Source organism: Crinia signifera, chromosome 2, assembly GCF_055691185.1.
Source record: "Crinia signifera chromosome 2, ASM5569118v1, whole genome shotgun sequence".
Lineage (NCBI taxonomy): Eukaryota > Metazoa > Chordata > Amphibia > Anura > Myobatrachidae > Crinia > Crinia signifera.
This window is the reverse complement of record NC_139218.1, coordinates 187,538,592-187,682,770: the sequence shown is the minus strand read 5'-3', so window position 1 is coordinate 187,682,770 and position 144,179 is coordinate 187,538,592. Positions and strand designations below refer to the sequence as shown.

General features: G+C 43.6%; 1 protein-coding gene across 2 annotated transcripts; it reads right to left on the bottom strand.

The window, feature by feature from the left end:
• Positions 1-38,621: 38,621 nt before the first annotated feature.
• On the bottom strand, positions 38,622-125,542 carry LOC146060314 (forkhead box protein O6-like). 2 transcript variants are annotated; one of them, XM_083173373.1, is made up of 3 exons: positions 125,473-125,542; positions 122,265-124,104; positions 38,622-42,330 (listed from the first exon to the last, which is right to left on the bottom strand). In XM_083173373.1, exons 2-3 carry the CDS (start codon positions 122,574-122,576, stop codon positions 40,957-40,959), a joined length of 1,686 nt encoding a protein of 561 aa, XP_083029499.1. In that variant the 5' UTR covers positions 122,577-124,104; positions 125,473-125,542; the 3' UTR covers positions 38,622-40,956. The 2 variants fall into 2 exon arrangements, with proteins under 2 accessions (XP_083029499.1, XP_083029498.1); XM_083173372.1 differs by lacking the exon at positions 125,473-125,542 and having other exon boundaries at positions 122,265-125,461.
• Between the last annotated feature and the right edge of the window lie 18,637 nt (positions 125,543-144,179).

Sequence of the window (144,179 nt, the reverse complement as noted above, 5' to 3'; positions counted from 1 at the left end):
CTTATGTATTATCTGGGCTCCCATGTTAAATGCACCCCATTTTTTCATACCCCTACTATCCAACTACGTATGGAGTTGATCTTATATAGTGTGGCGAGCGTAGCGAGCCACCGTGCCCGAAGCGTGGCGAGCGGACGCGGTCTCATAAGAAAAATGGGAGAACAGATATTACATAAGTACCTAGTGCAGGTCTTAGGCTGTGGGGGGATGGAGGTTAGGGTGAGGTGTATGTGTGTGTGTGTGTGTGAGAAATACTAGTTCTAATTATTGCATAAAGAGAATGAACTTTTACAATACAATCACTGTACAACATTGGTAATAGGGGAGTCAAAGTGAGAGCAAAACTGAAGTTTTGGAGTAATCAGAGAGATTAACAATAATAGGAGAATGTGGAGAAGTAGCACAACATCTGTTTCCTGCTTTGTGATGTTACGCGTAGTCCCCTGCCCACAGCATCCAAGTATTGGAAGGATCTTATATCATGGGGAGACCTGTCATAATGAATGTGGTGGTTTGGATTAGTTGGAAATAGACATACTTACGGCTTGATGTGCATATAATTCATTTGTTTTCAAGTGCACACTGCATGGTATTATTGAGCTAGAAAGTGAGGGGCTGGTTCTGGAGAGGAAATAGAATTGTGATCACATTTAAAAGGAAGTATGTCTATTAAAACTATATATGTCTAGTTTTAAATAATAAACATACTTTAAGGCAAGGGCATACCTTCCAACTGTCCTGATTTTTGAGGGACTGTCCCATTTTTTTTGGTTGGCTCCTCATCCCACCCCTGGGGCCGGCTGTGTGGGGGCGCTGGGAGTCCCCCTTGCTACCCACTGCTCTGCTACAGTAGGGAACAGATGCTGTGTGCATATAGTGTCTATGCACTGCAGAAAGGAGATGTGGGTATGGCCTGCAGCTCTCACAGTGCTCACAGTGCTGGCCGTGCCCCAACAGCGGCACAAATGGAGGATGTGGCCTTGTGAGAGCACTACGGCCATAGGCCATAACTCCTGACCAGAGACCACGTCCAATAATTTCAAAGTTAAGGTAAGTATAAACTACGTTAACCTTGTTTCCCCCAACACTAACCGTCCCTCTCTGCAGCCTAACCATAACTCGCTGCACTTAACCCTCCTTGCTACTGCCTAACCCAAACCCCCACAACGGTAGGGGGTTGCAGGAGATGGCTGTAGCAACATAAAGTGATCACATAACTGGGGTATTTTTCATGAAAAATACTCCAATAATGCTGCAGAGACCCATCTAGCAAATGCTTTCCCTGCTTGCAATAAATGATACATTTATGCAATGTAGTCAATTATCGCATTGCGAAACTGGCGGATTTTATCACATCACATCCTCATGCGCCTAAATGGGTTAATCCTTTATAGGCAAGGGAGAGTGTATTTAAGTGTCTTCTCTGTTTACTCCTGCATTTGCTGGTGGTCCTCATGCTGGGAACTATTTCACCATCCACCATCCAGGCAATGATGTGCTTAGTACACATAAAGCCTGACCAATTTATAAAAATACTGGTTCCTAATTGCAAAGTAGCATTTTGGTACTGTAGTATATAGGACCTTATTCTGGTCCATTCGCTCCCCTGCACATTCGTACAGGGGAGCGTTGTTTTGTGACTGCACATAAACTTTTATGCACATGTGCAGCCGCTTGGTGAGAGCGGGCATGACGAATTGCTTATTCGCCAGCCCGTTCACACCTAGCAGTGTGGGCATGGGAATGCGGGGCACAGTGTGGGTGGGGGGCACCCAGCGTTTCATGGACGTCCCCATGAAGATGCTGGGCATTCCCATGAAAATTAGGTGTTGATGCCGGGGGGGGGGGGGGGGGGGGGGAGGCAGCTGACATCTGCAGATGTCACCTGCCCTCTACCCTCTTCCCATACAGGGAGCCCACAGATCTAAGACACCATAGCGGTGTCTTAGATCTGTGAGCGCTTGTAAAATCATCCGATGGACCATCAAATGATTTGTCCCTGCATGCAAGGTGAATGGATGCTAAACATCCATTCACATACGTGCAGGGATATTTGGTGTGCGTGTGGGGGCTGCCAGTCGTGCGGCCGGCTGGCGGCATTTAAATGAAACCCAAAGCTGCAAATCTTACAGCTTTGCATGTCAACTAGAATAAGGTCTATAGTGCATATTGTAACACCACCTAATTATTTTAAAACTGTATATATATATATATATATATATATATATATATATATATATATATATATATATATATATATAGGCAAAAGCACACCCACTGACTGGATGTAATTATCTGATTAAACATTGGATGGACTGTTAGACCAAATTCATGGTGTACATAATTCAATGCCCAAGCTACAAAATATACACATGCTGATGGAGGCTATAGGGATGCACGGTTCCTCCATCAAAAAGGCCTTGCTTAATATTGACGGCAACACACCCCCGGTAGCGAGGCATTTCATCAGACATAGAAACCAATTAAACTTAGTACTGAGGCTTGTCCTCCAACCCCTGCCACATGCCTGCCTGCTTACATCCTGCCATCAAGCCACCTCCCACTCACTTGCACTTCAAATAATCTGTCTGTCTCCCCATCCTACTAGATTGCAAGCTCTTCAGAGCAGGGCCCTCTTCCCTCCTGTTGTCAAAGCCCTCTTCTCTTCACATTTCACTCACAGCTCTCCCATACTCAAACACTCAGCGTCCGCATACTCATCTCCATCTTTGGCCGCCAGCCTCTAGTAGTATGTTGATCAAGTCCTCACTAATTACATTTAAGCTGTAATGTGTATGGAATTGTGGCATTCATTTTACCTGTACTCTATTTTGTTATTCATTTACTGTAATGTTAAGTTTGTCTCCATGTGCTGTTATTTTGTACGGCTCTGCAAAACACTTGTGGTGCCTTATAAATAAAATTATAATAATAATAAAAGGAGATTAGGTTCATGCCTCTTGACTATGGCCCTTATTCGCAGTACAAATTTGTTCTTAAACTGCAAAATCATGTGCATTGCAGGTGGGGCAGATGTAACATGTATACAGAAAGTTAGCTTTGTTTGAGCTATTTTGTTTCTGTGTAGGGTAAATACTGGCTGCATTATTTTAACACTGCAATTTAGATTTCAGTTCCAACACACCCCACCCGTGTAAATCTCTCTGCACATGTTACATCTGCCCCACCTGCAGTGCACGTGGTTTTGCCCATTTTGAGAACAAATTAGACATGATTATAAAAAAAATAAAAAATATAAAACATTGTCAAAAATAAATACATTTTTTGACAATGTTATATATATATTTTTTTATAATCATGTCTTTAATTATTGTATATGCTAGTTTGGCTAAATCATCTTATTTATGTCAATTGTGAATTTATGCTCCACCACAAGCTCATGATGAGTGAAAACACACCTGGACTGACTAATTAGGTCTTCAAATCTGACCTGCCTGATTGGATAACATGTCCGATAAATATGGGAGACCCTTTGCATACAAACCATTTCCTTCTGAAGAAACCACCACAGTTTACAGCGGAGAATCCCGTCAAGGTTACATTGGGGCTTAGACCACCTTGTTCAAACTTCTGCCCGGATTGATTGCCACCCTATAGTGACGGCCACCTTTCCTCTGCTATAGACGCACATCGCCATAGAGGCCCCCACCTTCTTACCTTGGAAGCCACGCACGGAGAACCTATAACTCCATCAAAGGTTAGTGCGGCTCACTCCCTGCTGAATCAACACCGGCGTCTAGCTAGCTGCAGCTGACCGCCGTGCGGGTAGTAGTTAGAGCCGCACTGGAAAACACATTGCCGTGGCAACGCATTTGTTTAACGAGTGAGGGAGTGACTTCTGGCGCACGGAAACCTTACGTGTGTCCCACCACCTGCTGGCAATACTTTGGTTCTGGGGGACTGACATCATGTCCAGGAGGCCGGGCCACGTGTGGCGGCGGATGGTGACGGCATGAATGCAGCATGGTGGGAATCACTCCAGACACTGTACAGGTGATATTTCCAATCTAAACTGGTATATGTATAGAAACATAGAATTTGACAGCAGATTTGAACCATTAGGCCAATCTAGTCTGCACCTTTTATGTATCACTTATGGTTCTTTCATTAAGGTAATGCCCTTGAATACTAGAGGCTGTAATAACTTTGGATGTTAACATTCTCTGTTGCTCTCACTCATAAACACATATGAACAATTAGCTTGTTGTCTCATTGACTCTCCTCTATTAATGAGAGACTCCGCAAGATGTAGAATATCACCGGTATCATCGTTAACTGCTCTGCAAAATTTACAGCAGTCTGGTCTGCTTGGTTCAAACATCACAGGCCGCTCTCTGACTCATCGTTTGCTTGTAACCCGCCTTCGCATTGGCCTCTGCAGATGGGGTGAAGACATAAACCAAATCTTCCCTTCACACAATTAATTCCACCCACCTACTGTATCTACAGGAAAGATATTGTTCCCATATTCTCTCTGCTATTGCTATCTACTGCTCCCTTATGAATATGTTTATAGGTACTCTGACATAATAGTTCTTGAATGTAAGTGATATGGAGAATGATAATGTCATTGTGCTTTTCTGAGACATCCCACCCCCTCACCTTTTCTCTCTCTGTCTCATCCAATCTCAATTTTTTTTCATACTTACCAAATCTCTATAAAAAGGTTGATGTTGAGAACTACGCAGAGCTAGATGGTTGGGTTTTTAGTTCATTCACTATATTCTTTACAGCACTTATGATGATCCTGTACAAACCTCTGATCAATAGTCTTTCATCAGTTGATGTATGTGATCACTATTAAGTTGGTTAATCAACAACCAAGGGTTGATAGTGGTTCTCCTGTAGCTCACAAATTATATTCCCTGGTAACAAATTAATATTACTCTTCTAATACATGATTCTTTTTAGAAATGTCAATGTGGCAAACCATGTGTGACTTGAAGCATTAAGCCTTTGCTTTAATTTGGATGTACATTTTTGTCAGTGTGTACCTCAATATCAGCTCATCACAGATTGTAAAGGGGATAACAGCTTTCTTATGATACTTAAAATACTTATTCTCTGTTCATTGCTAGAATTCTGGGTGTAAGTCTTCTGCTCCTGTAGTACACTGGGCACAGCTCACCTTAAAGTATGGCTACTTTTACTCTTTCATCGAGGCACCAACATACAACAAATGGATTTTTTTCTATATACTCCAATACTAGGGGCCAGGCCCACTAAGCTTCAAAAAGTGATTACATGGAGAGTGATAATAAACCAGCCATTCGTCTCCTAATTGTTATTATCCAAACTCAGTATGTAACATGGCAGTTAGAAGCTGATTGACTGGTAGTTTATCACTCTCCACTTTTTGAAACTTAGTATCAATCTGACCATTGATAGTTTTCCAATGCCTAGAATTAGATAGACTTCTGTATATTTAGAAGTCCATCTACTGTAATTCCAAAGTGCTCATTCACTCCTTCTTTGGGTGGAATACCCCTTGGGGATAGGTGGCACAGGGTAAGACTCCAACTTTATCAGTCTGAGGCATCTGGTCAACTTTGGAAGGTTTTGTAAAAAACAAAATCACAATGTGGCCCACAGACTTCCTACAAAATAGCAACAAATTCAGTCAGAAATACACTAGTTGATTCTGCACCTTGAATGGTCCCAACAAGCCTCTGGGATTTTCTGCAGTACCTTAAAGATAAAATGTCATACTCCGGAGTCTTAAAACCACTTTCTTACCTCTGCAGCATCTGTCCGCACTGAACATTGCTTGTGTCTGCTCAGCACTCTTAGGGCCTTATTCTGGTCGATGCGTTAATTTCCGAATTCTTTTGGTTGGCGTTTTTTTAGCCGTCTGCGCATGCGTGGGCAACGCTATGCGCATGTGCCACGCACGGTCTCCATACTCGTTCTCACTAATACCATACAGAAATGTGCACCGCATTCACTCGTGAAATATGGGCGTCATTCGGAACTACACAGGGGCGTAGTTTCAAAGTGGGCTAAACTGGGTGTAAACATGGGCGTACACGAGGGAGTGCACTAATTCTGGTAGGCGTGCATTCGGACAGAACACCGACTGCAAACGAACCAACAGCCAGGAAATATGCGGTCTGCATAAGCAAGTTTCACTTTGCGGACACCACTTGGTCATGCGCTAGGCATTCGGATCGCCCAATTAGTACGGCCGCACCTGAACCACAGTCAGCTGAACACAATACAATCCACTCCTCTACTCATTACTCATTAATTACACTCTTTTCATTGCTTCAATTGGAGCCATTGCAGCCTAAATGGACCATTACTAAACACACAAATATATGCTGAAAGCACGGCTGTGTGAAGGGTAATGTAAAGATGTAGATAGAGTGTTGGTGTGTATGTGTGTGTTTGCATTTAAAGAATAATTTATGATACAAGCATACATAACACATGGGCGTAAAGGGGCAAGACCGAATGTTTGGAACTTTTCATGATGTAAGGGTTAATCTAAAGTGGTAGTAATGTGTTTAGTGATCAATTCGAAAAATAATAGATGACCATTAAAAATAATCCCTTTTTAATGAGGTAGCCTAATTGCATAAGTGTGTCATGTGTGTGATGTATGAGTTCCGATGATAGTAGTATGTTTTGCGGAAATACACCGCATCGGTGTGTACGGGCAGGTTCCCGTCCGTTCTGATGCTGTAAGACCGTGCAGACGCTGTAAGACCGTGCAGAACATGTGTGTGTGTCCACCGTACACGCAAGGTTTGGATGTCGTCCGTAAACACGCCCTCTTCTTAAAGAGTGAGTCCATCGGAATGCGGAGGACCGGTGGGCGTTTCTTCGTACGATGTCCGCACAGCGTGGCGTGCGGTCCGCTCCGAAAGAATTTGGAAATTTACGCACCAACCAGAATAACCTCCTTAGTCTCCACAGCACTCTGCTCTCAGTGTGCGTACGCAGCGTCTTAGTACTGAGGCTGCTTCCAAAGTTTCCCTCCAAAACCCCAGTATGGATATAGCTATATCACCTAACTCTCCTTCACCACTCAGAGCACTGTTTCCTGACCAGCATCCGATTACTAAACTTTGAGCCCTACAAGTTCTACTTACTGACTGGCTCTTATTGCCAGTACAACGTTGCTCCAACTGAAATTACAGCTCTGTGTTGCGCTCGCCGGTACTGTGTTTATGCAAGTCTCCAATTGCTAGTTAAGAGATTTGTTTCTAATCACCTGCTGGTTCCATTCCTGACAATTCCAGTGTGCACACTTGCCAATTACAATTCCATCACTTGTCTGTTCCCTTCTGGTCACCCGCTGATTCCAATCTGGACATCACCTGTTTCCAGTCCAGTCATCATTTGGTCGTAGTCCAGTTATCATCTGAATCAGTAACCTGATTCTAATCCAGTTCATCATCAGATTAAGCCTCCGAGATTCATCCATGCCTCCGCAGTTCCTGCTCCAGTGTCACGCGCCTGCCTCAACCAATCCAACCGTCAGGAATTACATAAAGGCACCATTAAATATGAGAGCATAAGAAATTGACCAATTGCAATCTTGACTGGATCTCTTTCATTTTCCTTTGTGCTGAAAGCCACAGTGATGTTATGGTCATCAGGCTATATGACCTATTTTACAACGTGAATAGGACTGTTCTCCATTTTCCAATCTTGTAAAAAATAAAACAAAAAAAACTTTTTTTTCTACTGAATGATTCTCTCTGGGAGATCATGGCCATGGAAATACTCCTTTTACTCATGGATCTTATAAGAAGGTTAAATACTCAGAAACATTGTAGCAACCCTCTCTATGGGAGATCCTTGTTTGCCTCCTTAGTGGCTTCTTCCTGTCTTGACACCAATCCTAAATTTGATTGGATAGGCTGAAGGGTCAAACCCATCTTTAACAGTTCTTTTATTTTGAATTAGTCAACTTGCTAATGTAGGATGCCACTTTTAAGCCTGCAATCAATAAGGATCATTTAATGAAAGTCCTGTAAACCATTTAATCAAGCATGTGCTACCTAATCAACAAACACAGTGCTGAGGGCAATTTTCAGGGAATCCAGGAGAGTCTCCCTTTAATTTAAGAGTCTTTTGGGCATCAGCATGTATGGGTTGATCTTCGAATTACAGTAGTTAAGACTTTAAAGTACTATTTTACTGTTAGTGTTTTGACAATGTACATTTATTACTTATTTATTGTTTATTAACATTTACTTATATGACACCAACATACGTAACATATACTGTAGGTATATTCTCTATGTACACAAAACCAAAAAGTGGACACTGATGCGCTGTCTCTAATAGTGACGTCTATTCCTCTTTCGTCAGATGGATGTCCCTCCACAGGTAAGTACCCATATGAAAAAGAAATAAAGAAGAAAAGTCAAATAAACACTTCCACTTTGGTACTCTTTAAGAATTATGATTTCCCTTTCAACTGACCTGTATCACAGGCCCTATGTGCATATAAAGGTATCTTTCAGGTCATCATATACTCCGGTTCCCATGAAATATAAGCTCACCTTTAATTGGTGCCCTGTTTTCACTGAGAGGTTTCTTTTTTTTCAGATTTACACAGACCATCAGTAAGGCTTTGTCACACAGAAAGATTTATTCCAAAAATAATCACAGCACATCAAAAATGTTCTTTAGCAAAAAACATTCAATAAAAAGAAAAGAGGGGGTGGTCCCCAGACATCACTATATCCACAATGCCTCCGCTCACCCGGGTTACTTAGGGAAGATGGTTGTCCCAAGATGGAAAAGGAGCTTGTAGGGAAAGTGATGCCGGGTAGTCCTCCTCAACACCAATGCGTTTCGGACCCCAATTGGCCCTTTTTCAAGGTGTAGAATGGAGAGGGTCAGCACTCATATTTATACCCCCAGTGTATTCTTAAGTATTGAAGTGCATCCAAAAAAACAGAACCGGATTTCTCCGGGTTACTTTCTAGAAACACAACCATAAATACACCATACAACATCAACATCCAAATCTAAATTAATAATACACTTGACAAATAAACCATTGGTTAATCAATACAAATCCAAACAAACAACAATTAAACTGCCGTAAATCGATCCCATATTTTGGTTCCAAGTTTTCCATATAATCAAAGTTAATGGCGCCAAAGATAGTCTCTGTCACTAGCCACTACAGACAGCGCATCAGTGTCCACTTTTTGGTTTTGTGTAGAAGTTGGTGAGGGGTTGGACTCCCTTGGTGTGACACAGTGCTGCAGTCTGTATTGGCGCAGCTATACCTTTACAAAAAAGTCTTATGCATATTCTCTATGTAAAAGGTTATGGAAACAGATTGGGATGGAAACAATGAGACGATGACACCTAGGTAGGGAGCTTGAGGGTAGGGTAGATTTTTTTTTTTAAATAAATGATAGAGACATAAGATAGATACAGCAGCAACCAGTGAAGGAACTTGTGGGTGGTGAGCCCAGCCCATTTGGGCCCCACTCCTCCAACCTTAACCCAAGTCCACAATATGCAACATGGTAGCGGGTGACAGGAAAAGGCAGGGGGGGGCACAGTGTATCAGGGAAATACACTGGATAACTGGAAGAGGGTGGTAAGGGCAGCAGTGGGCCAGTAAACCAATGATATTTCTGCCTCGGGTAACAACTACTGGCTGATGGAAATACTATTAATTCAGTTTTGGAAAGCTTGAGGTGGTGAAATGACATACAAGATGAAATGGTAGAAAGACATTCAGTAATGTGGTCCAACACAAACCATGTGAAATATGTGGAGGACAGGTACATTTTGATTATCATCCCCATACAGACAATACTGAAATTTAAAAGAAGCTTATATATTTGCCATGAGATGTGGTGTAGATTGAGAAAGCAGAGGATCTATTACTGAGCGTTGCTGTACTCCAACAGATAGAGGATTCAAAGTGAAGGTGGATCCAGGGATGAGAACACTTAAAGAGTGATTTCATGAGTAGGATGAGAGCCAGGATAGGACTTGTGCTATGGATAGGATAGGATAGGATAGGATATGTCCTATGTGCATTTCCAGTTAAACTCATAATTCTACAAAAGTAGGCACAGATTTTCTGGGGACAGTTCCAGAGAGGAAAACTTGAGGATGTACAAGGCCAACAAGTAGGCACATATGCACAGATAGAAGTGTTTTGCAGCTTTGCAGCTCTCCTTATTTCCACTTTCATAAATGTCCTTTACTGTGGAGTTAATTTATACTGAAAGCTAATGCTTAAATTTTTTAAGATACAATACTGTCACCGTAACTTAGTAACCAAGTAATGAAGAGACAGGAATGGTTAATATTAAGCCATGTAGTATGAAATATGCCTTTCTTTTATAAAGAGAAGTACAGAAGTAATTTATGAAGATGTTATGTGGAGCAATGTTTAGTGCATATAATCCTCCCTCTTTCTGTCATTAGTGTCTCACTCATATAAACCCTGATAACGCGTTGCCTCCATTCCTGGAGCATGAATCCATAGAACATATGGTCCTCTGTAGAAGATGTATCTTCGCTTTACCAGATGGCACTGTGTGATTAAATGGGAATCAGACCCTGCGAGCCGATCACAGATGGGGGCTAGTTTTGCTTAATTAATAAAACAAAGAGAAAAAAATGCTGAAAATCTGGGATCTGAAAGCACATTATGTCTGTCTTACACTGCATGTTGTGTGTAGGTATGTGGAAAATTAAAATAAGTGTGTCTAAAACATTATTATTAAATGTAATTGAACCATGACATTTAATTAGAAAAGCTTAATAAACTTGACTGTATTTTAAATTTTATTATAAGGAACTTTGTGATGTTGTCTCCGGCATAGTCACATCTTAAAATACTTATTTGGGCTGCAGTAGGAACAGTGGCCAGTATTACATTCTTATTATACTGTAGCCAGAACACAGCCATTTCACCTTCAGATTCCTCTTACTCTGCAACCACAAATTAAATAGTGTTATAAGCTCTGATGATAAAAGTCACACCAAAAAAACACAATTCAGGACAGTCACTATATAGTATATATAGGCAGGCAGTATCAGTGGTGAAGCATTAGCCCCCGCAGACTTCATGGTGGCTTGGGGAGGCGGCAACTGTGTTATGAAGATTCCATGCGGTCTGGCCATCTGCATGGAAAGCTGCTAAAAATGGCCCCTCAAAATGGCTGCAGCCTAGATGAGACAGATGCATTATTTGGAAGTCCCTGGATTCCATGAACTGCACTGCACAATATTTTAAATAGATGAAATAAATTATTGTATCTTATAAATGAAAATAATTTATAAATTATTTATAAACTATTTGACTTTGCCAATTAATATTGTCATATGGGGCCCATACATCCAGTGCCGGATTTGTGCCTAGGCCCGTGAGGCACGGGCCTCAGGGCGGCACCAATTAAGAGCGGCAGGCAGGCTGACATTCTGTTAAATAGAGGCATGGCAGAGCAGGTGGGTAGCGGCAGCGCCGCTTGTCAACCACCGCTGCCCACCCGCTCTGCCATGCACATTACATCACCGGTAACCTGCAGGGTCCAATGGTCCTCCTGCGCGTCCGGCATTTGGCTCAGGCTCACTGCCGCCTGCGCCCATTGGCTACCCTATACACGCAGCCTATTGGCTGCTGTGTAGCCAATGGGCGGGTACAGCAGATGAGCTGAGCGGCGCACAGTTCGCTGCGCTCAGTCAGTCAGTCACAGTGTGAGACTGTGAGAGAGACTGACTGAGACACCTCTAATAAAGATCCTCCAACTGCCGGACTCCCTCCCTCCGGGTCCGCCATACAGTGAGCAGTGCAGGCTGCTTAAAAAAAATAATAAGGTGGGCTACAGTTAAATTTGAGTGAATATATATATATATATATATATATATATATATATATATATATATATATATATATATAACATATATATACATAAACATATATACACACAAAAAAAAGCAATAATATGCTTTAAGAGTCATTTAATGAAAAATAAACTATAACTTTTAGAATTATTGATAAAATCTGGGAAATACTAGTTAGGACTTTTACCTTAATAATGATTACATTAAAATAGGGGGGGGGGGGCGGCCAAAAATGTTGTGCCTAGGGGCGGCCTGACCCCTAAATTCGCCCCTGCATACATCTGCCAGGTATCGGGCAAATCCCGGATCTGCTGACGTCCGGATTGGGGATGGAGGAAATTTAAAACAAGTTGGAAATCCTAAATTTGCTGATTCTGAACAAAAATGATGCTGATCTGTGAGTTGGGAATTTTCCATACAGTTTATTTAAATATATATATAAAATAAAAAGTCTTGTTACATTGCACTACATTTATTTACATTATAATTTATTTTAAACATATACACTGATTAGCAGATACAGTATACCAGGATTAGAACCTGTGACCTGTCTCACTGGAGGCAGATAACTTAGGCCCTTATTCTGATCTGTGCGGAAATTCCCGCATTCTTACGGAGCGGTCCGCACGCCACGGTGTTTTGCCGCATGCGGCCATCGTCCGTAGAAACGCCCACGTGTCCTCCGCATTCGGACGGACTCACTCTTTAAGAACAGGGCGTGTTTACGGACGACATACAAATCATGCGTGTGCGGGAGAAACACTCCGATTCGGCACGGTATTACAGAGTATTACAGAGTATGCTCGGGAATACCGCATCCGACCGGGAGCCAAGCGGTGCTACCGCACGTAAGCGGAGGATTTACGCCAAACAACCCACTATGAAGTATCTTCTGCAAGACATCACATGACCCACTTATTCAATTACCTATCCTCATAAAAAACTGCTTATTTGGAATTGGAATCAATTAGATTCCAATATATCCTTACAAGCATGCCTAACACATGCATTGCACACATTAACCCTTACAGCAATGTAAGTGCAATGCTTTGTATTACACCCTGTGTAAAAGATTATAAACAATCTACACATATACTATTTAAAGTGCAAATAAAACCAACAACTGTGAACTTGCATAAAGAATTTTATTAACGAGACAAATAACATAATGAAAAAAATATAAAATTAGAAATTAAAGAAGCAGGTCCTTCAGGTCCTGCAGGTCTGCTTGCGCCAGCCGCAGATGGTGCTCCAGTCGCCGGAGGGCCCCATGCACACCCTCATCTGCCGGTGTGGTGTCATCTGTGGGCATGTCAAAGGGGCAACAATTAGTCATGTTATTCTTGCATACATTTCACATACTGCGACAGAAATTGCACAAATGCTAGGTGACATGTGTGTGTATATATATATATATATATATATCTATGTAGAGCATGGGTCCTCAAACTGCGGCCCTCCAGATGTTGGGAAACTACAAATCCCAGCATGCCTTGCCACAGTTTTGCTATAAGGAAGTGTTAAAACTGTGGCAAGGCATGGCGGGATTTGTAGTTTCACAACATCTGGAGGGCCGCACTTTGAGGACCCATGATGTAGAGAGATAGAGACACACATAGATAAATAGATATGACACATATATACATACATGCTAAGTTATTTACTACATACTGTATTTTTTGGCCTATACACTTTACTCTGCAGAAGACATAACAGTCATATTGTTTCTTCTCAGTCACAACCCACCCATGACTAACCAATGACAAGCAGGTCATGGGCTCCGTCAATAAGAACTTGTCACAATCTGCTCAGTCTATAAGTTCAGTGATGGTTCGTGGCATGGGAGTTATGCAAATGTAAGGAATGCACAGTACACATCCTCAAAATCATAATTCTGTCTAAACCAACCTACAATTCTGTGACGGCCAAAAAAAAACCTGAAGTACAGGGGGTGTTTAGGTAGAGGAGGCTCCTGGGACACTGGCAACTTCTGACTCCATTCCAAGGTAGGCCGGGCCATACTCCATTTATAGCATACATCCTAGAGTTTATAAATAACATTCACCAACAATATAGATTCCACTATTTGATGGGTCATAATCCATGCTTGCAGCAGGTGAATTTAAGCCACAAATGATCCACTCATCCCTTTACTCCAGGATCCAGTTTAACTACAACGGTTATGTGGCAGTCAAAATGGACCTCCAACCCATCCCACAAACCTGTGTAATTCAGAGGTGTCCTGGATGAAAGGGATGCCTTGGACACCCCATCTAACCCGTACCTGTATCTGTAGCTACCCACTTTGGGGTCTATATGATTAGTATGGGCCCAAAATTTGTAATCACCAGTGCTAAAAAACAAATACCAGTACAACTACTTCATGAATTATGCATTATGTCAACATACCGATCTGCGCCGACTCCGGTGCCTGGCACGCCTCCTCCCCCTCTGAATTGGAGGTGTCCGGGGCAACTGTGGCCTCCTCAGCCCCCTCCTCCGCCATCTCCTCGGGCACAACATCCTCCTCCTGCAACTCCTCCTCCACCTCCTCCTCCAACTCCTCCTCCACCACCACCACCACCTCCTCCTCCTCCTCCTCCTCCTCCGCCACCAACACCTCCTCCTCCGCCACAAACTCCTCTTCCACCTCCTCACGCAACTCCTCCTCCTCCACCTCCTCCTCCACCATTTGCTCCTGGCCAACTTCCTCCTCCTCCACCCTTGCCGGCACGTCCTCCTCGGGGTGTTGGCCCTCGTCCTGGGCCAGGCCTGCCTCCGCCTCTTGACAGGCCTGTCGGGCTCGGGCTCGTGCTGTGTGGTAGAAAAAAACATCATGGTCAATGTTGGCTCATTGGGGCACATTTATTAATCCAAAACAAGACATACATGGAAGGGTGATAATGATGGCAAACGATGCAGGAAAGTAGCTCCTTACTGTTAATGGATTCCAAATAGTGACATTTAAATTAGTATGTGATTGGTAGTAATTTGTTCACACATTACAACCCAGGCATTTATCAATGTGTAACACATATTAGATCTGGCACATTGTATGCATCAGAATCCTCAATGCTATGCCATTACATATAAAAGCCACATGACTGCATGTTAACCAGGAAGAAGCACACATAACAGTCTATGGACTTTTAAACCCATGGACACCCACTTATCATGAGACACATTTTATTGTTTATATATGCTATGTTGTAAGTGCGAAATTTCATAGCTAAAATACTCACACTCAGCTATTTCGCCCCTGAGTTGGTGAAGCAGCTGGGGCTGGCGCCTGCGGAGGTCCGACCACCGCCTCTCCAGCTGCCCGAGGGACCTCCGCACCCGAGTGCGGGCGTAAATTCGGCGCCCTGCCGCAGCATAGGCCCTCCGCTTGTGCCTGTTTGTTATAAAGGGCCCTGCACGGCCCAGCCTTGTCTCCATGACGGAGACAAGAACTCGCAGCTCCTCATGCGTGAAGGGTTCTGCCCTTCGTGTCTCCGCCATGTTGACAATGGCATCTATCAACCAATCAGGTGGTGGCATTGGTTGATCACAGTTATTTGTGATAATAACTTTATTGTTCATTTTGACATTAACAGCGTCTCTGCGCCAACACAAATGGTGACAAATTCGCATGCCTTCAAAACCGTAGTGTTGATGTATGGCAATGAACAAATCTGATATATATAAAACACAGTGTGTATGCCCTTAGCAAATCCAATAAGGCCGCGCTCCGCCAAGCAACGCGTGCTATAGCTTAGCAACGCATAGCTGTAGTTAGCATTAATTACTCTATGCATCTATGTGTATGCGTACATTTATGTGTAAAAGACACATACACACACTTGCAGGTATCCTGAAACCAGCATTATCTGCCTGCCTGCCTGCCTGCCTGCCTGCCTGCATGCTCCTTGAAATGTTGAAACATGTGAATAAATTCCAACATCATATATAGATATATATCTATATATGCAAACAAATCATACATCAACACAGGAAATAATCCCCAACACATGATAGAATAAATCAATGTACTCACCAGTCATCAGGGATAGTATCAACTACAATAATGAAGATATAACAAACACATAAGATCCCTTGTCCAAGGTATAATAATTAGCACCTATATTGAACTTCCCCCCAAACTAAGCACATATGATAAATATCTCCTATTTCTTTGCCATTAGGAGGGCAGGCTGGCTAATTTTCGTGTTGTAACACTGACAACTAACACACTGTACTTATTTGAAGGGGTGATTTGTACATTAATTGGTGTGTTCTGTCAACTCAATAACATGTACCTGAAGTATCTTTGCGCCACAGAGTCCCGCAGCTGGTATCCCCTCCGGCATTCAGGGGCGCGGGATGGGCGCATGGGCGGATCTTGCGGCTCAGATGGTACCTCCCACTCATCAAAGGGTATCTCACGCCGCACAGCAATGTTGTGGAAAAATATACACAGGCCCACGATCCTCGACACCATTTCAGGCGCATATTGTAAGTCACCACCAGTGCGGTGGAGCACTCTAAATCGACCTTTTAAAAGCCCAATTGAGCGCTCCACCACTTGCCTGGTGGCAACATGCGCCCGATTGAATGCCTCCTGTGGGCCCGGTGCTGGGTAGCTGTACGGCGTAAGTAGCCAGGGCGTACATGGGTAACCGGAGTCACCCAGAACCCACGCATCACGGCCTTCCAGCTCTTGGAGTCTATGCCATATCCCGGTTTGTCGGATGACATGAGAGTCATGGGCACTTCCGGGAAACTTCGAGTTGAAGGCGAGAATCTCCATGGATGGGCCACATACCACCATCACGTTCAGTGAGTGGAACAATTTGCGGTTCCTATATATCTTCTCACTTCGAGATGGAGGCACAAATGGTACATGGGTGCCATCCACAGCCCCTATCACATTAGGGAAGCCAGCAATTTGATGGAAGGCCTGCTGGCTTCTGCGCAGGGTCTCGGTGGCAAATGTCATGGCCATGAAGTGCCCCTTGCGCCTGAACATGGCCGACGTCACACGCCTCAGGATTCGGCAGAAGGCCGGCTGAGATATTCCAGCAAGTACTGCCACTACTTGTTGGAATGATCCTGAGGCGCAGAAATGCAACACCGCCAGCAGCTGTGTGTGAGGCGGAATTGCTGTCGTGATCCCGTGTAGAGGTTCCAGATCGCTCTGAATTAAGGTGAGCAGATCCAGAATGACATGTGGCGGTAACCGGTACCTAGTAAGTACCTCATCATCGGGCATAGCAAACAGAGTCACCCGTGTGCGATAGATTCTAGCACGTCCTGGCCTCCTTGGCCGACGAGTGGGGAGAGCCGCAAGTGCCCTTAGCCTCCTCTCCATGTAGCGCATAATAGCTTCTGCAACCTATAAAGAAATGAACATAAATACTGATGCACCTATGCACATAATGGCCATATCCCACTACAAATAGATTTGTAGCCTTCAATACGTACAATAGATGGCCGCCCCATGAAATCCCGCAGATCCATTTGACTCTCTAATGATGACACAATAATATGAACTCAATACACACCGTCCAAAACACACAGATAAAGGTGTCAGCATTTTTTGCAGACATCATGTACTATGACACATTTCATCTATTGCTGGGACATGTTGTCCTGCAATAGATGAACCCACACAGGTTTAAGCCCTGTGAGTGAAATAGTGAACATGTGACATGTTGCAATAATAATACACCACTTTGCTGGCCCAACAATCTGTAGTCAGTGAGGCAATAGTGCATACATTCATACACTTACATTGTTAATGGATATCATATCTACAAGGAGCATGGAAGAGCTTACCTTAGACCCTGACAAGTCCAGATCTGAAGACAAATGATTCTAGCAGGAAGACATTATTTATAGGGCTCTCACATGTGTGGTCTATAACAGTAGAGATGAGTATTGCATGACTTGTGGCCTGGATTCTCTAAGGGAATGGGCTACTTTTAGCTTGCACTAAAACGCCACAATACCACAGTAGTCATGAATGAAATGTCATGTCATGCTAGCAAATAGCATGTGTATTGAGCAATAGTCACAGGTGTATCAGAAGATTCGATGCAATGTTAGCATTGGTGACCAGTATTTCATGTCGAACTTTCGCCAGGTTTTACACAATGGAATTTCCGCCACCGTATGCGGCGCGAAAAACCAGCGACGTACGCTCACGCACGGAACGCAGCTGCCGCTGATGTCCGCCAAACAGATTACACAAACAGTATATAAAGGTGTATTAGAAGGTGACAATGTTGTTGCTAACATGTCTGGAACCCAACCAGAGGTGGACCCAGTGCTGCAGCAACTATTTGACCAGATGGACTCCAGCACCACCATGTGCCACTGCACATGCGGACAGTGGGTAATGAGGAGGCTGCTGGCCCTTCTCCAGCAGGGGAACCTGCACCTGACCATTCTACAGCAGGGCAACCTACACCTGGCCCTTCTGCAGCAGGCCAACCTGCAGCGGCCTCATATCCACCATCAGCAGAATTGTTTGGAACACAACAGGGGACTTCACAAGGTAGTACCATGGCCAGCACTTCAAGTGCAGCGACTGGTGCCAGGGGGCGTGGCCAGGGACGTGGCAAGGGGCGAGCCAGTGCAACAGCGGAACCACCCAAAAAAAATAAGGCATATGAAGCACAGGAGCTGGCCATCCTGGTTCCCCGAGCACGTGATTGGATAGAGTGTCCATCCGAGAGGCTGACACACACACGCAGATGGAAGATTTGGGAACAGATAACGGCAGAGATTAATGAAGTAGCGCCACAAGTTCGTGAGACGGACCATGTGAAGAAGAGGCAAGTTGTTTTGTGATACATGTGGCCAGTAATAGCCAAGTAATGATTGAATTGATGCTTAGATGCATTTAGCAAATGGCCCGTGAGGTTGTTACAATACACATACATTATTGCCATGTAATTTCATTGTGAGTTAGAGTACGGTGATTGTGAATGTGTATTGTAACGGTTGATATCATAGTTGCATGTAAAATTATATATGGGACAATAATCACATGTTGTAATATGTAGCACAGAGCAATGGCTGCAACAGCTAACATTGGGAGTGACATGTATTAATATGTCAACTTACATTGCAGGTGGCAGGACTTCAAAACCAACCTGAAGAGGAAGCTGACCAAGCGGTGGGACCACAGCCAGACATCTGGGGCCGGCCCCATGCCATCAGGGCTAGAGCTCACCCCCCTGGAGGTGATGGCCGAGAGCTGCATATCAGTTGAGGAGATCCGGGGGGTGAGCACTATGGATAGCGAGGCCCCAGCTGAAGTGTTTGCGTCTTTTCTGGAAGGTAAATATTGGTCATGCCATAAACTTGTGCAAGTAATTATCGTAGAATGTCTCCTAATTGTGTTTATCTTTGCCCACAGACACCCCACCGCTTGGTGACGACTCTGTTCAGGAGGTGGAGGAGTCCGTGCCACCTGGCCCCAGAGGTAGGCCTGTGCAGCAGCAGGCATCGGGCCAAGCCGATTTGGCCGCCTTGGCCGAGGTGCTTGGGGACATCAACCAGCAGGGAGACTTGGCATCAGAACGGGTGCGTAGGACCGAGGAGATCCTGGCGAGCTTGGTCAGCACCCAGCAGTCCATGGCTGCGAGCATGCAGGCCATGGCTGCAAGTGCTCAGGTGCTGGCCGAGCAAGCCACCCGCCAAAATGATCTCCTCCTCCACCATAATGAGCTTATGGTGGAGCTGGTTACCAGCAACAGGGTCCTAATGGCATCCGTTTCTGGTGCATTACCAGCGGCAACACTCCCTGCTGGCAGGAGGGGTAGACCAGCCAACCCCTCCACATCATCTGCTCCACCTGCCCCAGCATCTGGCCGTCCCCGAAGAGCTGCTGCACAGGCCAAGGAGCCTACCAAGGCCAAACGTGGTCGGAAATGAACTTGTGGCTGCATTAATCTCTGCCGTTATGTGTTCCCAAATCTTCCATTGTGCTGTGTGTGTCAGCTTCTTGTGTCCAATCACGTGCTGAGGGGAACCAGCTGAGGCCTTGCTTCATATGTCCTTTGTGGTTCCCCTGTTGCCCTCTTTTGCCTGGCATTACTGTCAGCTGTACTTGAAGTGATGGCCATGGTACTATCTTGTGAAGTCCCCGGTTGTGTTCCAAATGATTCTGCTGATGGTGCATATGAGCCAGCTGCAGGTTGGCCTGCTGCAGAAGGGCCAGGTGTAGAATGGTCAGGTGCAGCTTGCCCTGCTGTAGAAGGGCCAGCAGCCTCCTCATTTCCCACTGGCTGCATGTGCAGTGGCACATAGGAGGTGCTGGAGTCCATCTGTGTGCAATTATATTTGTTTTGTATTATTATTTATTTTGCGGCATTCCTGCCATGTTGTTTATTGTTTGTATGTATTATTTTATGGTCATTGCATCACACTGCCATTGACTGTGACATGAATATAAATAAATGTGTTTACTTTACCCAAAATGTGTGGTTTCATGAGTACATGTCAAATACACATGTGTATTGCTAGTATTAATATTCTGTCATGTCCATTGTTAGCAGTTTGAAAGTGTCTGACAAGTACAGCATATGTGGGTGTTTAGTACGGGTTCCTTGAAGCAGCAATGGTTTCAATTAAAGCACTGACAAGCGTCCTATTAGTGAGTAATGAGTAAAGGAGTAGATTCTATTGGGTTCAGGTGTTAATGGTTGTAGTCATTAGGCGTACGTTCGCCAACCGCATGAACGAGTGGTGTCCGCAAAGCAATAGTACACTTGTGGACACCGCACATTTCTGCCCTTTTTTCATCGCGTGCATTCGTAGTGGTTTCCGAATGTACGCCCCCCAACATAAGTGTACTCCCCCGTGTCCGCCCATGTTTCCGCCCCGTTTTGCCCACTTTGAAACTACGCCCATGTGTCATTCCGCATGACGCCCATAATACGCCCCTATTTCCCGACTGATAGCGGTGAACAGTTTTGGACGGGATTTGGCCGAACTGGTACCGAGTCAAGGCGTGGCACATGCGCGTAGCGTTCTCCACGCATGCGCAGACGTCAGAAAGACGCGATCCGTAAGTACGCGGTAAAGTCCGCATCAATCAGAATAAGGGCCTTACTGATAAAGCTATTTGATCTTGCATGGTAAGTATGCAGATTTTGACTATGTATAATTGTTAGATCAGAACCATAACTATTAGGCAGAGCTATGTAGTGTAGTAATGTCTTATAGCTAGATTTCACATGCTTCCTATGCAAAGCAAATAGCTCAATCAGTAAAATTACAGGTTGTGACACCTGCAAAAATTATGATTGGAATAAAGAGTGTGACGTCTAAGGTCCTGCTAGGAGGGGGAGTCAGCCACAGAAGCGGTATTGCCATTGATGGCTTTTAATTAACTGATTCAAACCTGCAGGGGAGAAGAGGTGCCCCCTTGGGAGCAGGAGCCCGGCAACAAATGACTCCATTGCCTCCCAGAGTTACACCTCTGCTTATCACTGTATATAAAAGAATGATACCATATTTAAAACGTATCTCAATTTATCTTAATCTCCAAGGTGGTGGCACATTTAGCCCAACCACATCAAAACCAAGTCATAGCTGTTTTTAGAGCTGCATAGCTCACTGCATGAATAGCAGCATAATGGCAAACGTATTTGCTGCAGGGTTGCCTGTCATCATAAGGAACCATATTGTCAGTTAAACACTGACTGTATACCTACATAATGACATTCTGATCCACCACTCAAAAACAGGAGGAGTTTTAGCATACATTTGAAGTGTGTAGCCAATCTTTTAAATATCGTAGCAATGCAACATAGTTGTAAGTCAATATATTAGAGAAATTAATTTGACCATTTCATTCCATACCATTCCTAAAGCCCAAACTTCTCTCCCTAGGAGTTCCAGAATCTACCTGCTCCTGGATTGTGGACATCATGACGGCACAGAAACAGGTGGTGAAAGCCGGAGCCTTCACATCCGCCATTTGTATGATCAACACTGGTGCTCCCCAGGGATGTGTCCTTTACCCCTGCTCTTCTCCCTCTACACTAATGACTGCATCTCCAGTGACCAGTCAGTAAAAATCATAAAATTTGCTGATGACACCACCATCATCGGCCTAATCAAGGAGGCAGATGAGTCTGCATACAGATGGGAAGTGGACAGACTTTCACAGTGGTGCGGCAGAAACAACCTGGACCTAAATCCCATCAAAACAGTCGAGATGATAGTAGACTTCAGGAGAAAACCAAATGACAAGGTCCCACTGGTAATTTCCAACAGAGTGGTGTCATGGGTAGAGACCTTCAAATTCCTTGGGACAAAAATCTCTCGCAACCTCAGATGGGAGCCCAACATAACTTCCATTGTCAAAAAGGGCCCAACAGTGGCTGTTCTTCCTGAGGCAACTGAAAAAAAATCAACATTCCGCAAGAGCTGCTGCAACTCTTTTACACTGCTATCGTTGAGTCTGTTCTATGCTCCTCTGTTACAATCTGGTATGGAGGGGCCAATGAATCTGACAAAGGAAGCCTGCAAAGAGTGGTGAGGACAGCAGAGAAGATTATTGGGATGGACCTCCCCACTGTAAGGGAACAATACTTAAGTAGGGTCAAGAAGCCCACTGACAAAACCCAGTTGAGTCGGAGATATCAGAGAAAAAGGACTGTACTCTTGTATAATTGTGGATAGCAACTTTAAGTCGATATTTAAAAGGGTCATTAAACAGCATATTATGTAACTGTTTCTCTATTTTTTTCACAATAGGGACCATTTTATAAGCTATATTGTTTTTTAGTGTGCGGTCACCTTCTGATATATGCACACCTTGGGTGGTTGAACATATTTGTCCTTCAGCCTTGCACTTCAAAATGCATACCAAGGCATACATACAGTATATCAGACTGCAACCCCACACCCAAGAGAGGTTAATTGACAACTGTATTGCTTGATTATCAAGGGGCTGTAAAAAGAATAAACATTTGGCAGGGGGCCCATAGTTTTTATTGGTGACCCTGAATGTAAGGGGAATGCCAGACAGGAGAGACTGCAATAGGTAATGTAGGGGGTGATGACAGAATTAATATGTTTTTATTGTATTTTATGTAAGAAAAAGGGCATATTTTGTCAATAGTTTGGGAGGAAGTGACAGTGCCAAAAGAAAACTTGTAAGTAAATCAAAGAGTAAAATCAAGTCTGATACTAAGGCACTAGGCTTGGAAGTCTGAGGAAATTGTGATGTTATTGTAGGTATAAATGTGTATTGTCGCAGCGACAGCATAATTCCACATGAAGTGAATGTGGAATACCCAGCCCAGGTTTTAGAGCAGCAGCAGGACTAAGTAGATCCAGTCTGGGTTTTCTACGATGTATTGTGAATCACTGTCTGCTAATCAACAACACCTGTTATTTCCTGTTATATGTTTATCCAGAGAAGAGGGTCAGGGTTCCCAATGCCTTTTAGCGGCTGGTCAAAAGGCTGAGGAATGTGGCTATTACGCTAAGGTTTTCCGGAGTGTACCCGTATTGTGAAGCCTATCTGTTGCCTGCTGGAAAACCTACCATGCTGTAACTCAAAAATTGTTAAGCTGCTACCTTGTATGCTACCTGCTGCAAAAAAAGAACCAGACTTTATGTTAATCCACTGTATGTGATTCCTTCACATCTTGTCACATTTAGCACCCAAACAGGGACATAACAGCTTTACATTGCAAACCACAGGATCTCCGGTAAGACAGTTATGAACTGGCAACATTTTCTGGTTACACATTGTGCAGCTGGCTTGGGAGCCATCAAATGTTGTGATTGTGGTGTCCATTTTCTGCCCAGCCTTTTAAAACCTTCAAAAATGTTTGCCTGTTGTGGAAAAGCAGGGCAATCTGGAGTTGATAAAGGTTATGTAAGTGGCAGCCAATCTTTAAGGGTTACCGCATCATAAAAGATTGCTGTTTTGTGTTTAAGTGACCAGTGAAGCAGGCAGGTGTGAGCTGAGTCTGTTCCGTGAATTTGGCACTGTATATTAAGCCTCCTAAATTTGCCCTTAAAGAGGAAATGCTAGGTACTATGGAGCCATTAATGAAAATGTTGTCTGAACTGTCTGCGGGGCAACAAACATATTCAGATGATGCGTGAGGGGCAGCAGGCCCAGATTCAGTTGTTGTATGAGGGGCAGCAACACCTAGCTGCTAAACAAAAATCCCAGACATGGGAGCATCATGCTCAGATTCAGATGCTGCATGAGGTGCAGCGAGCTCAGGATAAAGGACAGCAGCTGCTGCATGAGGAGTTAAAGGAGATGAGAAAAGATGGGCAGAAGCGCAAGATGTTATAAAGCTCACCCCAGCTAACAATACTGAGGCATTTTGTTGCACATTAGAGTGCACTGCTATGCATCTTAAATGGCCTGCGGAGGAATGTCTGATGGGCTGGCACCCTGTTTGACAGGGGAGGTTCAGACAGCCTATGTCGATAAGACGCTGGCAAGGCAAACTCTTACCCTGGCCTTAAGAAGGCTATACTCAATAAGGATTCAGATGGCAAAACTAGCACGGCTGGCTAAAGCCTGGATGCAGCCGGATAAAAACTCTGCTTTGCAAAGTGTAGAGATAGTTGCACTGGACCAGGCTGTGCGGGTGTTAGACCACACAGTACAACAATGGGCCCTCCAGGCTGACCCCCAAACTTTTGAGGAATTGGCAGTGGTGATTGAGCACCTGACTCTTGAAATTGAATAAAGCCAGCCCAGAACCCAGATTCTAGGGAGAGTCAATGGATTGCAGAGTAGGGAAAGTAGCTTGGCCAATGGTCAGCATGGCTGCTGGAAACATATCCCAAACAGAGCACACCCTGTTCTGCGTAATGGTACAGCTGGAAGATTTGGGCCTTAGTTGACACTATATGAATTTACCATTGTCTTGGTTAACATGGTTCCTCCAGAGGTCCTGTCTCCTGTTAGGGTACTGTGTATACACAGTGATGTTGAGGAATGCCCACATTTGCACCTCCCCGTGATAATACAAGACCGGCCATTAAAGGTGGAAGCTTACCGACCCCTTACCCGCTGATCCTGAGCTGTGAATTTCCATTGCTGCAAGAGCTCGTTACTTGGCATGACCTTAGCAAAAGGTCAGCAGCTAATATCTCAGAGGAGCCAGAGACCAAAGAATACAAAAGCTTGGCATCCAGGAGAGCTACTGCAGTCACTGAGTCACCTGAGAAAGCAGACGCTGTGGCCCAGTGGAACCGTATTGGAGAGAAAGTATCATTGCAGGACTTTGGGCGAGACCAGCACACTGTTAGAAATCTGCTTCATGTACCATATTTAAAAAATAGGGTGTGGTATGTGACTCCGACAGTCAGGATCCCGACAGTCATTATCCCGACGTCGGGATCCCGACTGCCTGGAGTTAGACAGCGTGGCGAACGCAAAAAAGCCCCTTGCGGGCTCGCTGCGCTCGCCATGCTACGGGCACGGTGGTTCGCTACATGAGCCACCTATTCTATTCTCCCTCTATGGGGGTCGTGGACCCCCACGAGGGAAAATAGTGGGTGGCCATCGGGCACCCGGCTGTCGGTGCTTTGACAGTCGGGATCCCGACGTTGGGTAAATGACTGTCGGGATCCCGACTGTCGGGAACCCGTCCGGCACCCAAAAAATATATATATTTGCTATATTGTGTACATGGGTAAAGAGTAGACCAGTTGTTAGTTCCCTGAAAACTCCAGCAGTTGGTATTGGAATCACACACATCTGAGGTATTGTAAGGAATGGCCAGTGAGTCAGAAGACCGCACCCAGGTCAGATTTTAGGGCTCTCCTGGTACCCCTCCCTATCATATCTGTGCCTTTTGAGAGAATTGGTATGGATCTGATAGGGCCAGAAGAAAAATCTGCTCTGGGCCATTGATTTATACTGGTGGTAGTGGATAATGCCACCAGATACCCAGAGGTATAATAGGAAATTTGGCACTATTTCCAGAGAGTAAATAAACCTGTTTACCTGCCTGGGAATACCGGAGAAGGTCATAATGGACCAAGGTACCCCTTTTGTCTAAAATTATTAAAGACTTATACCGGTTGAATCAGACCCCAAGAGCAGCAAGACTGGGATTTACTACTACCTTATTTGATGTACGCAATTAGACAGGTACTCCAATCCTCTACAGGGTTTTGTCCCTTAGATCTACTTAGACAACCCAGGGGGATTTTGTAGCTGTTATAGGAAAGGTGGAACAACAACCATGTCATAAATCTAACATAATTCACTTTGTGTCCCAATTGTATGGCCACCTAAGGTAGATTGCACCACTCCTGAATGAACACATGGAAAGGGCTCAACAGCATCAAAAACATAGGTATGATTTAACTGCAGTCAACTGGTTCTTAAACCCAAGGGATAAGGTGCTTGTGCCCACTACTGAAAGCAAGATTTATGCTCAATTACGGGGCCCTTATGAGATCATAGAGGCAGTGGGACCGGTCAATTACACAAGGTTTGTCAGGAGGGTAAATGGAAAGAGGTAAAAATCTACCGTATAAATCTGTTTAAACCTTGTAATTAAAGTGCCAGTCAGTCCTCTTTGGTGGCAAAAATCTTTCCCAGAATGCCAAGTCACCCTTAATTGTAGTCAGAAACAGGAAGTGGTGAAGTTGGTGGCTCAGTTTCAAAATGTGTTTCTGCCATTTCGGGAAAGACACAGATCATCCACCATGATGCCACCTGGGATGGTAATTAAACAAAAGCCATATTGCATACCTGAGGCGAATCAGACAATGGTCTAGGAGATGCTACACCTAGGGGTCATAGAGGAATAAACCAGCAAGTAGAATAACCCCATTGTCTTAGTACCTAAGCCTTTGGGTGCTTTAAGATTTTGCAATGACGTTTGTGAGTTAAATCAAGTTTCTCATGACTGTTACCCTATGCCCTGGGTGGATAAGCTGGTGGAAAATATAGCAAGTAACCAGTACTGTATATTACCACTCTCGATTTAACAAAAGGGTATTGGCAGATTAATTTGACTGAAGCTGCTAAAGCAGAAAAAGCCTTCTCTACCCCAGAGGGCTTATTCCAGTATAAAGTGCTGCTATTTGGTTTACATGGTGCCCCAGCAACCTTCCAGAAAGATATGGAAAAGTTGCTGCGGCCCCACTGGAAATATTCAGCTCTATATTTAGGGGACATCATCTTTAGCTCTAACTGGAGTCATACCTACCAAAGGTAGAGGCCATGTTAAAGTCTCTATGGGCATACGAGTTTACTGCCATCCCTGAGAAATGTGCCGTTGGTATGGTATAAGAAAAGTATTTGGGAGTACATTGGAGGCAGAGGACAAATTAAACCTCAGCTTACTGTAGTAAGGTAGAAGCAGTCCTCACTTTATCTAAACCCAAATGTAAGTCACAACTTAGGACATTTATTGGTCAGGTGGGATATTAACGCAGGTTTATAAAGGATTCTTCCACTAGAGCAGCTCCACTAACTGAATGTCTTCTAAAAGTCCCCAGACAAGATGACATGGTCTAGACCAGTGGAAACTGCTTTGAGAAGAGAAGAGCTTTATGTACAGAGCCTATCTTGCAAGCTCCTGACTTTAAAAAAACAGTCTGTGTTGCAGACGGATGCCTCTGGGACAGGATTGGGGGCACTCCTTCCCAAGAAGTAGATGGGGAGGAGAAGCCTATCATCTACCTTAGCTGTAAATTACTGCCCAGAGAGCACAAGTACTCAGCTGTAAAGCAGGAGTACTTGGCAATAAAGTGGACAGTGGAGTTATTAAACATTGTTGGGACAAGATTTTTTTGTTAGTCACAGGCCATGCACCCTTCCAATGAATTCATACGAAGAAAGTGGTGAATGCTCATGTGACCCGTTGGTTTTTGGCCTTATAGCCATTTAAGTTTGCGGTACGGCATCTTCCAGGGTACCAGCACCTCAATGCGGATGCTCTTTCCATAATGTTTGTAGGTCCTCCAAGCAACTCTATGGTGAAGCCAGGTGAGGAGTAAGAAGGAAAGGTGAAAGGCTGTGCATCTGGGAAGATGACACAATTAAAGATGGGTAGGGAAAAGAGCTTGCTTGAAAATGTCTTAGTTTGACCAGGGTGGTTGAAGCTTAGGGGGGAAGAGTGTGGCAGGGACAGTAGAATTCCACATGAATTGATTGTGGATTATCCAGTCCAGAGTTTAGAGCAGCAGTAGCAGAACTAACTAGACCCAGTTCATTAAATCTATTGTGAATCACTGTCTGCTAATTAACAAAAACTGTTATTTCCTGATATATATTTGTCCAGAGCAGAGGGTCAGGGTTCCAATGCCTTTGAGTGGCTGGACAATAGGCTGGGGAATGTGGAGATTAAGCCTATGTGTTGCCTGCTGGAAAACCTGCCATAATGTTACTCAATAATTGCCAAGCTGTTACCTTGTATGCTGTCTACCTACTACAAATAAAGATCCAGACTTTATTTCTATCTAGTATATGTGATTTCTTGTCACAGTATCCTGCTAGGACCCTGCAAGATATCACTATTCCCTAGTGAAATGCATGATGTGGGTTTTTTTTTTTTGGGAGAGGACAGTCGAGTTACTGATTTAGAACAGTAAAGGTGTTCTTCCTTACTCCAGAGGTCATAAGTCATATCTAAATAACCACACATCTTCAGAGTTGTAAAGAAGATTTGAATAGAGGAGGTGATTGGAGAAAATTATAAACTTAATTTTGGATATGTTGAGTTTTATGTTTATGTAGTTCATATGTACTGTAAGAGGTCACTGGAGAAAAGGTGGATCTGGCTGGTGTTAGTTTAGAAGTAATACTAATGAATGTATAAGTGAACTAGTCCCACAAAAAGAAGAGGTATGAGGTAAGATTATAAGAGGGCAAAGAAGAGTCCTTACACCAAAAGATGATTATATAATGTGCAGATGATTATATAACGTAGTGACAAAAAATATTTTCATAATGAGGAAGTGAACCGAGAAAGGAATGTGTTATGAAAGCCAAAGGTGTGAAGCATAAGATGGTGATAAATGGAAAATATTGCACTGGCAGTGTCAGTAGTATGTTGTGGGTGGAACCCTAATTGTAGAGAGCTGAGATAGTGTTGAGAGGAAGTAAGAGTGTGTACACACGGTTCGATGTTCTGTGCGATCCGATGTACGATTCGATGTTTTGTCCGATTTTTACTTTTCCCTTTTTTTTTTTTTTTTTTTCCTCTACTCCTTAATGCTGTGTACACACTAGTACAATCTGCATAAGATCCAGATGCTATCACAATTTAGACTATCTGCATACAATTTACACTATCTGCATTCAATTTAGACTATATAGTGCAGATCTGCACTATATAGACAGGGCAGCCAAGACTTTCTGGTTAAGATATGGGAGCTCGCATCTTGAACGCATCTGGATCGCTTGGGATAAAACCCATACAATCTGCATGAGATCCAGATAAGATTTTGACTATATAGTCAAAATCTTATCTGGATCTTATGCAGATTGTATCAGTGTGTACACAGCATAAGATATGCTTAAGATTTTGACTTTTTACCATACAATTTGCTATGTATTTTCCTATTTGATTTACTATGCGATTTCCTATGTGCCTTAAGATTTGCTTAAGATTTTGACTAAGCGATTTTGACTTAACAACAGGATGACTGACAGGGCCCTGGAAATCGTATAGCACATCGCATCTTAAGCATATCGCAAGGCACATACGATGCATGCGATATGCTTGCGATTTGTGCTAGATAGAGTGTGCTGCCCACTCTATCTCCCCTCCGATCTCTCCTTAAACGGGAGCGCGCATCGGGCTAGGAAGCCCTTACAATGCATACAATCAGTATGCGATATGTATGCGATATGGCTTCCGATGTTGACGATATCGTCAACATCGGAAGCCATATCGAACCGTGTGTACACACTATGAGTGATATACTGCATCTAACTGCATGTGGAGTACTCAAGAGTCAAATAGGAGGAGAGAAGTAGGGTGGTAGTTGGAGAGGAAGTCAAAGATAGATTATTTAAGATTAGTACAATTAACATATGTTTAAAGGTGGAAACAAGTGTGCCAAGTGGCAGGTTAAGTTAGAGATAAGGATGCCATAGGGGAGGGAATATGCAATTTGGAAGGGAATAGGTTCAATGGGAACGGTTGAAGAATGAGATGTTGAAACTAGTGTAGAGGTTCCAGTGCAGATATGACTTGCAGAGGGCTGGAAAGTGAGGCATCAGGAGTTAGAACGCTGTTGTATATTGGTTTGTTAAGTGAAAGGGATGTGTTGAAAGTTTTTTACAGATCTGTTTGGTGTGCTATGGTTGAGGTTTGCATCATTTGAGACTATATGGAGGTTACTTTGTTGTAGAGGGGTTGCTTCCCTGTCGCCCAGCTCCCACTGCCACTTCCAGACATTGACTAAAAGGAATAGCAGCTAAATCCACTCTACATCATTGCTGTATTCAGATAATGCAATCTTGTCTGTGTCAGCTTGAGGGGCGATGTCAGCATAGCTATACAGAACACAGAGGTGCAGATCAGAGTTCAGTAACGCAAATATATAATCTAATAACAGAGTCTTCTTGTTTCGGGAAGAGTGGTACAGTTACAGTAGGTAGATGCAATAGAGTTAGCCTATGTGTACACAGAGCAGCACTGCTCTTGCAGTGATTTCTGAGGGAATAGACTTTACTGGCTTACACATACTGTATAACAAACACTTTTTAATGGATCTTGATTGCATTCAGGAGTAGAGGCATTCGACATCTTCCTTTGGTTCCTAGGAACATTTTGCAGATACTTGTTGCTAGCTTGAAAAAATGATCTAAACCACATGGGGCCATAATAACTCATCATTGGACTCCACATTATTAGACACTCCATGGGGGAAATTTACTAAGATGGGGATTCTAGTATAGATAGGATGTTGCTATGGCCAACCAATCCGAGATTGTCTATTATCCTCTAGAAGGTGCTAAATGAAAGTAGATTCTGATAGGATGCCCATAGCAACATCCCATGTGAAATATAACTCATTTTGCAGAAGAAGCTGTCATATGTTTATTGGATCCCTACTATTAATTTTGACTGCATTGCATAAATAACATACTGTAGTAATTTACACTGCTCAATAAAAATAAAGGGAACACTTACACAACACAATGTAAGTCCAAGTCAATCACACTTCTGTGAAATCAACCTGTCCACTTAGGAAACAACACTGATTACCAATCAATTTCACATGCTGCTGTGCAAATGGAATAGACAACAGGTGGAAATTATAGGCAATTAGCAAGACACCCCCCCCCCCCCCCCCCCAATAAAGGAGTTGTTCTGCAGGTGGTGACCACAGACCATTTCTCAGCTCCTATGCTTTCTGGCTGATGTTTTGGTCACTTTTGAAAGCTGGCAATGCTTTCACTCTAGTAGTAGCATGAGACGGAGTCTACAACCCACACAAGTGGCTCAGGTAGTGCAGCTCATCCAGAATGGCACATCAATGCGCGCTTTGGCAAGAATGTTTGCTGTGTCTGTCAGCGTAGTGTCCAGAGCGTGGAGGCGCAACCAGGAGACAGGCTAGTACATCAGGAGACATGGAGGAGGCTGTAGGAGGTCAACAACCCAGCAGCAGGACCGCTACCTTCACCTTTGTGCAAGGAGGAACAGGAGGAGCACTGCCAGAGCAAAATGACCTCCAGCAGGCCACAAATGTGGATGTGTCTACTCAAACGGTCAGAAACAGACCCCATGAGGGTGGTATGAGGGCCCGACATCCACAGTTGGGGGTTGTTCTTATAGCCCAACACCGTGCAGGACGTTTATCATTTGCCAGAGAACACCAAGATTGGCAAATTCGCCTTTGGCACCCTGTGCTCTTCACAGATGAAAGCGGGTTCACACTGAGTATGTGACAGACGTGACAGAGTCTGAAGATGTCAAGGAGAACGTTCTGCTGCCTGCAACATCCTCCAGCATTACCAGTTTGGCAGTGGATCAGTAATGGTGTGGGATGGCATTTCTTTGGAGGGCCGCACAGCCCTCCATGTGCTCGCCAGAGGCAGCCTGACTGTCATTAATTACCGAGATGAGATCCTCAGACCCCTTGTGAGACCATATGCTGGTGCAGTTGGCCCTGGGTTCCTCCTAATGCAAGACAATGCTAGACCTCATGTGGCTGGAGTGTGTCAGCAGTTCCTGCAAGACTAAGGCATTGATGCTATGGACTGGCCTGCCCGTTCCCCAGACCTGAATCCAATTGAGCACATCGGGGATATCATGTCTCGCTCCATTCACAAAACCACTTTGCACCACAGACTGTCCAGGAGTTGGTGGATGCTTTAGTCTGGGAGGAGATCCCTCAGGAGACCATCCGCCACCTCATCAGGAGCATGCCCAGGCATTGTAGGGAGGTCATACAGGCACATGGAGGCCACACACACTACTGAGTCTCATTTTGACATGTTTTAAGGACATTACATCAAAGTTAGTTCAGCCTGTAGTGTGTTTTTCCACTTTAATTTTGAGTGTGACTCCAAATCCAGACCTCCATGGGTTAATACATTTGATTTCCATTGATAATTTTTGTGTGATTTTGTTGTCAGCACAGTCAACTATGTAAAGAACAAAGTATTTAATACGAATATTTCATTCATCTGATCTAGGATGTGTTATGTTAGTGTTCCCTTTATTTTTTTGAGCAGTGTATTGTTTTCATCGTATTCATATACCCAGATGGGTACTTGTGTATTATCTGGGCGCCCGATATTCTTCATCGCACCTAAAAATCTCGTTGCATCGCATACAATCATATTGCATGCGATGCGATGCAACGCGATTTGATGCGATTTTTATATGTAAAGGCACCCAGATGCCTGTTTCATATGTGAAATTTTAATTGAGCGCAGCGTGCCCCGCGAGGGGACGCAAATTACATGTGAAGTAATACGCGTCCCCTCGCGGGGCTCGCCACGCTTCGGGCTCGGGGGTTCGCTGCGCTCTCCACACTATATAAAATCAACTCCAAGCCGACGTGGATAGTGGGGGTATGAAAAGGTCGGAGGACAATCTATAGGGATAATAGGAGGGATACATAAGGATAGGATTCCATAGCATGGCAGTCCCGCCAGATTACAGGACAGCGCTCACCACGCTTCGGGTTGGCATTGATAGTGGGGTGGCATTAACAATGGGGGGCATTTAGTCATCAGGGTGGGTATATAATTAAAAATGGCGTCTGGGGTGCCATTTCACATATTTTACAGGCACCTGGGAGCCTGTACATATAGAAATGGGGGGCATTTAGCTCAAATCGCGTTGCATCGCGTTGCATTGTATACCATACAATAGCATAAAATGCAACGTGATCTTGACTTCAAGGGAATCGCATGCTTTAGGTACTGGCATACAATTTCAACATCGGGTGCCCAGATAATACACAAGTACCCCCAGATGCACTACTAAAGTTATGTACACCATTGAAAGACTAGCCCTTAGGGATTACTATAGGAAAATGGTGAAAATACAGTTACAGTATTGAGTTACTTTAATGAAGAAGATAACTAAATGGTACTGGCACACTAATGTATTTGCTATACATTTCAGATAAAGTGAATGTGTGCAAGGAGTGATTCAGGTGGTGTCAAATTATAGGTAAAAATGGGAAGTATTACCTTAACTTTATATAGTATATAGGGATTATCCTGCCTGGATCCCTTGTGGGTTTCCTCAACCTGTTGTAGGCTTAGGTAGAAGTACCATCAAATAGTCCAGCAATGTCATTACCTGATGAGTTAGAAGCCTATTTAATACAGCTGAGCTTGAGCTACATATAGGCCCTTATTCTGGTTCAAAGGCAAATTCCTTGTTAAATGGACAAAACAATGTGCACTGCAGGTGGGGCAGATGTAACTTGTGCAGAGAGAATTAGATTTGGGTGGGGTTTTACTTCAAAGTGAGATCTGTATTGCAGTGTAGAAATAAAGCAGACAGTATTCTCCAAGCACAGAAACAAAATAACTCACCCAAATGTAAATCTATCAGCACATGTTACATCTGCCCCGACTGAAGTGCATATGGTTTTGTCCATTTGAGAAGGAATTTGGATTTGCAAGTGAACCAGAGTAATGGTTATAACCAAACTGGTTATATCGTTGCCCATCTTTAAAGTTTGTTTTTTGGCTTGAGAGAGTAAACTGAGACCTAAATTTATACAAGGAGCCAGGAGGCTAAATGGATAGTGGTGCCTCCCCAATGGTGGCTCCATATTTCCCAATCTTCACTTACTGGTTTGCATTCCTTGTGCACATTACTGTAATAATTACAGAAAATCCTATATTCTAAAGCAGCATAATGAGTAAAAAAATACTAGAAAGGTAATTTATGAACTGCAAAAGTGCAAAATCGCAGGACCAATGCTCTTTTGTTTGTGCAAGTGCACCTAACTTTATGATGAATGTGAATAGTTGAGTGAATCTAGGGCATTCCTTGTGGATTAGGTGCAAAAATGTACTATCTTTGTTCAGATGTGCTGAAACCATATCTCATTTTGCATTATGGGATTATTTTAATGAGACAGACATTTATGTGTACATTTACTGGGTCATTCTCATTCCCTTAAAACACAGGTTCTCAAACTCAATCCTGAAACAGTTCATGTTTTCCAGGTCACCGGTGGATTTCTAAAACATGACAGTTAATGATACACAGTGCACCTGCCAGGTGACCTGGAAAACATGGCCTGTGTGGAGTCCTGAGGACTGAGTTTGAGAACCACTGCCTTAACCCATAATTTCTCAAACTCGGTCTTCAAGACCCCAAACAGTTCATGTTTTCCAGTTTTCCTCACAGAATCACAAGTGAAATAATTACCTCCACCTTTGGATCTTTTAAGCATCCCTGATTACAGGATATTATGGCAAGCTTACTTATAGCTATGAGTGATGGTGTATATACATGTTTGGTAGAAAATCATATTCTGTGATTTTCAATAGTGCTATAAAAGTTAAGATTGATAAATATTTAACACAATTTATCAAAAAAGACATACAATATTTAAAACAATTTTAATCCTGAAAATATTCTGTACAGTCAGTATACACAGGTTTATGTTACATCTGAAGATTCACACACTACAACAACACACCCAAAAACATTACAATCGCTTTACACTGCAGTGAGGAGGACAAGGGGGGAACCACATGGGCAAAGTGAACCAATGTATAGTGATACTGAGCATCAGCACACTGCATGGTGAACTGATATCTGGATACTCATAACCATTATACAGAGCAGCAGTTGTTCATGAACAGAGTCTAGATATTCAGTATAATCATACAGGGAGGTGTGTCCATTTACAGAAGACATTTTTATAACTGTGAGATACTACATGGCATTTCCAGGTGCAATAAGGCACTTTCGGAGTTAGCCTTGTAGGTTCCTCCCTTCCCTTATAACCACAATCCTTAGAACCCACCCTCCACCAGTAAACTTCCACAGTGGAAGGCATTACAACATTTTACTTTTCAAACTTATGGCCTTCTTGCATTATTTTCCAGCCTACACCATGTCGAATGATACCACTCTACCATTATCACAATGGCAAGACCTCCATTATTATCACAGAGGCCATAAAAAAATTAACAGTCCATAAAAACTGAGATTAAAATGTTCTGAGTCCATAAAAAACACCAGGACACATAAAATAAAATAAAAAATATTCCTAATATATTTTCTCTATGTACACGGTTCTGTATATATTAAATTCTGTTCATGAAATTAAATAAAACAAATAAACATGTAAACAGCCACATTATGCCTGGAATCCATAAACCCCGGACCCTTACGGATTAGAATCACATTTGTGTAAAACCAGATGTACTGTAGGTAGTATAAAATAGTTGTCTTTCCAAGTGGAAGATATAGTAAACATTTGAGAGAGATAAAATAAAGAGCAACCAATCAGCTTCTGTCATTTCATAGATTGTGCTAAATGACTGACAGAAGCTGATTGGTTGTTTTGTGCAACATCTTCATTTCATCTTTCTCATAGGCTTACAGTACATCTCCATTTTAGACAAAACAGTTGAATATGCTTAAATTGTAATTTATTGTATTGTAGATGTAATTCTTTATTTCTGTTATTCTTTCCCATGGCAATAAAATAAATATTTTTCAAACAGGGAAAATGCCAATCAGAACACACATTAAGGATGGGGAGAAAAAGAGTCATGACAATCCAATCGCCAGACTATACACCTAAACAATATAAGAATGTGACAATAGTACATACCGTATATTGAGTCTGTAAAATTCCCCAAAAAAGAAAAATGCTAATAAGAGGACAAATCTATCACAAAATTAAATTGTCTTCTGTGCTTTATACCCCTTTCCCACTGCAGGCTTTACACGTGTAAATGCCGTTTTTTTAGCCTTTTTAAACGGCTAGAGCTGCAGTGGGAAAGCTCCAGGTTGCTTTACACGGGTAACAAATACCGGTTTTTGTTACCCGTGTAAAAAGCAGTGTTTTTACCGTGTTATAGCCGTTTTTTCGGCAGTGGGAAAGGGGTAGCCCTTTACCCGTTAAAAAAAAAACCGGCATGGGGTCCCCCCCCACTGCCGAAACCAGCACCAGGCTGAAGGAGCCGGGGCTGGTAATAAAAAATCAGGAAACCCGACAAATAGGGGTTCCCTGATTTTTTACAATTCTCCCCCCCCCCCCCTATCTTTACACTGCTTAAACGGGTTTTTAAACGGGTAAGTGTGAATGTGACAAAAACAGCTTTTAAACGGTAATTTACCGTTTAAAAGCTGCAGTGGGAAAGAGTCTTATGACTCTTACCCGTTTAAAGACCCGTTTAAAAAAAACGGGTCTTTACCCGTGTAGGCAGTGGGAAAGCAGCATGAGTCTGTTTATCGAAGCAAGTTGGCTGTTTTCAAAATAATATATTAGGGTTTTCTTATTAGCATCACATGAGCTGGATATAGCTTTCTAAAGGTGTTTTGTTTTGTCTTTTTGGTAGCTCTCGCCCTCCCTAACATTTTCCATAGATTCTATTTTATGACATTTTTGTAATTAACAGTAAACAGTGGTGGATCCAGAGATGAGGCTGCAGCACAGTCCAAAATTCAAATGGGGAGCCACACCTACTGCTAGTGAGTCAGTTTGGGATGGCAGTTGGTGGCAGTTGCTGTGCCTCCACTATTTGAATTTTGAACTGCTCTGCAGCCCGCTCTCTGGAGCCTCCCCTGAACATTTGTCTAGTGAGCAACATTTTAATATTTATATGACCTCTACATAAATGGTTAGACAGCACTGAAATACAAGTATGATACCAGAGTGTGATGCAGGCTTTGTAATGGGAGTTTTACAACAGCTGTATAGATTGTCGGTTAAATGGCAGGATCTACAGAACAATACTAGAACAAAATTACCATAAATGCAATTATAGGAATGTGCAACAATAAATATTTCACAATGTATTAGTTAGGGTAATTGGGGAATATGCATGCCCCTATCCTAGTTGGACAAGATGGTCTCTGATGCAATAAAATATAACCAGCCCTTTTTGTCAGCCCTCAATCTGTGTAAATTAATTATTTGCTTCTTCTAGGTCACATCCCATGCATGATATACTGATTCATTATTGAAGTGTCTTGCAGGATAGCTCTGTGAAATATGATTGATTTATTTATATATATATATATATATATATATATATATATATATATATATATATATATATATATATATATATATGTGTGTGTGTGTCATTTAATTGTAAATTATCTGCATGTTTGCACTGCTTAAATGACAGTCAATAAATGAAGTTAATAAATAAATACATTTTAAAAGGGGGCAGTATAGTGAGTTATTTTTAATTTGTTTTCATTTAGTTAAAAATGAAATGGACATCAAATCGAATTAGGTCAACATGCATTGGTTTGATCACTGAAGGCTTAGGATGACATGAAATTGTTTAACGTGGTTAAGTTCAATAGGGTTGGAAGGTTGACACAAGAATTATGTCGCCATTGGTCGACATTCATAGGTCGACATTCATAGGTCGACATTCAACAGGTCGATATGAGTTTTTCACAGTTTTTGTCCGAATGTCCACATAGTCAACATGGACACCATCAAGGTGTACCGCGTCCCTTCACATGGCTCGATGCTTCGGGCACTATTTTATTGTCCCACCATGCCGTAGTGGATGGTAGGAAATACCACCTGTCGGCACATGTTGGCTAAAAAAAATCATGGAAAACTCATTTCAACCTGACTGTCGACCTTCCGACCCTGTTGACCTAAGCTATGTCGACCTTCAGTAGCTGACAAAATCCATGTCAACATATACAGAGTTGACCTTAATCACTGTATACCGTAATAACCCCTTGAATGGTGGGTTTTGCTGGGGCAGGACAAACCTACCAGGGCAAGTTTGGCCTGCCCCAGCAAAACCCACCACAGATCACAGGAGGCCCCCCCCCCCTTCCCTCACTTCTGCTCCGGCGTTAGTACGCCGGAGCTTCCCTGCCACCTGTCAGTCATCACTGACAACACAGGCGGCAGGCTCGGGATGTTTTGCGGCACCTCAGGAGGACTTGGGCGCCTTGAACTCTCCCGAGTCGCCCCGAACATCCTCGAGCCTGCCGCCTACATCACTGCAGGAAACTGCATGGCGGCTGGGGAAGGGGGGTCAAGGGAGCTCCGGCGTACGATCCCTGGAGCAAAGGTAATGGGGGGGGGAGGGTTGGGGGGAGTGATGGGAGGGGGGGTGCACACCTGGACACCACTGGCGTGCACCTATTACACATTAGTGGTATGCCCGGAAACTTTCCGGACAGCCCGCTGCTGCAGCGCAGCTGAGCCCAAGGGGTTAATTAATTTGGCTGCATAACTAAATAGGTAAATGTAACAAGTTTATGTTCTCCGAAAGGGTAGTTTTAGCTATTGTAAAAAGTTGTTTTATGGAACCGAAGGTGCTTGGTTTGCCGTGTTCTGCTTCCAAATTAAGTCTACACATTACAGATACATTCACATATTCCCAGTACAGGAACAGAAGTGCCCGCAAGCGTTGATTTGCTCCTAATGGCTCGATTCCAGCAATATACAGTAGCCACTAGATAAATCGACAATTTGTTTTAAAGAGATAAAAAAGGTTGTTTTTGCATAAACACTAATTGCATCTTTAAATCTATCAGCTATATCACTGGAATTGCACCAGGACCAGAAAATCTGAGACTATTCCAATATATTTTGGCCAAAATATAGTGAATGTAACCACAAGATTCGTTCTCAACTCTACAACCATCAGGTAATGTGTCAGCCCCATACTGTTGAGACATCTCCTTGTGAGTTCATTTTGGTAGACTTTAGCAACGATTAAAAATAACACTCACAATCTGTTGATTTGGAGATTTGCAGGAAGCAACAGCTCAAAGATATACCCATTGAACTTGCTGTAGCTGTATTACAGAAAACAATATGTAGCTTTTAGTCCATTGAAATACCCTACAGTATACTGTCATTTCAAATGTGGGAGGTCCCTTTTAAACAATTTGTGCTCTGTGGAAGAACAAAGTGCATTTCAAGAAATTCCTTTCCCTTTTTGTACATATATAGAAATACAATGTTGCCAATAAATAGCAAAACATTTTAAACTAGCACTTTAGTGCCAATCAACTTTGCTAAGAAGTACAACTGGTTTCCTTTACCCTTTTTTGCCATTGAATAGAAAATTAACTATAAAAGATGTTGGGCAAGTGTGAATATATTAAAAGAGAAAAAAAGAAGACAAAACAATTATACTTTTTTTATAAAGGTACAAAAAAACAGAAATGTAATGGGACCCAAACCAACCAATCAACTAGCAACTCTGCTAAACGCTCATTTCTGATTGGTAACTATAGATAACCACACATATCTGTTCTTATTATTTGTTTGGCCACAGAGGTGCTTTGTGGAAAGTGATTCATAAGTCATACTTTAGTACTCTGACCAGCATTGAGAATAATAGTGATTACATTAAAAAAACTGAAAATATAATGTTTGAAAACTGGGGACCTATCACTGAAGTTGATTCATTTTTGTTTTAACGTATTTTAAGTACAAGTTGTTCATTGTTATTTTGAAAAAGAAACTTCATCTACCAGTCCGCAATGTAAGCTTTACAAATGTAGATGTAGTTTCCCAAATTAATCTATGTGACAAAAAGGGATGAGGAGGAACACTCTGTCAGAGAGTAGTGGATGGACCATCACAAGTGTTGTATGAAACAAGCAGTTAGAAATAAGAAATCTAATCGTCTAGTTCCTTCATTTTAGCCTGTCTTTAAACTAATGTACTGACAAATACAGCGGCCTCAGCTTTAAGTAAAAATGTGCTCAGACAAAGGTGCCTTTAATTCTAACCTCTAATTATTTTAGTGAATAGCTGTGTATCCATATGTTCAAGCACATCACACTGATGATGTTGGGAGTTCCGTTTTGTGAGACATATTCTCATGTTTAGAATTGTTGGAACAACATCAGACAGGAATGTAAGCACAATATCCTATGGAGTATGTAGTTTAGTGCACAAGATTGTTTACAAAAAGTTTGAAGGAATCCAGCAAATGTATGAATGCATCATGTAATAGAATTGTATACAAGTCAATAGTGTCAAAAACATTGTTGTCTAACTGGTGGTATAAATGAATCTAACCTCTGCTTTCTATTAGAAAATAAAGACGCCATAATGAACACTCAACATAGTATACAGTAACGGAGATTTTTCCATCATTTTACAACCCATTACTGAGAATCATTACAGTGGGAACTAACTTCTCATACACTTTTGTTTTTGTGGGAGATTGACTTTGAAATTTGTAATTAAAAGTGAATTGGGTTTAAACGTTCTAAGTATAATATGTAATATTTAAAGCATAAATGTACCTCATAGGAGACAATTATAACACCCTAACCTTTTACTGTACCATTTAATAGCAAAAAGGTTCACCCAAACCAATATTGTATATCAACCAAATGTATATTTATGTCAGATAAATGTCTGTCTGATTGCCGTGAAGGAAATGCCTCTAACCTAAAATTACAAACTGGCCTTAGTTACATTTTAACCTTGTACCCAGCTTTGATTTGCTGGCTGTGCTGTAGCAGCCATGCTGAAGCCTCCTTGCGGTGGCAGGGCAGAGTCAAAATTAAAGTCCATCTCATCACTGTCCATGAAGTCATTGAGAATAATGGATTCCACATCACATTCTAAAGTACCATTGAACATGTCTAAGTCTAGGTCCGTAGGAAATCTGTCTTGATTGTACATTTGAGGGTGATGATGATGATGGTGGTGGTGGTGATATGCCCCTTGATATGGCCCTTCAAGAAGGCTTCCATGTCCACCTTGACTACTGAAGTAAGAGTGATGTGGAACGGATGACAAACCACATGATTCAGAATTCCCCAGTCCACTTGCACTAACTAAGGCACTGTTGTTAACAGAGCAGTGGTGGTTGAGAGTGGATGGGTGGTACAAATTGTGGCTTTTTATTAGTGTTGCAGAGTAGGGCACCTGTCCTGATTCACACCTGTTAACCATGCTCATGTTTTGCCTGTGGCTACGCTGTGGCCCCAAAACAGTAGCTAAACCTGGATCACTTGGCATAATGCCTTCTTTATGTCCATAGGACATGGCAGTTAGGAGGTCCTGGAGTGAAGAATTTCTGTAGGTACTGCCTGGAGAGAAAGCAGCTTGTTTGTTCTCTTGGATTGTCTGCATTGGTAGCCGTCTCATCATCCCCATTGCTGGCTGACTGTAAATAGTGCCACAAAAAGCATTAGAGGTGTTGTTTACAGTTGGGCACTTGGAGGTGAATGAGAACCCAGGACTGCGTTGACGGAGGGTAGCAGCAGAGTTCACATTATAACCATCCTGCAGCTCATCTAACAAATGGTCTGAAAGCCCCTCACTCAAACCTATGTTACCACTCATTTCTGCAAGTCGTGGCATTTCAACTGAACAGCGGGCACTGGGAGACAGGGCGCTAGATGGGCTTGGGTACATGAGAGGTGAAGAGGGTGTCACTTCATCATCCTCCAGTTCATCTGGTTCATCATTTCCCAAGATGGGTGATAGTCTTCCATTCAAATTCCCTGCCACAGGGTTGGCTCTGTTGTGGAAATCAGCCCACACCTCAAAGTCATCACTGTTGTGTGAAGATGGACTTTCGGACCACTTTGCTTGTTGTGAAGAAGGACTGCCTTCTCCGATTGGCTCCGGTGCAGCGTGCACCTGCTGCTTCTTCTTTCCAGCTTTGCCCTTTATTCTTAGAAACTTTCCACTTGTGCTGTCCATAGATGCAGCTCTCCTTCTTGGTGTCTTTCCTGTCTTTCCACCCTCTGGATTTAACATCCACCAAGAACTCTTGCCTGTTCCCTCGTTCTGAACACGGATAAAGCGTGTATGTAAGGAAAGATTATGTCTGATGGAATTCTGAAAGTAAAAAGAAAAATGTTTTCAGATGTAATAGAAATCTACAAAATGAAACCATATAATTTATATCTCACTCAGCTTTAATAATGGATGTAAGGCCCTTAATTTAAGGCAAATTCACACATAACCATATGACAGTCAGAGCACCAAAACATTCCATGCAACTTCATAAGCAGATGACTCTTTGTCTGGTGAGGCATATCTGTCTTATTTCCAGTATGTCAGTAACATAGGGGTAGATGTATGAAGCAGTGATAAGGGAGGAGAAGTGATAAAGTGCCTGGTACTTTATCACCAGCCAATCACCTTCTAACTGTCCCCTTTTAAACAGGAGCTGATTGGCAGGTGATAAAGTACCAGGCACTTTATCACTTCTCCTCCCTTATCACTGCTTCATACATCTACCCCATTGGGCCAGATGCACTAAGCTTCAAAAGTGATAAAATGGAGAGTGATAAACAGTTAGCCAATCAGCTCCTACCTGCCATTTCACAGACTGTATTTGAAAAATGTCAGGCAGGAGCTGATTGGTTGGTTATTTATCACTCTCCATTTTGTCACTATTGAAGCTTAGTGCAACTGGCCCATAGTCTGTTTCTCAGGCTCCATGAAAGCGTATTCAGGTACATTTATAAAAACTAGTAAATAGTACTGGCACACAGATATGTCCAGTGTATGCGAACTGCTGTTGGGAGCGGTAAGGGCCAGATTAAGGACCTGAAGCTAAAAATGTTCACGGGCTAATGGCATATAGAACCCATACAATATATGCACCAGTGTTTCCCTACATATATGAAAAAGTAAAAACAAATAGCAAAAATATTTAAAAAGATGTGGCCAGCTGGTGATCATTATGCTGCCATGGTGATGGGCTAAATTCTATGTTGAGGCATGAAGCTGGAGCTCCATCCACCCCCATCTGGCCCTGGGGGTGGTGGGACAGATACTGTGGGTCTACAACAACTACTTATCAATATACCAAATATGTTACTGTCATTAAACTTACTGACACTTGTTGATACTGGTAAATTGGCTACATTATTTAGGCCGGTTTTCCATACGATTATTTTCTTTGGGGGGGGGGGGGCTAACCTGAAAAGTGTTAGCAGCTCCAACCACATCTGTGTTAGACATGAATACGGCATACTTAGAAAGTACAGGAGTGTTAAATACAATAGAATAGGAATACTTTAATGAAAGTAGGGCAGTACGGATGGTGTCATGGTTAGCATTGCTGCCTCACAGCAATGAGGTCATGGGTTTGATTCCCACCATGGCCCTAGTTGTGCGGAGTTTGTATATTCTCCCCGTACTTGCGTGGGTTTCCTCCGGGTACTCCGGTTTCCTCCCACAATCCAAAAATATACTGGTAGGCTAATTGGCTCCCAACAAATTAACCCTAGACTGTCTGTGTGTGCGTGTACATGTGGTAGGGAATATAGATTGTAAGCTCCACTGGGGCAGGGACTGATGTGAATGGTCAACTATTCTCTGTAAAGCGCTGCGGAATATGTGTGCACTATATAAGAAACTGTTAATAAATAAAGTATGAAATGCACATAATAAAATGGCTAGTATGTTTGTGATATTACATTGTAGATAAAATCTAATTGTTAAAATGCACACAATGCAACAGATACTCAGAAAAGAAAGTTGTCACAATATGTTTTATATATATATATATATATATATATATATATATATATATATATATATATATATATATATACAGTATATATACACACACATTTTAAAATCTAAAGTTATTCACAATATGCTTAAGTACTTATTCATCTTAAGTACTAATAGCTATGCAATTAGCCTAGTCAAAGCCAGTTTGACTTAAAATAAGGTTTCTGCATGAGAACTGATGGGGAGTACAAAGAAGAAAAGGAGGGCTTTACAGTAATTGCCAGTTAGGACGTAGAGTAGATCAATTCACATGAGGCTCCATTAGAGCTTCACGTTAGGACGTAGAGTAGATCAATTCACATGAGGCTCCATTAGAGCTTCACGTTCCATTGGATCTACCCCTCCCAAAAATAAAAATGAATGACAGGTGCTAGAATTGTAGGGTAAATGACATCAGAAGAGTTTAGTTAGCTAGCTGGACAGCTATAATATGAAAAATTGGGTACATACTGTACTACAGTCACACTGGCCAATGTCAGCGCGAGAAATAACATTCATAAACAATTCCAAAAATGTAATTAAGATCAAAGCAGAAGCTAGAATTACACACTGCAATCAGAATTAGCAGGACAAACAAATCAATAAGTTCCAGCATGTGTTGGAAATGTTCACAGAGGAAACACAGATTTCTAAGGTTAAATCCACTTTTATAAAATGCAGCACACATTTGTCACTTGGTGTAAATGCTGCCAAATGAATCAGTGACTTGGTGACATTTTTACTTTTGTTGTGATTTTGGGTAAAAAAAATACAGAGGGGGAAATTTACGAAGATGGGAGTTCTATTTCATCAAATACCAATCAAATACTATCTATTATTTACTAGAAGGTGCTAAATAAATAAGAAGTTGATTCTGATTGGTTGCCCATAGCAACATCCCATGTGAAATCGAACTCCCACCTTAGTAAATTTCCCCCAGTGTGCCAGATATATTAACCAATGATTAACACAGGTCATGATTCAAAGGTGGATGATAATCGCAAAGTTGCTACTTTCCTTCTACGCAGCAGCTGTGCATCATTATGCAAAAGCAGCAGGAGGCATCTAAAGTGAAATAGACGCCAGTGATGGATTCTATGATCTGCAACTCTGTGCTTCGATTCAGGGTCATTGTCTATTCGATTTTGCTTACAGAAGCAAAATCAAATCGAAATTGAATAGAACATGACCTGGATCGAAGCATGTTAACTTGCTTCGATGCAGATTCGATACGGATGCGTGGCCCCGGGATCGAAAGCAGAAATAGACTTGCCTGGCAAGTCTATTTCTGCTTCGATCTTCTAGATCGAAGATAGTTACATGCTGCTCTATGCAGCATCCCTCCTCCCGCGCGGCATCCTTGCGCTGTCCTCCTGCAGTACCCTCCCTACGGTTCGATAGCAGGCCCCGGCGGCCGGCGATATCGATTCGGTATCAACAGTCGCCACATTGAAGCATTACTCTGAATGGCCACCAGAACTTTGCTGCAAAGGCCAGCAAATCTGCATCAGTACCACCCTCAAATGATCACAGCCTGTCTTTTAGGCTGCGGCATCTAGAGCACCATTTCAGGTGATAAAGCACTATAGCTGGACATACACATTCACTATAAAATATAAAAGAAAAAAAACACGTATTTGCTTAAAAATCTAAATAGCGACCACCTCTGAATCAGCGCAAAAATACTGGCTGTAATAACAGGAGAGAGAACTGAAATGTCATGCGGTTTAACTTAAACTGCAAGTTATTTAAGGGTTTGAAATTGCCTGACATCTATTGTAATCTAAATTGTAATCCCCTAAACCACTGGATAAATAAATGCAGCCGTTTAGAGTACAGTATGGTGGGACAGCTGGCCTTTGTTTAATTTGCCACTACAGTGAATAATTTTTGTGACATTTAAGCTCATTAACATCAGAGGAATGTTGTACTTGTGTCTGCCGCATTCCTTCTACATTTGAAATGGTAACACCTGTGGCTGATGCTGTCTCCAAGTGCTGCCTCCTCCAAAGTGTGAACGGGACCTGGGTTGCTCAACTTGGGTTACTGGTTCACACTACACAGCACGGGTCGGAATGCCGGGTTGCTAGACCCGAGATATTTGAAAAGGCCCTTTCACCTCGCACAGAGACCCGTGTCAACCTTGCAACAACCCGGGATCGACTCCCAGCACTATAAATGTGTTAAACACACTGTAGTGTCTTCAGTTCATATTTGCTACAGTGTTCCTATGCTGATTATGTACTGTAGCTACGTGTGGGGGCCCATGGGTGACCGCCATAACTACCCTAATGTCAATACACCACGGTCCTTAACTGTATTCTGCAGGGTAAGCGAAGGTGCTGTATACTGTATGTATATTTGCTTGCATCTGACATGTGTTTGCTTGTTACTGGAAGTAAGTTGGGGGAGCAAAGTAAGTGATGGTTTAATGTAAATACAATAAGGGTATTTTCATATAATTCCCACAGATTCTAAGGGAAAAAATTGTGTGTCTGTGTGAACTGTGGCACCACTCAAAGCTGATGGGGCCACATCATCACTGCCTAGAGGAACCTGCATTTGACTCATAGAACGTCTCTAATGTCAGCCTGCAGATGTGTAGGAGAGCTGCCATGCCCATCCTAGGGTAGTGCATAGAATTAAGCTTGGGACCCTGTGGCAGCCTGGCACCCTCTTTGTGGGGGCCTAATGTCACTGAGGCAGAGATGTATATATTTTTGTTAGTAGCGGTGGGTGCCTGAGAGCGGTTGTAATGAAATGCTGGTAATAATAATGGTTGCCTGCACTATATAGTCACTTCTGGTTGGCTGATTGTGAATTCATGTCTGAACCTTATGCTTTATAGATGGTATGCACTCGTTAGGTTGACAGTGCCTAGGCCAGAGGTCGCCAAACCAGTCTTCGATATCTGCCAATGATCCACATTTTCCAAATCACCTAGCTGGTGCACAGCTGTAGGCATTACTAACTGTCACATTTTCAAACATACTGCATTTATTCCTACTATAAATACACTGGTTGCCTGAACTGTTGGTATAACCGGAGCACAGGTTTAGACCCCCTGGTCTAGGTCAACATTCAAAAGGCTGATTACTATTGGTCAACAGTCAAAAGGTTGACACATGAAAAAATGGTTGACACATGCATGAAAAAGGTTAACTTGAGTTTTTCATGATTTTTTTTTTAAACCGACTTGTTCATAAGGTACTTGTGTAGTTTCACGGTGCCAGCATGGCCGCGCGCTACTTCGGGGTTCTGCGCTCGCCAAACTTTCTAAAATAAATGAAATAAACTCCATGCCAACGTGGATAGTTCATACCCCCACTATCCACGTTGAAATGGAGAATATAATAGTGTGTCTGAAGCATGGATCCATATGGTGACCATATCAAGCTACTGTATGTCAACATAGACACCAAAAATGTGAAACCGTTTTTGGTGTCTATGTTGACATAGCTTGACATGGTCACCATATGGATCCATGCTTCAGACACACTATTATATTCTCCCTTCCATTTCAACCTTTTTTTATTGACCCTTTGCTTGTGTTGACCTTTTGACCATGTGGACCCAATGCATGTCAATCTTTTTCATGTGTCCTACTTTCGACTGTCAACCAATAGTGGTCGAGCATTTGACTTTCGACCTACGCACTGTAAACCTAATAATCCACACCCATGTAGATAATGCATGGGCTTCAGTTTGATTTCCAGACAGTCAAAATCCCGACGGTCAAAATCCTGACAACCATTGGCCGATGGTTAAAATACCAACGTGGTGAAAATCCTGACGTTGAAATGCCGACATTTAAAGTGCTGATACTGTCAAAATGCTAACATTTAAAATGTATACAGGTCAAAAAGTAGACATGTTGTTTTTAATTTGGGGAGTTTATTTAGACCTGGACACTGTATAAGTGTACCACATCCCCTTACATGGCTCGCTGAGTTCGCCATGCTTCGGGCACACTGTTATATCTTCCCTCTATGCCCACTTGGATTATAAAGTATGAACAAGCCGGTTTCAAAGCAAAAATCATGAAAAACATGTTTACTTTTTGACATGTTGACTTTTTGACCTGTCAAAATTTTAAATGTCTGCATTTTGACCGTGTTGGGATTTTGACCATTGGCCAATGGTTGTCGGGAGATTAACGTTGGGATTTTGACGTTTTCGTGATTTTGACTGTCGGGAAATTGACTGTATCCCAATGCATGTATTATTAGAACTTTGTGGGAGATTTTTTTTTTACTTTTATTGTTGTGACTTTCTCAATAAGGAATTGTAGAGGAAACAGAAATGAGTGTAATAAATGCCTCTAAACTGTTAGCATAATGAGTAAAGGTGTAAGATGGATCTGCATTCTTTCTAGCAATATACATACAGATATGTAAGTCATGTTCTTTCTAGCAATGTCTCAATATGACATACAGTATTTAAATACATATTTCTCCCATGCTCGTTTAATGTCTGCAATTATCACGTGTCATGCAGGGCCACACAATTCTGACCTGGTACCTATTATGGATGCTTCTTCTGTGCTCCCCAAGGAAGTATGTGCATCTTCAGCAAAAGCTAAGTACCCAGCCTTGAGGGGTGTGTGATGCCACTTGTGCTGTAATTTTTGGTATTCAAAATAACCCAAATGACAAATGCATAAAAATATACAGTATCAAACAGCCTCCAACATGAATGATTTCTTTCCCTCTACAGAAAATACTCTGCATCTGAGGTATGAATCTAGACAAAGCAAAAAAACCTATTTAACTAAATATGGGAAAACTTACTTACCTATGTCTTCCTTACTTCATTATGGCAATCAGCTTAATTACCTGGCTCATTCATCATGTCATTTAATAGTTACAGTTACAAATAATGGGCCTAATTTAGCTTGGATCACATATGATAAGTCGCTTGCAGAAGTAGCATATGCAATCCTTAAGTAATGCAAATGCAGGAAGAGGTGCATACCAACCCCTGCATTCCAAGGGTCAGATGTTCTAAGCTTAAAAAGTGATAAACCACCGGCCAATTAGCTCCTATCTGCCATGTAACAGGCTGTGTTTGAAAAATGACAGGTAGGAGCTGATTGGTTTGTGGCTTATCACTCTTTATCACTTTTCAGGACTTAGTACATCTCGCCCTAATTCCTTTGCCAAGAATAGTGTAGTCTCCCAGTTGGTGGGGAATTTAACCATATTGTGAACAAATAACTGCAGTAGAAGAGCAGCAGTGTTTGGATCACTTGACTGTTACTGTATTGACTTGAATATAAAATCCAGTGGTCAAAATAGACTGAGGAAAAACACTTAAACCATTTCTTAAGTGACGCTGCTTCAGATTTTTCTCACCATTTTTGCCAGTGAATGGATGGCCGCAGAGGCGTAGCGAGGGCAGAGCCGGTGGAGCACAAGCTCCAGGCGCCGTAGGATCACAGATAGCTGGAGCTGTGCACCGCCAGCCCCACACTCATGGCTCACCCGCTCCCCGTTGTGCCGTGTGCGGCTGTCCACCGCTATTTTTAATTCAAGACAAGTCTCCCGTGCTGGACCACGGCACTAGACAATAAGCGCTTGCAGTCCAGCAGCCAATCAGAAGCATTGGTTGCTGCTGAACTGCGAGCGCCTATTGGTTAGCGCCACGGTCCAGCGGGAGACTTGAATTGAATTAAAATAAAATAAATTAAAAATAGTGCACAGCACAACGGGGAGCGGGGGAGCCATCGGGGTGAGACAACTACTCCTACGTGCACTGTCCGCATAGGTGCTGCTCTCTACCTGGTCTGTCCCACAGGTGCTGCTGCTGAGGAAGCTCTCTCTCTCTGCCTGGTCTGTCCCACAGGTCACCTCACGTGTAGCTCCCTCCCCGACCTGTCAGGCAGCATTCATAGATATGTTGTCTCTGCTTACATGCAGAAATGCGACAAGCAGAAGTCAGACTACACTCTCCCAGTATGAGGGTGGGACTCTGCCATGTTGATATTTCATATTTATTAACACATTCTGTGGGGGGTACGAGGGGTTCAGTAGCCATCTCTACCGGGCACATCGGCAGTGGCGGGCTGGGCAGGGGAGGTTGTGTCTTTTATGTGCCGCACGCTGTCTTTGGCCTGAGAAATTATGCCGTCACAGCTTCACCTCCACGTTGTAAGTACCTTTTCGGGTTTGTGTTCCCAGTCATCTCTTTCCCGGTTTGGGGGGAAGGGGGCTAAAAAATACTCCACATTGTCCAGTAGTTTTCATTTTAAAGCATAAGGCATCACAATAAATAGTATAAGGCAGCACCTATAACTTCTATTTGTAGACAATGTAATGTAAAGGGTCCCATATGTGTATGGGGGAATGCGTTCAGCATCCCAACAGTGTAAATGGCATTACGGCATGTGGCTTTATGTGTAATGGGTATTACAAAGTTCACTAAAATGTGCAGTGGGCATTACGGTGTGGGGGATAATGTTAGGCCACACCCACTTTTTGCTGCGCAAGAGCCCTACTACAAATCAAGGGGAGGGGGGCATGAAACATGCCCCTGTTCCGGGCACCGTGGCACCTAGCTACAGCACTGGATGGCCGGCAGCCTAATAACAGCAAATCTAGTCTGAAGAGCTAGCAAGGCTTCATTCAGGGATGACCAGAAAGTGGGACAAAGTTATTTAAGAGTTATTGAGTTGTTGCCTTCCTTTTGTAGACAATTCCACTTACCGATTGTGCTGAAGATGTATAGTATAGTCTTTCAAGCTTAGAAAAAGTCTCAAATTCAGTACATGCTTTACTGCATCATTAATGACCAAATTTAAAGCATGAATACAACAATTAATATACTGACCATTTGGCGCCTTCTGTTTCATCATATGGTGGAGTCTTTACTCCACCGTATGCCTTAAAGTCATCAAAAGGTGGGTGTGTCTAACAATGCACAGGTGAAGCTGCTATGATAAGGCGCTCTGGGAGTGTTCTTCAGCATTCCAAATAGAAAATACTATAGAAGGTGGAAGAGAGTCCATTCACACATAAATTAGAACTAATTACTTCCCTGTACAGTCAAGCAGGATGTACAAATTCCAAGCCTGTTACAGTGCAGTCAGAAGGTCTCATTTAAAGAAACCTCAGCATCATGGTACCACCTGTATATGACAATATCTATGTTATTGGGGACCAAGAAATGGTAGATGCATCTTGAAAGCATAATGATGAGAATTACAAACTTATCCAGTACAAGACGCCAGAGTTTCCAGTATTTGAATAGTTGCTTATTGGCAAAGAGACCCACAGTGGCGACCTTTTCCCATGTGTGGTACACTTGCCAAGCTTCTGAATGTGCTGATTAATTCTTATGTCTCTCGGTGATGCATGATAGATTTTTCCAATCATTTATTTCTTTAGTCCAGGCTTGAGAATGTGATGTACTATATAGTAAACATGAGATCCAGTAGTATTTGTCAGCAATTGGACCGTATGGGGGAAATTTACTAAGGTGGGAGTTCTATTTCAGATGGGATGTTGCTATAGGCAACAAATCAGATACTATCTATTATCTTTTAGAAGGTGTTAAATAAATAAGAAGTGGATTCTGATTGACCATAGCAACATCCCATGTTAAATAGAACTCCCATCTAAGTAAATTTGCCCCTATGAGAGATATACTCTTTGCAAACTTAAGTCAGACTTAATGCTATACTCACTGTCAAGCAGAGCCGGAATATATTCCGATAGTTTGCTGATTTACCTCAGTTCGCCTGGCGCATTATATTCGGCCAGCTTGATACTCCGCCTATTCAGAATGTTTTCCTAGCGGAAGATCAAACAGACATTCCACCTGACAGCACCCTGCCTGCCGCCCGGCACTCTCACAGCAGTAGTAATCAGCGGGACCCCGGCTAGCAGTGAATATTAATGAACGGGTACCTGCTCTGGTGTTGCTGGGGATAGCGGCGCTGACAGCCGCATAAATAATGAGTGGGAACCCAGCCTGCAGCCAGCCAGCCCCCCACCCCCGCAGTGTGAGGCTTTCAGTGTGGCAGCCTGGAAGGGGGAGAGAGTGCACATTGGTGCTGAGCTGTGCCTCTTCTCCCCCTTGTGCACACAGCACAGTTGCATTAAACATTTTCTTTTACAAAAATGATATACACACACACACACGTATATATGTATGAATTAAAATAACATTTTAGTGTTTTGTACACTAGTCCCGACAGAAAAAAATGTCTAGTTCATATTGTCTACAACCTGACTTAAAACTGTCAATTCCAGTTTGACACTGAATAGACTAAATCAGATTAACATTATAGAATACAGACAATTAGAAAAAAAAAGTATAAATATATGACTTTAGACAGTCAAGGCAAACAAAAATAGTTGTTATATGCATTTTGAGGTGTGTGTGTAAAGGTCTTTGCTGAAACTATGGCCAGGGCCGAAACTAGGTGTTTCGGCGCCCGGGTCGGCAGTCATTTGGACGCCCCTCCCCCCCCCCCCTAAAAAAAAAATCACTGCCTTGGGGTCAGGCAGCGGGGGTCCGGGGACTGGAGAAGGTTAACTCCGGCTCCTAGCGGTGCCGGGCGGTGGGCGGGAGGCAGATTTTGAAAAGACTTGCCGGATGCTGATTGGCTGAATTCAGCCAATCAGCATCCGGCAAGTCTTTTCAAAATCATCAGCGCTTCCCGCCGCCAGGCAAATAGCGAGCGGCTGTGTATGTGAAAGCTGCCGCTACACCAGTCCCTGGACCCCCGCTGCCAACATACCTGTGTGTAGCGTCCAGGGGTCCAGGGACTGGTGTAGCGGCAGCCTTCACTCACTCCGTCTCCTAGCGCTATCTGCCTGGCGGCGGGAAGCACTGATGACTTTGAAAAGACTTGCCGGACGCTGATTGGCTGAATTCAGCCAAACAGCGTCCGGCAAGTCTTTTCAAAACCTGCCTCCCGCCCACCGTCCGGCAGCGCTAGGAGCCGGAGTTGACCCACCAGTCCCCGGGACCCCGCTAGGACCTGGCGTTAACCCACCAGTCCCCGGACCCCCGCTGCTCATCCCAGGGACCACGCTGCCGGGACACCAAACTAGCGCCCCCACCCTCCAGCGCCCGGTGCGCGTGACCCCCTAGCCCCCCCCCCTAGTTACGGCCCTGCTATGGCCATTGTTTTTCATCATCAATTTGTCCTTCAGTTGCTACTTTGGAACCTTCAAGTAGCTGTTCTCTAGTAGACTCATCTGTACCTCCCTCATTCTGCTCATTTAGATATTCTTCAGTCTCTTGTGAACAGTGGTGTAGCTAGGTGCCACATTGCGCGGAGCAAGGCAGTAGCGCACCCAGGGGGGGTTTCTGAGTACCCAGAAACCCCCCCAGGAGTCTAAGGGCCCTCATCTGAAAGCTGATGGTCCCCTCTTTCCATAGGTATAAGAATTGTAAAAATCGTCCATTGGGAACCGGAGATATCTGACTTCAAAGCAGTGGTCCCCATCCAAGCCTGTTAATTGTTATTCCAAGTCAGATATTTCAGGTTCTGTTTGACATAGAGTTTTTATGAGGGTATATTCCAAAAGCTGTGGCTCTCCCTCTTTGATGGACACTAGTAGCTTGTCTCTACTGTGCCCAGAACCAGAGATATCAGCCTTCCAGCAGCTGGTTACTGCTCCAGCTCCACACACCTGGTATGTAGTATTATATACTCGTGGGCAGATTGCTCTGCCTCCTGAACTCTGATCCCCTAGTTCCAATACCATTTGGTAGGAGGGATTCTCTAGTTTTTAATCCCATTAAAATCCAAGAAATCTATTTCTGGGAACTGGAGATATTTGCAGTCAAGCAAGCTGTCCTCCCACCAGAAAATTGTGAATAATAAGCCCACTCCAGTATACATACCTCCTCTGCGTATTAAACATCCTCTACCACCCTGGAAGTTATATATCAGGGCCCCTTCATTCAGCCCAATGCCCCTTTCTCCCACCCCATCTCCCACCATCTGTGCAGTAAAGGGGTAATTAGTGGAAATTACTGATCAAGGCCCATCATGCTGAGCGGTTGATATAATACCCCCTACCATCCGCGGGACATCAAAGCTTCCCCCACCCCTACCGCTGGAGGATCAGTAGGTGCCCCAATACATTGCTATGCCCAGGGGTCTACACTGCTGTTGACGCCCCTGTATGTATATGTATGTATGCATTTATGTATGTATGTATATATATATATATATATGTATATATTTATATATATAAATATATATATATATATATATTTTTTTTTTATTATTATTATTTATATACATTTGGTCTATCTATAATACTTTAACTGACCCGGCATATACTGGGTCACCTAAGTGTCATCTCCATGCTTTGCTCCGACCCTCTGGAAACCCCCTTCTGAAAATCCTGCATTTGCCACTGCAAGGGCATGTTATGTGCCCCCCGATAGGCGGGGCTCTTGCGCAGCAAAAAGGAGGTGCGGCCTAACATTATACCACACACTGTATGCCCATTGCACATTTTAGCAAACTTTGTAATACCCATTACACATTGAGCCACATGCCGTAATGCTAATTACACATAAGGTCACACATGATGCCCATTACATACTATATAACAAACCATAATGCCCATTACACATAAAGCCACATGCCGTAATGCCATTTACACATAAGGCCACACATGATGCCCATTACATACTATGAGGCAGATGTATTAAGCCTTAACAAGAGATAAATGAAAGGATGGCCAGATGCACTATGCTTCAAAAGTGATAAAATGGAGAGTGATAAACAGCCAGCCAATCAACTCCTGCCTGCCATGTCACAGACTGTAATTGAAAAATGTCAGGCAGGAGCTGATTGGCTGGCTGTTTATCACTCTCTATTTCACTTTTGAAGCTTAGTGCATTTGGTCCAAAGAGAGATAAACGTTCAGCCAATCACCTCCTTACTGACATTTTTCAAACACCGCCTGTAACATGGCAGTTAGCAGGTGATTGGCTGGACATTTATCTCTCTTTATCACCTTTGCATTTATCTCTTGTTCAGGCTTAATACATCTGCCCCTTTATAACAAACCATAATGCCCATTACATACTATATAACAAACCTTAATGCCCATTACACATCTGACACATAAGTGCCATTTACCTACATGCTCATTGCTAGGAACTTCATGCTCGATGCCAGGGGCTTCATGCTCATTGCCAGGGGGGACTGAAATAGCTTGTTGCCAAGGGGGACTAAAGTTGCTTGATGCCAAGGGGGACTAGAATTGCTCTTTGCCAAGGGGGACTAAATTTGCTTGTTGCCAAAGGGGACTAAATTTGCTTGTTGCCAAAGGGGACTAAATTTGCTTGTTGCCAAGGGGGTCTAAATTTCCTCATTGCCATGGGGGACTTAATTTGCTTATTGCAAAGGGGGATTTAATTTTCTCCTTGCCAAGGGGGACCCCCTCCTGCTCCCTGCTCTACCCAGCTGAGCTGCCCCTGTCCGCAGCTATTTTCAATTAAGTCTCCCGCTGGACCACTAGCCAATAGGCGCTTTCGGGCCAGCAGCCATCAATGCTGCTTTCTGATTGGCTGCTGGACCGCAAGCGCCTATTGGCTAGTGGTCCAGCGGGAGACTTAATAGCGGCGAACAGGGAGGCGGCTGAGCTCAGGCAGGCAGAGCAGGGAGCGGGTGGGGGAGGGAGCGGGCTGCACAGCTCCAGTGCCCTTTGATGTCTGCGCCCAGAGCTCTTGCTCCACCGGCTCCACCCTCCTTACGCCTCTGCTTGTGAACATACACCAACGTTCAAACTTCTTACAGATGGGTTACCAACAAAAGTACAATGCTTCAAAATATTTAGCAATTTTCCACTCATTGAAGCTTGCTTAGATTTCTCGAATCCCCTTCATGCTGCACCACTGATTTTTACTTTACCAGGCATTATAGACATTATCCAAGTTTTGGCATATTAAAATACTTAACTCAAATACAGTATAAATGTGCCCTGTTATTTGTAATGGGTGACATACACCCATGTGCCAGAAAGAGTAATGATGTACAAGTGTCCCATACTTGATCAAGAAGTGCCTCAGTGACTAATTCCTAGAAGACTAGTATGCTGTATTCACATCTAGACTTGATCAGCCAGGAGATGGTTCACTTTTAAAAGCACTTGTTTTTGAGTTGTAATGTTTCTGTATATAACTCTATAAATAGAAAGCTTCATTATAGCGAACAGTTTATCAGGAAGAGAATCAGGCCTAGATTATTGATTAATTTATATACTGTCAATTCTACAGGGGAAAATTACTAAGATGTGAATTCTACTTCACATGTGATGTTGCTATGGGCAGAAGATAGTAGACAGGATCTGATTGGTTGCCAATAGCAACATCGCATGTGAAGTAGAATGCACATCTTAGTAAATTCCCCCCTACAGGTTTGAGTAATTTATATCAGAGCTCTTTTGGTCACAGAAGTTTATAGTGAGTAAAATACGTATGTAACACGAGTCACGTGGCAAATTCAATTTTTATTGCCACCTGATCTAAAGTGATGGGAGATCAGTGGCGATAATCAGATGCTGCTGCTTATCACAATGATCACACCCATTAGTGTTGGTTTAAACCATGTAAAGTTGCTAAACCCGACTAAACTAACGTTTGCAACACAAAAGTCCTATTCGTGCCCAGGGGGTGTGAGCTGAAATGCTGGCCCCAGCAGCCGGTTGCGTCCGACAGGAGCAACAATAGCTCCATCGGTAAGCAGGAGAGACAGCTGCCAGTGCTAAAAATTGAATTCCCCCTTATGAGTGTAAAGTTGTTTCTACTTCTAAAGGCCCATACACACTTAACGATTTTCAGCTGAAAATCGCTCAAAACAGCCGTTTTGAGCGATTTTCGTCCGAAAATCGCCCAGTGTGTATGCCCCGGAGATTGCCGACTAGCGATGATGCGCGCTCCCGCATCATCGCTAGGAAAGTGGGTCATCTGCTGGTTTTACCAGCAGATGTGGCGATGATGGATGGTTTTCCATCCATCATCGCCGTGTGTGTACGCCTGCCGGGCTGAAAGATTAACCACTTTCAGCCCGGCGGACCGCCCCCCGCCCCCTCGCCTCCTCGCCTGTCATACTCACCCTGTGCTCCGTCTGGCTGGCCGGCTGGATGGATGCTGCTGCTGCAGAGCCCTGCTCCCCGGCCAGGCTAGCCCCGCCCCCAGCCTGGCTAAACACACGGAGCAGACAGCACTGCTCCGTGCTAACACCCTGCTGGCCACCAATGTTTATATTATTGTGCCCACTGCCACCAATGTGTTCATTAAATGCACCTATATAATATATATATATATATATATACATACACATATATATATTATATATATATATATATTATATAATATATATATACACATATATATATTATATATATATATATATTATAAATATATATATATATATATATATATATATATATATATATATATATATATATATATATATATATATATATATATATATATATATATATATATATATATATATATATATATATATGGATTCAGTATTGAATCCCGGCGGTCGGGATCCCGGCGTTCAGAATCCCGACCGCCGAAATCCCGACAAGGGGGGGACGTGGATCGCCCCCCCTTGCGGGCTCGCTGCGCTCGCCACGCAGCGGGCCCGGTGCCTCGCTACGCTCGGCACACTAAATTATTCTTCCTCCAGGGGTGTCGGGATTTCGGCGGTCGGGATTTCGGCCGTCGGGATTCTGAACGCCGGGATCTCGACCACCGGGATCTTAACTGCATCCCATATATATATATATATTATATATATATATATATATATATATATATATATATATAATATATTAAAATATATTTTATTTATATATATATATATATATATATATATTATATGATATATTATAATATATTGTTGGTGCATTTAAATACATTGGTGGGCAGCTGTGTGCGTCGCTATCTGCTGGGGACGGCCATGGATAGTGTAGGGCACGGGGTGCCCCAGGCGGGGAGGGAGGGCGCTTTGGCGCTTACCCACTCCACTGGGGGGGGGGGGGTTGCCGCGTTGTTTCACGGGGAAATTATGCGGCCACATCTCTCCGAGGGAGGGAAGGGGCTGGAGGGTGATGCGGTGATGGCCTCCAGGGGCACATGGGGGGGGGGGGGTCATTTAAATAAATATACATTTGTGGCAGTGGGCATATAAATATATAAACATTGGTGGGCAGTGTTGGCGGTAACGTATATATTGCTGGTCTGTGCCAGCAATGCATACATTAGTGCCAACACTGCCCACCAATGTTTATATATTTATATGCCCACTGCCACCGATATACTGTATATATATGGAACCCTTGGAAATCAAACCCAGCCCATTTATAATGAAAGATTTTCAGCAAAGTCTTTCGCCTCCTGAAAATCTCTCGCTCTTTGGGGAAAATAGCTCAGCGTGTACGCACTACTTTGGTGAAAGATATAGCTATCAAAGATTTTGGCAAAGTCTTTTGAAATGAAAATCTTCAAGTGTGTATGGGCCTTAAGCATTAAGACTACATACCCAATAATCAGATGGTCTGCTACACCAGAAGATAGTATTACTAACTGCATGATTAATCTGGAGGATCTAAAAAGGACTGATATGATTTCTACTGTATAGGCTTACCTATTATTTACATGCAAAAGGAAGACTGGATGAAAGAAAAATACATTAAAGGTCCCATTTACTGTTTGTTGAGGTGTAGACTCGATATACAGAAATTATTATAGATGCAAAGAGGTATTAAAATAAACATCCAGGGTCACACTTTCCAATAGGAGCCCATCCCAGCACTTTAGGGATACTTTATGCTATGGACCCACTGTGCATGTGTGGTCATTTGACAGCAGATATTACCTTCCCTAGTAACAGCCAGTGGGTGCGCAGGGTCCCCCTTCACATCTTTCAAAAAAATGGGAGGTGTGTTTATGGATTCATACTGAGTTGTCAAGAATACAACTTGCGCAGATGTATTTTTCTTAGTTTGCTTAGATGGCCAATGTGTACCTGCAATAGCAGTAGATAATACTAAAAATCCAGTATATGTCCAAACACTGTTGTTGTTATTAATAATATCATTTTTTTTCTGGAGCCCCTACTATTACCAATATTGTATCCTATCCCAAAGATGTTTAACATAAGCAAACCTGTCAACACGGTGAGGTCGTGTTCTGAAGGCTGGTTGTGCCGGATCATTGTACCAAGTTGTGTTTTGTTTTATTTGTAAGAATTTATCATAATAGATTTAATTTTTTGAAAGTAGAATAGAAAACTCAAAGAAATCAACTCTTAAAAGTTCTTAAGACTGAAGGGATCTCGACAGCAATGAATACAGTAACCATTAACCTCATGTAATTGAGCAAATTACCGGCTCTTAATTTTAGTGGGGTATTCAATGTCAGGGGAAATGCCTATTTCCGGCTTTTCTCGGCAGAACGAGCCCGACAGCTTGTGATGTCGGGCTCGTTCTGCGGAGAACCCCTGTTCAATGCTGTTGGGGAAGAGAGCATTGAATAGGGCCCCGCAGACATCTCCCCCGTCGGGAGGTGGCTGCGGCAGCACGACAAAGATTGAATACCCCCCATAGACTCAGGGATTTGCTCTCCAGTGTGAAGGGGGTCTGACAGCACGCAGCCAAATAACCCGGTGCTTCAAATGCTGGGTTATTGTCCGGTTATTCGGTTATTTGGTATTAGCCAACCAATAGACTATGTTTTGGCATGTAGGAGAAAACTAGAGTACCCACAGAAACCCACACATGCATGGGGAAAACATACAAAGCCACATGGTAGGGAACTCATGACCTTAGAACAGGTATTTTCAACCTGAGTCCTCAAGACACACAAACAGTCCAGGTTTTAGTGATATACACACTTCAGAATCAATGGTTACATCAAAAAAACTGAGGTTCTAATTAAGGCCCCTTTGCTCAGCCCTGGATATCACTGAAACTTGGACTGTAGTGTGCCTTGAGAACCTTGGTTGGGAATGCCTGTCTTGGAAGATATACCTCTATGCTTCTACAGCAGGCATCCAAACCTCGGTCCTCAAGACTCAGTAGCCATTCAGGTTTAAGTAATATCTATGATTGAGCACAGGTGATTTTAATTAGTACATTAGTTATTTTGATTTAACCATCTGTGCTGAAGCTTGGATATCCGTAAAGGTGCACACAGTACACATGGTGCGATTTGAGCTTCCGATTTTAACAATATAGTCAAAATTGGAAGAAAAATTAGCACAAATTGCTTGAGAGGCCAATGCGCACCCCTGTGGTATTGGAAACACAAGAAAAAATAGACTGTGCAGACATGCCAATTTTGATTATATTGTATACAGTCTGGTGTTCTAGTATAGTCAAAATCTCAAGTAAATAAAAAATCTTAAGTAAATATAGTCAAAATATATTTCTAAATAATTAACCATATTTTATGCCCAAATTTAAATACTGGAATTTAGCGGTATCAGCGTGAACAGCATTTCTCTTTAACAGTGCATCTATATTTTGACAGAGCAAATGATGTCAGACAGCCTGAAGCTTATCTCACTTGTGATTTGCTTATTGCAATTCTGAATATTTTTAATAGATGATCTGATGCCTTCCAAGAGTCTAAAGCAGGAGAAACCCTGGAAGATTTTGGCTAAACCTCTAGGAGATTTTGACTATCTAGTCACAATCTCCTGCCAAACTATCACTGTGAACACCCCTTTAGAGGGGAGGCCCAAAGGAAAAATGCAGGGATAGTACATACAGTAACAATGTGATTTGCTTAATTAGAGCCCATCCTGTCCAGAAGGAGGTGACCAACTCTACTAGGAGTTTGGAATTCAGATAACTGAAAGACATAAGGGGAAATTTAATTGAATGAGAGATTCAGAAAGTGAGAGATTTGGTAAGAAATCTCAATATTTTTTTTAAAGCGGCAATCATTTACACTGCAAAATCAAACTGGTTTTGCAGTGTCATTTAATGCCGCTTTAGAAAAACTGGAGAATTCTTACCAAATCTCTCACTTTCTGAATCTCTCATTCTATTAAATGTCCCCCATTGGCCACCACTGTTCTAAGTGAAGAAAGATGCAGTCTGTGAGACTGCTCTGGCTTCACTGTGACTGGCAGTGACTTCCTATTGGAAGTCCGACCTGCCAATCAGTCAAGGCAGTCTCATTGGGAGAGGCTCCCTCCCTCTGGGATGTCTCTCTATGCTCAGCTGTGAGGCAGCCCCAAAAATGGGTTCTGCGCATGCGAAGTACCGTGGACGATACTGCGCATGCATTGGACTCGGGACCCTGAATATGCCCCCGGGGGCTGCTGCAAAAGCAGCCCATAGAGGCTGGGGCCAGGGCATTCACAGTATGTAAGAAGCTACTGCGCATGAGCTGGCCCCATGCAGAGGACTGGAGGCTGGGACCGGGAATAAATTGCGGTGGCGGCAGCATCGGGGAGCACAGTAGTGGCAGTAGCGCATCGTGGCAGCCCCCTTCTCCGCAGACCTAAGAGCCGCTTCTGGTGGACATGGTCATAATGTCAACATTGACCATGTTGACATTCATCATGTAGATAGCGATGAAATGTCAACATGTTAGAATGTCAACATGTGGCAGCATCAGCATATTTGGGGTCCTAGTAATCATACTCCCAGGTCAGACTTTTGATCCTCTGAAATTTCAGTTAACATTTCTTCACTATTCCTAGTCCTAATTCCTAACCCTCACTCTAGTGCCTAACCCTAACTGTTGCCTCTTGCAGTTCCTGCCACATAACCTCCCCCTAGTGCCTAATCTTAACCTAACCCCACCAATTAACCCTAATGTTGACATTCTGACAATGTCAACATTTCACTAAACAATTTTATTACTAATTACCATCCCATAAAAATAACAAAACAGCACACCAGAAATGTTTGCTCTGGCGACTGTGTGCTGCCGAATGGAGCGCAAAACACTTGAGTTCCCCAATAGAGCATTTGCTAAAGAGACAACAGGAAAAATACATAGGGGTAAATTCAATGCCCTTACAGCAAGCTATGATGGCGAGCAGTGCCGATAGCTCACCATCATAGTTCACCATCAGTATTCAACTGCCCCATGTTCACTTGCCGTTTCCACCTCGCTGGTTTTTTAACAACGAGGTGGAAACTGCGAGTGCGGCCATCAAAACGGCGGGGCTTGCCAGAAAATGCAGCACGTTCCATTCATTTGAGGCAATCTTCGCCATTTAGGGGGTTTGACGGCAAGGAAGGCTTGTTTTCATGCTCCTCGCCAAGAACAAGCCATCTTTGCTACATAAACCATTAAATACCATTTAATACCACCCATAGGGTTATATACATTGACTTACAGTAGTAATAGTGTAGGAAGAAAGCACCAGTGTGATGTGTCTTGTTGTTCACATGATTATCACAGCATATACTTAGTATATATACCAATGTAAAGCACTAAAGGAACAAAAAAAAACATGCAACCCAATCTATGAAAGGTTCACATTTACAGTATGTCAGTGACTAAGAATATCTGAAATATTCATTTAGACTTACACCAGTTCCCAGCCATAATGTATATTTTGTGAATTTCACAGCACATATTCACAAGGCTGTAACTCTAATGCTACTCATAGACAAGGGCAATATACAGCAACACTATAGACTGGTATAATAAGCACAAAGAGGTGGCCTTGTGAGCAGGGAAAGTAAGCAGTATGTTCTGGTGAGTCATCCATACCCTTTTGCCTACATCTCAGTGGTTGTATTTTTGGAGGAAGTCACACAAAGACAAAACAGATGGTTGTGGATTCTGGAACTAATACAATGCAGTATGATGGCTAACAGGCTAAAACGGGTCCATAAGATGCAAACATTGTTTCTTAAAGATTTTCCAATGTGACATCAAAAACATCCCACAAAGTATCAGTGTATATCAGTATGAAGTGAAAAGTGTACTTATATGTTAGTTGGGCGAGGGGACGTGTAAAACTAACCAAATAGCTTAGTGGGCGCCCAACTAACATATAAGTACCGTGAAAAGTGTTCTATTGCCATATCTAGACATTTGTTCATTCTGTGTTCTTAGCCCTGCCTATCGTACGGGTCGCTCACACCGTCCGAATATGTTAAGATGCTGAGTGAATGGACCGCAATGCTTCATGCGAACACCTCCCCCATTCTCCAATGGTCACCGACCATCGAAAGATGGACCGAGCGGTCAGGCAGCACCGAGTGCTCCGGACCACTCAGACATTTTTTCCGTATAAAAGCAGGGATATGGGCAGGCAGCTGACATCCGGCTATGTCACATGTCCGCCCCCCACAAGTGCGTCGCGGCTGGATTACCATACGTAAACCCAGCATTTTCATGGGCACGCCCATGAAACGCAGGGCATACGCATATGGTAATGAGTCCAAACATCCCTTCACGCCCCTCTCCAGCCCCTGTTCGGATTGTTCCGATCGATCGTTTTCTGCACGGAACTCACGCCATGTTAGGACGTGCGAGGTGTTCGCACATGTGCAGAAACGGCTCTGAACATGCGCAAACACCAAACATCGGCCGTCCGACTCAATCAGAATGAGGGCCTATATCGTTTGTAGTCCATGTGGATGGTAAAGTTTGTAAAAGTTCAACAAAATTTAAAAAAATTGTGAAAAACTCATGACATCCTTTATGTTTAATTGTGTTGACCATTTGTAAACATCGACATATTGCATGTCGACCTTTTGTCTGTGATGAGCTTTTGGTGGCAACCTATTGACTGTCTACCTGAGCTCTGTAGACCTTTCAATCCCTTTCCCCATGACAGCATCCCTAGTGCCAGTACGCCAACCGGATCGCATTCTAAACTGTATTATTTATAATAGGAATTATTTTAGCATTTCTGAAGCCAGAGTTGTGATTTCCTCTTTGTTATCTTAGTATATAGAAAACAAATTTATTCTAAATGAATCTATGGCTATGGCAAGCTCAAGGTGAACATGCATAGACCCTTGCTAGCGAAGCCTGTGGATGCTGCTACCCTATTTATGAAAATTCTAGAAAACCAGACAAAGTGACACTCAAGACTATTCAGGAGTCTAGATTTAATTTGATTGCATGTGAAATAATTGCTATGTATGAGACGTAGCCTTGTATATTGATGATGAGCAGCCAACAGCTGATAATGAACATTTAATGGCGAGTATTTCTACACAGTGAAAATGAGAATTCGCTCTCTCTCTCTCTCTCTCTGGTACGCTGCCTCCTCCTCCCAGCTTCAGCATACTGTTGCGTGTTTGGTCTGTTTGGGTCACTGAATGTCACAGCCTCACCCCACGCTGTCTGTGCATGCACAGGCTGAGCACGCCATTTTCTGTGCCCAATATTTATAGCATGAGAGCAAGCAGGGGATGAGAGAGAAGCAAAGGGCAGAATGCAGGTAATCAGGTGAAAAGGTGATACAGGGTAAGAGATGGTATATAACAGAGTACACTAGATAAAAGTGTTAACCAAAATGGTGATGGGAAATAAAGACAGGAGTACAGTACAAGTATGCATATGTATAGTGAGAGTGTTACAATGTACTAAAATCATACATAGTCATTAAAAAAAAAAAAAAGATGCTGAAAGGTCTTTATAGATTTCCATGTATAAGGTATACCAGAACAACATCTTAATGGTACATTGAACCCTGGTATCTGATACAAAGGAATGTATTACCTTCCCATTCCGCTACAAACAGCTTAAGTCCCTTGTACATGCTTAGCGCCGTGTACTGAGATTACATCATATAAGAACTATTTCTTTTTATCATTATCTACTGTTTTCGCCATCAGAAATTGTTGATATCAGTAATAGGATTGAAGCCGGACTATTTCTTCTCAATAGGAGGAATAGTCCTTCTCTCCATGCTCCAGGGAAGCTTTGGCTGGCGGGGTCAGGACAGGTAAAGCTTTAGTAGATAGGGAGAAGGAAGGTAATAAACTGATTGCACTGCATTTTCACAACACATCATTGTGTCAGTCCCTCCATGCGTTTTCAAAGAAGTTAGATTGTTATTGCCAATACATGTGTCAATAACAGTTATACATATAAGATCTGAAGTACTACAGGTAATAATATACATCTCAGAAGTTTTCTTCCTGCTTTCCCTGTTTAGACACACGGTTGCATCAGATATCTTGTTAGTCTTGACCATCCTGCTGATCTTTAGCACCTAGACACTTTCCACAGACCAACCGCTGTGTGCGGAGCCTGGTGCTAATGGAATTACCAGGTTCAGTTACAGCTAAAGGTTGCATTAAACTGTGTACAGTACTGTATGTCATAAACATTGGGCACTTTTCACTTTTTAAACGACATGTATACCGATAATGGATATGATGCTCAAATTGATGTTGCTGAGCATCACTTAGGGATCTATTCCTTGTGCCTACTTTCATAGATGAAAGAAGAACCAGTTTATTTGTAGCCATTTAGAGTAGTAGTGCAAAACTGACCCGTATCGACGCATCCATGGAAAGAACTCTAGGGTCAAAAGTAAAACTTTAACCTGGATTTTTAAACAAGCAAAAGCGGTCAATCTTTGGTTGAAGGGAGAAAAAGGGATCGTAATATTCGCACGGGCCACCTGGTAGGTTTTATTTATTTTTCCTTACATTAGAGACATACCTCATTATCAGTGGTGGCTCTTACCTCTGTGGAGCAGGGGGTCTGCTGCAATTCCAGCCCCCTCTGCTGCCGCCGCTGCTGTGCCCCACCGTTGGTTCCCAGTTGGTCCCCTCTGCCAGTGCCTGCTGGTCCCCGCTGGCTGTCCTGACCCCCATCGCGGTTGCATGACCAGTGCAGGCGCAGTAGCTTCTTCAGTACTGCGCATGTGCTGGCCCCCAGCCTCTATGGGCTGCTTCGGCAGCGGTCCATAGAAGCATATTCATGGTCCCAGGTTCAGCTTATGTGCAGTATTCTCCTTAGTACTGTGCATGTGCAGAACCCATTTTTATGGGCTGCCGCCACAGCAGCCCATGGAGGCATCCCATAGGGAGGGAACACCCCCCAATGGGGCTGCCTTGGGTGACTGGAGGGTCGGACTTCCAATAAGAAGCCACTGCCAGTCACAGTGAAGCTAGTGCAGTCTCATAGACTGCATCTGGCTTCACACAGTGGTAGATTTTACCTGATGGGAGGGGCCAGCCCATAGATAAAAACCACCACTGCTCATTATAAAAGAGGGGACCGGGTCTCTGGGTGATCTGTCTGCAGAAACAGGGAAGGACGTATCAGGGTATGTGTATATATAGGCCTCTGCTGTAATCCTCACTGCTGGCTGCACCTGAGGTCCTAAAGGTAAGCAGCCTTTCTTCCTGCTGCCTTTGTATGCCCCACGGCTTTGCAAGCAGAAATGTGGCACGGGTAGCTGGTTCTCCGGCTTTAATGAGGTCCACGTGCGCTCGTCCTGCTGCAGCTGCACGGAGCTCCGGGCTCTGATGCCGGGACGCGGAGTCAGTGACTGGCCTCAGACTGGAGCCGCATATCACATGCATGAGTCCTGCAGCAAGGCTGAGCTGCAGGAGCTAAAAAGTAGCTGGGCAGGCTCTGGTTGAGCTTTCAGGTGGGGGGACAGAGACTGCACAGTGGTCTGGTAGCAGCATTGGTGGTAATGTAACATACTTATTAGACTAGCAGTGGGAAGGTGGAGGGGCAGAACTTTATGTACTTTTTAAACAAAAAATACAAAGCACAATTGTAAACATACTTGCCTACTTTTGAAAACTAGTTTCAGGGAGATTATAGTTGGTATTAGAATATTGCACAGTGCCCCATTGTGGGGGCGTATTATGCTCCTCCCAAAGGTCGTGTCTAGTTCCATATATGGAGAGATTGTGAAATGAGATTGCGAATGTGGCACCTAAAAGTGTGGGTGTGTACTGCTATATCTGAGGGTAATCTTTTTAAATGACTTATATCCAAATGTAGATGAGCCCCAAAGCAGTTACTAAGAGCTACTATACTTGCTAAAGTGCTGGGAAATGGTGCTGATGATTCAATGTAAATGTATCTGTCTCTCATTTCTTTTTTTCCCAAAAAAATGTATCAGGGTAATGCGGGCTAGGTGAAATGAGGGAGATTGCTAGACTAATGAGGGACATAGGGCCTTATTCGAGTTCACTCTTTCAGATAAAATCCTTCTTAGATGGACAAAACCATGTGCACTGCAGGTGGGGCAGATGTAACTTGTGCAGATCTAATTAGATTTGGGTTGGGTTTTACTTCAAAGTGAGATGTATATTGCAGTGTTAAAATAAAGCAGCCAGTATTTACCCTGCAAAGAATCACCAAAAAATCACCAAATCTATTTCTATCTGCACTTGTTACATCTGCCCCCCTGCAGTGCACATGGTTTTGTCCATCTAAGAAGGATTTTGTCAGAAAGAGTGAACTCGAATAAGGCCCATAGGGAGGAGATTGTTGCTATTTCAGGGAGTCTACTGCAGAATGCAGGAGGATAGGCGACTATGATTGTAAATGAACAGTTTGTCAGAAGTCTACAACTTAATCTTTAAAATGGTACCTCATTTATCAATTTTGGTTAAAGCATTTTGGGAGGGATATTTTTGATGGTAGAAACTGGGGCAGGCATGAACAGTAGCCACCACCAGGAATGCAGAGCCACACCGGCAGTGGCTGTGGTGGGGGATCTCCTGACATTGAGCAGGACCCCTGACAATTAGCAGGTACTGTGGGACGTTGGAAAGTTTTTTTTTACAGATGTGTGCAAATTGTGTAGTTATGCCACTGCCCAAAATAACCAATCAACTTCTACCTATAATATATCTAGTACAGTCTATAAAATGATAGATCAATAGCTAGATATATGGATAGATAGATGTTGATAGGTTGCTATGGGCAACTTTTTCAATTGTGCCCCTCTCTATTCCACAAGAAGGTTTGAAACGTCTTCTTCTTTATAAGAGAAACAGGGGGTCAGAACAAAAGTTCTGTGGCAGCGCTTAATTGGGACAATAAAAAAAAAAAATATTTTAAAAGATTGGATTATCTTTACAGATTTTTATTTTTATTAGTTGATGAACACACTGTATAGTGTTCTGATAAAATAAACAAGGAAATAACATGTACATACACAATATAAAATACAACATATATGATAAAACAATCTGCCTGCTGGATTATTTGTATATTAACTTTGGATAGAAAGATATTTATATAATCGAATGTCTGGTATAGTTACCACTCCTTGGCAATGTTCCCTCTAATTTTACGAAGGCTGTGTGCGGCAAAAGATTTTGGCTGTGCAACTTTGGAAGGAAATTTTTATTTTTGTGCGTCACTTATATATGACTGGAAAATGACGTTCAGCATTTGTGTTAACTTTACTTCAAAATTATATTAAACATTTAAACATTAAAAACACAGCAAACAATGTAGTTATTGGGTGAAACACACATTAATTGAGTCCACAACTGCAAAAAGGGACCACTGCTGCTTTGTGCGCTCTGTTATAATGTCTGTGCGCACGCCCGTTGAGTTGTGTGCGCGCGCACGCGCGCACAGCTTAGAGGGAACACTGCTCCTTGGATATTGGTATACGGCACTGAGCTCAGTTGTTGTCCTACCGTAGGTGAAATGGAGCATACAGTATCCAATGGATCGGGATAAATCTCCCAAATTCAGAGGAAGTGAAGGGGGTTTTTGTTGGTAGGGCCCCAATGGGCAATTGGAAGATGGTAGATGGAGCACTCAGCCGGTAGTGGTGGATCCTCTCTAGTATGTGGCCTGGAAAGGTGGGGAAAGTTCCGTGGCCACTGGAGGTGTTTCCAAACGATACTTGCCACTAGTAGATGTAGGCTGTGGAGTATGGTCCCGGTGGGAAAAAGGAGAGTGGTGCCTGATTGACCAATATGAGCCCTTCTGGGCTTGAGGGGTTGAATGCCTCCCAATTGCTGGGGGAGGGGGGAAGAGTCCTCACTGTGGGTTACCTTATCGGACAGTTGGATTGTAGTCCACGGTCCCTGGGGAGGAAATGTTCCTGTTGGTTCCAAATAAATTGCAAGGGTTTTGGGATGGGGTCCAGGGAGTGGGGCAGAGTCCAGCAAGGCAGAGTCCAAGGTGCTGGTGGGGTCACCAACGCGTTTCGCTGCTTCCCACAATTCAGCTTTGCGTTCCTTGACAACACCTACGGCAGGACAACAACTGAGCTCAGTGCCGTATACCAATATCCAAGGAGTGGTAACTACACCAGCCATTCGATTATATAAATATCTTTCTATCCAAAGTTAATATACAAATAATCCAGCAGGCAGATTGTTTTATCATATATGTTGTATTTTATATTGTGTATGTACATGTTATTTGCTTGTTTATTTTATCAGAACACTATACAGTGTGTTCATCAACTAATAAATATAATCTGTAAAGATCATCCAATCTTTTAAAATAATTTTTTTATATTGTCCCAATTAAGCGCTGCCACAGAACTTTTGTTCTGACCCCGTTTCTCTTGTTTCCATCGGGCTTAACTAACTCGTTAGTGCAGCTGCTCTTGCTCATTCCAGCGCCCCTTGGAGGACACTCCCACACAGTGTCCACCTATTCTTATCCCTGTCTTCTTCTTTATCCCTATTTCCTCCCTCCCTTTGTGACTCTCTACCTACTGTATATACAGTATACCGGCTTTGAAAGAAGACTCTTCTGGCTATGGGGGGAAGTTACGTGCGATGAAAAATCGGTAATAGTAAACGGGAGTTTATTGCCATTTTTCTCAATGTTTCACCAATATTTTTTTACAGGATATACAGATAGATCTCCCGTGAAAAAATAGTTTTTCGTGCAAATGGATGCAGGAACACTGAGGCAGATGAAGCAAATCCCTGATCATCCATGGCTCATGCTGGCTGATCAGGGCTAAGAGGATAGTTCCTGGCAAATCAATTAACCATGATCAATGACTGTGGGTAATTGGGTACTGCACTATAACTTCCTTGGTGTGTCTACATCCCTGAAAACTTATTTGTTTTGCACTTTGTTCTCCTGCTACTGAGATTTATTCCTGTCCGACGGTAGCTGTGCAGCAACAGATTACAAATATGAAAATGTTGTTTTGCAAAATAATACTAAAATATAGGAATCACAAGGACACCACAAAATCTACACATAAAGAAACAAATACTATGTAAGTGGGGAACAATACAGTGACAATAAAAATATTATTCTCCTGAGACTCCTTACCACCTGCTCTCATTAAAATCTATAGTGAACAAGCTCCCTCTCTTTTGATGCTCTTAGGAGCATGTACAGTACTTCAGCCATGACTGCCACTTGCGTAGGATGGTGTCTTCTGAGAACGTCACCTACACAGAAGTACATCTTGCCATTAATGAAATGCCAGTCATAAGAGAGCTTTACCTGACAGGAACAGCAATGACCACACAGGATCACTTGGCCCTATCAGGGTTTCTTCCATGAATGCAATAATCATAAGATAAGACACTTATCTTATGTTAATAATTACCCCAAAAGCTGAACACTTTCTAGTCGGTTATTCCTAAAGTGCTAAGATGCCCAAAATCCAGTACAATGTGTATGTGCAGGACCCATTGTTCATGGGTGCGAGCAGGTCCTGCAATGCCAGAAGCAGGTGGCAGCAAACTGTCACTGACTGACAGTCTGCTGCCATTTAATTAGGCCCCACTATCAGTACTAATTATACATCGATGTCCAGTAAATGTTGGCCCAACAGATCTTGTAGCACCCACAAATCATTATTGTTTAGGCTTTTACAGGGTAATACATAATATGCATTGACCATGGAGCCACTTGATGTCATTTCCACTTTTAAAGGATGAGGTCATTACTCTTGTGCATACTGTGTTTGTACAAAAGGGATGTATATTTATTTATGTATTATTTATTACCAGTTTCTTATATAGTGCACACATATTCCGTAGCGCTTGTATATGTATTTATGTATATATTGTACTTTAGAAAAACACCATATATTATATACTGCTGAAGTCTAAAGGTGCCCATACACAGTCCGATATGTGCTATGTGCATTTTGTACTAGATCGCATCACAGTTAGTTCAAATCACATGCTATACGCTACAACAGTGTCAGATTTGAACTACATGCAATGGCAATCTACTACAAAAAGTACTGCTCGTACATACTTTTTTGTCTTGCTATATGAACTATGTAGGAGTGCTCATTGCATCACAAGCCAAAAGAAATACAGTGCAATTTGAATTACAAGCAATGCGTTTTGAACTAAAAAGTTCAAAACGCATCCGAGAATTGCATTGTGTATGAGTACCTTAAAATGGTAACGGTATCCTAATAAGCACAAAACCAAAATAAATAACTATACAAATTCATATACGTCACACAATAAATGACAATAATTCCTATTAACACTTTTTTGCAAAATCTGAATGCCAAGACACAAAATTACCTGATTACGATATCCCAATATTAGACTACAGGAGCATTATTAATCTCTAGCAAAATAAAAGTGCTTCTTTTTTATGTACTACTGTACAGTATGCCCTGGTTGTGAATGCTATACCATGCCAGTATTGCCACCTGGTTAGAAAAGCCTGATGCAAAATGGGCCTTATTTAGATTTGTACAATATTGGGGCTGTGCAATACTGCCTAATAATATGCCATACCTCCCACCAGTCCCGATTCCAGCAGGAACGTACCGGTTTTCGTGAAGATGCGCGTATAGACTGTGCCCCCTTTCTGGAAAGCCATGCCCCCTAATTTTCGGCCGCGCCTGTGTCCCTCTTCAAAGACCTTTAAAGTTAGGAGGTATGATATGCTAATGCGGCATGAGGCATCTGGTATAAATTGGTGCCTCCTGCCTGCTTCCGTGAGCCACTGTTGTATCTCAACACAAAACCATCAGATCACACTGCGTGACTATCAGTCATCTTAGTAACTTTCAGCCAATGTCAGTAAATCTGCGCCGCCAAACATTCACTTCAGCGCTTGTAGAGAAGGGCAACAACACACCTCTGTTTTAAGGAATGGATCCAGTTGTCACCCCTTCCCTACCACGAAACGCCCTCAGGCTGTCAGTCAGGCTGCGGCTTTAGTGGAGACTGCGTGTGAAGACTCAGAACCTGTCCTGCACATGTACAGTATTCCTACCAACGGACTTGTGTACAAGTCTGTATCAGGGCCATTATTAGGTACTGTAAGTATGGATCTTTAGTGTGGTGCATTATTACAAGCATCTTGAATAATGAAGACAGGAAACCTGTATATTTTTTATATAGAAGATAGGTTTCCTGTCTTCATTATCACAAGATGTGCTGCCCACCTACCTGCTCTACATTGAAAGCCCAATAGGGCCCCTGATGCTTTTGCACTAGAATTGAGCTGTGGAGTGCCGGCCATACCTGGTATATATGAGCAGCACTCCCACTTCTTATAAGTCCTTGCTCCAGTGCCTTCCAAACAAGGATGTGAACCCCACCAGATACAGGTGTGTTGCAGCAGCACCCGAAGACTTGTACAAACGATATATATATATATATATATATATATATATATATATATATATACACAGTATATATAGTCCAGAACAGGTCATAGGCCATACCTGACTATATATATAAACGTGAAGTCGATGTAGACCCCTGGGGGTTAGATATATATATATAGATAGATAGATACAGTCTTCAAGCAGTTGTAAGTTTATAGCATAATGTATGTGGAGGACCTTAATCATGGCATCCTTCACCAACCACAGCAAGCACCAGACTGTGGTTGGAGAAGGAAGCCATGATTAAGGTCCTCCACAGGACCGAATCATTGGCTGCTTGTAAACATTACATTATGCAATAAACTTACAACTGCTTGAATACTGTATATGGCCGGCACAACACAACTCAATTCTAGTGATGGAGAAATCCTTCTTTTGGTACCAGTAGGAGCACCCCACAAGTTGTTTGGAATATTGCGAGTGCATTGGATACTCACTTTCTCTCTCTCTCTCTCTCTCTCTCTCTCTCTCTCTCTCTCTCTCTCTCTCTCTCTATTTATTGTGCAGACCAACTCTCCTTGTACTTGCAGATCTCATTTTAATGATTTTTTTTTTTTAACTGGCCTTTTAAAGTACTGTATCTGAAAATAAGCCAAATAGTATATATATAAATAGCACTTAAAACTCTTTCCACTGAAAGCCTCATGACCATGCAAATTCTCTTTTTAACCCTTTGAGTGCCAACGTTGCTGTGAGAGATGTGCAAAATACCCGCTAAATATGCCGGGGCCTTAGTTGTGGAATATGAATCACTTTAGTTATTGCCGGCAAATTATCCGAAGTCAATTAATGGAAGTTTAGTTAAATATTGCACCCCCAAAATATGGATAGTTTGCACCTCTCACAGCAACGTTGGCACTCAAAGGGTTAAACAGTGCATTAAAACACCACTCTATAGATAGATAGATAGATAGATAGATAGATAGATAGATAGATAGATAGATAGATAGATAAAGCCAAATGTGTGGTATATTATAATATCATGTACTGAAAGTCGACATTATGAAATGAAAAATATGTCACCATGTCTAATAAATCTGGGGACTTGAATATAATAGCATTGCTTTGAAAATGGGATGATTTTCATACACTGATTAGTCACAAAAAATACTGGATGGAAAATCAAAAATACACTCTGGTGTATGATTATGTAAAGTATCTGTCTACTCAATAATGAAAGATATTGTATTCCTTGGCACTGGCAGATCTATCAGCACAGGGTGTGGGCACTGCTTAAGGCACTCAGTCACACGACACTGGTAGCGTGGAGCATTTAACCATGTGCTAGAGGAGTAAAGGGACAGAAGCGGGAAGGGAGGGGGCTTCACAGTGCAGAGAGAGAGACAGAGACAGAGAGAGAAATGCATGACATACAGCATAGACAGATCCAGAGACCATTATGCAGGAATGAAGAAAACAGAAAGAGGGAAGAGAAACCAAGAAGCAGCTGTAGAACATGAGAATCAGGAAGATTTAAAAAAAATTAAAATAAGATGGGGAAAAATAGAGCTATTATAATTATACTAAGACAAGTAATAAATAGGAGCTTTGAAACGGAAATCGGTAATAAAGGAAATCGGGGTATATATAACGGTTTATAAAATTAAAACCAAAACGCTTTCCTAAGTTGTTTAGAAGTGAAAAGAAGAAACTCAGAAGGACATTTGAAGGATATGATATACAGTGCTTCATTTACAATATGTAATAAAGGATATGTTTTCCAGAGTCCATAAATCTTCTATTGTAATGTCAGGGAATCATCTCACTGTTCCTTTAAATGAAGTGGAAAGGCAGGGAATTCCCTCTAAGAGTGTGTGTGTGCATGGGAGGGGGAGCACACACGTCGCCGTGGTTACGGGAGCCCCAGACGGTTGCCATGACGGCCGGCGACAGGAGTGTTACCATGGAAACGTGACTGGGTGTTTGTGGGGACAGAGAGAAGTACTTTTGTGATATATACGGATTCTATGTATCACCCTATATTGCTCTTAAAATGGACACGGCATTTGTGATATATAAGTAACACTATTGAATTAAGTATATACTAATCATGCTAATTACCAAGTAATTAATAATTGAGTAGCATAGTAGTTTAGTGACTTTATCTAATTTAAAAACGTATTATTTCCGAGCAATTATAATATTTGTAGAATTTTAGTTTTTTTTAGGGGGGGGGGGGTCGACTTAGTCTGCGGTACTGCACATAACCCTTTCATTCTCCAAATAATATCTTCTTCCATATTAAACATATGTTTAGCTGTGGTTGTGCATTTTCAGAAAGCTAAATTCCCGTTAAAATATGTAACATAGTGAGCGATGTACTAATCCTCAGAGAATGATAACGTTGAGAGATAAAGCACCAACAATTCAGCCCCTAATTGGTTGTTATTGTATCTCTCACCCCTTTATCACTCTCTGAGGATTAGTACATCTGCCCCATATTAATGAATCATTCTATGTTCAAGGTTCTTCTAAACTAGGCACTCTGCAATTAAAATCTCGTCTATTTGTTTCCCAATTGTCACTTGATAAACAGTTATTTAACTACCTTGTCAAAACCATCTTGCTAAGCATGCAAAATGGCACCGTAAATACAAAAGTTGATAAGTGAATTAAAAAACGGACTTTTTCATATTTTTTACCCTGATCTGTCAATTTATACAATTGCTAGATTTCAGACTTAATAATAACATAAAGATTGTTGCTATAATATGGATTACTACTGTGCTTTTGCATATTCATGAGAGGAAGGCAATGTTATTTTGTTCAAGTAAAATATACTGAGTATAATTTACTATTACTAGGAAGACAATTGCAGTCTGTCTTCTTTTTTTGCTTTTACATGTCTTATTGATGTATCCCCATTGTTAACATTTTAAGTTAGCTTCATTTGACAGCATGTCAACAAATCACAGCCAGCATAGGTAAAGCTGTATGCTCAATGCTGAAGCAATTGAAGGCTGTACAGCCAATCAGCTAACAGGTTTCCATAGTAACAATATTCTCGGTTTTGCCAATCACCCATAACCCATATCAGGAAACAAAAAACCTTGAAATAACGTAAAAGAAGAACCATTTCATAATTAATTTGGCAGGAATACACATTAATGCCCTTAAGGGTGAAAAACAAAAAAAATTGAGTAAGCAAGTTCCCTCTGCTTCTCTGTAGTTTCTAGGCTGTTGAGTAAATGTGAAGTATGAGATTAGTTATACCCCTTTCACACCGCACTTTTAAAACGGTATATTGCCGTTTTTTTTCCATTTTAAAGCGGTTAAGGGTGCAGTGTGAAGGTGCCAGAGTTGATTTACCGGTTAAAGATAACCGGTATTTCAACACGGTTAAAAAGCAGAGTCCTACACGGTTCAAAGCCGTTTTTTGTGCTATGCAAATGTCACTGAAACGGTATTTAGAAAAAAACAACAGATTACAGACCTGTGGTAGGCTGTCGTCTGCATTCTGCCCTGGGAGGTGTAATCTATGAGTGCCTGTACCCAAAGCTATGTATTGCGGGTCTACAGATGTGGTTACGGATCAATAGTGTAAAATAACAGTGGTTTTATTCATATGAACAAGTGATAAAAAAGTGCTGTATCATACAATGAAAAGGAGTCAAAGCCTTTAAACCGGTGATGTTAAAGTGGAAGGGAGTTGTAGGGAGCTGGCGTCCCTACTCCCTACAGTGCACAGTACTCCCTGATACCTTAAGTACAGTCCAAAGTCTTAGCACTGGTCCCTCACCAAAATTTCTGTCCCTCGGTGCCTCTTCCTGGCTAATATGCCGGGTGCCGTGGAGTCAGTCAGCAGAGATTCGGCGAAGTTGCGATGCTTCGCTGATCTCCCAGAGGGGCGGGCGCCTGACTACTGGCCGGAGCTTCTAAACAGCCTCCGCTAGTTCCCGCCAGATGATGACGGCACCCGGAGCGTATTCGGTTGTGGAGCTCCGGTCTGTGTGCAGGTTTTTCAGTGGAAGACAGGGATATTAGCCAGGAAGCGGCACCGAGGGACGGAAATTTCGGCGAGGGACCAGCGCTAAGACTTTGGACTGTACTTCAGGTATCAGGGAGTACTGTGCACTGTAGGGAGTAGGGACGCCAGCTCCCTACAACTCCCTTCCACTTTAACATCACCGGTTTAAAGACTTTGACTCCTTTTCATTGTATGATACAGCGCTTTTTTATCACTTGTTCATATGAATAAAACCACTGTTATTTTACAATATTGATCCGTAACCACATCTGTAGACCCGCAATACATATTCTGCCTTGAAACGGGTTCACTGATGTGAATGGTATTTAAATGGTATTTAAAATGGTAATCTAGTGCAATGTCAAGGCTCAGACCCGTTTTAAATACCGTTTTAAAATACCATTTTTTTTAAACGTTTAGGCAGTGTGAAAGCGGTATAACTGTAACACTATTTCTGTTTTATGTTGAGCGCAAGACTACCAAGTCACACAACCGTTCTTCATCTGGTTGGGCAGTACCCAGCATCCCCCTGAATTGATATGATGCCCCAGCCTCTCTCTCATAGTTACCTACTCTCCTGCATTCTGCAGGAGACTCCCTGAAATAGCAGCAATCTCCCTCTCTCCCTCATTAGTCTAGCAATCTCCCTCATTTCACCTAGCCCACATTACACTGTTAGATTTTTTTGGGGAAAAAAGGAATGAGAGATAGATACATTTACATTGAATCATCAGCACCATTTCCCAGCACTTTACCAAGTATAGTAGCCCTTACTAACTGCTTTGTGGCTTATTTACATTTGTATATAAGTTATTTTGAAAGATTCCTCTCAGATGTAGCAGTGCACACCCACGCTTCTATGTGCCACGTTCACAATCTCTTTTCACAATCTCTCCATATATGGACTTAGAAACACCCTTTGGGTGGAGCATGACACACCCCCTCAAAGGGGCACTTTCCAAATATACTCCTACTAACTATAATCTCCCTGAAACTAGTTTCCAAAAGTAGGCATGTATGCTCTCTCTTCACTTTATGATTTCTGCAAATATTCATTCAGAGAGAGAGTCCACCAACTATTCTTCCCTAAGAACCACAGTAGAAGGGAGGATAGTCACCGAAAAGTTGGGACAACTGACAGACACAGTTATCCTGGTAATACAAAAGGCATACATCCCAACACTTGGTAGGTGGAACATTGTGCACTACACTTATTGCATGCACAACAAGAGTTATGACTGGGCACCACAACTCTGTAATGTACATGGAAAGGGGGTATTGCTGCACACTGCACATTCCTGTTGTGCATCATTTTCGGGGCATTGTCACGCATTACGTCCCCATCCTGGGGATATGCTCAGTATTTCCCAAGCTGTGGGACGCCCCCAGTCTCTGTCTACATTGTTTGGAGGCTGTCCATCTATACCCTGATGTATTTATAATAGGTGCAGATTCTGCACCCATATTTTTTCAATATTACCCTCCGAAGTCTTGTTTTGGCAGCAGCATTACTGAAGTTATCACCAGGAAAATGGCACGGCAACTATAATACTGGCATTTCACGCAAACACAGCAAGAAAATCACTGGTATAATGGCCCACCATTTTTCCAAAGACATGCACATGCACAGTAGTCTCTGGGACAGTGCTAGATCCCCTAGTGACAGGAAGGGGCACAGACAGAGTCTGCACACGGGCCTCCTCCCCTCTAGAAGCACCAATCTATGGACACTGTGCTTCTAAGAGCAGCAGAGGTGAGGAAGTTCTTCAGAACTTTCTACCTTGTAGGATATGGCAGCTCGAAGGTGGCACTACTTTGCTGCCCGCTGCACTTGATCCGAAAAGGGGGCATGGCTTCACAGAATGTCGCCACAGCGTTCCTAGTCGCATGGCAGCACAAACAGTCAAGACAGCATGGCGTATGGTGTTACTTGTTCAGTGCAATACCAATGATCATCCACCAGATGTCGCTTTTTCAAATCACTACTCCGCATGTGTCAAATGTCTAATGCAAAGCTTTAGCAAAAGAATCCGCATTACGCGTGCGTGAAGTGTCCATTGAAATGCACTATAGCACAAGAACTACTTTACTGTACAACATACTGTTCAGTATGTTAAATAGACATATTGCATAGACATGCATCTCATTACGCTATTTATAATGGGCTATAGAGATAAGTTAGTGAGTATACAGTACGTTCACCAAAAATGTGATGCGCGTGCATGCTAAACGTAAATTTACGGCAGGTTACACTACTGTAAGGGCATTGCTGTATGTACATCTCAGTATCCTACACTGGTTATACACAGATTTACTCTTCTCTATGAATGTCAGGAAGTACGAGCAGGCCAGACTCTAGTACGGAGGGGGTTAATAAAATGGCTATAGGGTGTATGCTGCTGCATCGGCTATGGGAAATGCAGGGTGCTATATTAATGAAATGATTTGCATAGGGGACCTGTTTAATCCACCTGACCACTGTACTTGGCCCATTTGCCAGGGCTTGTATTGTACTGTACGGTAAAGATGGAGCTGCAGTGTCATTCACAAGAAAGAGACATGCGAGCGTCTCATACGCAAAAGCGTCCCATTCTCGATTTGTGTGTACAGTATACAGCACAGTAGAAATACAGTTGTCACGGTGTACTGTACTGTTAAAGGACTTGGCTGCACACATTCAGTATAGTCCAGTAAGCCCAAATGAAGACAGCATCGGTGAAATACAGCTGGTTAATGCTTGTACAGATGGAGCCACAGCGCCGTTTGCCAAAAATAAGACGCACAAGCATCTTGTATGCAAGCATGTCCCATTCTTTGAAAAAGGCATAGCTCCATCTGTACTGTATATCAATCCGCCGCTGGATTAGTGGATCCATCCAGCGGGGGAGATGTGCATTGCCTCAATGCATCTGAGCATGCTACAAAGGTGGCGCGCCAAAACCCTCGCCTAAGCACGCTGGCAAAATGGATAAGCATGGCATGGTATAACACAAATAGTGTCATTTAGGGTATTTTTCAGAGGTGTACCACCATACATGATTCAACGTAAATATATAAAAATGGTAAATTCAATGAGGACATGATGTGCCTAGATACATGTACAGTATAACATAATATATGTGATACATGATACTTACTACCCTTATGGGTACACACAGGCCGACCCGGTGGCCATCGTTAGCAATTAGATATCAACGGCTCCCGGGACCCGGCTGGATGGCCAAGAGTGAGAGACGTGGGAGGATGGGGTGCAGGGGGAGGTAGGGGGGATGCTTTATTGAGCAGCTTTTGATCTAGCAGATGGCGGCAGGAATGGGCTTGCCTAGCAAGTCTATTTCTGCTGTTGATCCCGATGCCGCAGGATCGAATCTGCATTGAAAGCCGCTAACACTGTGCGATACAGGGTCACTTTCAATTCCATTTGGACTATATAGTTCAAATCGAATAGAAAATGACACTGAATCGCAACGTGTGTACCCAGCATTAGAGGTCACTTGTGCTCCAACTCAGCTCATAATGGGCAGGATGTATAAAAGTAGAAATTCTTTAAAAAAAATCACAATGGGAAATAAAGGGTCTTATTCAGAGCTGCACACAAGTTGGCTGTAGACGTATTTGTGATGGGATGGTCTATGTGGCCTCAGTGCCCCTATAAATCTGCTAGTGAAAGAAGCCATCATCAATATTAGCATGAATTTGCAGTAGCACTATTTCTGGTGCTGGAGATCTACTCAAAGTCAGACTGATGTCTATGAACTTTTAACTCTGAATAACCCACAATGACTTGTCCATAACACGCCCCCAGAACATAGCCTACATATAAATGTCCATTGCATCCACTCACAGGAATACCCTCCAACTTCGGAAGAGCAAAAACTGTGGCCATGGCCACGGGTAAAGGGTTGCGGCCACACCCTGTTTCCTATACTTGCAATGGGCAGTTGGAGATCCAAAAAAAGGTACAGGCCATAAAAAAACAGTACTGTACCTGACAAAAATGTACTGCTGGAGGGTATGCTCACAGGGTCATTTTAGGAGAGGAGGGGGCCATGTGCTGGCTCCATTTGGGCCCCCTGTAGGAGCTGTAGACTCTGACTTTGTGGGAAAATGGCCAATGTACCATTTTGCTAGTGACTTTGTCTGTAGTACCAACCAGCGTCTGTCTCGGGAGGGGTATGTATAATGATATGGGTGTGTGTCCCCGTGGACCCTGGGGCCCATGTACACTGTACAGCCTGCACCCATAATACATGCCAATTTCCACTCTGCCACAACTATAGATGCGGTCAACCTTAAATAATCTGCAGCTTCTCAAAGTTTAGCAAGGATACATGTGGTCTGAAAAATGCCAAGGTCTGTCTGCAAAACAGGCTTCCATACAACTGTCATTCAGCCCCAGGAGCTTTACTGAGACAGAGACAGCCACCTATGTGAGCGCTGATGAATACATCAGTCTGGGCAAAGGGCAGGCCCCATTTGCTTAGAAGGCAATTCTGGGACCTGATAAACAATGGCCTTGGTCTGGGGCCTGCTAGTAACTGCACCCCCTAACAACCACTTTAGCTACACCTATGGTTCCATGTTCCTGTGGCTAGCATCACCTATTATATATTACATTAATACAACTATACTACAAATTCTGATGAAGAGAAACAAACACACGCACCTCACTTTGTAGGGGCTGTGAGCGGGAAAAGCTGCACAAAAGGTACGGCTGGGTAGAAAAAGGGGCGGGATGCAACAAAGGGGGCTGGGCCTTGGGAAAATGGGGTGGGGCAAGTGAAGTGAACCTTTTTTTACATAATTTCAGAGGCATGTTCAGAGCTCTCCAAGCAGTTGTGCAACACACTGCACCGAATAGATGGCGTGCATGTACGCATGCCATCTATTCACTATTAACTGGCTGCTCTATCAAGCAGAGCAGCGGTGATCAGCAGCTCCTCCAGCTGTGCCCCCCCTGCCCGTGGGGAACTGCCACCTGTGGGAGGAACAGCGCGACAGTCTCCAATTAGTGGAACTGTCCTGCTGGAATAAGGATAGTTGGGAGGTATGCACACACACTCTCTGTATATATGCATTAAGGGCAGAACAAAGATAATACTGGAGCTTAATGTACACTCTGCCACAGTTGAAAGGAAAGTCTTGGGCAATATGCTTGTTATATCACTGTGCTACGCTATGTATTTATAGATACTGAACTCTGGGACAGTGGGTTGAGTTTTATCTGTTCATCGATGCACAACTTTACTATACAGAACAATGTGTTCATCTGTATGATCCCCCTATTCTCAAAATCTCAATCCTTTTATGGTGTGGCCGTAAAAATAATGTCGGCAGTAAAGAGAAATATGTGCAGGGAGCGTCTGCTCTCCTCGGGTGACCTCGAGTTCCCAGAGCCACGAGAGAGAGAGAGAGAGAGAGAGAGATTGGGAGCAAGGAGATTCCTTTAACTTAAGGCACCTACTGTATATTAACTGCACTTATTTATTTAAAAAATCCCACCTTACCACACTGTAACAGCATGTTACAACTCCTCCCACCTCTACATATTTATGATACCTACATCGCCACTTATCTCTCCATGTAGTTCTAACTATCTCTCTGTAATACTCCACACTGTACAGCTAAGGGGTATATATTTACTAAAGCTTCTTAAAACTGAAAAGTGGCAGTATTGCCCATACCAACCTATCAGATTCTTGCTAGGATTACTGTTGCATGCTAGACAATAATTGAATCTGATTGGTTGCTATGGGCAACATCACCACTTTTCAGTGTTTAGAAGTTATAATAAATCTAGCCCTAAACTACCCTATCACTCTATAGAACTGTCCCATGTAACTTACGCTAGGGAATATGTACTAAGCCTTGGCGAGAGATAGAGTACTAGCCAATCAGCTCCTAACTGACAAACACAGCCTGTAACATGACAGCAGCTGATTGGCTGGTTCTTTATCACTCTTTAAGGCTTAGTACATCTAGCCCTGTTTCTTTATGTGACTGCTTACTAAAACAAATCTTGGTACTTGTGGATTATCACGGCTCCCACGATGGCCATCGTACATGAAAAAATCACATTGCATCACATGCGATCGCATTTCTCGCTGAAAAGCATCCAAATGCATTGGAATTAGTATGAAACATGTTCAATGGCCCCCAAATGGCATTTTTGAGGCTGTACCACCCCCACTATCAACGCGAACCCGAAGTGTGGCGAGCGCAGCGAGGCCGCGAGGGGCGGCGGTACGCGTCCTACGACCTTTTCATACCCCCACTATCCACGTCGGTGTGGAGTTGAGAATAGAAATTGTGGCGAGCGCAGCGAGCCACCGAGCCCGCAGTGTGGTGAGCGCAGCGAGCCCCGCGAGGGGACGCGGACACCTGTGAAGCCCGTGAGGTGACGCGGATACCTGTGAAGGTATCCGCGTCCGCTCGCCACGCTTCGGGCTCGCCACACTTTCTATTCTCAACTCCACGCCGACGTGGATAGTGGGGGAATCCATATAAAAGATTCTTATTACTAATCCTCCTTATATACACAGTAATTGATGTAAATATTTTATTTTTTTACATACAATCGCTTCCTATTACTTCATATAAGAGCTCAGGATATTTCCTATTACTGTACAGCTGCTGTTCATCCTAATACTTTCTATAACAGTGAGATACAGTATTGTTATCCCTGCTGCACACACAGAATCTCCAGCATTCCCCATTTTCTGCACAGACATCCTCAGCATCTCTGTCCAATCATTCTTCCTATCTGTCCATATAAAAAATCCTATAATTTATGTAACAGGCAGCCAGTTACCTAATTGCTTGCGAGTGAGTGGGTGTCGGGTTTTTATGGGGTTCATCTGAGGATAAGACATGACTTCCTGATGCAAGGGATGTGAAGGGGGGTGAATTCCCTGTAGTTTTACAACATATAGAGAGGAAGTACAGGGTCAGACAGGGACAGAAAGAAGGAAACTCAGAGACAAAGTGATGAAGAAAATCAGAGGAGAAAGTGATGATAACAGGAGACAAAATAAAGGTTGATAACAAAAGCAGAAGAGATTGCTAAGGACAAGGGGGCATAGTAAGAGGAGAGGTTAAAGGAAGAGGAAAATCAAGTGTCAGGGATAACACAATGCATTCAAAACTCAGAGACCTAAGGAGCAAGACCTCTAATGCACGGAGGCAATAAGAATGCATGGGCTAAACTATAAGAATCACATGTGATGATCTGTGTAACATTCAGTTATATAACATAAAAGTGTGTCTAGGAGGGTATCAGGTCAGGCAGACAAACTACTAACAAACGAAAGAGAGAGAGAAACGTTGAATATAATGCATCCATGTGTATAGTGAAATTCTGCCTGTGTATTACAGCATTCACACTCAGGGACCAATTACAGCAACACCAGCTTAACCATGTCTACAGTATGTGACCATCTTCTCTCTCATTTCATGTTTCCCTGCTCCATACTCTTCACTTTTGTGTTTTTTTTTCTTCTTCTAGGTTTTAAGTGAGCCACAAAAGAGAGAATGCATCATGCATCGTCTAAGAGGTCTGAATTTGCATTCAGCCATTTGCATTGCTAGAAATCAGTACAGATCTGCCAGTCTGAAGAATGTTTCTATCTGATTCCTTTATACAAATAAACTAATTGCAGAATATCACACAATGGGCCTCATTTATTGTTAAATATTTGTGTCATGGGGGGATGTACTAACATATGTTGCCCAACATCGCTGGTATTCGCTGGCTACCGCATTCTTAATAATCGCAAATGCAATAACATATGCGATTATTAATGCAAAGAAAAACTCTTGCGATAAGAGCTGTCATTTGCGATACGGCTCCGGTGCTAGACTTACGGATACAAGACCCTGGAGTCCCAGAGTGACTGCGCCAGCCGCGGGGCATGCTGGAAGGGTCCAGGTTTTAGTGCATTCTCTTTGCACCTGGGTATGGTCCCTCTAGCAATGCTTTGCTGTAACTTTGAAAATTGGGCTCTGGGTCCATATAATTGTACCATTCTCCTGCTACTGAACACTATAGTTACTGTGGCCAAGAAAGCTACAGATGGAGCGCGTCCCAGCCAGCCTGAGGAATCGCCAGATCCCCGAAGCTGGCGCAGGCCGGATGGGCATCTGATGGGTGACGCGCCAGTATCTCACGCGCTCACGTGAGCTCCATCAGCACGGCGGCAGGGAGCGCATGTCCTGACTGTCTCTGCTTCAGGGAGCTGGCACAGGCTGGTGGGCATCTGACGGGTGACGCGCCAGCGTCTCACCCGCTCACGTGAACTCCATCAGCATGGCGGCAGGGAGCGCATTTCCTGTCTGTCTCTGCTTCAGGGAGCTGGACAGGGTTAGTGGGGGTTGCAGACAGTGACGAGGAGAAGTGGGGAGCCGGCAGAGGGCTCCGACAGAATGGGTGCGCGCCCCCTTCTGTCTGATGTCGAATGGCGACAGCTGCTCCATCTGTATTTTGCCTGTGTGCAGGACTCGTACTCCCCCTGTTTAATAAACACCATTAAACAGCTCACTCTCCAGTTGTTGTATTATGACAGACAGGCAACTAGGGTTACCACCTCATCCCTTTAATTCCAGACACATATTAATTACACAGGTTCTGTGGCTGGCTCCATTTCACCAGATTCCATTTCACCAGGTTTTAAACTGCCACAGAACCCATCTGGTTTTAAACTGCCACAAAACCTGTGTAATTAATATGTGTGCGGAATTAAAGGGATGAGGTGGTCACCCTACAAGCAACACTTCCTGACATAGAAACAAGGTGATACAGCTTTATCAGAAATAGGGCTTTTTCTTTGCCAAATGGATGATCATTATCAAGCTTAGGTCTTTAAACTATTGGGGGTAAATTTACTAAAGCTTCTAAATGTGAAATGTGTGGATGTTGTCATAGCAACCAATCAGATTTTAACTATCATTTCTCTATCGCAACCTAGATAGTGATAAACAGAATCTGGTTGGTTGCTATGGGCAACATCACCTCATTTTTAGAAGCTTTTGTAAGTTTACCCTTTTGAGACTTGCTATTTACATAGACAATTGGATACAGCCCTTTAATAACATTTCCAATGAAAATTTATTTTCCCTACTTAAATTCTATGGTAGTTCCTCAAATCTTTTAACCCCTTGAGTGGTGGGTTTTGCAGGGGCAGGACAAACCTACCAGGGCAGGTTTTTCCTGTCCCAGCAAAATCCACCACAGAACATAGGAAGGCCCTGCCCTCACCTCCGCTCCGGCGTTTGTACGCCGGAGCTCCCCTGCCGCCAGTCACAGTCAGCATTGACCACAGGTGGCAGGCTCGTGAGGACTCGGGCACTTGAACTCCTGAGCGCTCCCAAGTCCCCCCAAGCCGCCCCGCCTGCATCACTTCTGTAAATGGCGAATGGCGGCTGGGGAAGCAACAGGGGAGCGGAGGGGGTGGTGGGGTGCCGACAGGAGGGAGGGTGATGGGGGGGGGGGGCTAGAGGTGGTGCATCAGTGGTGCCTACTGCTTAGTGGTATGCCCGGAAATTCGCCGGGACAGCCCGCTGCGGCAGTGCAGCTGAGCCCGGAAAAAAAGTGGTTAATCTTGTGTTTATACTATTGCTTGCATTTCCCCTTCCCTCTTTCATCCCAAATACTTTATAATCTAGGCGGGATGCGAAAGCATCAAGGACTTTCCATGGCCCAGGCAAGTGCACGTTGTCACTAACCCTGCCACGATTCCGGCTTTGGAGAATGTCATTCGTCAGAATTGTCGGATCACCACAAGTGATATTGCTGCTGCCCTGTTGAAGGGAACTGTGCATCATATATTTGGCCCCTTAAAAAAATCACTGAAGGGTCAAAGGTTCACCTGTGACAAGTATGTGCAGGACACCATGGAAAACTGGATCCGTCAGCTACCCACTCCCTTCCTACATGCTGGGATCAGTGCATCAATGTCAATGGTAATTATGGGTAGTTCTAATGTTACACATGAACTGTGATATTTTTTAATTAAACTATTCTTTACATACAACCGTAGTCTCCTTTTCATTTGGGCACACCTTATAGTTGAAAGCCTGCCAAAATGACAGCTTCTACAGTGTACTGTCACTTTAAGCTGTGACCGTTTTTACTTTAACTGTGAGCCAACAAACTCTCCACCCCACCCCTGGTCCCTGGGCGGGATGTTCTAACATCCGCAGCCCCCTTCCGCCAGGCTTCTCACAGTTAATGATCGCATATGCACTAACATATGCGATCATTAATGCAAGGGTGCTGGAGCCGGCCGCAGGGCATGCTGGGAGGGATCCGTGATGGATCCCTCACACAGGCTTCTGCAGGGAATCGCCAGCTTTTGCAACTGACACTGCCGAGGGGGGGTAGATAATATAGAAATGCGATAAAAACGCGGTTAACAGGGTTTTTACCGCATTTCTGGGTTAGAGCATCCCGCACCCTATCTGCTAATACTTCTCACAGCTCCCTCTCGCCATATGCAGCAAGTTTGAAATAGATCAATGCCCCTACAAAAATTGCTTTCACTTTCTGTTATGACATCTTTTGGCACACAAAGGAGTCATTTGGTCCGTCAAGTGGCCTCTAGTGGTCAGTGGCGGTTCTTCACCTTATAGAGGTGAGGAGTAGTTAGCCTTTGATATATATATATATAGATGTTTTTCAGACGATGCTATGTTATCCATCTTATTGTCTTATACATGCATTGATGTTTCTGTCAGTTTCTGATCATTTATATGTGAACTAAATAACAGATTTTTCCAAAATATTTTCAGAATATTTGCAAAAAACACCCATTTTCAGGGATAGCCACAGATATTAAGTATTGCTCAAATTTAAGACAGTGACAGCAGCGGATATCTCCATCCATCCATTTACGACAGCAGCCACAGTCCTTATAGGTTTCTATGAGGGATGCGATGATGTGAGATTTATCAAGCCAAGTGGTCGATCCTATTAGATCCATAGGGTGCGAGTTGCCGTTCGGGTGCTGTTTATACGCAGAAAAAGGCACCCGAATTAAGCCGATCTCGCACCCTTCGCAGGGCCAAATTAGCTTAAAATTGCTTGCACCCCTATGGAGGTGAAGTGCATAAAATGCGCCCAGTGCCACGAATGGGAATCATCTGCACCTAATAGGATCAACCCTTAAGCATTTTAGAGATTGTCTTCCACAGCTAATGCCATCTGAAGGTCTTGTGCTACTGTAGCCTATGGGATAAGATCAGCATAAAATCATTGAGGGACAATTAAAGAGGAACCCTTCCCATTGATGGCTGCTCTGCATGCGTAGTCATAAGTCTGCGCATGCGCAGGTGTTTCGACGCAGGAGAGAACATATTACAGAAAAGGAGCCTGTGTCCCTTCTTGTGTGTTTTATACATTACAACGGTATAATTACATATTGCAATGTGCCATCTGGGGTTACTACTGGCAGTGTCAGGATGGAGATAATCCCCTCTCTGGCTGCTCCACCTCCTCCGTCCCCACAGTCCTTCTCCACCCTGCACCCAGCTCCAGCCCCTATAGTATGTGGCTGATCATAACCAGCACTTTAATGTATTGTGCTACCTACAGATGGAGCTGTCCTTATCTTTGGCCGATAGAGACTGGGACGCGTGTGCGTCTCACGTGCACGCACGTCCCAGTATCACGGCGGCTGTGCAGCGTCTCCCTGCCCATCTCCACTTCAGGGAGATGCTACGCAGTTCGGGGGGGGGGGGGTCGGGGTGGCAAGGGGGACCGGCGGCGACGGCGGGGGAGGCATCGGGGACCCCCACCAAACTCTGTTGCCCCGGGCGTGCGGGCGTCTCCTGCACGCGCGCCCCTGGCGGTGGGCGGCGGTAGAAACGCCATCCACTGCAAAGATAAAGCCGGCTCCTACGCTGGTGCTCCCTATGGCAGCACCCTGTCCATTAAAATATTGTTCTTGGCCATCACTGCAGACCAATGCCCCACTAGTGCACTATATATCTCAGTGAAAGCTAAGGAGTGAGACCTCTAATTCAAAGAGGTCTTAGGAACACATGGGGTACACTGCTGCAATCACACTTGTAGTACTGACTAGTGTAACATGCAGTTACTGTATATAATAGTGCATCAGGGAAGGTGTGAGGTAAAGTACAGTAAGTAGTACTAAGAAGGAGTGATACAAATGCATTGGATATCTAACCACAAGTGCACCTAGACTGCATTCAGCAAGGAGACAACTCAATCCATCCAGTAATGTAGGGTACACACCAGAATGATCATGATCGTGAGATAATCATACGATGGTTGCATGATCTGCTGGAGCACATGATCTGCTCATCTGCATATGATCCGATCACGATTGGTTCCCAGTTAAAGGGATAGCTTTCATATCCTGACTGCAGCCGTTCAGATCTGCAAAATGACCAAAAAACCAGCGAGGACGTGCAACGGATCGGAATCGGATCTGAAACATGCATCATATACATACAATCGGTCCAGATTGTATCGAAATTGGGGGAATTGAGGCCAAATTGTTCTGGTGTGTACCCACCATAAGTCCAATCATAAGACACAATTTTTACTCCAGCAAGCACTGAATCAGTATCTATACCAATAGGTCCATGGGCTTCCATTAAAATACCACATGCATGAAATAAAGTGCATGGACTGGGAGCTGAGCTGGTTTCAGAGCATGCTGACTTTGAGTGTTTTGATTAGTATAACATATAAGACCAGCATTATTGAGTTGATGTCTGAAGTCTGGTGATGAACGATTATTAAGCAGTCTTTGATACAGTAGTGCATTTATTTATCTGTATGCTACCTATACACACAGCTACAGCCATGGAAGCACCTGCATGCATTCCATAGTCTAAAGTGGGCACACCTAAAGAAACCAGTCTCTGTCATTTTGCATAAGAACTTCATGGCCTCGAGTAGCCACTTGGTCATGTTGGCACAACTGCTAGTTCGCTGCTACATTCAGTGTATATATGCCCATATAGCACTCCACTGAAACATCCATCTACTCGGTTTGCACTGAGTTATTTTTATTTAATACACATTTCTGCTATCAAATGGAATTACCTTTTTACCAGTGCAATTATCATTTTACATGATTCAGTTGCTTAATGAATAGGTAATCTGGTTTCTTGCTGAGAGCACATAACAGTGTCACTAATACTGTATGAAGCAGTGAATGGTTACACAGATGGCAGATGACAAACTGAAGTTGACACAGAATGTGCAGGGTTAATCAGAGGTGCTACCTAGAGACCTGCTACTGTGGGCACACCCCTCTGTTGTTAATGATGCAATGTTACAGCATGTTAGTCCCCGAGGTGCCCAGTATTCATGCTGCCAACCTCCATAAGGACACAACGTCCCGCAGGAAATCTGTTGGGTATTTCATCTTTCACTACCCTACAGAAAGAGATGAATCTACGAAGATGCTAACAGATGGATGGACAACGGTCTGAAGTGTCGGTATAATATGTCATAAATGTCTAATATATGCAATGAAACATTTCCACACCAATAACATACATACATACATGTCATGGATCAGCAAAATATATGCGTGCTTGTCCTTTTCTAGGTTTCTCTTTTTGAAGATTCGATTTGAATCCACTTAAATGCCAAGCTATTGTACCCGCATAGAAAAAATGACACAAGAAAATGGGAATGGAAGGTAAAACAGTTCTTGCTGGAAATAACAATGTCTTGTAAGAAAAGCAGATAATGTATACCGAAACAAGGACAGGCAATTTTGCAGCCTGTTTCTATTTGTCTAAAATATAAGTTAGTGTTTATTTAACCTTTACACCATTATTAATATATAAAATAACTCATTTAGTTGATATGTAATTGAGGAACATCATTGACAAAAAGTACTGGATGAATACTATATCACAAATCGCTCTATGTTTGACTGGTGCATCTAGATCAGGAATAGACAACCCTTGGCAATCAGGACATTATCTTTGGTAACAGTGAGGACTGTCCCTCTCCGACTATGTGCATTGTACTACTCCTCCCCCACTGCTCCAGCTCCTTCCTCTCTTCAAAAATGAATAGGCAGGGAAGAAGGCCTATAACATCTTTAGAATCCATTTATTATTTCTGCACATGTCTATATATGATGTATTGGTGGCTCTCTGACTTTACTTTGGCTTCTAATATTAACCATCTGGCACCCACAAATAAATATGTCATCCACCCCTGGTCTAGGTTAATACAGCACATTTAAAAATGCAAGATACAATGTTCTATTAGAATCACATTGAGGATTGCTAGAAAGCAGTGCAATATAAAGAAATGCACGGTGAATCATAGTTGTAGTAAAATATACTGAATACACACAGTTTAATTCCCATTTTTGGGTAAAATCAGAGGCATCATTAGGGTACATGTCAAAGATTGCCCCTACTCCTCCATGCACACTCATAAAGGGGGGAATGGCTTTGTATCCATGAAGCCACTCCCCTATTGTATGATATTTTGAGGGAGTGGCTCTTGGCACTTGGGATCTACTGGACAACACCTACTCAGTCTCACTGCTCCCATTTGAATGTATGACACCAAAATAGCAGTGCAGTTCTAGGACATTGGGACAGTGTCTGAATAGCGGGACTGTCCTACTGAATTAAGGACTGTTGGGTACACTCATTATGGTGGTGTAAATTCCATAATGAGTACATCCACTTTTTTTATTTTATTTTTATTAATAAGGTTTTATTAAGTCAAAGATACAAAATACAGAGGAGAAACTGTATTGCAATAAAACACAAGGATCAAGGGAAAGCAATAAAAGGGCCAAACATTTTAAATCAGTATATAGTCTGTAGTGAAATCAACTATATCTTAACCTAATAAACAAGACTTACATTTATCATAAGCAAAAATAGTGATATGAAACAAAAGAAGAAGTAGGGGGAATGAGGGGTAAGGGAGGGGATGGGGTCCCTTGAAGGGGCCTTCAACAGGTTGTACTGTACAGTAAAGAGCAAGCAAAAGGAAGCAAATTCTCAATGAGACATTATTCATCAGTGGTGTGCGGGGGAGAGGAAAGAACTGCCAGGTCTAAAGGTTCACTAATGCCCCTTTCAGACCACACTAAAAAAACTGTATTTTGCAGAATTTTAACCGTTTTAAAACGGTAATCTATGCACAGTGATTTTGCTTAAAAAAGCAGGGTCCTACCCATTTCAGACCCGTTTTTTTGCGGTCTGAACGATTCTGAAATGGTATTTAGGACCCAGCCAATAGTGGTCCGCTCTGTGCATATCTAATGAGTTGACCACTATTGGTCCCCCCCCCCACTTGGGCAGCGCAGGAAGGGAATGATCATGCTAGGGGCAGGGGGTCCCTGCAGTATATGTTAGATCAGTGATGGGGTCCCTAAAGCGGATGGGAACTAGTAGTACTAGTACCCCCTGCCCCCAGCTCGATCATTCCCTTCCTGCGCTGCACTGCCCAGGTAGGAGAGGGGGAGTAGGTGCTCTGCCACACACCTACAGGTGCACACACAGCCCAGGTGAGACTGCGCTTAGACCACTGGCTTTGACCCTGTATTTGAAAACATTTACAAAAACAGGTCTGCCAGATACACTGAAATGGGATTATGTTAAAAAAAACGGCATTTAACATGGTAATATACCGTTTAAGAGATGCGGTGTGAAATGGGTATTACCTGGCAGACCTGTTTTTGGAAACGTTTTGATATACAGGGTCAAAGACAGTTATGCAGTCTGAAAGCAGCATAAGTACAGATTGGCCCTGTTTTTCTCTGTATTCACTCCACTTAAACCATTTCATGTGGATTGAAGAAGCAGAGGGTGAATATTTGATGTTGGCTGTCTTAAACAAGAAATGTTTATGTATCTTATTTGCAATGTGTCGAATTGAAGGTATCACAGGTGATTTCCAATGCTAGCCTATGGCCGCCTTGGTTGAAATCAGTATGTGTCCAAGGAGATATAGATCCCCCACATAGAGCTGTGTATTATGATGTAACAGTGCCACTATAGGGTCGGGTGGGATGTGAATTCTCAAAACGTCACCTATGAAGGAGAATACTTCAGACCAGAGCGGGCGTAACATTGGGCACTCGTAGAAGATGTGGTAAATGGTGCCAACACCTCAACAGTTCCTCCAACAAAATTTGGAGATGGAAGGCCATATGCCATGTAGCAACTGAGGGGTGAAGTATGCCCTGTGGCATAATTTATAGAACATTTCTGAATGTTGGAGACATTTGGACATTTTACACCAAGAATAGGAGGTAGAATCCCACTCCTCCTCAGTGAAAGTGGTAGATAGGTCGGTTTCCCATTTAATACGGGCCGGTAGTTTCCCTTTTTTAGATTTTGTTATTTGATATTCATACCATCTGGAGATCCCTCCTTTATGTAACGGGAAGGCAATCTAAAAAATAGAATTGTAGGGAGTGATGGTACCTAGGATGGGAACCTGAAAGTATCGTATAACCAGTGACGAATTTATAGAAATCCTGCCATACATCCACTTTTTCTTTGTAAAATAAAAGAATACAAGTTAAGTGAATGTATATTCATTAAACTTTTATATATGTTATCCTGTCATTTTACAAAGAAATATGTTGGATCAATGTGGTCTTGGCTGTAGGCACTGTGTTTTGTTAAGGTGGACTAGTTGCTGTACCTGCATGCTTACATGTAAATCATAAAAACTGTGTATAATGTCATAAAAATCTAAAAATATACTGAAACATAGTATTAAATGTGCTATAGCTGTAGTGTGTGTGTGTGTGTGTGTGTGTGTGTGTTGTGTTCTGTAATAATATTAATTAGTGTGGTCTATAACTTAGATAGCCAGAACCAACACAATTGAGTGTATAAAGCAAAAGAGTTTTCAAAGCTAGACATGGCGGCTCAAGGCCTTTGATAGATACAGTGGACATGGACATATATCCCCGAGTCCACATAAAAAGTCAGAGAGAAAACCATTGACTTGATAATATACACCAAATCATGTTTTTTAATAATCAAAAAATCCTAGTCCTAGTTTTGACACCTCATTTGCCACTTGACCTCACATTACCTGTAATTTACAATTCCTATAAACCTCTGTATTATTTATCGTCGTATATTTAACAAAGTTTTACATTATGTGGGAGTACTCTCCTTTTACAAATGAGCTGCACATGTATGTAGGTCAAGACCCTTGAGGTGTGTGCGGGAATGGGGAGGAGGCAGTGGACCAGCAGGTATGGACTATAGCTATAATGTTGTACCAGGTGTTAGGAATTCATAGACACAAAGAGAATGGAACATACGGCCATTTGAGGCAGATTATATGAATGTAACCATCAGAATAAATAAAACGGTCTCCATTATTTGAAAAGGACAAGAGTTAACATCACTTGATATTTCACTGTTAATATTTGTCATTTGTCAAGGAAGCTAAAATTATAGAAATATGTCCAACACTCCACAAAACATCTGATTTAACCAAGCAGGATAGTTCTTACAATTAGAATTTAATTGGATGGGAAATCCTAGCTTGGTCCTAGAAAACAGGAAGTGTTCTGAAGGTCAAAGTAATAAAACTTTAATACTCTGTAAAATTGGGCAAGTAAAGTCTTCATTACATGTTTACTTTACACTAAAGAACTAGTTGCACCAACGTTAGTTACGTGGTAATCAGATCTCTGTGGTCTTTCTTTTCCCGTTATTGCTATTTAAATTCTTGTTATCCAATTTTATTTACTAATCAGATTAGAGAACAACTCTACTCCAACCATGAATTACAAATTATAGTCACTGTTAGGATGGAATGCATTCCGCATGTCAGTGGTAGGGATGCCGGCAGTAAAGATCTATGTTGTGGCTTATCCCGCATGGCGAACACAGCACCGTCTCCGGATTCCTGATATTACTGGGAATGCTGATGCTGGAAACCCGATAGGCAGCATTCTGTTCGTAAGTATGCTGGGGACTGTTAGCCTTAGGCCGTGAAGGTGGTGGGGGGAGAGATTAGGGAGAAGGATTAGGGTTTGGCTGTGTGGAGAAAGAGTTAGGCATCCGCACAGATGCTGGACTCCTTCTCCCACAGCCAGTAGTGTGGCTCTGCGCATCATGTTGAGTTCAGAGGTCATGCTGCGCAGGATACACAGCAGCACAGCCAGCCTGAGCTGTTTTGATCCTGGACGTGCTGGCCACTCGCCCGCACCGTTATCTTGCGTCCTGCACTCCTGCCCGGCTCCCAGAGACCCCGCCCACCCAAATGGCTCCAGGCAGCATCAGCCGGCCCACCCACCAACCCTGCTCCTAGCCGCACCCGCTCTGCACATGTAAATAGATATGCGGGGCGGCCGGGGCATTTGTTTTATTATGGAAGCCAATCCCTAATAAAGCAGAGCACTAAGCAGAACTAGGAGCCTAATGCAGAGCACTAAGCAGAAATAGGAGCCTCTTTCTGGTGAGAGAGATGCATAGTTTTTGCAGAGAAAAAGAAGAGAAGGCATGTCTCCACCAGGACAAAATTCAGCGTTGCCGTTAAGGTAATGGATAATGTCCGATTTACTGGCAGTCAGGTGTAACCAAAAAGGTCCTGACAAGTACACCAGGCACATACACTGCCAATAGGCGGATTAGGGTGCCAGGACTGCGGGAGTGCATTGTAGGTGACTAGCCGAGGAACATTGTGCTTCAGTGCCAGCCAGACAGCCTAAAGTCAAAGTCTGGACACAAGCATTAGATCCTACATGGGCAGTATGATTGGTGAGCCCCTGAGTGCCCATACACGTGTGTTTAGCAGCAATAGGTGTACACTTGGCAGAGCATAAGGAGTTCACGATGACCCTTGTTGCTGTTTCACTGTAAACATTTATACAGTTACATTAAAGCAGATACATTTAACCCGCGATGGGGGGGGGGGGATGCCGCATCGTTCCAAGAGGGGGTTGCCAGGGGTTGGGAGGGGGAACGGGTGCTGGTGATGCCGCTAAGTAACTCCAGGGGTGGGGATGGGGAACAGGTGATGCGGCGGCCGCCTAGTCACTCGGGGGGATGGGGCACCTGCCAGTGCCACTCACCTCTGTCCAATCTGCCACCGTCCAGTGACCGGTGCCCTAGGCAAATGCCTACAGCTGCCTAGTAGTGGTGCCGGCCGTGGTTCTCACTATGTTCTCACACTCCCTAGACATACATGGCAGGTTGCTTGGCTTCTGACAAAATGAGTGTCTTCCTCTGTCTGCATGGTAGATAAAATGGACTGAAGCTAATTTATAAATATTCCCTCCAAGTGCTGCATAATTTGGTAGCACTGGGTAACAAACAAAATAAGTTATTATACATTGTACAAAACCATTATACATTTTCATTAATGCAAACTTTGAGTTTTGCAACTTTCTGCTATCTGACCTTCCACTTTAAAATCCACCCAAAATGTCACAGTGATCATCCTCTCTTACCTATTCACATGTGTTGCACCACTCTGCTAACCCTACACTGGGGCTGGGCTGACAGCCGTGGCCCTGTCCCGTTCTCAGTCTGCTCGACTGAGATTTTGTTCAATGCTGTCGAAAAGACATCATTGAATAGGGCCCTGCAGCCATCTCCCCCATCGGGAATGGCTGAGGGAGATTGAATATCCCCCAAAATGTGTGTATTTTCTTCCTATCTGGTAACTAATGCTCACTTACACCTTCAAGACTTCTCCTGTGCTGCTTTTCTTTTATGGAACTGCCTACCCTGTCTGTCAGGCTTTCCTCCAACATTCAATCTGTCAAGTACTTTCTCAAAAAACTATCACTTAACTTTAGCCAAGGCATTCCCACCTAATTCTATTCTCTGTTCCCTGTTCTACCAGTTACAGGGCCAGATTCTCTAAGCTTCAAAAGTGATAAAATGGAGAGTGATAAACAGCCAGCCAATCAGCTCCTGCCTGACATTTTTCAAACACAGTCTGTGACATGGCAGGTAGGAGCTGATTGGCTGGCTTTTTATCACTCTCCATTTTATCACTTTTGAAGCTTAGAGAATCTGGCCCATAGTCCCTTATCCATTCCAAGTCAAACTATCTTCTATTTTACAAATTCTCACAAGCAGGGCCATCTTTACTATGTCTGACGCCTGCACCTCCTTAGTTAATGTCGCCATTACTTGCTTTTATATGCAATTATATTTCATATGATTTATTACTCTACAGACTTTTGTGGTCCCCTACAAACAAACAGTGATGATAACGGATGAGGTTTATATGTGAAAAGTGTTTGATTATGATCCATTCTTTATCAAATCTACTGCATTAGTAATGGCTTAATGAGTCTATAAGGGTGGTGTTTGAACTGGTGTGAACTAACCACAGTGCAGCATGATAAACCAATATAATTAAACTTAATAGGCATATTTCTATATATAAAATAAAGTCCCTAGTAAGCGTCTATCTGTCTGTTCATTCCAGCTTATCTCGAGAAATGCTTAACTATTTTATAGAGCATTTGTCGTGGAAGGTTTAAGTGAAAGAAATTTTAAACTATGACAAAAGTGAGCTGAGCAGTGGCAATTTTAGTAATAGAGGGATTTACAGTGCACAAAATGGCCAAGAGTGGTACTGCAGTAGTTGTGCTTTAATAGAAAGCTTCAAAACTCATCACAGCTCATCCTTCACATATGTCCCTGTCCCCATCTCTCCTTAATGCTCCTCCGTTACCTACTTCCATCCCATCCATGCTTCTGATCCCCCTCAACATGTGCCTCTGCTTCTACCTCCCTATGTGCACCGCTCATCTACCCTTCCCATATGTACCACTGCCTCTTGCCTCACCAACCATGCCTCTGCTGCCCCTCCCCATGAGTGCTTCTGCTTCCTACCTCCTGTCTGACCAAGCATGTTTCTGAGTCCACTACCTACATGTGTCTCTACCCCTACTTGCAACATGCATCTATTATCTCCCCTTACCATATGTACCTTTGTCCCCATCCCCATGAATGCCCCTGGACACTGTCTCTCCAATTGTGCCTCTGACTCCTGCATCCTGCCCCATGTGTGCCTAAGAACTCCCCTCCCCATATGTGCCTCTAACCTTCCTCAAGCATATCCATGCCTCCTCCCCATGAGTTCCTCTGGCCTCTTCCTCCAGATGTGTTCCTCTGACCCCCTTTTCCCATGTGTTTCTTTGACCCCCTCTCCCTATCTGTAACTCTGCCTCACCTACCATCCCTACTCTGCCTTTGCCACATCCTCCAGGCTGGTGACTGCTAATCAGAAGCAGCATGGAGATAAATCTATTATGAAAGGGAGCCGAGCAGTGATGATTTTAGTGAGGCAAGTAAAAGAAAAATGGCTGCAGAGCATGGGAACAATTAAAGGCGCATGCGTGGCTGGACAATGTGCAAGTATACATGGGGCTCGCCCATAGTAAATGTGTCTGCTGTGGCATGAACACATCTCTCTTTGAGGAGCTCTTTAAGTAAAATAAAAAAAATGATTACCATTATGCCAAGATTGAAAGCAAATATAGGTGGTAGTTCATATAAATTCTAAATTGCTTCCGTGCAGAGCTGGGGCGGTTGCTAGTCATTAATAATCTCCAGACAAATGGTCAGAACATCAGAACTGACACATAAAGGCCTGCATGCAGTTTGAGCTGCAGAGAGGATGTAGTAGGTAGCTGCCTCTAGCCTGGCTAATTTCTCATACTTTAGAAAAGAGTCTAACCCTGGCCACTGAACAAGAGAAACCAGAGAAGCCGGATCTGGATTAAGTAGATCTAGAGCCAAAAAACCAAACCCAGTTACTACCCTTGCTAAGAAGCAATAGCTGAGTATTAAAAGAGAGATAAAGACGTAAGCAGAGGAGAGTGGGAGAGGTGCCAATTCTGCTTTTCACAGGGAAGGTTCCACAGACCTCAAAAAGAGGAAGAATTCAATTAGTCAGAGTCATGCGGGAAAGTGGAAATCAGTAATACATTGGACAGATGTGCATATCACGCTACCCCCTGGCAATAATGGCAGGAGCATGTGCACGGTCTATCAGGACTTTAGGGGATTCCATCTTTGTCTTGCTTCACCATTTTTGTATCTTATGCATTCTTTACTACTTGTACACAACAAAATTGTACATTGCCCAGCATTTATAGACACATTTACTTAGAAGGCTAGAAAAATGGTTGATTTTGTAATGAAAAAAAATAAAAAAAGAGCATGCTGCAATGAATGTGTAATAAGCATGTTTTGTGGTAACTAGTGCAGATGAGTCAAACTGTTTACTAAAAGGAGGCAGGCCTAGGCTTTCCTTATACATGGTGACCATGGTTGGCTTCTCTTGTCCTCCTGCAAAGCACCATCAATCCTCTTATCATTATAACCATCTCAGGGTGACAAAAGCTGCGACAATGCTTTAAATATCCCTTGTGCTACTGTCGATGAGTGAGACTTGTCATCCATATCCACCTTAAAATTGCGGCAGTCACACTCACCATCAGCAGATAAGAGCCCCAATCAAAATGGACACTTTGTTCACACTGGTACTAATCATTAGTGGGAAGTTGCCAGCAGCAATCAGGCAATATCAAATAGTGAGACATTAGTTCAAATGATTAACAACAACAACAACAACAACAACAGACAATCCTCCAGATAATGGGGGGGGGGGGTTAAGTCCCTATATGGCACTGATCATGGTGCCTAGAGGAGTTGGTGAAATCCTGAAGAGGGGAGCCCCTTTCAAATTATTTACTTGTTCACAAAAATGTCCACAGATGTAAGGGATACTATCACCCTCTTTTTGGGTCATACTTGTTAGCTTTAGGCTTCTCCTCCCGGAGAGAGGAGATACAGCAGACATCTTCAGGTATGGACTCTTCCTGTTATTAGGTCACACCCCTGTAGCAGCAAAATGTTGCAAATTACAGAAAGGGACAATGCTTAAACACTACTTGCATCATATTAGCCACACCCCCACTCAAGATTGCCAGTACTATTTTTCCATTCCACTAGGAAGCGGGTATATCCACCAACTCTTCTGGGGGTCAGGTTCCGCCGCTGACATGGTGACATGGGTTTGGGCTAGCACACTGTAGCAGCGAGTTCTGGTCTACCATTTTGGCATGTTAAGTATTTGAAAATTTCTAAGCCTTAATGGACTAACATTATGCTTACACATTGTACTTGATTAAAAATATACACTGAATATTAGCAATTACAAAAAAATATATAATTTTAAAGTGCACATGAAAACCTACACATGGGGGTATTATGCATGTGCAGATACATGCAGGACTGACTGACGAATTAATTTTATCAATTCCAGCTGGTATCGCTTTAGAGCAGAGAATCATACAGTAGTATGCAGTGGTGATACGTGGTTTTTATATCAGCATCTTGAAAAATAAAGGAGAGGATGTGTTGGACATCCACGGCCTTACTTTGACGGCATTTGCAGGCTACTGCATCCATATTAATCGCATATGCACTAACATATGCGATTATTAACACAAAGGACAGCTCTTGTGATACAAGCTGTCAATATGTGATGCGGCGCCATCCCTAGACTTCCGGATATGAGACCCAGGAGTCCCTTTGCACATGCGCAGAGTGAAAGCCCCGGTCGCAGGGCATGCTGGGAGGGATCCATGATGGATCCCTCACACAGCGCTGCAGAGAGAATCCCAAAGGGTTTTGGAACAAACTGCTAAGGATCATGATGCGTAAATGTCACCAATGATTTGCTGATTCCATAGCTGAAGAGTTCCAAAAATCCACTGGCATTAATGTAAGCACAAAAACTCTGCAGCAGGAGCTTAAAGGAATGGGTTTCCATGGCCAAGCAGCTGTATGAAAGTTTCACTTCACCAAGTCCAATGCCAAGTGTGTGGAGTGGTGAAAAACACACCGACACTAGACTGTGGAGCAGTAGAAACATTTTCTGTGGAGTGACGAATCACACTTCTATGTTTGGCAGTCCGATTGGTGAGTCTGGGTTTGGCAGATGTCAGGAGAACATTACTTGCCTGACTGCATTATGCCAAATGTGAAGTTTGCAGAGGGGGGATAAAAGTATGGGGCTGTTTTTCAGGGTTTGGGCTATGCTTCTTATCTCCAGGGTTGGGCAATCTTAATGCTTTAGCATATGAAAACATTTTGAACAATGCTATGTTTCATACATTGCGGCAACAGCTTGGGGAAGGCCATTTTCTATTTCAACATGTCCCAGTGCACAAAACAAGGACTATAAAGACATGGTTTGATGAGTTCAGTGTGGAAGAACTTGACCAACCCGCCCAGAGCCCTGACCTCGGCCCCATTGAACACCTTTGGAACGAACTGGAACAGAGATTGAGAGATAGGCCTGACACCAGTGCCTGACCTCATAAATGCTCTACAGAATGAATGGGCGCAAAATTCCACAGAAACACCCCAAAATCTTGTGGAAAGCCTTACAAGAAGAGTGGGAGCTGTTAAAGCTGCAGAAGTAGGACCAACTCTATATTAAAGTATATGTACTTGAATACAATGTCATTACAGTCTCTGCTTGTGTAATGATCAGGCGTCTGAATAGTTTTGTAATTTAACAACATCAATAATGGCTGTACCAAGCAAAGCATGCCTTACCAATAGCTTACCAGTAGCAAAATGAACATGCACAATACAGATCTTTAAGATGTCAGTATATAATACTACCTGATCGCAAGGACCTGATCGCAAGGCTACTACTTTGTAGAGTCCTGCGATCAGGTATTCGCCACCCGCCACAGGGAAATCCTGCCCTGTGCAAGCCTGCGATAAGCTGCATATCCAGTAGTGCACGCAGGGGGGGTTTCTGATTACCCAGAAACCTTCCCAGGAATCTAAGGACCCTAGGCTGAAAGCTGAGTGTCCACTCTTTGCATGGGTAGAAGAATTTTAAAAATCGGCCCATGGAAAGCGGAGATATCTGACTTCAAAGCAGTGGTCCCCATCCAAGCCTGTTAATTACTCTTCCCAGTCAGATATTTCAGGTTCTGTCTGACTTAGAGTTTTTCTGAGGGTATATTCCAAAATCTGGGACTTTCCCCCTTTGATGGACACTAGCAGCTTGTCTCTACTCTTCGGAGAACCAGAGATATCAGCCTTCCAGCAGCTGGTTACTGCTCCAGCTCCACACACCTGGTATGTAGATTTATATTCTCGTTGGCAGATTGCTCTGCCTATTGAACTCTGATCCCCTAGTCCCCAATACCATTTGGTAGTTGGGATTCTCTTCTTTTTAATTCCACTAAAATCTAAAAAATCTATTTCCGGAAACTGGAGATATCTGCAGTCAAGCAAGCTGTACTCCCACCAGAAAATTATGAATAATAAGCCCACTCCACTATACACCCCTCCTCTGCATATTAAATATCCTCTACCACCCTGGAAGTTATGTATCAGGGACCCTTCATTCAGCCCAATGCCCCCTTCTCCCACCACATCTACCACCATCTGTGCAGTAAAGGGGTAATTTATAGAAATTACTGACACAGGCCATACATGCTGAGCGGTTGATATAATACCACCCGCGGGAAATCAAAGCTTCCCCCACCCCTACCTCTGGAGGATCGGTAGGGGCTCCAATACATTGCTATGCCCAGGGGTCTACACTACTGTTGATGCCCCTGTATGTATATATATATATATATATATATATATATATATATATATATATTATACACTAAACATCGGCACTCACCTTTCCTAGTTTTGGGGTGCCCTATGGCTTGTGACCACATTGTTTAAACAGAAATTGTAGGGGCTCTGCACTCACTAAAATAACTGATATTAATAAATAGTGGAGATTTAGTTCATGAATTGATCAATGCATTTAAGCCTGCAGCCTATCAGTTAATTTAGTGAGTGCAGAGCCCCCACAATTTATATATATATATATGTATTTTGGTAGGGCCGGCACACACAAATTTCAAATATCAGCAGCTGGGGTGCCAACTTAGGCTTGTGGTCCCAGGGGTACAGCCAAATATAGAGTCCAGTATAAAGAGCACTCACCAGTCTTCCAATCTCAATGCCAATAAAAGTTTAATACATCACCAAATTCTCATCACCAAATTCTCTCTTTATACTGGACTCTATATATATATATATATATATATATATATATATATATATATATATATATATATATATATATATATATATATATGTGTGTGTGTGTGTGTGTGTGTGTGTGTATATATGTCTATACATATATATATATATATATATATATATATATATATATATATATATTATTATTTATATACATTTGGTCTATCTTTAATACTTTAACTGACCCGGCATATACTGGGTCACCTAATTGTCCATCTCCGTGCTTTGCTCCGCCCCTCTGGAAACCCCCTTCTGAAAATCCTGCGTTTGCCCCTGATATCCATTCACAACTCACTCATCATCAAATCATTTTCCCTGTGTGTGCGGTCTGTGCATAGCCCAGGACCAACTCGGCCAGTGTGATACAAACAGGCTAACTGGGGCCGGAGCTGATGTCACACAACCGGGCACGCCGGTTTTTTCCCTGCCACTCCCAGAAAACAAAAGGTTTCTACCCCCAAACGCCGGCCTCATGTTCATCAACTTGCGATCGGTCAAAGATAAAACAAAGTAGCAGGATTTCATCACAGGATGGCCTTGCACATGTACGCTAAAATCCGTACACATGTGCAATAGTTTGATTATCGCCTGTGCAATCAGGTCTGAATAATCCACTATATCACAACATGAAACAATTTGTTTTGTCAAATACAAAAAAGATTTAATTACAACAATACGTTTACTTACCTACCATACTTCCACTAATGTCCCTACCAGTGTTCCCTCTAAGCTGTGCGCGTGTGCGCGCGCACACAACTCGCCGAGCCCGCGCACAGACATAACAACTGAGCGCACAAAGGTTAAAATCTTGTTTTAGTGTGCCACGAGTTTAATAAGGTTGAAAATCACTGCTATAGTCTATATGTGTGGTGTGTGAAGTCTGTAAACATTCAAATTGCTTTATTAACTCAACAGAACTCGAAACCTAGGCCTTTATACGTTATGTGACGCACAAAAATGTACATTTCCTTCCAAAGTTGCACAGCCAATATCTTTTTCTGCACAAAGCCTTCGTAAAATTAGAGGGAACATTGGTCCCTACTGAATGTAAAAGACCCACATTTGCCTCCACTCTCCTTTTCCCTGGATATATGAAAGAAGTTAGTTGCTGTTAAGTTCCTCCCCTGTGAAATAGGAATCTGAGCAGCAGGATGCTTCTGACAATATATGAGTCATTTCTGATTCGTGGGATACTCCCTCCAATCAAGTTATTTTCCCCCCAAGAACTTGAACAATCAAACACTTCAGAGTTGGGGCACAGAAGAGATCTGCTCTCTATGGGTTTAACTTATGAAGATGGGAGTTCTAGTGAAGATGGGATGTTGCACATAGCGACCAATCAGATTCTATCTTGTATCTTCTAGAAGGTTCTAAATAAATAAGAAGTAATATCTGATATGTTGCTATGGGCAACATCCTATATTTAATAGAGCTCCCATCTTAGTAAATTGTCCCTTATGAGTTACTCCTCTGGGTACTGTTATGTGTATGCTGCAATAACTTGGATGGATGTCTTGTTCTGTGCTGGGCTTCTACTCAATACAGTGCCATTATCCATCTGAAAAGCACAGTACAAGTGTAGTTTCACGGCGCTTGATATATCGGATGCGATATCGGCCGATATTTCGATGCGATCCGAACAAATTTTTGACCTGTTCATAATGATTTTATATAGTGTGGCAAGCGCAGTAATCCGCGTACGCTCGCCACGCTTCGGGCTATATAAAATTAACTCCATGCGTAGTGGATAGTGGGGTTATGAACAAGTGAAAAAAAAACGGTCCGAATCACATCGATATATCGGCCGATATCGCATCCGATATATCGGGCGCCGTGAAACTACATAAGTACCAAAAGCACTATTAAGGGGTTACTTTCAATGCATCCTCAGACATCAGAGTAAACTGTGTGCTGGACTGTGGCGGATCGTGACTGAGTTGTTGAACTGTCACTTTTAGACACTGGAGTGGCAGCAGCCTCTCTCAGTCTCCCTCCAGCTCAACTCAGTCAAAGGATCCCGGCAGGGTACAGCACATTGAGAAGAGTAACAGCACATCCCATAGTCTCTGAATCTGCAAATAGTTTTTTATTTATGATTGCTGATTTATGGGGGCCTTTAACCAAATGTACATGCACATACTTACACACTAGGGTTGGATATTAGGAGGAAACTGGAGTACCTGGAGAAATCCCAGACAAGCATGGGGAGAATATACAAACTCCATAAAGGGCTGTAGTTTTTATTGAACCCATGACCCATGATTGTTGTGAGACAGTAGCAATAACCATTACGTCATCTGTACTGTAATTATATATATATATATATATATATATATATATATATATATATATATATATATATATACCTTCAAACTGAGGATAAGTGCCTCCATCTTGGCAAAGAAAGTTTTGCCTCAACAGGCTGGAACTTTGGGCCTTATTCTAGTTCACTCTTTCTGAAAAAATCCTTCTTAGATGGACAAAGCCATGTGCACTGCAGGTGGGGAAGATGTAACTTGTGAAGAGAGAATTTGATTTGGGTGAGTTACTTTGTTTCTATGCAGGGTAAATACCGACTGCTTTATTTTTGTGAATAAGGCCATTTGTGAGGTATGTCCTGTTTGCCACCATCCTAGGAAAGGGTAGGACTGGGAGGTCAACAGAGTTAAGGTGGCCATATGCTGCTCCGACTTCTCAGAGCAGTGTATTGGCAACCGATCCCCTTGAGCCACCTGGGACCTTCCCCTTTCCCAATGCAGGGAGGGGGCCAAGTCGGAGATTATATGTGCAGCACATACAGTATGATTTTCAGCTCGGATCCGATGTGCACGGGACCGCACATTGGATCGGATGTCAACACAGGACAAATTTGGCCATCTTTCACCCAATCTGTTGGCTGGATCCATCGGAATCGGGTGAAAACGGACCGGTATATGGGCACTTTAAGAGATACTGGACACACCCAAGTGATCTTCTCATTCACAAGGCACCAGCCCGGGAAAAAATGGGAGACATCAGATACAGCTGACAATGGACCAAAACAAGGCAAAAAGGCTAAAACATTTCAACACAATGCATTATCATAAGTTTAATGGAAAGACCTGTGTACTCGTAACTCTTACTACTGTACTTCCTCCTGAAATCAACCAGTTATGTGAATTAAATCAAAATAAACTATGCTGATTTTATAGAGAATATAAGGTTTTCAAATAAACATTATAAGGTGGGCAAGATACAATATTTCCAACCGAATAGAGAGGGATTTACCAAATTTGGAGAAAGACAAAGTGGATAAGTTCAAAGCTGGTTCTACCATTAGGCAGCTGCCTATGTCCTCCTCTGATGGGCACCCCTGAATCTATCACAAGATTAAGAATGACTCAGAGAGAGAGGCATACTCCTTGCAATTAATGCAAACAGAAGGTGCTAAACGTCTGAGGTGCCACCTCCACACATTCACCTGAGGTTCTGCAAATCGGTATTGGTATGTGGGTGGTGGTAGGAGCGGTAAGCTTGATATCTACCAATCGGGTTCTAACTGTCATTTTCCTAACCTATATAAAAAGATAGAAGGTGAGTGTTTGGCATAGATAATGTCTCCACTTTACCTCTCTCCAAGATTTAAGAATTCTGCATCCTTCTGTATGTTATTGTGTGTGCTTTGGCTTCATATACGCAGTATACAAAAACATTGTCTGTTGGCCAAGATGAATCTGTGTTTTCAATTTACATATAATGTATTCTCTATGCACCTCAGAGATACATGAAAGCACTGCCTGCTTTACCATGATACAGTATATGCAATTTCTTCATGAAACTTTGAACTGTTACTTCCAATGTTTGTATGAATGACTTACTGAATATTGATTAAAACAAAATGGAAATTAAAAAGTGTTGGGCTTGTGTAATGTGTAATATTAAATGTGTTGGTTTATTTTGGTTTACTGTATAACCAATTTCATCATATGCATATCTGTGAAAATGTCACTGTATTGAAATAATCAGTTAAGGTCCAGAACTGACATTTAAAACAAAGCTTTTTGCATGGCTAAGAAAAGGCTTGTGCTGTTGTGCAATGTCATGGAATCCTTGGAGTTTGGTCAATGTCCACCTCATGTAGCTCAATTAAAGATCTTCTGTACAGATGCAAGAGCTCTTTTTTTTAGCAGTATATAGTACATAACTGCGACTAGATCATCCAGACCAATAAAAGAAAATGATATAAAAGCAATAGTCTTCGAAAGAAATTACCTTTGAGCTGAGTTGCACACATTTGTCAGAAATTACCCCAAAATGTTTTTAAATTTAGATGTCTAAGATAATTGCCTGATGAAGAAACCATACAGAGACCTGGAAGGTTACATTTATTTTAAACTAACCAAAAAACGTACCGCATGCCTATTTGATTGTCAATTGATTACACATTTATTTAACTCTAAATAGAAGACATTCCTTTTGTATAAAAAAATAGAGACAATAGGCTTGAGCCAGGCAGCAGTAGCTACTTATTCCCGGACATTATATAGGGCCTTATTCTGATCGGTGCGGATATTCCCGCATGCGGACGGACCGCCGATGTTGATCGTCTGCGCATGTGCAGAGGTCACTCTGCGCATGTGCAGGCGATTTCGCCGCACGGATTCTTTATACGCCGCACAGGGGGCGTAGAGGGGCGTGAGGGGCTACTTAGCCTCATTACCCTATGCATACGCCCCGCGTTTCATGGGCGTTCCCATGCAAACGCGGGGCGTATGCATGGTAATGAGGCCGTGACGCGTGGGTACGGGGCGGGCATCTGACATCGCCGGATGTCAGCTGCCCGCCCCCATACATGATTTCACACGGACAAGTGTCCGTGTGGTCTTGTGTTGCGGGACCTGGTGGAGCGTGCGGCCCTGCATTCGATGTTCGGCGACCATCGAATGCAGGGGCTGCGCCCAAGAAGGAGGAGGCGTATCCCCGTCCAATTTCATGCGGATTGCCACATATCCGCGTACGGACGGCAGGTGGCGATCCGTATGGAAGGCGGGGATTCGCCTGCACGGTTGCGGCCGCATATTCTGATCGGGCCGCACCGATCAGAATAAGGCCCATAGTCCTGGAACGCCAACCCTCTGGACGACGTTCTTAATTACCAAATGTTTACGGAGTAATCCCAGACCGGTGGAAATCCTAGGTACTGTGCATATGCACAGTACTGTGACACTCTACACAGTAAAGATGGTGCCGAGCACACATGCTCAGTAGCCTTGCGTTGACATAATCAAGATGAAGGTCAGACATCTTGGTGCCTTTTGGGTCCTAAGGCCCAGTTTGTGTGCTCCCTAACCATAATGACAACAAGTTAACCAAGCGCACTCAAGGGCATGTGCAGACAGTGCATACAATTCTGAATATGGGCAAATATGTACTTATTTTACAGGACAGGAGTGCATGTGCCTAATTTTTGGCTACCACTGCATTAGGCCCAAAAGAGCTTTTTGTTTCTGTAAATATCAATGTGCACTATGCTAAAGTATACTGTCGGAGAGAATGTGCTAGACTAGAACATGGATTAGTGAGACAATATGGTGTCAACACTATAAGAAAAAAAGCTTTCCTCCTAGGAGTGGACTAGTCTCAGGTGGAATGAGACATTCTAGACAGAAGGTGACATACTTTAAATAATATCCATAACCTTCATGTTCAACATGAATACAAAAGCTAGATTAAGTTTGGCAGGATAAGATATTCAAGAAGTTTTAAAATACATGCATTTTGATGCGTTCCAAATGTAGTAAGTCAGATCATTTTTAACCACCTATATATTTAGCTTCCTCATAGAAAGTGGCGATTGCACAATTGCCATTAAAATGATTATTGGGTACTTGTTTAGTTTCACGGTGGCAGCTCTACGCTACGCTGACAACGTGCTCCCGTGAAACTACACTGGGAGCAGGGTGGTAGGTGGCAGAGGTAGCCGGAGTGGTGGGTGCTTGGTTTTATACTTACCGATCCCCACAGGTGACGGTCACGGCACCTTTCAGTCCCCCTGCTCCGGCAGTCACTCCCCGGCGCCAGCAATGTACATAATTCAGCACATTGCCACTGGGGGAGCATCACATGGTTTCCCTGCTCCCCCAGCGTCACTACGCTATCTGAACGATGGCGCCAGGGAGTGACTGCAGGAGGAGGGGGACCCATCGGTGGATCGCTGGGACCAAGTGGGCGCGGTGGCCGGGCCGGAGGAGGGTAAGTATAACACACAACACACATTTCCCCCACTATCCACGTCCTATCGCCACTATCCACGTCATACCCCCAGTATCCACGTCGGCGTGGAGTTGAATTTATAAAGTGTGCCCTCACGGGGCTCGCTGACCTTGCCACGCTTCGGGCTCAGTGGCTCGCCATACTTTATAAAATCAACTCCACACCAATGTGGATACTGGGGGTATGATGTGGATAGTGGGAATATTAACCATTGTGTAGTTTCAGGGCTACAGAAGCAGTTACGTAGTTTACGTAAGCAGCATAGTGCTGTATTGGCATTCTCAATACAGAACTACATAACTGCCGCCCTGAAACTAAACAAGTACCTATTATTGTTCTATGGCTCATTACATAGGGATAGAACATTAGTGAATGCAGATACATATGCCAATGAAGATGAAAGAAAAATAAAACAAAATACTTAAAGCCTTTTTGCTGCCTTAGTGATGTTAAACCAGTGGTTCCCGAACTATGTTGTGGCATCCTGGATTGCCTCAAGACACTAGAAGGGGTGCCTTGGATTGATGGACCAGGACCCATTCTAATTATTTATGGTCCATGTAACAGAGAAAACCAGAGCTGGTGGCTGCCAATACTATAATATGTGGACAAATAGAAGCAAATCTATTCCATCACCACATAATAGAACATAAGGCTGACAAAGAAACTCAATTTATTTAATGTCACTTTTTTTTCTATATTTCTCAATAAGAAACTTCAGGCATAGAGGAGCCATGACATTTTTTTACACGTTAAGGGCCCTTATTCTGCTTGGTGCGGCCGGAGCCGCATATGCGGCTCCGACCGTGCAGGCGAATCCCCGCCTTCCATACAGATCGCCACGGCCGTCCGTACGCGGACATGTGGCGGTCCGCATGAAAATGGCGGGGGATACGCCTCCACCATCTTGGAGCAGCCCCCTGCATTCGATGGTCGCCGACCATCGAAGGCAGGGCCGCACGCTCCACCAGCTCCCGCAACCATAGACCTCACGGACACTTGATGTCACGGCGATGTCAGATGCCCGCCCCCAACACATGCGTCACAGCCTCATTACCATGCGTACGCCCCGCGTTTGCATGGGAACGCCCATGAAACGCGGGGCGTATGCATAGGGAAATGAGGCTAAGTAGCCCCTCACGCCCCTATCCACCCCCTTTGCGGCGGTAAAAAAATTTGTGCAGCGATTTCGCCTGCACATGCGCAGAGTGCCCTCTGCACATGCGCAGAGCGAAAACATCGGCGGAACGGCCGCAAGCGGCCGTTACCGCTTAGATCGGAATAAGGGCCAAGGTGCTCTGATTTAAAAAAAAGTTTGGGAATCAACCATTGTACTAAACCAAAATGTGTCAGAGCAAAATAAGGGTAAAATAAATGCAACCGTCAAGCCTTACAAACCGAGCCCTTAATTCATCCAAAATCCATCCAGTCGCACTCTGAAACCCCATTTGGGAATTGGTATTATTATTGGGAGAATATGAACAGAGGGAAATAAAAATTTACAACTCGGTTTCCCCTAATGTATGTGCATTGTGGAAAAATAGCAGAATTTGCAATAAATAAATTACTACCCAGAGAGCCTAATTCATGTTGGCTCACAAAAGCTAAATTTATCTCTAATGGGCAAAACTATGTGCACTGCAGGTGGGGCAGATGTGACATAGAGAGTTACATTTGGGTAGGGTGTGTTCAAACTGAAATCCTAATTTCAGTGTAAAAATAAAGCAGACAGTATATACTTTGCACAGAAACAAAATAACTTGTCCAAATCTAATGGTGTGTACCAGCATACGATTTTGACTATATAGTAAAAATTGCATCGAAATCGCATGCAGATTGCATGCGGATCACACAGGTTTTTTTACCTTGCGATCCCAATGCGCACTCCCAGGACAGCACAAATCGAAACCCAGATAGACAGTACAGCAATGACTATATAGTGGAAATCTAATGCAGATAGCATAAATTGTATGCAAATTGTACGAGTTAGCAAAGATTGCATAGCAAGTCGAATAGCAAAGGAATCTCACCGTGTGTACACATCATAACGCTCTCTGCACATGTTGCATCAGCCCCACCTGCGGTGCACATGGTTTTGTCCATTTTGTCCAAGGAGTTTGCTTTTGCAAACCAACCTGAAACCCCCCCCCCAAATTTCCTTAAAGCAATCTCCAAAATATTTTAATAGAATTTAATTTCTCCATAACTTACACTGAACATTAAGTGAGATTCATAAGGATCAATAACAGTGCATCGAGAATCTTAGTTCTTAGACTAATTGCAGTTCTTTAGTAAAATCACAGTTTATTGTAATCGTAATATATACATAATACATATGCATTAAAATATTTTATCGCGCAATAAGGTTAGAACAAAACATCTATTGCAGGAAAGCACTTGTTTTGCTTGGAGAGAAAAAATACTAAAATAATCTTTAATTTCAGTTCCTTTAAAACTCTTCATGAGAGCTCATAAAGAAGAGACATCAGAAGGACTGAATATTTATTTATTAACAGTTATTTATATAGCGCACGCATATTCCGCAGCACTTTATAATGCAAATATATGAACACTAACATCAGCCCCTGCCCCAGTGGAGCTTACAATTTATGGAGGTCATTCTGATTCACTTGGTCCCTGGCATGTTCACACAGGGGAAAGAAGTTTGTACATTGCGCATATTCGCATATGCTGGGTTGCTGTGCGGGTGCCTTAGGTCGGTCACTTGCATTATCACCTTGGTGCTCGCACAGGAGGGGGCAGGACGGAGGTGGGCAGGTGGGCGTTCACATACTCGCCCCGTTGTCGGACCCAGACGCCAGAGCGACACCATCGAATAATTTTGCCCCCAGTATCCACCCGTATGATGGGTAGGGGAGCCAGCATGCAGGCAGCAACAGAGTTGAGGTGGGAGCGCACATCATCAGTGATATAGCAGGTACACACTAAACCAATGTGAATGATCCGATTGTCTGAATGACAGATTTTCTAGTGTGTACCCAGTTAAACACTTCAATATAAAACAATGTAATACTGGAATTGCATCTAGAAAGTACATTCCACAGAGTGAAAATCAAGCATATTACATAAAATATGAAATATACCACCAGCACCTCTGTGCCCTAAAAAGCACACAGACACACACAACCGATATTCTGATCTTTTCGGCGCGCGCATTAGGACGAGGAGGGGGGATCTCCAGGAATCCATGACAAGTGAGGTGGCCACTCTACCGCTGCCCCACAGTACCTGCACCTAGCTTGCAGGTTGCCTGGAACAACATCCTGCCACCAACATTGCTCTGCTACCCATATCTGGCATCCCTGCACCCTAGACATGACATCATGATGTCCCTGGTTTGGGGGCAAAGGTCAGCACAGGGCACACTGCTTTCTTGATACAGTGCTGAAGAAAGACATAATCACGTCTGTACATTTGAACACTTATGGAATAATTTAATGAACCACTACATACTGTAATAATGACATCATAGTAATTTTAACCCCAATTAGCTATATTCCATTTGGATTTGGTACCATCGAGCCTCTAGTGTTTTACTGACTGCTCACCTGTTCCTCTTACAGGATATTCAAATATTATCTTGACTGGACCACTCTGAATAGTTGCAGAGATTTGGGGCCAGCTGTAATGATGCCAGAGCTTGCTGGACGTTTGGGTTCTTGACCGTCCAGCCAAATAGGGCATCATTATGTCTGGCCCTTAGTGTCCCAAGCTTTTTACCAGTAAAAACTAGTAAAACTATTAAAGTTTTTTTTTTATATGCCATCAATCTCCTCCTCCACACATGAGCATGTACCTATGCATTATATGGCGGACACAGTCACCACCATATAGTACATAGAGCATCGCAGCGACTGCTATATCATATAGAAAGCACTGCAATGACCACCATATAATACAGATATATGTACAGCAAATGTCATATAATACGGACAACATTACAGTGATCGCCACATAATACAGAGAACATCAGTAGCCACCATTAAAATACAGAGTATCAAGCTAAGAAGTGTGAATAGAAGTTGAACAATGGGACAAAGAACAAGCAGTATCTCACTGAGATGCAATAACAGTGCAGGGAAATTGACAATCCTTGTATATTTAAGAATAGTATTATTATATAAGGAAAAATTGACAGTGGCAAAAAGACAGTAGGCTACTAAACAAGCACTGTTACTAGTAATGCACTGGAGAGATGCAATAGTAAAAAGCATTGAATGACAGATTAATATGACTATGGGGGTAAAAATGGAAATTAAAATAACAATAATAATAATTATAACATTAGGCCACTGTAGCCTTCTAGGTTATAGGCTGAATCAGTTTATTCCAGCTCAGGAGAAGGGTACCAGGGCCAAAACCAAGGAAGGAATTGAGGTTAGGCTGAAATAGAGGAAAGGTTTGGCCAGCAGGAAGATAAAGGACAGACAATGGTGCTGAGTCTGAGGGAACAGCCTACATGAGGTAATGGGCAGCCTATCAGCCTGGAGTGGAGGAAGATGAATCTGGGAAAGATTGCAGTTCCACCTCCACTGATTAGAATTATAGAAACATAGAAACAGAATTTGACAACAGATAAGAACCACATGGCCCATCTAGTCTGCCCCTTTTTAAACATGTTGCCTCAATTGCAGTGACCGCTTCATTTGCAGTAGGTGTAGCAAATCAGTGAGACTTGGCTGGGTGGACGGTGTGTAGAACAACTGAGATGGGCACAGAGGGGGAGATTCTCTAAGAATCTCCGCCCCCCTTCGCAGCCCATCGCAATTATAATTATCGCATATGTTGTAACATATGCGATAATTATAGCAAGGGACAGCTCTTGCGTTAAGAGCTGTCTTTTGCGGTGAGAGTCGCCGGGTCCCAGCAGGTCCTGGCGGCTCCGCCCTCCCTCACACATCCGGCGCCGCTGCTGCTGCGCCGGGCTCTCCTCCTCCCTGCACCTGGAAGAGGATCAGTGCAGGGAGGAGGTCACAGGTCCGGGCAGCACAGCTCTGTGCTGCCCCGACACAGGTGAGGGGGAGGGGGCGATGCGGGGCGGCGGGGGTCCGTGCGGGGCGGCCGTTGCGGGGAGTTGCGGTAGAAGCCCATTGGCTTCTATGGGGCATTGCCAGATTTTTCTGGCGATGCCCCCCGCCGCGGTAACCCGGCAAGGGATGCTTACAACATCCCAAAATGCGGTAAAAACCCAGATAACAGGGTTTTTACCGTATTTTTAGCTTAGAGAATCTCCCCCCAGAGATAGCCCAGTGGGGGCTGTCCCATGTTCCCATTGCGCATGTCCATAGGTGCCGATTTATGTTTTTGCTGGTGGCTGCTCAAGCCAAACATATAGGGGAGTGGCTTCATGGGAAAGGGGCGTGGCCATAAAATAATACTGATTTATATTACGCAGCACAGTTGTCTCCAATATTCAATTTATGGCAACAGTGCCAAATACATAAATGCCCCCCACAGTGCAGGTACATAAATGCCCACACAGTACCTGTGCCAGCGACGAGGGAGGGGGAGTGCAGTGGGACACGGGCGAGTGGGCCGCTGCTGAGCGGGTGAGTGCTCAGGCCCTCAAGCACCCACAGAATCGGCACCTATGCACATGTCACAAAGTCACAAAATACACACTGAATATTTGCACTCATCTACCTTTGACAGATTTGTTTTTTGATTAAACTGACCTGAACAATCATCTGTTTTATACAAATGTATAACTTGATTTTATCTAGAAAGAAAAACAGATATATAGGATCTCATTACTTTTCTTAATGATGTGCATAAACTGAGCAATTATCTGCTCAATCAGCCAAACATCATCTGATTGGGCAGATAATTGTAGTTTATTGCCGTGACCAGCCACTTATTGTGGTTGGGTTGGACATGCTAAAAGCGTCCAGCATGTTCAATAGAATCAATTGTTCATCCAGGAGGAAAGGGGAAATGAAAAATGTAGATATTCTGGCCACACACTGTGAAATATCTTTGTATGTGGCCACATAATATGATGGTTCAAAATGTCTGTCAAGTGTGACAGATATTTTATCACTTATATTCACACTTTACATTTTTACTAAAACCAAACTGATTCTCCTTTGGTTCTGCTGACCAACGCAGCGCAATATTTGTGTAACCTAACATCAATGGTCATGCACTGTGACTCCTCACTTGGGTGGATATGTGGGAGGAGCTGCCTTCTATACAGTATTTTTAAAAGTGAGGACCAGCTGTCATAATTTCTGCACAAACAAGGTTTTAAAGGTCTGCAACAGGTTTTAAAGGTCTGTAACAATTTATTTCATACTCCTATGGAGTTTTGAGAAATCCTTGGTTGTACATACAGCTTGGTAGTATATACAGCTATTGGAATCTGGCAACATATACTGGAATCTGAGTGTGTGTGTGTGTGTGTGTGTGTGTGAGAGTGTGTGTGTGTGTATACATATTCTGCAGAAGAGTAAAGCAAAGACAATAAGATGAACTAGCAAATTTAAATGAGAAGTATACACTATTATTAAATGAATCAAAGGATATGAACAGCCCCTTGTATGCGATTGCGGGGATTTTCAAGGTGGAGGGGGGGGGGGGCAGGTGCTCACTTGGGCGGCATTTACCTGTTCGCTAGGAAGTGAAGATGTGCTGCCTAATGAACAGGTCTGAATCAGGCACAAATTTAGCTGCATGTCACTGACTGTAACTATATACTATATGTTATGTTCAGTTTTTTTATTATATAGTGTTTTCAGTGTCTGCTTATATAGCAGGTCTACTGTGTAGCGCAACTGATCAACGAACACGTTGGTGCTTTTTGATGATCAGTATTTCTATACATCCAAGGGCCTTATTCTGATTGACTCGCAAGGCTGCGAAATTCGCAGCCTTGCAAGTCCATCAGACGCCGCCCTCCGCCCGCAGTGCCGGCCGCCCCCCCCCCCGCATGCCATGCCCTCCCCCCTCCCCCCCACGGCTGCGAATGGATGATTTACATAATCATCCATTTACAGGCAGGGAGAAATCATTCGATGGTTGGCGACCATCGAATGATTTCTCCCGTGCACGCAGTTCAGAGTGACCTATATAGTCACTCTAAACTGCGGGCGTCCTGTGCAAGAACAGGGTGGGCACGGGAGAAATCCGGTGATGTCAGCCACCCCCCGCATGTCCGTCACCGCCTCATTAGCCAGGGAACGCCCTGCGTTCTCATGGCAACGCCCATGGAACACTGGGCGTTCCCATATGCTAATGGGGCTGCCCGGTGTCCCTCGCCCTTCTCCACCTCCCCCCCTCGGCATGTAGGGTGTGTGCACCCGGCGAACCGAAAGTTCCACCCTGTGTCTGCACATGCGCAGAAACGCGCATGCGCAGACACTAAACATCGTTCCTCTGTGCCAACGCACAGAGAACCAAATGAATCAAAATAAGGCCCCATATGTCATATAAGGGGTTGATTGTCACTAATTCTCTCTGGCAAGGATCTGCCTCTCATAAGCTGTTTAAAGAATATTAAGCAACGCTAAATCCTTGCAAGACTGATCTACTTAGCACTGACAAGCTCCTGTGTCTTTTTTCCCCGTAGGGTGACGGAGTGCAATCTCCATAAATGAAACATGCCAACCATTGCAAGGCAAAATCAGTAGTCCGAGTTCAAAATTAAGCTACCACCTACGATGACAATTGTGCAAGGTGCTTCCATGTTATAAAACACTGGTCTCTTGACCAACGCTGATGAAGCTAAATGCTGAAATTTCATACAGATGCATCATGGCTACCTTGGCATTTACAATGGCAGAAACACTTTTTAGAATCTTGAAAGTGTGATCTAGGGCCCAATTCAGATCTGGACGCTGGGCTGCGTATGTTTGGAGCCCAGCAAGCAGGTAAACGCTGCACATCCATTTGCAAACGCCCGCACAGAGGAAAAATCATTAGATGCTTACTTACCATCTTTCTCCTGTCTCTGCCACTCTCAAGGAGTTAAGCAATTTTGGGGAAGGTGCTGATGTCATGCACCCGCCCCTAGCAGACAAAGAAATGCCTGCGTTCAGCTGGACACTGCCAGCGTTTCTATGGGCCAGCCCACTGTTTTTGTGGGCACACCCAATAAAGGTACTCGCAGCCAAGCAATTCGCATTGCCAAAAATTTGCATGCACAGTAGGCCCACCATCGGACAGGGGCCAAATTCAGGCCTGTGCATGCAGGACTGAATCGGTCCCCTAATACTACTAAAGTGTGAGGATTTTTCCATTAGCTATAAAAATGACATCAATGTTGCACATGTATATGCGCTCCATTTTCTACCAGCAACTGTTCAAGCCCTAGCTTTTATAATCCACGTCTTGACACTGAATGTGCCCCATTCCTTTATCCTGCAGTCTTACATACAACATCAGTGTTGCTCATATACTACAAAAACATACATGCATACATATAGTAATAAAATGAGTGGCAAACAGTATGAAAGCAGAAATGTGTTTTAAAATACAGTACAATTCTACAAAATACGTTACGTATTGAAAATAGGATCATTCTGATAATAAAATGTATGATCAATAAATAAAACAATATAACAAAAATGTGTGATTAAAAAAAAAAAAAAAAAATCAGCATTCATGAGTTTAAAATCCCTATAGATATGAATGAAACAACCATAGATCTGTGATATAAATACCAAATCCAGGAATAGTCCAGCATGTAAAACCAAGAACCTGCCATACACAAGGGGCTGTTGTAGATGATGCTGGTAAGACACTAGGGAGAACCAAGATCTGTACAGAAGTTAGGAGCTTCACAATGCGAACGGGATGGTGTATAGTTATATTTCCAGACACAATGTATTTTTTCATCCTGTTTTGTCCCTGTATTTTAACATTGGTATTTATTTATTTTTTTCATTTTAGATTCTGGATGCCCGCTCCACATATATTAATAAGATTCTTTACTAAAACCAATAGATAAATGTGTTCAGGGGTCAATGTAAGTTGAAATGGTAGCACTGTGTACATCTGGGGTTCCCCAGGCCAATGCACATGCCACAATGCCAAGAAGTCAGTTCATGGATTTTGTGTAAGGCACATTCTACAAACATTTCTACAATTCTAAAGTACAGATGAAGATAATATTATATAATTAAATATCCATAAATAAGCAATGCCATCTAACTACAATGACTTCTTTACCATTCAGTTACATTTGTAAGTAATATCCAGATCGAGTAGTTAATTAAAACAAATGTTGAAAAAAGTATCAATAGTTACATAAAGGGGAACTAAACTACTACTTTGCTATGCTCTGAAAATATTAATCTATTGATTCTTACCAATTCCTTGGTTATTTGCCGAAAATCATGTACAGTATGGGGGTCAATTACAAGCTTAAAATGGTGAGCTTTACCGCCAAATAGTGTTAGAAATATAGGGACATGAGTACATTAGGCTGCAAAGTCTTAAGGTGTGTACACACGGGGGAGATATATTGCTTGCAATATATTGCTGAGTAATATATTGCTCAGTGTACTTGCAATATATCTCAGCAATATATTTCTCAGCAATATATTGCTCAGTGTCCAGTTTTTCAGAGGGACCAGCAATTTTCCCTGAAAATTGCTAGCAATTTTGACTATATTTTTTTTACCCTCTATTTAAATTCATTTATGATTGACATGGGTTGTGGGAAGTCCTTCTGGAAGGGAATAAAAGTGTATATGGTGTATATACAGATGTAGCAGGGGTCATCTTTGTAGGGGCAGGATAATCTAGCGGCAGCAGCCGCTAGTGCCCCGCTCCTGCCAGGGGTGTGGGGGCACAAGACGGCTGTGCGGCCCCTGCCACCCCGACACCAATGCCCCCTTCATTTATATTGAGCCCACATACTATTGGTGTGGGACAGCATGGTAATGCTCATGCTGCCCACCGATGGTGCAAATCACCATCGATGGGCAGCATGAACATAATCATGCTGCCCGACACCAATGCCCCCTTCATTTTTTTGGTTGTCACATACTATTGGTGTGGGACAGCATGGTAATGCTCATGCTGCCCACCGATGGTGCAAATCACCATCGATGGGCAGCATGAACATAATCATGCTGCCCGACACCAATGCCCCCTTCATTTTTTTGGTTCTCACATACTATTGGTGTGGGGCAGCATGGTAATGCTCATGCTGCCCACCGATGGTGCAAATCACCATCGATGGGCAGCATGAACATAATCATGCTGCCCAACACCAATGCCCTCTAAATACAGCCTATGCACTTACTGGCTAGTGCGGCTGTGGGGCTCGCAGGAGGTGTGGGTGCTGGCACAGTGGGGGGGAGATTTGCGCAGCAGCTTCTGTGCTGTATGCCTGGGCAGGGACGGAGGAGGAAGCAGGGGGGGGGCGTGTGTCACGCTGTGACAGGGCGGGTGGGCAGGTCCCGGCCGGCGTGTCACGCTGTGACAGGGCGGGTGGGCGGGTCCCGGCCGGCGCTGGAGGCTAGATATCGCTGGTCTCTGGTGCACAGTGCTTTGTGCACCAGCGACCAGCAATTTTTAGGCAGAATCGGAGGAGCAAGCTCCTGCGACCAGCGACCATGAAGGGCTGGCCGCGGGAGCGCGCTCCCAGCCATTTATCGCTGGCTGCACATTAAATCACTGGCAATATGGTCGCTGAGCGACCATTTTGCCAGCGATTTCATGCCTAATTGCAGCAGTGTGTACACAGCATTAGCAAGCATTGGGGCAGATGTATTAAGCCTTAACAAGAGATAAATGCAAGGGTGATAAGGAGAGATAAACGTCCAGCCAATCAGCTCCTTACTGACTTTTTTTCAAACACAGCCTGTAACATGACAGTTAGCAGGTGATTGGCTGGGCATTTATCTCTCCTTATCACTCTTGTATTTATCTCTTGTTAAAGCTTAATACATCTGCCCCATTATTAGTATTGCAGTGTAAGGGGCAACATTTGGGCAAGAATAATCTTGTATTGGAATTACATATTTATAAAGATTGGTTTCTAAGGAATGTGTCTAGCACCGAATGGTAAATAAGAGCACTAAAAGCTACATTAACCCTTTGAGTGCCAACATCTCTGTGAGAGATGTTCGAAATATCCTCTAAATATGCCAGCGTCACTCACATTTGTTATATAAATTCAAATAAAAAATGTGTAAAAAAAAAAAGATTATGGGTGGAAAGTAATGCCGTACGAATTCAGCGGCAGTTTGGGATGCCGGCGGAACTTTTTTTTAAAGAGGAATTAACTTACAAGGCTAGGTTTGGCAAGGCAAGGTCTGATTTCAGACCAGCATCCCAAACTGCCGCTGAACTCGGGCGGCATTACATTACGCCCCATATTTCCTATATAAGTTCAACATTACAGGTCATTATGTTGAATAAAAATGTTTGTTTGGCAATTTTCACATCCATTTTCATAAATTCACTTTGTACTCAAAGGGTTAAAAAACCTCTCCAAATAGAAAATACCAGTAGTTTATATACATAGGTATCACTGGCAGTGGAGGTGTACAATCCCTAGGGTCCCCCCATTACTCAAGCCTGCAATTTGTTAGAGCAGAGGACCACAATCTTGTAGACAGAGAAGTGATTTGGGGGTTCTACTTTTCAATGCCCAGATGTAAAACATAAATGTGTTAGTGATTATAAACCATTCACAGCAATGTGCAAAAAATGCATTCATTCATAGCCACATAATACCTCAATTTACTCTGAAGGACATCATGGAAATACCCCATTAACATTCACAGCATGTGACAGCAATGGATTTTAATGGCAGATATATATCACTCATTAGTAAATATAGCTAGTATTTTGTGACACTAAAATGAGATTGTCAGTATCCATTTCCGAATTTCGCTTGTGCTCACTGCAGTGGAAAGAAAGGCTGTATATCTGGTAGGTGCCATATTTCTATCACCCGTCAGTGGGTGTGATAAACTTAATGTCCATAGGTTTTTCATCTCTGTGTCACAGAGCAATTAGTACAAGCAGACTACACATCCTACTGCTCATTTTCTGTCTCTTATCAGGCGAAGGGAGACTCAGGCACAGATTGGTTACACTGTCTACATCAGTGCTGTGTTCCTCTATCCACCATAAAATGGCACTGGTACCTACTAACATACTCTATGACAAAGACAGACAAGTGGGAACATACAGTATGAAATAGAGAGATGTGCATAGTAATGCAGAGGATAAAAAGATAATAGGCAATTTAAAGTTAAAGGCATGAGAATGAGAACATTTTCTAGAGATGGTTTGCCTAACCTTTACATTGCAGAAATGATTACAGTTCAATTCTATACCTTGGGGTAGTAATTCAATATCCAATTAGCTTATATGGCAATTGTCCAAAGTTGCTACTACTCAGTACAGAATAGTGACTTGCTCACTGGCATTTGCTTGCAACTGGAATTCTACAGGAAACATTGAGTTGAGGCAACCCATGTAAAGTACATGAAATATACAAGGACACATGTACACTGCCAATGAGCCACAGCCATTAATATCATGTGTTAAGTCATTGTGATTGTTCTCTTTCAATATGAAGCAATATACTGTACAATCCAGCATTGCTATACAATGAGTGGATTGGAGATTTCATTAAGTACTTAACTGCCATTTGGGTTATTACATTGGACTATACCTCCAACTTATGTTCCATTGTTACTTAAATACTTGAGTGATTATTACCATGCCCTGAAATATTTTGTCCACACATTCACAAACTTGAATACAATTTACCACAATGCCTTTTTTTACCTCTATAATAATGCCGCCAATGTAGAGATGTATAAGGTCTATATTGGTCAATAACCAATCCTCATTGGCTGCCTTATAGCTATTTTCACATTTGTTAAAATTATGCAAATTATGTTTAATTTAGAAACATTTTCATCCCACATGGATGAATGTAAAGTTTATGTTTATTGGGGTATTTATCAAAGCTATAAGAGAGATAAAAATGTGAGAGATAAAGTACTAACCAATCAGCTCCTAACTGTCATTTTCCAAACACAGCCTGTAAAGTGTAAGGTATTAGCTGAGTGGCTAGTACTTTATCTCCCACAATTGTATCACTCTTTGGGGCTTTGATAAATAACTCGTTAAAATTAAGTGTGAGTAATCTCCATGTTTTCTGCCTCAACAAAATGTTACAATAACTGTAATATAACCTCCAATATTTGAAATAATTCACCATAGCTATCTACTATTTTTCACTTCCTCACACAAATGAATATCATATTTGTATCACACAAGCATCAGATATCTATATATTGTCACTTTTAATGTCAACTATTTCAAGTAACATGAATTGAACATTTGGACAAGAAATGACAACTTTTGACTGGTTCCCATTATGGTCAATAACCCTTATGTCCCCAATGTAGCGCTCACCTTCCAACCTGCAGAGCTGTTGCTATCACCCTTATCTTTGAAGTAAGGGACAAATCGCACCATCCAATCGTAAATTTGGGAAAGGGTCAGGCGTCTCTCTGGAGAACTCTCTATAGCCTTGGTGATGAGGTCAGCATAGGACAAGTTACCCCAGGCATTCCTACGTGAACTCTTGGCTTTGCGCATTTGCCCTGGGTCCAAGCCAGGAGGAGGCAGGGGCATATCCGAGGAGGGTTCTGGGAGTGGGGGCCAGGTGCAAGAACGAGGGCGACCCTGAGGCTCCACATCTGACTCCGCTTCCAATTTCTCCATCGCTGTCTCTCAAAAATATCCTTCTTTCTTCAACCAAAAAAATGACTTAAATCCGCATTTGAAATATGATTCCAGTAAAAAAAGGAAAAAAAGGAAAAACTTCAGAACAAGGGGAGAATTCAATTAAGTGAAATATGGAACTTTAGTACAAAATTAATTTCCCTTGAGGGCGGATGTATTTCTTTGAAAACGTGGTCAAGCACACTAAATAACTAAGAAAAATGTATACTGTATTTGCAAGTAGATTTGGAATGAGGCTTCAAACTGGCAAAAACATTTAAATGATGGAAAAGGTTAAATATTTTCAATGACTGGGGAAAATGTAAATTATTTAAAAAGACCAGTTTGTCATATAAATTAAGAAATTTAATTTTTCTAAACGTTTATATATATATATAAAAAAAGATAAATTTCACAGAAATTCAGTCCAGTTTTGGCAACAGCCACCAAAACATAAGAACTTGAAAGTCAGAACCAATACTATCTGCCAAAAGCTTACTTAATTGCAATAATTACAGCATCCTCAATAAAATGACAGACTTTGTAAGCATGTACTGTATCAGACTGCTAGTAATATCATTCTGATAAGCAGTTTAAAATTGAATTTGAATAGCCTGAATTTTTTTTATATATATATTTTAAATGTTTCATCTCTACATATAAAAGCAATTTGCAATACTATGCTCTATTCTTCATTAATCATCTTTTATCAAAATTGGTTTTCTCTAGCATGTATATAGGGTTAAATCCAAAAAATTATTTTGCGAAAAATGTAGATTCCAGATATGATCTATAACAAGATTTCTGTTAATTGAAAAGAGAGGTGTATTTGAAATCTGTCCAAAGAGGTGTCTAGTCTTGATCTTTTGCAGCAACAGATGTTCTATAGATGAAGGAAAAAAGGAAAATCCTATTACAATTCAAGGCGAGCAATTCTTCCGACCCCAAAATTTGATGGGCGGAGGCTGTGGGGGGAGCAAAAGTCCCCCCTCTTCAAATTTTTAAGTCACCCTTTAATAAGAAATTCATATCTCCTCTCTCCACAATTCTTGATGCCGGGTGGTTCCACCTTTTGTAATATTGGATCACACTTGCAGAAGTCAGCTAGTAACACACAAACCCCTTCTTCAAATCCTCACGCGTGCCCCCCTACTACAAGCCGGAGACACACGTGGGGAGATGCTGCGGTTTCGGAAAAAGCCGCTGAAAGACTCATTGTCATTGTAGTGATGGTCAGTGGGGAATTAATGGGGTTCGTCTGCCCCCCCTCCTGATTCTTGAGGTGGGCTCCGCAGGCAAATCAGAGGGATCTGCAGGGGATCCCTTGTTGGGAGAGAAGGAAGAGTAGCAGGCTGGGTGGGAGAGGAAGGGGTTCACACCTGCTTCACAGTGCTGATAAAGAAGACGCTCCTCTCTTCTTTCTCTTTGGGAGTCTCTCTCTAGCTCCCTCACTCTCCGGGTCTTTCTCCTCCTGGGACAGAGCAGGATTAAACCATGTGTTGGGATCGGCTTGCTCTGCACTCTTCACCTTAAGCATTTAGAGAGAGGGAGCGAGACAGAGAGAAATAAATAAATAAGATGCAGCCTTTGCTCCTCCTCTCCTGTCTCCTCCTCCTCCTGCTGCTGATGCTTGTACATGAGACACTGGCTGGGATTTTAACAAGGCTGAGAAATGTAGAAAATATAAGTGTAGAGAAAAAGACAGATACCTTCTACATACAAATGTGATATTAATTAAAAATATGTAAGCACAACTAAACAGTTAAAGAAGGCAATATATTTCAGGCAAAATACTAGGAAATGCAAGTGTTCTAAATATATTTGTATATGGCAGGAATAGTATAAAGATACAAAACATAACAAATAAATATGAAAATACATGAATACATTTGCACATTTAGGGGCAAACAAATAAATAAATCCTATTAGCCATATTACCTACATCAATGCTTAAATATAGTGTGTGTGATATTACCTACATCAATTCTTATTATATAGATGTATTTAACACACTATATATTTATATAGTGTGTGTGTTAAATATATCTATATAAATGGTAATGTATATATATGAGAAAGTTAAATGCATAAGGAATCATTTTCATTAATAAAAAGTACTGTTAACTGCTACAAGTCAAAATGATATGTGATAGTATACATTTAACATAAATCATGTATAAATCATAGTATACATTTAACATAAATCATGTTTTCACATTGCTTATAGTACTGTACTTGTATGTCACCTAGGTATAATGTTAAGCAGGAGTGCATGAGTGACCATATATAGTAATTAAGGTATATTAGTAATGATATACACATAAATGTGTAAGGTATACAGTATACTGTATGACAATACAATTGAACGCCAATGTAGTGCCACAGTATACAACTTGATGTGTCTAGGTGACGGTATACACTAATGCAGATGCAGTGTATAGGCGGCAGTGTACAATCAGATGTAGTGTATACAGTAGTTTGCAGAATCACATGCAATGTATAGGAGACAGTGTACAATTAGATGTAGTGTATAGGTTAGAGAAGCACATGCAGTGTATAGGAGTCAGTGCACAATCAGATGTTATACAGTAGGTTATAGAATCACATACAGTGTATAGCAGACAGTGTACAATGTACAGATGTAGTGTATAGGTAAAATAATCGTATGCACTGTATAGGAGACAGTGTACAATGAAATTGAGTGTATAGGTCACAGAATCACATGCAGTGTATAGGGGACAGTGTACAATCAGATGTTATAGGTTACAGAATCACAGGCAGTGTATAGGTGACTGTATTCGGATATTTAGTGTAAAGAAGACGGTGTACAATAACATGCAGTGTATAGATGACAGTATACTGCTAGCGTGCAGGACACGCAGGGATGTCTCACTACCAGGATTGAATAGTGACTACAAATTGTAGAGCTACCGGCGCCACCGGCCGGCGGCCACATTCTCCCCGCTATACGGATGACACCGGGTTGGGCAGTCAGAGGGCGGAGCACCTTGCAGACGTGACACTGAAGTCCTCCCCACAGCGGCCACGTGGGTGTGAAGAAAGGGCGTTCTGTTCCCGCCCACCCCGCTGATTTGGTCGCAACTTACCAAGAACATAACCGTTGGATGTCATACGCCAAGCCCCGCCTTCCTGCTCACTGATAGGCCTCGATGTTGAACCTTTCCACTTGCTTGGAATCTTGGTGGGTAGCCGGTGACAAAGGGGCGTACCCAGGAAACCCCTCAGCATGCCGTCACTAGACTGTTGTAAGTGGTTGCTCAGGGTAACGGCGCCGGCTTTGTCCTGGCATGCGCTGTCAGTGTTCATATGATAAAGTCTTTAGGGTGAAGGTGTAATAATAGGCTTGTGCTTGGGCTAGGTACGTAGCCGTGCTTGATAGCCCTTTCCGTAGAAGAAAAACGGGTACTTGTTTCCTAGAACGGCCACAACGATTTAGATCGTTGTGGTCGTAAGATAAAAAATCGGATCGGTCGCATCGCATGCGATTTGGTCGCATACGATGCGACCGATCCGATCTGCCGATTTTTCACCCGATTTTTTTTTTTTTTACACCAGATTTGTTTAAATTGCCCCCCCAAATGTTAATAAGTGTGCTAGACCCCACGATAGACGTGAACCCGAAGCGTGGCGAGCGCAGCGAGCCCGCGAGGGGCGGCGGTGCGCGTCCTCCGACCTTTTCATTCCCCTACTATCCACTAGGGCGTGGAGTGAGAATATAATAGTGTGGCGAGCGCAGCGAGCCACCGAGCCCGAAGCGTGGCGAGCGCAGCGAGCCCCGCGAGGGGACGCGTCTAACTTCACAGGTATACGCGTCCCCTCGCGGGGCTCGCTGCGCTCGCCACGCTTCGGGCTCGGTGGCTCGCTGCGCTCGCCACACTATTATATTCTCACTCCACGCCCTAGTGGATAGTAGGGGAATGAAAAGGTCGGAGGACGCGCACCGCCGCCCCTCGCGGGCTCGCTGCGCTCGCCACGCTTCGGGTTCACGTCTATCGTGGGGTCATGGCGGGCACATAAAAAATGTGAAATGGGTCATATTGGCCCATTTCACCTTTTTTATCATTTTTCCCTATGTGAGATGGACTTAATCAAGTCCATCTCATCTTGTGCCATTATAATGGCACAAGACCGACCGATTTCAATGTTAAAAGATTTTTTAACATTGAAGTCTATGGAAAAATCGGGTCAATCGGTCGGTCGCATCGCGGCCGATTTTAATTGGTCGCGACCGACCGATTGACCCGATTTCTGTCAATCAAATGGAAAAAATTGTAAAAAATCGGCCACATCGTGAGGATCGTGTCCCTTAATTAAGAGCCACGATCACTCACGATTGTGGCCGTTCTAGGAAACAAGTACCGAAAAACGATACTAATCCCCCACACTGGGACGCAGATCATGTAACACGCCTGCGGTTTGTACCTTGGATCGCTACCTGTATGGTAATGATTGCAGAGTTGCAGCATACAGTTGTGTGCGCTGACAATCCATTAACGTCAGAAATGAATAAAATGTTTATTATAGTAAACCTGAAAATGGACCATTGAAAATGGGTTTGCTGTGCCACCAGGAGTGCCATCATTTTGCTGCCCTTATCTAATATATAACATTTAATATTTATGGACACACAAATGAATATGAAGCTGAAGCAATATAAAGCTCTGACCTCTGCTGGGCAACCGGTGCAATGATCTATTGGTACTAGAGAAGGGAGGAAAGTTGGGCACATACTGTAGCTTGGCTGACAGTTCAGTACATTTACTATGAAATGAGTCACCTCAGTAAACACATACAGATCACTAAATACTTTGGCAACCTTTGGCTACTACTGTACATTACACATATCATTCATCAGTCAAAATCAGGATTTTATTGCAGAATGGCCATGCGCATGCATACTGCGAGCTGTACTCATGCACAGTCGCCTGGTTATCGCCCGGTCTGCAAATTTGCAGCCGTGCAATCAGGTCTGAATAACCCCCATAATTAGGACAATTTGTTTTTTACCTTTTGAGCTTAATATTAGCTTCCAGGATTGCGTTACAATATGTGATCGAGTGGATGTATCAATAAACACCTACAGTTTCAGGGGACTATGTAAAAACCGGACCGGACTAAACCCCGGACTGCCGGACAGGACATCAAAATCTGCAGTCCGGAGCTTGTAGGGTCCGGTCCGGGGGGTGTCCTGTCCAGGGGGTGTCTTGTCCGGGGGGGTCCCTGTGATAGCTATCACCAGGGACATGGGGGAGGGGAGATTACAGCCTCCCCGGGTGGTCCGGACCGTCCGGTTTTTGCTACATGCCCGGACCATACAGGGAGGCTTTATTCTACCCCCCCCTCCTCTACCTGGTGACAGGTGTGACAGGCAGCCCCCCCGGACAGGACACCCCCCGGACCGGAGGCTACAAGCTACAAAATGCAGAGTTTGATGTCCGGTCCGGCGGTCCGGAGGTTTTGTGTTGGTCCGGTTTTCACCCATACCCCAGTTTCAGAGCCCATCTCTGCGATGTGCACTCCGCACAGCCAGGGGTGCTGCATGTCTGTGTTCAACCTGAGCACTCATGCACAGAGGCCATTTCTGGGGAACCCTCTGCTAGCTACAAACGTGATGTGTAACCTATAGGCTACAATTGGGGATGCCAATCCAGGGAGATTGAAAAATGCTCAATCCTGGGATTCCTGGGATTGGCATCCCTAATAAAAAAAAAAAGCCTACACCCCCGTAACTGTCTTACTTACATGATTGGTCCAGGGAGCAGTGGGGAGCAGAGCAATCTGTGCATGGGTGCCGCACTGATTGGGTGGGCAGCAGAAGACGCACAGAGCCATATGCTGGGTTGGGAACAGGTGGACAGCATCTTAGCATCAGAGCCGCATGCTGATCACAGGATTGGCCACCCTAGCTACAATGGGCCAATATTGTGAATGCTTAGCATTCTGGATATTGATAAATCTGGCAGCATCACATCCCCATAGAAACATACGGGAATGGAAGGATCATAGCACGTATCGGAGATATCTGCAGCAGCAGGGATACTTAAAATTTGTGTCTAAAGAACCCATGAAAAACACCCATTTAGCTGCAAATAATTTTTGATAAATAAGCCGTAAAAACTGATCTGGTCAAAGTATGGAATTTGATGGTTTCATTGCACTCTAATAGTCCAAGATTTTAGGGGTATGCAGTCAATAGATCTACAGTGTCTAGGTTGAAAGTCAAAAGGCCTGTAGTGTCAGAAATCCAAGTAGGCAGGTGGGTGTTCGGCTGGTGCCTTTATAAACCATTGCTAGGCACTACACTGTCGCAGCCATGATTGCAGCCCTGGAGTCCCTCTGAACTTCTGGGCCCCTCACAAGGTCGGGGCCCAATATATGTGTCCCCTTGGATCACCCCCGTCACTCGCTCCAGCCACTTTGGGCATAACTGTACTTGTAATTTGTGCTACTACTATGGGCATTACTGTTCCTGGTTTTGGAGGTACTACTGTGGGCATTACTGTTCCTGGTAGTAAAGGTACTACTGTGGACATTACTGTTCCTGGTAGTGGAGGTACTACTGTGGGCATTACTGTTCCTGTTAGTAAAGGTACTACTGTGGGCATTACTGTTCCTGGTAACGGAGGTACTACTGTGGGCATTACTGTTCCTGGTAGTAAAGGTACTACTGTGGACATTACTGTTCCTGGTAGTGGAGGTACTACTGTGGACATTACTGTTCCTGGTAGTGGAGGTACTACTGTGGACATTACTGTTCCTGGTAGTGGAGGTACTACTGTGGGCATTACTGTTCCTGGTAGTAAAGGTACTACTGTGGGCATTACTGTTCCTGGTAACGGAGGTACTACTGTGGGCATTACTGTTCCTGGCAGTAAAGGTACTACTGTGGACATTACTGTTTCTGGTAGTGGAGGTACTACTGTGGACATTACTGTTCCTGGTAGTAAAGGTACTACTGTGGGCATTACTGTTCCTGGTAATGGAGGTACTACTGTGGACATTACTGTTCCTGGTAGTGGAGGTACTACTGTGGACATTACTGTTCCTGGTAGTGGAGATACTACTGTGGGCATTACTGTTCCTGGTAACGGAGGTACTACTGTGGGCATTACTGTTCCTGGTAGTGGAGGTACTACTGTGGGCAATACTGTTCCTGGTAACAAAGGTACTACTGTGGGCATTACTGTTCCTGGTTACAAAGGTACTACTGTGGGCATTACTGTTCCTGGTAGTGGAGGTACTACTGTGGACATTTCTGTTCCTGGTAGTGGAGGTACTACTGTGGACATTACTGTTCCTGGTAGTGGAGATACTACTGTGGGCATTACTGTTCCTGGTAACGGAGGTACTACTGTGGGCATTACTGTTCCTGGTAGTGGAGGTACTACTGTAGGCATTACTGTTCCTGGTAGTGGAGGTACTACTGTGGACATTACTGTTCCTGGTAGTGGAGGTACTACTGTGGACATTACTGTTCCTGGTAGTGGAGATACTACTGTGGGCATTACTGTTCCTGGTAACGGAGGTACTACTGTGGGCATTACTGTCCCTGGTAACGGAGGTACTACTGTGGGCAATACTGTTCCTGGTAACGGAGGTACTACTGAGGGCATTACTGTTCCTGGTAGTGGAGGTACTACTGTGGGCAATACTGTTCCTGGTTACGAAGGTACTACTGTTGGCATTACTGTACATGTAAGCAGAAATTCTACTATGGGCATTTTGTGTAAGAGGCAATACCATGCGAATTAGGGATACGGTCAGGGGCGGATTGGGGACTAAAAGTGGCCCTGGAAAATATCTGGAAGTGGCCTCATGTGGGCGGCAGCAAATCATTAATGGGCGGAGCCAGCATAACAGTAGGCGGAGCCACATCCACCAGCACTGGGCCTTATATTTACTGCAGTGTATGGGGAGAAGGATGTGGAGTGGCAGGAGGTGGGGTAGTGGCCAGAAACAGGCAGAGAGGATTACAGCAGGCAGGAGAAGGTGGGGCCACATCCAGCAGCAGGCCTTGCATGGTGTTGCCGCCGCTGATACATTGCCCGGCAGGATTGGATCCAGAACAAAATGACAGGGGGGCACCATAACAGGGAAGGGAGAGGAGATATTTGAGCATGTTCCCAAAACAGTTGGCGTTGCCTCAAAACAAGGGCATGGCCTCAAAGGGAATGACGAGGAGAGACAGTGGGTAACAGTGAACAGATGATTGAGAGAGGCAGAGGGTGATATCTTGGAAAGGAGATAGTGCCAAAGGGGAGAGGTAGATGGTGATGCAGTGGATGATGGGGAGAGATAGAGAGTCAAAAGGTGGCTACAGGGAGAGACATAGGGAGCTAGGGAAGGTGGGAGACAAAGAGAGGGGGTGAGAGTAAGTGAGAGACATAAAAATAGGGGGGAGAGAAGGAATACAGAGAGAATGTAGAGAACGAGGTGGTGCATGAGAGGGGAGAGTAAGTCATAGGGGGTGAGAGATGTGGCAAGAGAAAGGGGGTAGGCTAGAGGAGGAGTGTGAGAGAGGGGGAGAGAGGGATTCGGTGAGAGGGGAAAATAAGTGACAGGGATAACAGGAGGAGGGGAAGTCAGAGAGAGGAGGGATAGTGAGAAAGGGAAGAGAGAGAGAGAGAGAAAGTGAGAGGGGGCAAGAGTGGTGGCAAAAGAAAGAGAGGGGTGGGTGAGAGGAGGAGAGAGTGAGGGGGGAGAGAGAGGTTGGGTGAGAGGGGAAAGTGAGTGATGGGAGGATAGTAGGGGGAGGGGTGAGTGAGAGATGGGCAGAATGAGAAAGGGAAGAGAGAGAGAGAGGGAAAGTGTTTGAGGGGGAGAGAGAGGGAGAGGAGGGTGAGAGTGAGTGACAGAGGGAAATAGAGTGGAGGGAAGGGAGAGTGGGTGAGAGACAGAGAAAGAGGGGAAGAGTGAGAGGGAATGGAGATAGAGAGGGGGAGTGAAAGAGAGATGGGAGGAGAGAGGGAGGGGAGGGAGGGGACGTGTGTGGGGGGTGTGGGTGAAAGAGGGGAGAGTGAGGGAGAGAAAGTGGTGGAAGGAGACCACCCAAGACCACCAACCTCCAGCTCCTGGCTCCTTTGCGCAAGGCCTCCGGCTCCCTGCTCCTCTGTGCGAGACCTCCAGCTCCCGGCTCCTCTGTGCAAAGCCTCTGGCTCCCTCCTCTGCAGATATGGGGCTCCCGCAATAAGTATTCTGCAGGACTCGGCATGTTTCTTGGTGCGCACCTCCCCAGGGGATCCCGGGAAGTGACTATATGGTACCATATGGATAGGAGGAGGCAGGGCAGCGGCGGGAGTGGAGGACAGTGGGTGGGAGGACATTAGCCGGGAGGAGGCTGAGCTGCATCCAGCAGCAGCGCTGCTGCTGAATGATACAAGGGGAGGGGATGGCAGAATGACTTGGAGAGACTCACAGTCCGTGCCATCTTAACAGCATTATAGGCCCCTGGGCAAAGAAGTGCCATGGGACCCATACCTACACAACCACTCACAGAAATAAAAATGTAATTTATCAAAACAATGAAGCTCATATTTATAGGTACCAGCAAGAAAATCCATGTTTAAATATATATAAAAAACATCAACATGCTGCACAGTTTAGAATAATCCACATAAATGTTTGGAAAATATAAGACTTAAAGTTAAGCCCCATACATACTAGGTGATATTGTTAACAACATTGCTCAAAAAGGGGCTTCTAAGCGATATTGTTCACAATATTGTCTAGTGTGGATACTTAATATCGTTAATGATGAATGATATTTAATGAACATGCAGGTAAATTTGGCAATATAGCGAAATGACCTGCATTTTCAGTGGTTCCAGGTGACGTCTCACTCTATTTGTCAACTATGTCACTCTCCTTCTAAAGTCTTAAACAAGCATCCTAAAATGGTCTATGAGGATTTGAGGAGAGAAGCTGCTTGTGCCATGAAAAATAAACTTTAATTCCAACCATTAGTTTCCTGGTCGTGGAGCAAGCAGCTCCTCTCCTCAAGTCCCAGATACCATTTCAGAATGCTTGTTAAAGACTATAAATATAATTCTCTCTGTAACTTGCCATTACAGTTTTATATAATAGAAAATGTGTTTTTAATATAGATGTTTAAGGAGGTGGTTGGTGCTGCATACCTGATAAACTCCACCGACCACTACACTGATGGGACAGCAAGGAGCAGAGCTACACAGCAGAAGTGAGGGAGCAGGATGCCAGACACAGGGACTGACTTATACCCCTTTTCCATCTGCAAGCCGGGTTGCACCCGGGATTTTGTACCCGGCTACAACCTGGGTGCGACCTGAGTCGAAAACCGGTTCACACTACAATCCCCACCTGGCATAATGCCTGGCGGGTGACGTCACCGGGAGGTGGGGTCGGGGAGGTGCTGGCAGCATCTCCCAGCACCGGCTTTTGTACTGTAGAGAACGGGACACGGGTTGCATCGACCCCGGTTACCGTTTACACTACACAGTGACCCAGGTTGAACACGTGCTCAACCCTGGTTGCTACCTGGGTAGAAATGTTCTTTCTACAGGGAGGGTTTCCACCTGCCTAAAATCACGGGTTTTCCACGCTCCCGTGCAAAAACCCAGGATATTTAGGCTAGTGGAAAATGGGTGTAAGGTGGGCTGCCTTCTGCTGACCACTGCCACTCGACTTTCTCAGCAGAGACACACACTGGGACTTCACTGAGGGCCTGCCGCTGGACTGGCAGGACATGATGACACGTAGCTGACGCACGAACAGTATCACAGCAGCCCCATGGGACCACACAGTGGCTGGCTAGCAACTTTTAGCCTGGGGGGGAAATGTATGAAAGTGGCCCTGGTGTTTCTATGAGCTCGCAGTAATAGGAAAATGTGTGTCAACTAAGCATACAAAACTACAAGACATGCAGAGTTGTACGCATTTGAAGGGCATCTCCAATTATTAATGAAGGGGCATAATCAGTGCTTAAAGTGGTCCTGGGGAGGTGGTAGAACTCACTCCCCCCCCCCCCCATGTCACAGTCAGGGTGGTGCTAGGGTGTTTGGCGCCCCCCTGCATGCTTTAAAATTTATGGCCTATCCTACACACCAAGAACAATGTGGGCCACATAATAGCACACCTAAATCAAATTATGCCGAACAGTGCAAAACAACCTACAGGCAACACTACGCAAAGAAACGGAACAGTGCGCGGTGTAGGTGTGCTGCAAAAAATTCCCAATTCCCTACATCACGCTGCACATCTCCGTACTCTACATCAATCACACCACCTACATCACGTCATATGTGCTTGTCACCCACATCATGCTGTAACTCCCAGTCTCCCACATCAGGCCACAGGTCCCCATCCCCATACATTACACCACCTATATCATGTTCCCATCCCCTACATCACAAAACATGTCAATGGTCCCTAAATTACGCCGCATGTCCCTGCCCCTACATAACGCTGCAAGTCCCTGCCCCTACATCACGCCGCACGCCCCTGCCCCTAAATCAAGCTGCACCTCCCTGTCCCCACATCACACTTCACGTCTACAGACTCTATATCAAGCCAACTACATCACGCCACACATCTCCACCACATACATCATACCACACATCCCCATCCCCTAAATCACACCGCACAACCCCACATCACACTGCAAGGTTCCGTTCCCTACATTATGCTGCATGTTATGTACCCTACATCACACCCCAATATGACATAATTTGCAGAATGAGGACACAGTACACAACATTGGCACATGTGAAAAAGTGACGCAATCATAAAACCAATAATATAATGGCTGGCACAGGGCCCCTCACCTTGATCCTCTTCAGGTAGGAGGTCTGCACATAGCTTGTTTCCCTGCTGCAGCTGCTGGACATCCACCAGTGCAGGTTACATTGCTCATGGTCATTCTAGAACAGATGCCGCTGCTTCCCTAGCTCCTGCAGAAGCTCCGCACTGCTCTGGACTCAGCTGTTGGCAAGTAAGGATCTCTGCCCGGGCAGCAACTTCTGCAGTCCCAACCCTGAGCCTCCCATCTATGCTGCAGTCCCTGCTCTTTCTCTGCTGATGTGGTCTGCAGTGACCGGACACTCTGAGTGGAGCTTTGAGCCGGCTGTGCATTACTAGGCGTCATGGTCCAGGTGATACGGCTCTGCATACCTGCCAATTCTCAATCTGACACCCCTGCCAGCAGCACTAGGTAAACAAGACAGCCGGGTAGAGTGCTGGAAAACCCGGCTGTCTCAGAGCACGTCGTCCATCCCTCTGGCTATTTGAAATGACGCGTAGCCCGGCTGCCAATCAGGCAGTTGCAAGCTGGCACATCATTTCAAATAGCCGCCCGCGGACGGATGGACGACGTGCTCTGAGACAGCTGGATATTCCAGCACTCTACCCGGCTGTCTTGTTTAGCAATGCAGGCAAGGACAAGCAGAGGGGGCAAGGTGAGCGGACGGAGGCGGAACCGTTCCGCCTCCAAAATGGAACTGACGGAATGCAGTTCCACCCCACTTTAACCCCTGGGCATAACTAGGCTGTAATGAGTAATCAACCATATAATAAGCTAAGTGAGGGTGTGTTGTCTTTACCGTGGCCAAAGAGTTGGTCACAAGTATAAATATTCTTGTTTCCAGTTGTGTCTTCTGCAGCAAGTGTTAGCTCTTGGGTGGCTCATATACCTATCACCCCCCATCTCCCCTCAACACCCCTTATATATATAAATATTTTTCATTATTCCTACACATACACACCTTATATGCCATATACCAATTCCCCCATACATCCCTTATATACCATATACTAATAACCCCTTATATACTATATACCTATCAACCAAGACACACACAGCCCTCCGTGCATTCATGTGCAGACAAAGGGTGCGTGCAGCCACTGTGAACATTCTGCTTGCCGAGCACCTTCTACAAGGTGAGTGGGGAGGCAGAGAAGGGCAGGGTGTGCCGGGCAGCCCCATTACCATATGGGAACGCCCAGCGTTCCATGGGCGTCATTCTCATGGTAATGAGGCCGTGACGCGGGGGCCAGCAGCTGACATCACAGGATGTCAGCTGCCCGCCCATATCCCTCCCAGCGTACACGCATATGGAAGTGACTTGAAAAATCACTTTTATATGTGTGTACCTTTCACATCTTTTGATGGAAGGTGCACGCATCAAAAGATGTGCGAGGTTACCTGCAGCATACGAATGGTTGTTTATGCTACACATCCATTCACATCCATTCGCAGCCTGTGCGGCCGAACCCACGCTGTGAAGACGGGCGGCCGCCCGGCCAGATATTTGGCGGGTGGGGTTTGGAGGACTTGCAAGGCTGGGAATTTGAAGCCTTGCGAATCAACCAGAACAACCCCCTATATATCAATTACCGCCACCCAACACCCCTTATATACATGAATGCCCACCCTACACACACCTATTATGTACTATATGCCTATCCCCCCCATACACCCCAAATATACAGTACCATATACCTATCCCTGCCAAAAAACCCATATGTACTATATAACTATAACCTGCCTCACACGCCATATACCCTTACATACTATATACACAGCATCCCCCTCACCCCCCCCCCCCTTATATAACATATACCCATTACCTCCCCCCCAACAATATATATATATATATATATATATATATATATATATATATAACTTTAACCAACATGTTCAGGCTCTTGTGTGGCTGTGGGATGTTCCTCTGGAATGCAAGGATCCATTGCTGGCTGCAGCAATTTTAATTCGGTTTCTGCAGGGCCCAGGGCTGGAGGAGAAGTCCGGGCCATTGTGAGATTGAGCAAGGGTCCCAGGGACAGATTGGGCAGAGTGTGTCGCTATATTTTCAAACACATCGAGTGAGTGCCCAGCCGGCTTCTGGCAACCATCGGTGTCTGGCTGAGATGAGCCATGCATGCAGCCATGAGAGGAGGCGGGGCCACGGGCACGGAGCCCGGTCACGCTGCCTGCTGTGATAGGGAGACAAAGCAAGGGGCTGCACTGGTTGCCTGGGGACCAGTGAGAGAACCAGAGTGGCAGCGCACTACATGCAATTAGCGTGGCCCAGAATGCCAGGACCACATTTAGCGTCACAGACCGCGGACACTCACCGAGTCCTTCAGCCGCGCCTTGTATCAGCGCCGCTGCGCCGAGTAGTTCCACGCTGCTGAAAGGCTTCTAAGAGCAGAGTCAGTCTATGTGCAGTCAGAGGAGACGAGGCCACACGGACCTGTTGTTCTATGCAGCGCGCGGGAGGAGGTGGGGCCACACGGGAGGAGGAGAGGCGGCAGAGGCCAATGAATGTGAGCATCTGAAGGGGGCTGGGCCGCCACTCGGGGACATGGGCTGCCGCTGAGCCATATAATGGTTAATAAGTTAATACACCTGCGCAACATCTTTCGGCCTCACTGACGTCGGCCTCCCGGGAAACCTCCCGGTAAATATAATGGCCAATCCGCCCCTGGATACGGTCACTAGGTCTACAAGCATTATGTCAACACCACTAGGTCGACATGCATGAAGGTCTACATGACTGAAGGTTGACATGCAGGAAGGTTAACATGACTAAATGTTGACATGGGTTAGGTCGACAGTCAAATTTATTTGAGTTGACATGTGCCGACAGGCAGTATTTCATGCCCTACCATCCACTAGGGCGTGGTGGGAGAATAAAATAGTGTGTTGAGTGTAGCGAGGCACCGTGCCCGAAGCATGGCGATTGCAGCAAGCCATGCGAGGGTACGAAATGCTACCTATTAGTGTCCATGTCGACTTTGTCGACATTAAGGACAGAAGAAAGTGAAAAACCCCATGTTTTGATTGTTGACCCTTCCCATGTCAACCTATTGCATGCCAACTTAATGACCCTGTTGACCTAACCCATGTCGACCTTCCTGCATGTCGACCTTCAGTCATGTTGACCTTCATGCATGTCGATCTAGTGGTGTCAACCTAATGCTTGTTAACCTAGTTGGTGTCTGTCCAATGATCCTTACCCTGGAATTATGTATATGGGGAACGGTACTTGTGTAATATCTGGGTGCCCGATTTTTTGATTGCATGCCTTAACTTAAGGCATGCAATCAGATGCGATGGGACCCGATTTTTTCATCGGGTCGGAAAAATCTGTAGCATTGCATGCGACCAAATCGCATGCGACCAAATCGCATGCGATCAACCCGATTTTTACATTGGATCCAATGTTAAATGGTCCCTGAGACCCGATTTTACATCGGGTCCAATGTTAAATGCCCCCCAGACCCCATTTTTAATTGTTTACCCATCCTTTTCTTACCCCCACTATCCACGTTGGCATGGAGTTGATTTTATATAGTGTGGCGAGCGCAGTGAGCCACCGAGGCTGAAGCTTAACATGCTCTCTGTGCTCGCCACGCTTCGGGCTCGGTGGCTTGCTGCACTCACCACACTATATAAAATCAACTCCATGTCAACGTGGATAGTGGGGGTATGAAAAGGGTGGGTATACAATTAAAAATGGGGTCTGGGGGGCATTTAACATTGGACCCAATGTAAAATCGGGTCTCGGGGACGATTTGGTCGCATGCGATGCGACCGATTTTTCCGACCCAATGAAAAAATCGGGCGCCCAGATATTACACAAGTACCAGGGGAACTACTATGGGCATTATGTATAAAAAGCACTACTGTGTATTGTTGTAACATGAATCAGGGGCACTTCATATAGTTATAGATACTGGCAGGTGCTCAATAGCACTAGAGACTCCCAATATACAGAGAAGCCTTGACGATGGCTTGGGGGCATACACATCATTTGTAATATATGTAACCAAAATCTCTGAATTCTATAATCATGTGTTCTACACTGGTTACTTATACCATTCAGTGAGCTGGGAGAAACCATGGATTGTTATGCACTTCATATAGTCTAATGTGAATAAGATTTTGGTACTACGGACATAATTTTAATTGGTGTACTATAGCGTGACTTGTGAGACCACAACCCTTTTTGCCTTTGGTGTGCGCTGTTGTAATTCTGTGCACACATGGTACAATCTGCCTGCATACGCATGGGGACGCCCAGCGTTTTCCTGGCCACAACAAGCGTTTTTGTGAGTACACCCAGGAAATGCTGGGCGTACCCATGCACCAGCCTCCTACCAGCCCCGATACGCCCCCCCTCCCCCCCCCTGTGAGAACACCTTGGTGACTATCCAAGTAGCTGAAGGCGCCCACACAGTAGCCCTGCACATGCACATACAGTATGCAAACATGTGCATACGCAGAGGCTAAAGTGATGCTCACCTACCAGGTCTGGTCCTGCGGAATTTGATGGAGACCCCAAAAGTTGCCAGTTCAATATTATTTGAGATACAGGCTGCTAACTTCCCTAACAAAACAACAAAAGGTGTCCTTTGCATAATTGTACAAAATTTCCTAGAGGCCTTTAAAAAAGGTTTTTGGAGCTTCAAGGCGGGTGTGATAATGGCAGCTTCTGCCATTCAGCATCTGAAATAGATAGCCCAATCCCTAGGCCAATACACTGCTAATTTTAGTACTCTTGCCTTCAAGCTCAATTGGAATTATGAAACGTTTGGTTGCCACCCCCTCGCAGGCTTTATCAGAATGAGTTAATGGCATATAGGGAGCTACCATTGAGATGAGTTTGCACTGAATTAATGTTAATCTTCACCGTAGAGAGCTCAAGAAAGGGAACAGGCTCCTCGATTTTCAGTTCCTCATGTATCCCCGAGTAGAGCCCATGCAAGACATTAAGCCCCATATTCCACTTGAGAAGAAAGAAAGGAGGCACATGAACAAGCTCTGCTTATATTGTAGTACCCAGGACCAAGCTAAAAGCCCTAGCCTAGCTGATGAAGCAAAGTCACTATTGGCCTTCCTGAATTCTGGTGCCAACGGAGCTTCATTAATACCAGGAATGTTAAAGTGGTTAGGGATTTCAACAATGCAATTGTGGTCTTCACTCTGTAAAAGTGGATGGGAATGAAATACTTATAGTTACAGTATCATCGGTTATCAAACCCAAAGTCTAACCATACATGTTAGTGCTCTCCATAGGGACTAATCTCTTTCTATGTGCTTTCATTTATTTGCAAGGCTTCACAAATTTATTAACCAGCTTTAAAGTTTAAGAGCCAGACCATTGACACCCACCAAAATATATGAAAACTTCACAACAATACCATAAAACTTTAATCTCTGACCAAAGCAGGAATGCAGTTTCTAACCAGTAGCAGCAGCTCCAGATCCTAGCTGTAGTCTGAGCATTTGAGTGTTGGAGAATATCACTCATACTTTTCAATGTCATTTGGACAGAAATCTTCATCACCATGGTGACTGAGATTTGTTGATCCCAGCTGCCAACAGGGGGGTTTGCCAGTCATAGTTTCTGCACATCAGTTCATTCACAGCGCTACCCTCTCTCAAGTCAACTCCCTACCAGTTCATGAACAGTTCTTCTGTAATGTATTCATCTAAAAAGCTCCAGAGACACTACCTGAGTGAGCTGCAAGTGAATTTAAAGGCATATACAGTAACTTCAAAACCTGTGTAGATATCTTTACACTAATGGCAGCATTTATTATACCAAATTTAACCACAATCTGTTGAAACTTGCATGAATTTGGAGTTTAATAATCCAAAATACCCAATAATACCACACTAGTTTTTAGGTTAACAGGGCACCTGCACATTGATGGAGTGGTGTCTAATCAACTCTGGTGTTCTCTGGGCTATATGAGTATAATTAGTGTCTCCCAGGACTTTAGGTAGTCCTTAGACCTTGCCACCATAACTGATAAAGGAGCTATACTGTATGTGTGAATAATTTCACATTTGTGAAGTTGCCTGTCTACTCCTTGGCACTCTAGAATTCACAGCCTGAAATGAACCAATGGCCACAAAGTGCAGGGCGCACACTAATTTATGCAGCTCATACTCTGCAGTTACCAGACAATGGTTCTAAATCATTCCACGCCTGCTTATAGAGATTCAGGTCTATGCAATTGAACCAAAACATCTGATGTCAGATTTATTCAATCTTGTTGCCCTGGGATCCATCTATTTTTCTACTGGGAATACAGACTACGAGAAATGTAAAAAGAAAAAACTTCTATAGATCAGAAAAAAAAACTAGAAATAAAGCTAAACGTTACACAAACCCCTATAGTTCACCAGCATCATCGTCTCTGTCACTTCACTGCGTTGGCTCAGCTGAGCCATGAGCTTCACTGCATACTATGTAGAGACAGCTAAATTGCAGTAGACAGTAGCTGTGTGTGTGTGTGAACCTTTTTGGTGACATTTAAGAATACATATACGGTTATATTATACCATAGACACCTAAGCATAATAGCAATACCGCTACAAACATTAATACCCAAGCTAGCAAGAAAGGACTGTCTAGCTGGCTAATATTTCTTTCTCGATGCTTGGCACCCTTGATCTTACCACATGGCCCTGCTTTCATCCTAAAGGGGTGTACACAGAGGCTTTGGCTAGGACAAATGACTCAGCCATTTAGCTTAATCAAAATCAAGATGTAGCCACCAGAGATAGCCGACTGCCATCCCCAGCCGCTAGCCCGTCTGTACAGCCAAATAGACTGTGCAGCAACTAGTCAAAATTGATTTGCCTGCACGGTGTATTTGGCCGGGAAATAACAGCACGGCAGAGCCACACATACACATGGGCGATTTTGGCTAACCTAGGCGATTTTGACTATGCAAAGTCACCTGGCCAAATCACCACATGTGTACATGACTTAATTGGCAAAGAGCACAACTGAAACAAGAGTAGAGAGTAGGGCTCACAGTGCAGATTGGGACATGTGTGAGAGTGTGTTTTTGTAAGGTCTAGTAAAGAGTTGAGTTTTTCAGTGATAGAGTTATAGAATGTTGATGAAAAGTTAAATAAACAGAAGAAAGCAGCGCTTAATGTTACCAATAACACATTAGGTACTTGTTTCCTATCTGGGCGCCCATCGCGGGCATCGCGGGTACATCGCATGTCATTATAATGACATGCGATGCGACCGACGCGATTTCCGCGATTTTACATAGGGACCAATGTTAAATGTCCCAATTGACCCGCGATGACCGCGATTTACCATAGGAAACAATGTTAAATGGATCAATTTCCCCAAATTATCATAGTGAACAATGGGAAATGGGGCAAAAACACCCCTGAACATAAAAATGTCCCCCCAAAAGTAGTTGACGCCACCCCGCCATTAACGTGAACCCGAAGCGTGGCGAGCGCAGCGAGCCCGCGAGGGGCGGCGGTACGCGTCCTCCGACCTTTTCATGCCCTACTATCCACTAGGGCGTGGAGTGAGAATAGAATAGTGTGGCGAGCGCAGCGAGCCACCGAGCCCGAAGCGTGGCGAGTGCAGCGAGCCCCGCGAGGGGACGCGGATACCTTCACAGTTATACGCGTCCCCTCGCGGGCTTCCCAGGTGTCCATGGCGACGCGGACACCTGGGAAGCCCGCGAAGGGACGCGTTTACCTGTGAAGGTATCCGCGTCCCCTCGCGGGGCTCGCTGCGCTCGCCACGCTTCGGGCTCGGTGGCTCGCTACGCTCGCCACACTATTCTGTTCTCACTCCACGCCCTAGTGGATAGTAGGGCATGAAAAGGTCGGAGGACACATACCGCCGCCCCTCGCGGCCTCGCTGCGCTCGCCACGCTTCGGGTTCACGTTGATGGCGGGGTGGCGTCAACTACTTTTGGGGGGACATTTCAGTGTTCAGGGGTGTTTTTGGCCCATTTACTATTGTTCCTATGCTGATTTGGGTAAATTTATCCATTTAACATTGTTTCCTATGGTAAATCGTGGTCATCGCGGGTAAATTGAGGCATTTAACATTGTTCTCTATGGGAAAATCGTGGGCATCGCGTCTGGCACATCGCACCCGATTTTTTATCGGCCGCGATGCCCGCGATGGCCCCGATTTTACCCCCGATGCCCGCGATTAAAATCGTGGGCGCCCAGATAGGAAACAAGTACCACACATTAATATTTAATGACAATAAAAATACAATAAGAAAACAATAAAAACAATGTGAAATTAAAAAAGATTATATGGAGTAAAAGAATATTTGCGTGGACCCAAATTATAGTCACCAATTCAAGGATGGTAGTCACCAATTTATGGATGGTAGAACCTGCTCTGATCCTGGGAAAAGTTGTTTAGAAGAAGTCCTTATTAGCCACTTGTGGTATCCTGATGCTGCTAAGATGGATTACAACCAATGGCACAGGTGGAATTAGCCTTATCGGGAGTCCTCACTGCTGCGAGGGGTCAGGTATCCAAGATTTGAATGGCAAGAGACTTCCAGAAGTGGGGGAATCCGATCAGATAGATTAGCAGGTGGGGCTGAACTCTGTTGTATGGTGATTGTCCTTGAAGTAAGGGGGGTCCAGGCAAAACAACACCAACACGTTTCACAGTCCTGCTGACTGCTTTATCCTTGATAAAGCAGTCAGCAGGACTGTGAAACTGGTTGGTGTTGTTTTGCCTGGACCCCCCTTACTTTAAGGACAATCACCATACAACAGAGTTCAGCCCCACCTGCTAATCTATCTGATCGGAGTCCCAGTCTCTATCGCCGGCGCTGCCAGCGCAAGGGATCTGGCGAGCGCCTGGGATAGAAGAGGCCAGCTCCATCTGTATGTGTGCTTACAGTGGGCAGTATTAGTCACTATTATGTGTTGTATATACAGTGTGCAGTATAAGCTATTGCTTATTGTTGTGTACATTGTGATTCAGGACCGTTCAGGTCAGCTTATTGCAGGGCCACACCCCCTCCCCAGATGACATGCCCCTTTTCATGAGGTCACACCTCCTTGAGCACCCTCCAGCAAAAACATAATTCGGCACCCCTGCCTCTACGCCAGTAAAAGTACGCCATTTGCGTCTCAGTAGCATAAACATAACGAGCAAGGACGGACGTGAAACATTAATGGTTAAATCTCTGTTATGTTCTCCTTTTATTTGTTTCTATGTGAACTGTCCCAAGTATTGGAATCTGATCGTCCATACTTAGTTTTGTTTAACCTTGTTACAATTGCCGTCACAATCGCAAGGTCAGTATAGTGATACAATGGCAGAGCCGAATTTCCCATTAGGCACGTGAGACACGTGCCTAGGGGCAGCACATGTTTGGGATGCCTGTGATGGTACTGTCAGCCCAAAGTGTACCAATAACTGCAAAATATCCACTGTACTGTACCGTATTCCATCTTAAATAGAGTGTAAATGATAGGACATGCAGATACTGCCCCTGTAAACTGTCCTACTTAGTAATATGTATACATAATAAAAGAACGTCACAGTTAGTGGCTTTTTTTAATAAATCCATTATATTGGCTATTATCAAATGAGGGCTTATAAGTAATCAATAAAAATAATATAATTAGACAGGGGTTAGCATTATTGTTGTGCCTAGGAGCGCCGTCATCCCTAAATCCGCCCCTGGACGCAAGGTGTGTGTACGGTGTGAAGAGAGCAGAAGAGGAATAAGTATGGGGAGGTGGGAGAATGGGAAAGAGGAACAATGAGTTATGAGGGTGTTGTTGGAAATGGT

Coding starts and splice junctions, on each gene's coding strand:
- LOC146060314 (XM_083173373.1), bottom strand. CDS start 122,576: ATGGAGAAATTGGAAGCGGAGTCAGATGTGGAGCCTCAGGGTCGCCCT. Junction 42,331..122,264: donor ACAGCTCTGCAGGTTGGAAG/GTGAGCGCTACA, acceptor TTTTACTTTCAG/AATTCCATCAGACATAATCT.